Source organism: Ictalurus furcatus, chromosome 18, assembly GCF_023375685.1.
Source record: "Ictalurus furcatus strain D&B chromosome 18, Billie_1.0, whole genome shotgun sequence".
Classification (NCBI taxonomy): domain Eukaryota; kingdom Metazoa; phylum Chordata; class Actinopteri; order Siluriformes; family Ictaluridae; genus Ictalurus; species Ictalurus furcatus.
In genome coordinates this window covers 6,524,606-6,660,000 of record NC_071272.1, presented here as the reverse complement: position 1 = coordinate 6,660,000, position 135,395 = coordinate 6,524,606, and the positions used below count along the sequence as shown (strand labels likewise).

At 40.1% G+C, this 135,395-nt stretch overlaps 8 protein-coding genes across 14 annotated transcripts in view; 4 read left to right on the top strand and 4 right to left on the bottom strand.

Moving 5' to 3' along the window:
* The window catches only part of LOC128622898 (homer protein homolog 1), a 29,398-nt gene extending 20,833 nt beyond the window's left edge, over window positions 1-8,565 (top strand). Inside the window, exons 4-8 of one of the 2 annotated variants that reach the window (XM_053649704.1) lie at window positions 466-558; window positions 1,233-1,286; window positions 4,309-4,445; window positions 6,592-6,754; window positions 8,269-8,565. In XM_053649704.1, the coding sequence (XP_053505679.1) occupies window positions 466-558; window positions 1,233-1,286; window positions 4,309-4,445; window positions 6,592-6,754; window positions 8,269-8,433 (612 nt within the window). In that variant the 3' untranslated portion in view covers window positions 8,434-8,565. Of the gene's footprint in view, window positions 1-465; window positions 559-1,232; window positions 1,287-4,308; window positions 4,886-6,591; window positions 6,755-8,268 lie in introns of those variants that run through there. The other variant, XM_053649705.1, reaches the window with a different exon arrangement.
* A 181-nt stretch (window positions 8,566-8,746) lies between these two features.
* On the top strand, window positions 8,747-9,643 carry LOC128622677 (homer protein homolog 1). The gene is made up of 2 exons (XM_053649372.1): window positions 8,747-9,262; window positions 9,449-9,643. The coding sequence occupies exons 1-2, from the start codon at window positions 9,164-9,166 to the stop codon at window positions 9,641-9,643; spliced, it is 294 nt and encodes a 97-aa protein (XP_053505347.1). The 5' UTR covers window positions 8,747-9,163.
* A 4,614-nt stretch (window positions 9,644-14,257) lies between these two features.
* Window positions 14,258-49,711, bottom strand: jmy (junction mediating and regulatory protein, p53 cofactor). Of its 2 annotated transcripts, none has more exons than XM_053649700.1 (10): window positions 48,083-49,711; window positions 36,293-36,466; window positions 24,604-24,754; window positions 23,206-23,375; window positions 22,941-23,106; window positions 22,157-22,344; window positions 21,486-21,569; window positions 21,029-21,118; window positions 20,387-20,918; window positions 14,258-18,993 (listed from the first exon to the last, which is right to left on the bottom strand). In XM_053649700.1, exons 1-10 carry the CDS (start codon window positions 48,851-48,853, stop codon window positions 18,695-18,697), a joined length of 2,625 nt encoding a protein of 874 aa, XP_053505675.1. In that variant the 5' UTR covers window positions 48,854-49,711; the 3' UTR covers window positions 14,258-18,694. The 2 variants fall into 2 exon arrangements, with proteins under 2 accessions (XP_053505675.1, XP_053505676.1); XM_053649701.1 differs by having other exon boundaries at window positions 21,029-21,115.
* Window positions 49,712-53,563: 3,852 nt separating this feature from the next.
* On the bottom strand, window positions 53,564-60,795 carry bhmt (betaine-homocysteine methyltransferase). Of its 2 annotated transcripts, XM_053649703.1 has the most exons (8): window positions 60,684-60,795; window positions 60,262-60,394; window positions 58,337-58,449; window positions 57,859-58,050; window positions 57,600-57,747; window positions 56,645-56,827; window positions 55,624-55,852; window positions 53,564-54,279 (listed from the first exon to the last, which is right to left on the bottom strand). In XM_053649703.1, the coding sequence occupies exons 1-8, from the start codon at window positions 60,705-60,707 to the stop codon at window positions 54,099-54,101; spliced, it is 1,203 nt and encodes a 400-aa protein (XP_053505678.1). In that variant the 5' UTR covers window positions 60,708-60,795; the 3' UTR covers window positions 53,564-54,098. The 2 variants fall into 2 exon arrangements, with proteins under 2 accessions (XP_053505678.1, XP_053505677.1); XM_053649702.1 differs by having other exon boundaries at window positions 57,600-58,050.
* A 2,573-nt stretch (window positions 60,796-63,368) lies between these two features.
* On the top strand, window positions 63,369-80,555 carry dmgdh (dimethylglycine dehydrogenase). Its single transcript, XM_053649138.1, has 16 exons — window positions 63,369-63,551; window positions 64,826-64,997; window positions 65,751-65,849; window positions 66,746-66,910; window positions 68,349-68,553; window positions 72,232-72,480; window positions 72,651-72,849; window positions 74,016-74,185; window positions 74,287-74,440; window positions 74,583-74,748; window positions 74,866-74,996; window positions 77,061-77,278; window positions 77,675-77,832; window positions 78,006-78,065; window positions 78,168-78,302; window positions 79,047-80,555. Exons 1-16 carry the CDS (start codon window positions 63,427-63,429, stop codon window positions 79,254-79,256), a joined length of 2,616 nt encoding a protein of 871 aa, XP_053505113.1. The 5' UTR covers window positions 63,369-63,426; the 3' UTR covers window positions 79,257-80,555.
* A 6,949-nt stretch (window positions 80,556-87,504) lies between these two features.
* On the top strand, window positions 87,505-110,967 carry shc3 (SHC (Src homology 2 domain containing) transforming protein 3). Its single transcript, XM_053649030.1, has 12 exons — window positions 87,505-88,104; window positions 96,499-96,569; window positions 98,614-98,677; window positions 100,511-100,630; window positions 100,891-100,944; window positions 102,310-102,361; window positions 103,061-103,190; window positions 103,806-103,953; window positions 106,317-106,371; window positions 106,557-106,751; window positions 109,272-109,573; window positions 109,732-110,967. Exons 1-12 carry the CDS (start codon window positions 87,505-87,507, stop codon window positions 109,858-109,860), a joined length of 1,920 nt encoding a protein of 639 aa, XP_053505005.1. The 3' UTR covers window positions 109,861-110,967.
* Window positions 110,968-111,668: 701 nt separating this feature from the next.
* Window positions 111,669-118,255, bottom strand: LOC128622480 (sphingosine 1-phosphate receptor 3). Its single transcript, XM_053649031.1, has 2 exons — window positions 117,618-118,255; window positions 111,669-117,249 (listed from the first exon to the last, which is right to left on the bottom strand). Exon 2 carries the CDS (start codon window positions 117,107-117,109, stop codon window positions 116,099-116,101), a length of 1,011 nt encoding a protein of 336 aa, XP_053505006.1. The 5' UTR covers window positions 117,110-117,249; window positions 117,618-118,255; the 3' UTR covers window positions 111,669-116,098.
* A 16,758-nt stretch (window positions 118,256-135,013) lies between these two features.
* Window positions 135,014-135,395, bottom strand: part of LOC128622562 (zinc finger and BTB domain-containing protein 7C) — a 24,408-nt gene continuing 24,026 nt past the window's right edge. For all 4 annotated transcript variants that reach the window (XM_053649176.1, XM_053649177.1, XM_053649178.1 and 1 more), the window contains one exon: window positions 135,014-135,395. This exon is cut by the window's right edge and continues 1,751 nt beyond it. The gene's annotated coding sequence lies outside the window, so the exon portion shown is untranslated.

Genomic DNA, 135,395 nt, shown 5'->3' with positions numbered 1-135,395 from the left:
AGCATCTTCTGCATATTTGAGCCCTTTCCAAACTGCGGCTATATGATGTTGAGATCCATCTTTTCACACCGAGGACAACCGAGGGACTTGTACACGACTGTTACGGGGGGTGTAAACTTTTGAACAGGACGATCAGTGTAAACTGTTTTTTTTTGTTTTGCAAATTGTTTTTTTTTTCATTTAGTACCACCCTTCAGAAGGTATATAAGATATTTACATGTTTCCCAGAGGACCAAATAATAACAACGTACACCGATCATTCAGCTCAAAAGTTTGTACCCCCCTTAGGTGTTGCCTTCTTGAGACTGTTTCAGTGAATGTTTGCATGTTTTTTAATAGTAAATGTACTATTTGAATCCAACAAATAAAAATTTTGTTTTGAGAAAGTCAATAAGAAGAATTTTTTTTCCCTGGGTGTTAAATTTGGGTTTATACTTCACGTCTCTCTGGGTTTTTTCCCCCCAGTTTGCGGAAAAATTTGCGGAGTTTAAGGAAGCTGCACGATTAGCAAAGGAGAAATCTCAGGAGAAGATGGAGCTGACCAGCACTCCCTCACAGGTAAATCTCTGAACATAAACACACACATATATACAGTATGCACACACACACTTCACACACACACACACACTTCCAACTCCAACACCTCTCTTTAAACTAACAGTGTTTCCTTTTGATTTCTGCTTTCATTTTACATCATTTTACTCTTTGACTTCTAACGTCATCATCCAATTCTTCCAAGCGCAAACTGGCTTTGGCATCTTCGAAGGTAAGGACGGCGTTGGTGCGATGGTACTGAACATCTCTGTTCTCCCTGCAGTAACCCACCCAAAGCATCTCTTCCAAACCTCCATCAGAACACTCCGAACATCCGCTCAGGACCTCCACACATACTGACCTTCAACATAAAACATCCACCCGTGCCATTTAACATCAAACTAAACCTTCCTTATGTGATTAACACCAGTGAAGAGGTTCTAACTGTTCTCAACCGTACTCACTCCCATGTCAAATCCCAGCATCGTTAAATGAACCCTGTCTTTTGTCTACTGTACTCTAGTAAGCAGTGTCCAGTGTAAAATAAACCTACAGTCCTCCATCTCGCTTGTTTAATTAACCACTAAAAATACCTGGAGCCGCTGTCTTAACCATGTCATCTCATAAGTCTGTTTAAAAGATGTGACAGATCAAATTGATGCGTTATAAGCGCTTTATTTTTAATACACCTCTAACAGTGTCCCCTTATTCAGTTCAAGCACAAACGGGACTTGACCATGGCCGCTAAAAAGGTAAGCAAGACCCAGCAACAGTCTAAAAGGACTAACAACAAACATTTCCCCTAAAAACACTAAAAGAACTAATAAAATCGTAATAATTTCCTGTACTATTTAACACTAGTCAGACTTACAGCAGGCAAATTGATGTACAGTATAGAGTATGCTATAATTTTTGTAATAATTTTGTACACTTATTTTTCTAACATGTTAACGTTATAAATAAACTAATTTTCATACAAAGAGAACTAACTCGCTTAAGTAATTATCACGCTAGTAAAAATGCTCGGTGCATTAATGTGGCATGCAGTGACTTGGCTAGCAGGTGGTTTGCTGTGCATTTGGACACCTCTGGGTCATGATTTACTAAAGGTTTGCATGCGCAGAAACACATTCAGAACACTCGCGAAAAACTCTTTCGCTTACGGAAAGTTGTGCCTTTCATATGAGCAAACGTTGCGCGAATGTTCTTTCAACCTAAAAGTGTAACATGCAAGGGTGGAGTCAATGCACCACCCGCATTACGATTCAACTAAGCTTAGGGTTGTGAACGCAAGTGATGATTGTGCAATTGCTCATGAATACATCCGAAGGGCATGTGTTAAATTTGCGAAAGCCTGTTTCTTGCGAAAGCCTCTTTCTTTGTTATACCATTAACTAAGCCTTAATAATTCAAAAGTTTATTATTGTTAATCAGAAATGCTGAATTGTTTGGATATTCAAATTCTTCACACAGCAGCGTTAAAACAGAGCTTTTGAAAAAGGTTTTCATTCATATTTACCTTTTAAACATATCAACTCGTGTCTATAATGTTTTATTCATTTACTCGTATTACGCAGTGTTTTTTGACACGTCTCCCTAATCGGATCAGTCTTCCGGATGGACGTATTCGATATCCGAACTCCTCCAACGTTTAACGTTATGTAATGAACACAGTTATTCTGTAGGAATCACTACGATCTGTATGTGTCGTTTATACATTGCACATGTAAATTAGTACTTGTATTTTTATTTTTTATTTTTTTAAATCCTGGTAAATCAGGGTCCTAGTGTAGATATGGTCACAAATGCTATCACGTTTCTATGTCAGTGTTACTGATGCAAACATGGAAGGATATAAGGCCAGGCTTATATTTACACTCTGGTAAGAGTATATTAAGGTAGATAAGTAGATTAAGAGTAGATTAAGAGTTTTAATGCTGGTAAGTTGCTACGGTTTGAGTCAGATAATAAGCAAAAACGTCATCTTTTATACTGACTTTACCCTCTGCTGAAACTGAACGGCATCTTATACCCCCAGTGCACTTCTAACTCAATATAATTGTATGGTAAGATCTCCACTGAGTTCCACTGAAATGGATTTTTTTAATACCCACTGTTGTAATTATTTAGTTCATCTGTTTTGCACTTCTTTACATTGGTGAGTACACCATGACCAAGAGTGGCTTTATCCTGTCGTTGACTGATTGTCAGTTTGAAACCCGGCCATGCCACAGCTGCCAGCGCAAGAGAGAGAGCATAATTGACCCAGCTCACTGGGTGGCAAAATTGGCCTATTTCCCTCTCGCACTGACAATAATAAGCGTGATACTGTGTGATACTGGGCAATCATGACTGTCTGTCTATTCGAGTAAAGAAGTGGAGAGTAGCATCTCTTCCATGCACATTCAGCCGTCCTATGACATTACATGAGCCGTAGATCGAGGAGATCCAGCACCTTTACTGTAGATTTCATGTAAACTAGATGACTAGATGGGAATTGGCAAGAAATTCAAGAATCTAGGAGGAATAATTAGGTTAATTAACAGACCTACAATTCACAGCTGTTCATCCTAAACTGACCTTCTGAGGAGAGCAGGTAGGTGGTTCTATTCAACTGCCAGCCCACACTTTGCATGTAATCCTACAGGGATTGGCTTCCAAGCAGGCAGAATTCAGCCACTTTTAAAAAGCTTATGTCATACACCAATCTTTATGACATGTGCTTTCTGATAACAATGAATCCAATCTAGACAGCGAGTTTGCCGATATTAGCTATGGCTGTTGTTGTGATTACAGTGTGCGTGTTACATGAGCTGTGAAAGCACCTTAAATGACAAACTTTCAGACATATTTTAAATATCTGAATATTGGTCACAAGTATGACCAGTGGTTGTACCATATCCCTCTATACCCCTGATTTTCCAAATATTGATTTCTAACAGTTATTGCTACCCATACAAGAGCTTTTTCTATGATTAAAAACATCAGACCACAAGCAGATACGGCACATACGGTCCGACATTTCTTCAATTCCCCACCCGCAGCTCACAACGATTAGTCCCTACCTACCATTAGTTCCTGTTTACTGACTGACATAAACCCCGAAAAACCTGGGTTTCCTGTCATTAAATTCGACCTCTTGTTAGATGTGTATAGACACATTATGAAGAAAAATGAGGCTTGGAAGAAACTAGCAGAGATTGTTGGTACCTCTAGTGAGTGTACATTGCTAGTACAGTTAGCTTGCTTTGCTAATCTGCCAACGAAGCTAGCATGAGGCTTAGCACATAACATCTAAATCAAACATTTAATAACTAATCACAATGATTTAATTTGTGTTTAAGTAGTTAGCTTTAGAAGTCATATACCTTATAGCTACTACTGTTTGAACTTAAACAATGCTGGACAGTGTATGCGTACAAAGCAAAATCAGTATCAGTTGCTACACGACCACGAAAGACAAAGTGATTTTTTACATGCTAGGGCTAAAGTGATTTTTAACATGCTAGGGCTACAAATCCACTCTCATCTCAGTTCTGTGATGGTGCCTAACTACCAATCACCACTAAGGCTTTTCACAGACACCCCTCATTATTCCTCATGCATTTTGCCCGTCTGTTTCTGCAGCTAAACACTGCTGGTGAATCAGAGCGTGTCGACAGAATTCACTTCTCAGCAACTCAGTCCCATCACTCACTACAGATCATCAAGTGTGCACAAGTGGAAACACATGAGGATCTAAAACCAATGACCTTATTTTTTCTAATCTGACAGGAATCAGCTACTGGTGACTTGCAGTCACCTTTGACCCCTGAGAGCATCAACGGGACGGACGATGAACGGATCGCGCCCGACGCCTCTCAGAACTCGGAGCCTCGAACCGAGACCAATGCGGTGCCCTTCCCACACAGGTGAACATACAGAGATACATCACCACACATTTGAACATACAGATAAACATCCATTCAGTTCGGGCAAACTAACATATTTTAACCAAACACTCTTATTCCGTGTCAACCCCTGGACCTTCATCTGTCCCAGTACAACTTCTCCAGTTATAACAGGGCTAATCGAATGGACGCAATATAATAAAATCATGGGAAAAACTTCACAATAGAGAAGTACAGCTCTTTACTATATATAAAAACGCTGTAATGTTGTACCACTCTGATTTCAAATAGGCACAGTGCTGCGCCGTTCATGCCATCATGCATTATTGACACGCTTCTCAGACCCCTGGGGTACAGTAAAGCTGTAAATTAACCCCCTGTGTTAGACATGCATTAAATATGGATAAAAATGCACTTAAATCATTTTGCATGAAGGCTCCTTCAAAGTCAGATTTTTTTTTTTAGCGTTTCAAGAGTAAAAGTTTTCTTGTGGAGAAATGTTTCGACTGTAGTACACAGAGTCAGGACTGCCATGGGGTCTGTATTTAGGCTTTTCAATAAATTACAGGCATCGTACACGGTGTGGATTTAAGCACATGTTCACGTGAGAGAGAAAACACTATATAAGACTGAAAACACAGAGAACTAGGGACTAGAGGTCTCTGAGAAAACTAGAGGAAAAAGAGGTTAGAAAAAGCTGAACAATTGCCAAAGATTGCATTTTTATTTATTAAAGAACAACACATTTTATTTCATTTTGTGGAACATCTGCAATGCAAGTTAGTTCCTGTTATCACTTAAGTTATAGAAGCTATAAAGAGTCGTTACCTCACTGGTCTCAAAAAAAATTTCAGCTTATGTTGCTTAGACTGTGTGTTAATTAGACCTTTTGATTATAAATCCTCTTTGTAGGGTGCAAGTTTGAAGGACTCAAAGTCCAAGATTACCGATAAAGGGATGGGGATAATGTTTTGGGTTTTGAGTGGGAATGTAGCTTCCACTAAGTGGGTCTCAAACTTTTTGCAGTCAGGGACCCTTTTAACTATCAAACAAAATCCACTTTCCACCGATAGAGCACGTTAGGTCTGGGTTGAGTTTGGTGCTTGGACCCCTAAATATAATAACTTTGTAGGCTGTGATTTTCACCACTGTTATAAAACAAAACAAAATCATGGACCCCCTGGTTCTGCTTCACTCCATTTTGAGAACCACTGCATTAGGTGTTAGAACCCTCCCCCCACGCCAATTTTCACCCCAATTTGGTTATTTGCCAATTCCCACCCACCAGCCAGCTGAATGGAAGAGTGAAGGGTGTCAAGTGCTTCCTCTGAGACACGTGAAGCCAGCCAACTGCATCTTTTCAAACTGTTGCTCATGCTGCATCACAGGGTAACGTAACATTCTCGGAGGAAAGCGCTATCCGCCCTCTTCTACATATATGACCTTACAGACGCCCATGACTGGCTAATGTCACTGTGATTGACAGGGGAGAGAAAGCATTCCCCTCCCTTCCATGGTGGCACAACGATTTCCTATCTGGCTGTAGCATTTTTGGAATGGAGCTATTTAAAAGCATATGTTCAAGCTCAAACATTAATTTTACTGATCCTAAAGCTAATTTTGCTGTATTTCCACACTGTTAGACCTGTGCTTCTGTAAAAGTATAGAATATGCACCTATGTAAATGTTTTCTCACTTGCGTAAATTATTTCGAATAATAAAATTATATATAGATACACTATACAATATGTATTTAATGTAGGTTAGATGCTTGCACCATAAAGGCAGGGGATGTTTTTTTTCAATCGTTTTTGCCGAACGATTGAAAAACAACCGAAGTTCCTTCTCTCTCACTTTCCGTTGAGCCAGTTTACAGGGAAGCTATTCAGATGTGTTGTTTTTTTTCTTCACAACCTCACACATACAGAGCTCAGCGTGCTCGCTGTGATTTCCGTGTTCTTCTAACATCTGAACACCTACAGCTCGTGTGAACTTCAACACGTTACTGTCAGAGTGGTTAACCTTTGCATTCGCAGTTCGAGTTACATGAGCGAAAACTGTATCGCAACAAATCAATGGCACCTTAAAACATTTAGTACCAGCTTTTTAAAAAACATTTGTATTTGAACTGTGTGTGTGTGTGTGTGTGTGTGTTTTTTACCTCCAGCAGCTCGACTAACATGAATAAGCACTGGGAGGCCGAGCTGGCGGCGCTAAAGGGCAACAACGCCAAGCTAACGGCAGCCCTGCTCGAGTCGACAGCCAACGTTAAACAGTGGAAACAGCAGCTAGCTGTTTACCAAGAGGAGGCAGAGAGACTGCACAAACGGGTGAGACAGGACGAGGGTCATCATGTAATGTACTGTTGCTTTTGTCACGTTGGGTAATAGGCTGGTAATAGACTGGTTATTATCGCAAATGACAATTGGGGATTTTTTTATTGCTAGTACTTCAATAACTAGTATTAAAACAACATCAGACTCAGATTAGCGTGCCAGACAGATATATAGAAGATAATGATTTCCTTGAATTTCAAAATAATCATTGTTGGTGTCTCTGCAATTTTGCACCAAAATGAGCAATTTTATTGGCCAGTGTTGGATAAAAGCACTTTTTTTTATAGCACAGTAAACAGTATTTCACAGCAATGTAATGCAAAAAAAATGGTATCTTTCCAAGTGAAACTATCATGAATATAGTCAAATGTAGCTAGTATTACCTATTATAAGATTACAATAAGCCAAATATAAGAATATTATAGGTGCAATAGTTGATTTTTTTTATTTCTTACTTGAACAAAATATGGAAGATATTTAGAACATGATTAAAAAAAAACACAGGAGGTTAAGTCATGGCCTTGGCAAAAGTATATTTGCTGAAAAAAACCTGCTCGGAAAACCGACTTCCTGTCTTGAAAACTTGTTTGTGTTTGGATGTGCCTCCTGTCAGTCATTTTCTAGACGCTAGGGGCGGAGTTTCGTGAATGTGGGCGGGAATCATTCGAATGTAAAACCTACCTAAACGTTAGGGACCTAATCTTTCAGAAAATAAAATTCCTCATCTTACCTAATGCACCTTTAAAGCTATTTCTAGCTTAACTAATTTCAAGCTTGAAAGTTCAAGCAAAAGTATCTGCTAGTAGAATAAGAAAATTGAAAGCTTTAGAAGAAATTAGTAACAGTTTGTAGAAATATGTTTAATAATCGTATATTCTTACGGATTCTGGTGGCAGTGGCTCAGGTGGTAGAGCGGGTTGTCCACTAATCGTAGGGTTGGCGGTTCAATTCCTGGCCCACATGACTCCACATGCCGAAGTGTCTTTGGGCAAGACACTGAACCCCAAGTTGCTCCCGAAGGCAAGCTAGCACCTTGCATGGCAGCTCTGCTACCACTGGTGTGTGTGTGACTGTGTGAATGTGTGTGAATGGGTGAATGAGAACCAGTGTAAAGTGCTTTGTAGAACTGCTAAGCTGAAAAAAGCGCTATATAAGTGCAGACCATGGCTTATTGTAATCTTATAATGAGAAACACTGGACAAATTTGACTACATTCCTGATATTTTCACTTGGTAAGATTTTTTTTACTGTTACTCACGCAGTAACAGGACTGCGGCTGGGTAACGATCTGTCTGTTGAGAGACGACTATTTGATAGTCATGCACTCGATTCATGGATGATCAGTATTTAGAGGCAGTAGCTGAACTGAAAATGAATGATAGACGGTCAGCATGATGGGCTTTTAAAGTGACATTGAGGCAGAAGGAGAAAGGACAAATGTTTTGTCTGGACGTAATTCCTTGCTTTAATCTTGTGTGTGTGTGTGTGTGTGTGTGCGTGCGTTCCAGGTGACAGAACTGGAGTGTGTCAGTGGGCAGACGACAGGAATCAAAAACCAGAAAACAGAACTGAACCAGACGATAGAGGAGCTGGAGGCAGCGCTGAAGGCCAAGGAGGAGGTGCGACGAAGCTCTTTCGATGTTTGGACAGTATATAGGTGTTGTGTTGATTAATTTTCTATAACAGCAGCTCTAACAGTAGTGCAGCTGCAAATCTCAGGCTTATATTAATGCGCTCGCTCTAATGCATTATGGTTTCTATAGTAACAGCTCTTTCACAGGGACTTGTCTGAGAGATGCGGCACATAAATGGATTTTTCACACACACAAGTGTGTAATCATTGATAATGAAGTTTTCTGTAAGGAGAAGTTTATTTCAGATTTATACAGGGAGTCTCCAGTCTCCAAAGGTAAATCTGTAACTTTAGATTTTCCGACATGGGAATGTTTTTTTTCCCCCCGGACAGAAGAGCAGCTTGAAGGGAGAACAAAATAGAGCCTGGTGAGGAAAGAACTGTTTATAGTTGTCATATCGTAAGTGATAACAGGAACTAACTTGCTTTGTGGATGCTCCACAACATATAAATGTAACTATAAACGGATAAAATGTACAGCGTGTCGTTTTATCCATTTATAGTTGCATAATAAATATGAATATTGTTAGGGTATGCGTAGCATTTGAATGGAATTTGATTTGATGTGATTTCAGCTGCACTGCAGAACAACAGTAATATCTTCTGTCCAATCAGAATCGAGTGTTCAACACCACCGTGGTAAATTTGAATATAAAATAACTGAGTAGAATATATTTAAGAATTAGGATCACACAGAAAGGTGTAGGTGTGCTGTACGTAAACTTGTAAAGTGTGCAAGTATGTGTAAATTTGATATATGCTAGCATCTTATGCTCTCATGGTTTCAGGAGCTGGAACGACTAAAAGCAGAAGTTGAGAAAGCCAGCGAATTGCAGTCGGAGAAAGACACAGTCACCCAGAAGCTACAGGTTTGTAAAATGTTCACCTTAGTGCTCTCCTCCAAGCGTGTTCGGCTTAGTGCTCTCCTCCAAGTGTTTTCAGCTGCCCTATAACACTGTATAAGTAGTAGCTTAAAAATTTCCTAAACTGATAGTGACTGAATATAACTCTTGTCCTGTGTGTATGTGTGTGTGTGTGTATGTGTGTGTTTTTAGGAAACGGAGACACGGACGGCAGAACTGGAAGCTCAGCTAGCCGAGCTGGAGCAGCGTGTGGAAAGCAGTCACACCGAACAGGAGACTTTTCGCAAAAACCTACGCTCGCTTCTCGAGCTGCTCGACGGTAAGATCTTTGAGCTGACCGAGCTGAGAGACAGCCTGGCCAAACTGATCGACGGAGGAAGCAGCTAGAGTCTGCAGGAGCACACTGCCCTCTGGTGAAGAAGAAACACACACACACGCTCTCTCTCTCTCTCTCTCTCTCTCTCCCTCTCCCTCTCTCTCACACACACACACACATTCATGCCAGCACGGCAAACTTCATTAAGCATGCATGCAAACAGACAGATGGATTAAAAATGTCCACATTCTCACACAGGTGCACTTCCACAAACAGGTGCCTGCACACACACACACACACACACACACACACACACACACACAGAGACTACACATTATGGGCCTAACTGGGGTTTCAACCTGCCTTTTTGGAATTTCTGATTTATATGAACTTTACACATGTAAAAAGGGCATCTCAGATTATTTTGTACCATTGCATCAGAGCTTTTCATACAGAGACGGCTGTCACTGTGTCTCAGTGATAAGTTTAGGTGAATGGAGTGTGTTGAAAGGCTTTTTTTTTCAGATTTAAATTACAGGTTGTCTGTATTTTATGTCAGTTTTATGTATGATGCTTTTCTGTAATTAGTCACATGACTAGAGACATTACAAATACAATACAAAGAGGAATCTGCGAATGAAGAGCGTTGGAGCTCAAAAACTAAACGAAAGTAACTAAAACATGTTATAATACAAATACAGCTACCATGTTTGGGACATATTATCATGCTTATTGTTGATATTTTGATGAGTTTGAATCGCCACTTGTCCCGTATATCGTCTTTACAGTTGTGAACAGCTGGATGAGCAAGGATGGGAGAAAAAATGTATGGAAAAATTATAGTTAAGAAGTAGCAAGTCAAAATTATACATGAAAATTACACACCTAGAATAAAGACCAAGAATAAAATATTTGTTTTCACTAATTTTTTAAACTAGTATGCAAGTTGTACAAGACAGTGGCGGCTTGTCCGTAGGGGCAGGTGGGGCAGAGACACACCATATATATCAGCCGTTCAATGAATGTTAATCTTCATGAAGTGATCATTCGCAACTCTATACATTTTAAATTCTGTTCAAATACAATTGACCTCTTTGAGCAACCCCACGATTTTAAAAACTACTTATAACGGATATAACAGTCCATACAGGATTTCACAAATTTTTTTTGTGATTGTTGCGGCCAAAAAGGCTTGATTTTACTGCGCTTTTTTCAAAATTTGCAAGTTTTTTGTGACTTTTTCCAGAAAACTACTCAAATTGGCAAAATTGTAATTGTACAAAATTGTTTTGCACACTCTTTGGCAGTGATGTTTATTGGTAAGCGAGACCTTTTAGCTGTACTCATGTTCGACACACGTGAATCGAAGAGGGCTTGGACTGAATGCGCGTCGTGATGATGTCACGTGATGTGTCTCGGCTCGAATCTGCAGAAAATCTGCGGTAATTTTTATAAAATTGCAAGCTCCTCCGTATATTGTGCCGTTTGCTTGATTTTGCGTTCATTTCGGCGATCGTAAGATCGTGAAATCCTGGAAGGACTGATTTAAGCAGATGTTCCGTTGATTTGCTCTTCTTTTTAGATGTTGCGGAGTCATGGGGCAGCATGCTCACTACCACATTTAGCGCCATAGAGTTATTACTGCACCTAGTGGTCAAAAATGGGAACTGCAACAAGTGCTAATAGAGGCCCATTGGAGCAGAATTCATGCTGCCCCATGCTTGGTGGATGAACAGCGGACGGGGCGTTTAATAATCGTGTTGCCAGAATGGGAACAAAAAGTCAAAATACTTTTGAACTAAATGATCTTGATTTATAGCAAATAATCTGAATTAAATCTAATAAATTTCTGCAAATGCAAACAGTGTGTCTGATATACAGAACCATTTCTAGGGTAAGATGTATTGAAAAGATTGGGAGAAGGAAAAGGAGGATTATTTGAGAATAATGTGCATCTCTTTTCCAGTGCCTGAAATTTTTGTTCTAGTTTCAGGTTTTTTGAGCTGTGTTTGGGGTGGCAATCACTCAAAACAAGCTGCTAGACTTTAGTCTAGATGACTGTATGTTATCGACTCTCCACTGCCATAAACTATAGGGATACTCTAAAAATTCACTAGATAGAACCCTATAGCATAAGTCAAGTGTGATAGCTTTCCGACTTTATTTTGATGTCGTCCCGCTTCACCAAAATCTATGTTCACGAGCCGCTGCTGGTCCATGGAGTAAAATTCATGAAGTTGCACACCTGGGAAATGATCGCAACAAGACATTACGACATTATGACTAGTACGTGATGTTTAGCATGATCAAGATGATTAAAAATCTTCATAGACGACACTCTGTGTTTTTCGACGTAAACCAGAAAGCTGCTCCCCCCCACCCCCCCTCCCGTCCCCCCAGCATCCCGGGCCCACACTGCACACTACACTGTATGTTTCTGTATGAATATCCTGTGCAGTCAGGTTTTACTTGAACTTTAAAGTCTATTATTCATTCACTGGTTATTTGCTGTAATGAAGATTTTGAATGCTCCCGTCAGAGGTCATGCTGCTTTTCTCACCACAGCTGGATTTTTTTTCGGGGAGCTTTAGACAGTCAAGTGACTATATGAGGATTGTGGATTACGAATACACAATCAGGACACGAACAAGTCGAAGAATTTTTTGCCTTGGTTTTAAAAAAAATTTTAACTACCACCATCAGCAAAGGGGATTCCAGAGGTTGGATATTCCAATATTTTTGTCAAGTCCCAGCTTTGTGGTACTTCCAAAACCTGACGAATCGACACGTCGTGTTTGTGGATTTAACCCGAACAGAGAAACCATCCTTCCACTATCAGAGCAATACAAAAGGAAAAAACCCACAAACGTCTCACTTTCAGGTATTCTACTTCCCTCTTGTTTGAACAAGACGTGATGATGTACTAACGCGCACACACAGACACACAGACACACACACACACACACACACACAAATGAAACACTTTGCAGTGACAATGGGCAGTCTTTCATTTCTACACATTTTTCTAATATATAAATATTACTAATTTATAGTGCAATTGTGTAAACTGACCTGGGTGAACTTTTTATTATTATTATTATTATTATTATTATTATTATTTATTTTGAAATGATAGACTTGAATAGTTGTTTTGACCTTATGATTTCTGATTCTTTTATTGTATTCAGAAATATATTCATAGATGTTACATTCATTTTAAGAAGAGTTTTATTTTTGTTGATCTTTTGTGAATTTTGTTTTCTTTTTTTTATCGTGAAAGCATAAGCATATTATGGCTGTCTTTTTATTATGTGGAAATAAAAACTGGCAATATTTTTAAGCTATTTAAGTATTTAAAAAGTAAACAATACTGCAGTCACCTGTTCCAAGCAGGTGTATCTTTGGAGAAAGTTTTTTTTTCCTTTTCTTTCTTTTTTTTTTTTTTTGCAAATCTATGTTTTCCTGTACAGATGAACTTACTCCAGTTGCCTTTACTCCAGATGATGAAAAATGCATCATAGGTAGCTAAAGGTACTTTGGTGGACTTTTCTTTTGCCAAAAAAATCTGTGATTATGTACAGTACAGTTTCATTGACAGTAAGCGTAAACCTGAAAAACACACTTAAAGGGCTTGCATTTTATGGGAGGCTTCAACTGGGATCATGGGTTGTTTTATTATTATTATTATTATTATTATTATTATTATTATTATTATTATGAGCTGTTGATAATTAATTATTCTTTCGGAAGGGGGTTGAATAGTAATTTTAGATGTTGATTACACCACATGCTTAAACAATTGTAACTGAGGTATTTATAGTAAAATAAAATAATAAAAAATATATATTCAAAATACATTGTGTATTATTAATTAAGCTACTCAGTACAGCTATTCTCTCTCTCTCACTCACACACACAGACACAAGAGGTGGTGAATTGTCACATCCATATTGAGCAAACACTAGCAAACTAGCTAACTTTATAAACTATATATTATATATTCGAAACCATTAGTCAGTTACTAACAAACTCACTTGCATTCGGCTAACTATTATATTATCAGTCACAAGCAAGTTCGCTAGCATTAGGCTAACCGATAAACCATTGTAAACCAGTAACCAAGGTCGCTAGCGCATCGGCATTAGGCGCTAACGATAGTGTCAGTTACTAGAAAGCTTGCTAATGTTAAGCTAACTGATATATAGTGTAAATCAGTAACCAAAGTTGCTAGCACACTAGCATTAGGCCAACTGCTGCATTATTTCGGTCAATAGCAAGTTTGCTAACATTAAGCTAACAGTTACATTAACAATTATTAGCCTAAAAAGTTGTTAGCATTAGGCTAATAAAACGCATTAGCAAGTTAACCAATATCAGGGTAAAGTTTGATGACACAAATGGGTGTACAAATTGTTCTGAATATCTAACTGAGTTTATTTTATTTTATTTTTACATTAAAATTATTTTGACGTTATTTTACGGTCATTCTCAAGTTGCTAATTTTTTTTTTCCTAAATACTGCAATCATTCTTGTCACTGAAAGATGATAAATCCTCTGAGAACATCAATTTACATTAATCTTAGCTTTTTTAAATTCACAAACTGCAAAGTAAAATAAAACAAATGATTTTATTTCAAATCTATTGATGAATCCAAGTTTAAAGATGACACAAAGACATCAGGAATCATTTACTACCTGTCTTTATTCATTTAACGGGGAGAAAATGCAATTTAATTACCAAACATGTATTAGGAATAAAATGGACGGGGCGGGAAAAAATAAAGTAAATGCAAAATGAAAAAAAAAAAAAAAAAAAACGATTTAAAAAATCTTTTTACATTTACTTTACTGTTATACATTTTTAAATATTAAGCTCAATAAATACATGTACTTTAAGCAACCATGCAGCTGTAATTTTTTTGGATTTCCTGTTTCATTACATAATACACATGAAAAATATGCATTTTTCAGTTTCTGCTATAATATTGCACATTTCTAGTGACTGCGTCAGTCACGTATAGATATCTGGGTTTGTATTTGTTGAGGTCGAGGGATCAAAACTGTAGTGTTGCATTACAAATGACCAGAAGTATACTTTTTTTTTTTAGGGATATGTTATAAAGACATAAGATAGCAATGCATAGAATGTATACCACAAATAACATGATTAAAAGAAGTGGAATATGTATTTAATGGATTTTTAAAAAATAAAATAAAATAAAAAGACTAAATACAGTACACATGATGGAAACGTGTTTAAATAAAAGTGCAGCCCGGAGAGTGACAGTGGATCCTCTCACTCCCACAACTACAGCAAGGCCGAGCTGATCCCAGTGCAGCGTGGGTTTAAAAAAACAAAAAGAAAAAAAACACATCGACTGACCTCGGATCAGCTCGCGGGGGTGCATTCCTTCAACACAGTTACACGGTAAGCAATGCATCATGGTCCTGTTCTCTTAGTAGAATACTAGCTTCTCAGAGTGGCTGATCGCATGTGGTGTTGGGCCACATTTCGCCTTAGGCAGCACCGTAACAGACGGCTGGATAAAATCTCCGATCGTAAACTTGGAATCGCCACAGGACAGCTGAGGAGGTGTGGATGCTGGACATCATTTTATAAAAACGAAGTCATGGAAATAACTTCCTACTACATCACAGACAGAGCATTTTATACTGAGCAGCAAGTCGATGGATTTGAAATAAGTGAAACTTGGCAGAATGGCTTTGAGATTATGAGATCCATTATTTCATGAGGGAACAAATTTGCTGAGAGGTTTTAGGGATTATAGTGCGTTTGCATTATGTCAGAATGATGGTAACTCACAGTAACCCTGTGTTCACACCAGCACTCCACGAAGCGTGCAACGGCTGTCAGTCATTTCTTACTTGGAGACGCGATTTCTGCTACACCGGCGAGCGACAAAGTTACAGCATGACATATGGCTAATTCTACATGTATTAAGTATGACAGCAAAGCTACAAATCAAAACGATCGGCTCAAATAATTCCTCGGACGAAACGCATGCCGTGTGTGGTCCGATTTTCCTTCAGTTCCCCACTCACAACTTCAGTTCCTTTCCTGCGATTAGTTCAACACTTAAAAATAGAAGAAAAAAGTAGAAACGGTGGTTTCATCTCATCCTGTCTTATCCGACCTCTCGTTACATTACGAAGAAAAATAAATCTCGGAAAGAAAGTCACGGAGATCGCTAGCGTTTCTGTTGAGTGGACGTAGCTAGTAAGGTTAGCTTGCTGTGCAAATCTGTCAACAAAGCTTAGCACGTAACGTGTAAATCAAACAACCAATTTTCACGCTGATTTAATTTGTGCTTAGCGAGTTAGCTAGCTAGCTAATACCATTTATCAGTGGAACTTAAAAAATAAAAATAAAAAAAGCTGGATAGTCGACACTCACAAACGACAAAACTAACAGTCACTACACGTCCACAGGAGATAAACTACAAGCTAGATAAACGGTAATTTTATAACAATGTATACAATGCCAAAAAAAATATTTCTTCAGTTGACTTTTACGGAAAGTTTGGTTAAATCCAGACGTTATATCTCTCTATATATTTATAACTCGTAATTGGTTACGAAGGTAATGCTTTTTACATTAAAGTTCCCTTAACTTGCATTATTTGACGCATTAATTAACATTAACAAATGATAAACCTAGCATTAACCTGAGCCAAAAGTGATGCTAACAAGTGACAAGTTAACACAGATGTTAACTGAAAACTGTTTAAATGTTAAAGTACTACTCCTAAAGAATACAGCAAAAATGAAATGTTACAAAATAAATTTAGTTGATAATTTACTAGCAATTAAAAAAATATATAATTTTACTTACTGATGGAGAACATTGGTTAATCCAGGTGGATTATTTACATTATTATTATTATTATAAAGTTACGTGTTAGTTATGTTAATTAGTTAACATTACGTAAGGCGTATTAATGCTGCCGCTCACGGTTTGTTCATGTTAGCAAAAGCGTTAAATAACGTCAGTTATACCGGGGAACCTTGTTTGATGATGTGCCTAAGGCACTCGAAATTTCTATAATTCTGACATGATGTGAACGCACCATAATCCAAATCTCTTCACGAGGGAGAAAAGAATTATAATTATTTCAGTGCAACCAAGGCATTCTTAGCTACAACAGCTCTTCAGAATGTTAAACAATACAATGATCCCGATCCATTTCATCACTAAACACGTTATTTATAAAAGTAGCCAAATATAGTTAAGAACGTTATCTACAAGCTACTTAATGTGATGATATGCTTGCGATGTATAAGACATGGTTTATGCATAATAATTTGCAATAAACACTTATGTTTATATCCAGTAAACGCGTAAACACTAATCAGCCTTGTGCATTGTTTAATTGCAGCATGGAATGTGTTTCTGAACCTGGAATAACAGTCTAATTTTATAAAGATCACAGAAACAGAATGGAACTTGCTAGCTTCTTTTGGTCAGGCTTCAGTTTTTCTGGCCTGGAAATGAGTTAATTTCCAGGGGGCAGCTCATGAAACAGGGGTCGGGGCTTGTTAGAGAGTAGATGAAAGCTTGTTAGTTTGCTTAATTGCAATTGCAATTCCACTAGCAGGCAGCAGAGGACTGTAAAAATGACAAACTGCCCCTTTAAATGTTTTGGAGAACTATTGTAGCTAGTGAAAGACGATGTCTCGAGTTCTCTCTAATCTCTTTATGTCACTGGTTGCACAAAACCAATTATAAATCTTTCTTTCTGCCTCAAGTAGGTCAGCATTCCCAAAAAAACAGAAAAGGTCACAAGTGGACCGTGAACGAAAACGACCGTGAATGAAAACACAAATGTCCGTCAATGCGCTGTGCTTGTGTTCACAGACGGAATATTCATAATTAATGTAAAAAAAAGAAAAAAGAAAAAAAGATACACGCATACACACTCACACACAAACATTATAGATTTGGGCAATAAATGAAATGAACTTGGTGAACGAGTATGAATACATGAAAAACAAACAAAATAAACCTACACCAATCTAAAAGGAAATACTATATATGAGTAAAGAAACACACACACACACACCAAAAAAAAAAAATGGAAAAAAAAATGAAGTTAAAACAATGAAACAGCGGCACTTGTGAGAGGTGTAGATAAAAGATGTTGGCTGTAGGTGGCATCAGTGCATCACTACACATACGTACGGTGTTTTTCTCCAACTATGACCAAGCAAAAACCTGGAGAAAAGGACAGTAAATAAACACAATGAAATTTGAAGAAAAAAAAAAAAAAAAACTCAAATAAAATGAACGCGGCTGTAATCTTTCCTCCTGCAACCTTCTCAACCAGGCAAAGCCACGGAATGCAACATCGTCCAAAATGGAAAATCAGAAAAAAAATAACACATAAAAACCTTAAACGCGGGTTTCAGAGCTGCTGCGGTTACACGGCTCGCTTCAGGAATATAAATGTCAGGAATTTTAATCACGAGAACGTATTTGAACCGACTTCGATGGGTCTGATATCGTTCAAAGCCAAACCCGTGGAATGATTGTACTTCATTTCTGAATTGATAAATGAGTTGTTGATTTGAATGAACTGGTTTGTTTCAAGGAGAAGTGTGGTATTGTCTACTGACGCCACAAGAGAAAAAAAAACATGATAAAAATATAAACAGTGGCTAAAACCCACGACTGGACTGGATGATAGATCAGAAGCTGAGAGAAACAAACAGAGAGAGAGAGAGAGAGAGAGAGAGAGAGACGGCACATATGAATTTTGTGCTTTTTAAGCCCAGTGGGTGTGTGGTCAGAGGTCTGAGCCTGACTTAGCGGTTTGTAACAAGGCCCGTGTCCAAGGTACACGGCTACAAAACAACATAATCAATGCTTTTCCTTCATAAACCTGACGGCCATGATTAGCCCGAGCAGTGCTGCGATATAATTTCACGATCTTAAATGTGCCTGATGTGTGCATATATGAATATATACACTGGTCACTAAAGTGTGTGTGTGTGTGTGTGTGTGTGTGTGTGTGTGTGTATGTAAGTATGTATGTATTCATGTGTGTGTGTGTGTTTGTGTGTGTGTGTGTGTGTGTGTGTGTGTGAGTGTAAGCTGAGTGATCTAGCTCTCCCAGTCGGTGCACGGCAGCCCCTCGTCCTCAGACTCGGACTCGGGTGAAGCCTCTTTGATGCGGCGCAGGGCTTCGTGGATGCTGCGTGTGAGCGGGTCGCTGGATTCTAGACAGCGCTGCTGCTCGTGACGCCGCACCTTCCTGAGCTTCACGCCGCGTCGGATCTGTGCCAGGATGTTGTTCCCGTCGTCCTGGTCCGGATCTGGAGCGAGAACGCGCAGTTCAGCTTTGCGAAGGTGGAAACTCCCGCGCTTCAGGCTGGCCAGGACTTCGTCCATAGGAGAGGACGCTGTGGGCAGGAGGTATGATTTAGAGCTGTCGTTCAAATATGGTTCAAATTTCATCATACCTTCCTTTCAAATGCTTAAGATCTCATTAGTCTACTGAATTACGTGCTTCCGTTACACCCGAATTACACTTGCCATCCTCTCGCTCTTACTAGACTTTTGAATTATGGCTTGTTAGGATGTTTTACGTTGGAGAAGTACTGGGTTTCGGAGGATCGCACAGACGGTGTCTGTTAGGTGTTCGTGTAGTCGGTGTTTTAATGGGATGAAAGATTAACGCTCACTGGACGACAGACTTCTAACATCCGCCCGGACGCACAGCTTCACCGAGAGTGGATGGCGTGCGATAGCGGTCGGGTTTTGTACAGGAAACAAAACATCTCGACGTTTAATCGGACAGCGCGCTCTTTCGTTTGTTCCGCCCGGACGCACGGCTTCTCCTTATCTTGATTGGTACATCTCTGAAAGGGGCGGAACCTCTCGATCATCAGCTGCCAATCAGGAATGAACAGTACTGACATGTCAAACTTAAACATACTGGTGTTGTTTATAAGTCTAGGTAGCTAGCTCTCATTTCCTTCCTCAACGTTGACCTGATTTTAGAAAAGTCTTTTGATGTTCATATTAATACTGAGGAGAGACTGAAAATCAAACAAGAGGGCAGAATAAACATTTTAATTCAACAGTAAGGGAGAAAAAAAAGGTCAGTAAAATCGATTGGCTGTGTTTATTATTAGTCTTAGATTCTAAATCCCTGTTAATGAGCGATAACGGCTGGGGAAAGATGTCGGACGTTGTTGTGGTTGAATTCTAGCAAACAGACAAAAAAAAAAAAAAGACCAAAGATTAGGATTTGGTGAAAATGTTTTTTTTTCTGCCCGTAACATACTTTGACATCTCTCTCATCTAGACAGTTTAACAAACATGTTGGTAAAAAACAGTCTGCCTAAAAATGACTAAAACCTTACTAGTGATTTCCTGACCCAGTGACTGTCACACTTTGATCGAGCTATGAGGGATAGCTACGCGCCATAACGAAACAGACATTAAACCTATACTCGAGTCGTTTCATGATCTGAAAACAGATGTCTTTCGAAACATTCGTGATGCTCCTACGCCTTTATGATTTAGGATAAAATCATGATATTGGCTCTTCATGACTTAAGAGCAGCTACAGCTAATGTTTTGGTAATACACATTTATAGAAATATTCATATTTGAACACATTTAACTAGCAAGTCTTGAAAGTAATTGAAATCTGAATGCAAATTGGAAAGGAAAATGAACACCGTAGATATTACGTGGTTTAATATGTGTAGGCGTCCTCTATGATCCGTTACAGCATTCACAGAATTCAGTTATTCGGTAAAGATTAAGACCTTCCTGTTGTCTCACCTCTCCTCCACTGGGACGACTCCAGAGAGGACGTCTTCCTTAACTTTTTGCGCGCGTTCACCAGCTGACTGCTGTCGAAGAAGCGAGCGGAGAACGGGCCGAGGGGACTTTCTGCTTTGGGTTGAGACACCGGGCTGCTCGCGTGTCCCTGTCCTTGCCCTTGTCCCAGCCCGGGCGTGTCCTCCAGAGAGGGAGGAGGAGGTGGAGGAGGAGGAGGTGGGGGAGGGGGAGAGATCGGAGAAGTGGATGAGTCCAGAACGTTCCGCTCGGTGAGCGTGGGCAGCGAGGACGGCCCGAGCATTTCTGGGATGGGCGGGATGTTTGAGGGTAAAGACGTGAATCCTTCGGGTCTCTGGAGCTCCAGGACAGCAGCGGAGTCTTTCAGAGAAGCCGGGGCGTCGTCCGTCTGCACGCTCGCCACCTGCGTCTGGGGCTGGCCCTCTTTCGAAGTCGTCTGCCCGGCGCCGTTTTTCTTTCTGGCGTGCGCTAGCCGAAGGCGTGCGGACTTCAGCGTGACCTGGCCTGGGTACCGCTATGTGGAATGGGAAAATAAACAAAAAAACCAAAACGTTCAAAAACATCTCCAAAGATATTTAACTGCTTGTTCACTGGTGTGTATTGATTTACAGGAAAATAATGAACCTGTTTAAAGCTGCGCAGTCTGTCCAGCGTCTTCTGTCTCTCTTGGCTAACTCGTGTGTTCCTCACCTCCTCTTCTTCTTCTTCATCCTGCTGCAGAAAAAATTGGTTTATTCCGTTAAAAATGAAACGAAATTCTAATTCACAACACGTTAGGAATCTTATATCCCAGTACTCTTACAATAGTAATCTTACAAAATCAAATTATTATTCACGTTATAACAGCTACGAACTTCTCAAGCCTTTCTTTTCTCTTGTGGTTGAGGTTAATATGATTTCCGGCTGGAGACTTCTTTTAGAAATGCCAAATAAAATTCCGTTACAGGAAATTAAACAGCGCCTTCTGACCAATCAGAATCGGGAACACTGCTGTGCTGTAAACTAAGCAAATTAATAAATAAATAACTCCTATACATTTTACTCTCAAGGAGGAGCCCGTTTGCAAAGAAAAACCTCACACCTGCCGCAAAGCATGCTGGGAGTCGTGGTCCTGGCTGCTCTGGCGCTGCTGCACTTTCTGGGTGTGATTGACGATGCAGATTTCCTGATGAAGACAAAAAAAAAAAAAAAAAAAACACAGTGACGTCAACGCTTACAGGTACGTTTGGAAGAAAAGAAGTTGTCAAGTCGTACAATTTTCTCCCCAGTTTTCCAAATTCTTACCCACTAGCTAGTTCTCCCTACCAATCGAGGAGGTTCAGGGCGGAGACATGCGTGGCTCCGCTACAACTTCTTATCGGACTGCTACGTCACAGCGCATGCTAACGCGCTCAGACGAGATGCTAACCTAATCTCTTCCACGTACCTAAGCTCACATACACACCAGCTGGCTATATTCACTCTAACCGACAGAGGAGAACATTTTTCTGTCGCGCCACATGACAGCCTATCGTTCAAATGAAATCAGATACATCAGACATGGAGACAAATTGGACCCAGTGAATCATTATGGGGCGCAACATATCATATACCCGTTTGAGAGCACACGAAGCGCATCCAGGAACCTTTTGAGGAACTCAAAATTTCAGTTCCAATGGGCTGCTGTTTAAGTTCTAAAGTGAACTATTTTTTACTTTGTTCAGCAACTAGGCGGCAACACCTGCTGTGAGTGTGCTGCATTCGGTTCCGTACCTTTTTGGTTTTGAGGTAGGCTTTCTTGGCAGTGATGCGACCCCTCCTGGCCTCTAGCTGCCGCGTCCTCTGCTGCAGCTGGGTGACCTCGTCTCGCAGAGGAGCAAGAGCGAGAGACGTGTCGTCAGTGGCCTGCAGGGCGTCAGGACTTTCGTACGTGTCGTAGTAAACCACCTCGTCCTGCCGCTCTGTGCACAAAACACAACACACACGATACGAAGGCAAACAAAACACAAGATCATGTTACAGTGGGTTTTCTTCCTTCAGTAAGAACCTATTCACATTATTCACATCCTTTTCTATTTATTCCCTTTTTTTGCCCATTAAAGGTTAACAGTCGGCTACAGACGGTCGGAATTTGCATACCTACAAAAATCCCAGTTCGAAATTTGACACATATTATACGACCAAAATTTTTTTTATATTTTCTTTCATATAAAGCAGTCACCATTCTTCTTATTTCATGACAAACCCCAGATTCACCTCCTTTCCTTCTGTCTTTATTGATATTTGGATTATAGACGCCTGGTGTTTCTTTGTCCAGCATGTGGTGCAAGTGAGCAGCTCAGAGCATGAGTCACTCTCTCTCTCTCTCACACACACACACACACAAAGATATTTTTAAAAACAGCTGCGGGTGAGAGACCCAATGAATCGACTCAAAGGCGGGCTCAAATCCCACATACTCGCAGATGCTCGCTCATGACACATCAGATGCGTACGGCTGATCTTTTTTAATTTACTAAACGAACCGTCATGGACAACCCTTAATCCGGTGACTAACCTGTCATCTGTCTGCGCAGGCTCTGCAGCTGCGCAGTCAGCAGCAACTCCTCGTACTTCAGGATCTCGAATTGGATCTCATAGAGCTGCAGCTGCAACTCGTAGTACAGCGCCTCTAACTGGTCCAGGCGCGCCATCGCGTCCTCGCCATCCTGTAGCCCCTGCATCTGAGAGAGCAACCGAGGAGAAAAAATAAAAAAAGTTCAGGATTTTATTTATTATACGTTTACGTGCATGTAGTGGAAACACTCATGTATGTGTGAGACCTCCTCTCTCAGCCCATGCTTCCTCTGTTCCAGGCAGATCTCTTTGGCGCGCATCAGTTGCAGCGTCTCCTTGGAAACAGCATACTGCAGTTTCTCCATGCGCTCCACTGCTGCACCCCACGCCGCCTTCCCGAACTTCCTCTGGTCGGCTCGCATGCGCTCGGACATCACTGAGATAAAATACATGCGTCGTTATTCGATTTATCCGCCTTTATTCGAGTGCATCGATTAGGACTTGATGCAAAAACTTCATAGTGGTAGCATTTAAAAAAAAAAACAACCTGTACACACTTTGGTCTTTATTTATCTTTATTAGAGGAGGCACATTTGACTGGGTGCAGCCATACTGCTGGAGAGGACGTGCCGAAACACAGACCCTGCGGCTCCACTTCCTGGAAGTGTTATTGACTAGCGAAGGTCTCCTGAGGAAAAAACTAGCGCTGCTGTCTAATGTGCCAGGAATACAAGGATATATTCTTGTTTCCAGTGTGTGAGAGATTTCAGCGCTGAGTACCATAGCTTCAACTGTTTGTTTTTTTTTCCTCTGGCGAGTGACAGATGCATAATTACTCAACAAACACAAAGCAGCATGACTCACAGAGCTTTATCATAAACTATTATTTATTTCTCTCATTACTCAAACATCATGGATTTTTTTTATCCATTTTCTTTTTAACAAAAATGCTACACGGGCAAGTGAAACAGCCAAAGACTCTAGAACAAATGTACCAGGTTCTTTTAAATCTGCATGGCACTGAGAGAACTAATCCAGTTCTTGTACGGTTCCGGTATGAGTTCTGACACTAAACATTGATTTGGTCTAGGCTTGTGCACACCACTGTGATAAGGACGGAGCTGTAATCCTCACTGTACCTCAGTTCAGCAGGTTATTATAACAGTCTGTTTAGAGTTTTTTTGTGATCGTTGCAGCCAAAAATTGTGATTTTATTGTGTTTGTTTACTTTCTTTCGAAATTTGAGGTGTTTTTGTGCGTTTTTTTGGCAGAAAACTACTCGAATTGGCAAAATCGCAATTTAACGAAATTCATTCGCAGTGATGTTTGTTGGTAAACAAGACCTTTTAGCTGCACTCACATTCGATGCACGTGAATCGAAGAGGGCTTTGGCTGAATGTGGGTTGTGATGACATCACATGACGCGTCTCGGCCCGAATCTACGGCAAATCTGCGGTAATTTTGAAAAATTGCACGTTCCTCCAAATATTTTGGTGTTTGCTTGATTTTGCGTTAATTTCTGTGATTGCAAAATCGAGAAATCCTGGAGGGACTGATTATGAGGTTGCACGTCTACATGTTTTAGTTGGGAAATTATTGAGAGAGAGAGAGAGAGAGAGAGAGAGAGAGAGAGAGAGAGTGTGCGCGTCAACGTGTTTTAATACCTTTCTGTGCCCGTGCCGTGGTCTCAAAGTACTTCACAGTGAGGTCCTGGATAGACAGCACTGCAGTGTGGGCCTTCCTCTGCCAGTCCTCATCCTCCCGTCTGAGTGCCTCGATCCGGCGTGGACCCAGATACTCCGTCTCCAGGGAGATCTGAACACAACACACACACTCACAGATTAAACAGAGTTCCACGGTATGCATGCACTTGCTGCAGATTTTAACAACACATCCGTCACATTCTCATCCTGTCATCAGGCCCTGTTCTGAGGAAAGCCCATGTGTTCACCCTCACACTGGAGAGAAACCAATTCTGGAGAACATTGGGAAATATATTACTGGCTGCCAAACCCTTTTCAGAAACTCAATTCAAGAACTTCCTCGATTCCACTGGAACCAGAGCTGTTTTTCCACAAAGTCAAAGTGACTAGAGCATTTCCAATGAAGGAACCAGGAAATCTATTTAGTTCCTGGGCTGTACTGTAGCTCTGGGAACCTTTAGGTTTTTTTTTTTAAGTTCTTGGACCAGAGCAGGAACTTTTCAGCAAACCAGGAACTCACCTGAACGTCACTGATTGGTCAAGCTTTAGTGAATAACCTTCTTAATCTGCCATTTTAAAAGGACTACGCAACATTTCTGAATAAAAACGTGTCCGTAAGCGCTTCTTACATCGTATCGTTTACAGCAAGGAACAGAATCGGAGTATCGGCGAATCGGAGTGGTGTAAAACCACGCTACATGCAGCTAGCCATGTGTCTTATAAGCGCAATGAAGTGAAAATAATACAGAAAGTTTTTTTTTCACATTATGGTCACGAATCATGCAAACATAGACCAGGAACTCATCCAGCACCTATGTACTTCTTTATTTCCTGACACACACACACACACCCCATGTGTGCATATTTCCAGGATGACACAGAAAGCAGGGAAATTCATGACCAAGCCACTGGCCTCGCTCTTATTTGAGAGCTTCAGAGCTCTCCGCTAAGCGCGAACATCACCTGCTTAGTGACTATGTTTCTCCAGGCTATAACTCGCGTAAACAAGAACACTTTAATTATCGCTCCCCCTGAGGCCTTAGACAGCTTTAGCTTACTCAGTAAATAAAGACAGTGAGACGCTCACAGGCTGCGTAGCACCAACGAGGTTCCACGTATCCAGACAGTTACCGGATTCACTTTTAGCCAAGGTCAGTTCACCTGTGAGGTCACAAACATGTGGGCAAGAACTTGCACCTGGCCCTCTCTCTCTCTCTCTCTCTCTCACACGGTTATAAATCACAGCTGGATGTACTGACGAGGAACATCAAAAGACTGGAAAAACAAGTTGTCGAGACACAAAGAATCACACAAGTATTTAACCCATTTCCTTTCCATACTGGACCATTTCTGTTCCCTAGCAGGTCCTCTGAGGTATAGTTTTTCTGCATTAGCCTAATCACAAAATGCTCAAGCACTCGCAGCAAAGAACGTAATCCAGGGTTCTCTATAATCCGCTCGCAACTCGAAAGATATAAATATACCTATTTTGAGATTTGTTTGTTTTCAGAACTGGCACTGAATGGCTGTTTAAACATAATCTTGAGCAATGAAGTACAGTAGTTGTTGTGACTCATGTTTTCTTGTTACTACCTCAGTAACTGACACTTTTAGTGACGTCGCAAACGAATGCTATAATGTGTATGAGATATTAGCATCGGCATACGATAATCTACGTTAACCTTGAGCGATGTCCACACATCAGTGTTGAGATCATTTGGGCTCGTAAACCTAACGCAGAGGTGCCAACACTTCTAACAAGAAATTCCTACCTGGTGGATAGCCAATAAATAAATAAATAAATAAATAAAAATTTTACCACATAAAAGGTCCTAGCATGTATTTTCCCCCCCAAGATTTACACCAAGAAACAAGAAAACAGCTAGGCAACTTTCTCTAGTGTGAGCGCTATAATAATAATAATAATAATAAGCAGACGAAGAAGAAGAAGATTTAATAAGATTTTTTTCCAGCCAAAGACACCACAGTCCCGCCTACTTCCTTCCTATTGGCTCACACGAGAGCCTAGAGAAGTCACGTCACCTAGATAAAGTCGGCTTGAAGCAAGAGTAACCGCTACCGGAATCAAATATGCGTCTTTCGCATCTCGCGTCCTTTCCCCTTCGGTGAATTTGCTTTTCTGATGGTTGAATTTTTTTCGTTTTTTCTTTAGCTACGCCTAAACCGTAAATGAACTTTTGCCACCTTGCGGTTAGCATAATCCAATTAGCAAAACCAAATATCATAGACTAGCTATTTTATCAATTTGCGTATTTTTTTCTTACACACTCATCGCAATGAACGTACGAACATTTTTTTTTTAGGAGTGCGATCCTGTTTCCATTTTAACGAACGTCCCGATCTCAAATATATTTACAGCTTAAAACCGAACCGTATTCGATTCACAGTGTTTATTCTCTTACAAACCCCAGATCGGGGAAAAAACCCAACCCCTAATACGTGTACTGTTACAGCCTAAAGAATGTCACGTGTGTGTATATGTACAGTATAGTGATTTCTTTCTCTAATATGACATACGTTGGTGATATGATTCCTGTCTTAAACTACGGCGTAAAAACTTCGAGTTGATTTGTTAATAGTTTTGCGAAAGCATTTTTTTTAAAAAAAAAAAGAAAGAAAAAGAAATTTGATACAAATAGCAATAAAAAAAGATTGATATAATAAAATAATTGATCATAAAGTGTAACCAAAGATTTTGATATTGAAAAGCCGTAGAGGTTTAAAGCAAAACATTTATCCTATGCGCTTTTTATGGCTCAGGCAGTCTTTCAAGTTTCAAAGTGTTGCTATAGCAACTACCAAAGCTAATAGAGTGGTCGTTAATGACGATGACGTCCGTTTATGCTGTGTCACCACTGGAAAATAAGAAAACCCTCGTTCGAATGATACGAAGCTCATAAACAAAACAATCAGCTCGTTTTTTTCATCATTTTTATTTATTTATTTTTTCTTTATTTCTCTGCACTTCATTTTACTACACTGTACACTACGCTTACTTATTTTCCTGTAAGCATGCCTACTAAGAAACTTTTCGCAAACGTGATGAGATCTATCAGACGCTGAGCTTTCAGAACACCATGCTTTAGAGCCGCATGAAGTTAAAGAGTGACTCTCTCCCAGACTCGAACACAAACACAGCTCTTCCTCGTTTATCTGTCTTCTTGGAAATCTTCACTGGAACGACTTACGAGTGTGTGGGTGGATGTGTGTGAGAACTTCCTAGAACGTACACACCCATGCAGGATTTCTGTATCCACATGGTTAAAAATACTCGAATGCAAAACAGATGCTGCTGTGGTCTACAGTAGATCACACAGATACACACATACGTGTTTGTCTAACCTAGTGAGGCCTTTCCATCCATACAATTATTAACGGTTTTCCTTGTGGGGACCACAAACGTCAGATATTCCTCTCCTTGTGGAGACGTCTGGTCTCCGGCAAGATATAAAAACATAACCTCACACACACGGTTTAAACTGCTACATAACTGAACATCATAAGATCTGCCGCTATGAGATTTCTTCACGTTCAAAGGTCGAGAGAGACGTCTAGAGAAAGCAAAGGGTGAGAAAGTGAGCCTTTACCTAATTCCCGTGTGCTAGACGTGAGCTCACGGTTCAGGAATCTTTTATTTGAGATGACTGGCACCGTGCGCTCCGTTCTCTCTTCTGTTTTTCCCAACATTCCTCACATTCTTATAATCAAACATGCTACTAAAATACAAAAGTGTGGAAAAAGGGAGGAGGGGGGTGGGGGTTTGGAGGGGATGATGTAACATGAGGTTTCAAAGGTGGGCTGGACGGTAATTATAATCATAACCATCTGCAGAGTCACGGTTTATCCTCTTCGAGAGCCAACGCCTAGCTGCGGTCTTGGACATGCGATGCTAGCCAACACACGCTAAATTATACATGTGTAACAGCCACACACGGGCATGTGGTAGAGAACGGCAGAATGAAAAGAATGAAAGGAAGTGATGGGTGTGTACACATAGGGCGGTAGGAATGGCTAAATCAATAACAAGCGCACTTGTTTTCAAACATGAACCAGCGGCGATTATAAGGATCGTTATCAAAAAGATGCTCTTTTGATAAGGGAAGAGAAAAGCCAGAAAGGTTTGAGTTCACAGGGAAACTACAGTAACTCAAATAACCGCTCTTTACAACCGCATTAAGCAGAAAAGCAACTCAGAACGCACAATACGTCGAACACCGAGGCGTATGGGCTACAACAGGAGAAGACCTAAAGATCTGGTTCCACTCCTGCCAGCCAAGAACAGGAATCCATGGATACAGTGGGTGAAATTGAAAAGTCCTCTTTCTGAAGAGAACTTTAAGGAACTCAAGGAATTTTTGACCTCCGAGTAAGTAAAACCAAAGAACGTGCCCCCTCAACTCTGAAGTCTCGTCAAACCCAAAGTTCAGCATGGTCCCTCCAGGATTTCGCGGTTGTTGTTTTTTTTTTTTTTTTTGACGTAAAATCAAGGGACATCCACAATATTCATTGGTGCTTGCGGTTTGTTCAAAATTACTGCGGATTCGATCCGAGACGCGTCATGTGACGTCATCACGACGTGCGTTCGGCCGAAGCCCTCTTCTATTCACGTGAACATGAGTACGGCTAAAAGGTCTTGTTTACCAACAAACATCACTGCGAAAGACCGTGCATAACCATTTCAGGCGACTGCGATTTCGCTGATTCGAGTAGAAAGAAAAGAAAAAAAAGCGCAAATTTTGAAAGAAAAAAAAAAACGACATTTTTGGCTGCGACAATCACAAAAGAACTCCAACATGGCTGCAGATCATGAGTTTGAATACCAACAACTGCGAGTAGAGAGCAAAACTGCCCGAGCTCTCTGGGTGAGAGGAGCATACTCTCCCTCCCCTGTCAATCAGATCAACAGTAGCCAATCCAGGGCATCCGTTCAATTGAACACATCGTTTATCTTCTTAAGTTCTGTTGTGATTTTTCTCAGGAAGTTCTTTCTTTCTAGGTACTGTTTTCATACTGGCTTTAATTCTGATATAAATGTGATAGCACAAGGTCACCTGATCGAATGCCCCACCCCGGATTGTGAGACACGTGTGAGTGTGTGTCTGATCGTTTCAACTTCAGCACAAGGCTGTACGTGATCTCTGCCCTGCTACGTCTTACCCGACACCATATCTTATTCATGTACGTGCTCGGGTCCTGTCAGAAACATGATAGCGACGGTGCGCGTCCTCGGCGTCACTCGATAGCCCCACTACCTGATGCCTCGTTCGCTGGGGGCATGTGGTCCCCCTGTGCGTCCACCACCCACTGATTTCATCGCTCATTCATGCCGTCAGACGCTTTTACATTCATTCATTCATTCATGCATGCATGCGCTCAGTAGAGGGTGGATCAGGTGCCATATGTCCAGGCTGTAGCGTCTTTATCTGTACAATAGAACCAGGGACACACGATTCCACTCAGGTACTCAAGCACGTTCGTTACGAGTGACAGAACTACTCTTTTAATACTCCCAGAGTCTGTAACAGATGTCCTGCCTCTCACCCGGTTCCCACTTCCTGCTTCTATTCCACGTGGTCCACGTCGATCTGAATGGGTTAAGAGCTTTGTCGGACCGCCTTCCCCTTCCTCGCTAAACAAAATACACTGTAGGTAGGGTTTTATTTTCTGGGGGAATAATGAATGGGTTTATTTTAAAGAATGACATAATGAATCTACCTATAGCTCAAAAGAAAAAAAAAAAACAAAAAACATGCATGGAGTACATCTTGGCTACAGAATGGGCTTTGTTTAACCACAAATAGCAGGTGGTCACAGTGCGAGCAGTTTACAATTGAGTGTGTGTTGTGATAAGGAAACTCCGCTCGCATGTCTGTGCGTGTTGGTGTGTGTGTTTGTGCCACACACGAGCTCCTGAAAGTGTGGATCTGCGAGACTGTCATATTGGCACGTGTCTTTAAACTCCATCCTGCCTGCTACTTTTAGTATGCAAAGCACATGCAAATCTGCTGGATTCACACACACACACACACACACACACACACACACACACACACACACACACACGCTGCAGTGTTTGCATTACACAGACCTGAATAAGGAGTATTAGGACGCACCAACCGTCTAAATTAGGGAAAAAGGCCTTATTTGCATACAGCTTGTCTCAGTTTGTGTCAAGAGATGATGCGAGTTTAAGTAGGTCAGGGTTATTATAGTACACTAATTCTATACCGAAATAAACGGACGTGCATGAGATCCAAAACCAGAGCGATAAGCCATGCGATTAAATCTAGCACAAATACAATAAAGGAATATTTTGCAGTTCATAAGCATCACTTATAACCAGGAAATTCCTAGGAAATAAATCGCTCCAGAGTAGAAGACACACCCCCTAATTCTGTCTGCTTGGTGGAGGGAACTAAATAAACAAACAAACCCATTTTTAATGAAGAAATACGTGCCGACTGTTTAAGAACATTCACGGAAGGAGTCTCCAGGGTCCAGAGGTAAAGCTGTAGCTAAGGTTTACGCCAAGTCTTCAGGATAGAGGGATTTGAGCTACGCGGTTTTTCTCTTGAACGTCACAAGCTGTCAAAGCTATAAAAAAAAGTGAGGGAACGGCTATCTATAGCTTACGGACTTTCCATAACATTTAACACAAGTATAAGAAAAAAGTCCACGTTCGCCATTTTGGAACAAACCTCTCGTGTGGGCGGGGTTTAACAGTGCTCTACTCTCATTGGCTGGCAAGATTTGGATCTACATCTGAAGATGACGCTTTGTTCCGCTCCTGAGAACTCATGTCGAAAAAAATAGTCGTATGAGATGACCCAAACCTCGGATATTAATCCACTATTAATTAACTAATCCACTGAGTAAGTACATGAGTCATTTCCACTACAAAGTACAAACACTAGAACTATACAGAGAACCGCATCCAGAACGCTCTCCAAAATTCACACCACTGAACTCTCTACTTCCAGGTCAGGGAGCTGTCCGTCCAAATCTCACTAGCCAATGAGAGTAGAGCACTGTTAAGCCCCGCCCACACGAGAGGTTTGTGCCAGAACGGAGAACGTAAAGTTCGAAAGCGTAAATGTAAACTCCGGCAGCGCGTTCAGAAACCACGATTAGCGAGAAGGAAGCTTCGAAAACTGATCATAAAGAACGCTGTGTATTTGAAGACCAGGTTCCATTTCTGCCTTTCAGAGTTTCTCTTCTTACTCGTTGTATATTTTTGTTCGCGTCTTAAAAAATTACGTTCAATACTTCTGGCACAAATTTAATTCCGTAGCAGCAGCACGTGTTTGTTTTTTTGTTTGTATTTTAAAAAAGAATCTGTTTTCCGTTCACCTTGAGATCGTTTCCTTTAGGATTACATGCAAAATCATGCAAACCCTGCTTTCACACTAACGAGCGACAAAATGACAAACAACTATGCGCTTTTGGTGTACTTGATGCAAATTATGGACGATGCTGTAAAGTGAGAAAAACAAACGATTGGCTCGAACGATTTCTCGGACCTCGTACTATGCAGCATGTGGTACAACATTGTTTTAGTTCACAGACTCACAACTTTAGTTCCTACCCGCATTTGGTTCCTATACGGCTTGACTAAAAAAATATAAAGGAAGACGTATAACCACATAACCGTGGCTTGATCTTATCCTGTCATATACAACCAATATATTAGAGACGTTAAGAATAAAAAGGAAGGATTGAAGGCAGTATATGAGATCGCTGATGTCTCTGGAGAGCGTTTGTGGTTAGTAGTCAGCTCATTTTCTAATAGCTAATATGAGGCATGGTACAGTGAGCGATTTTCACACTTTTTTCCCCGCTTTATTAAAATGTTAGAAGTGACATGAGTGACTTGGCATACAATAGTGCGAGTGGAGGGTAAGGACACTTAATGATGCACTTAAGATGGGAATAATAATCCAGCATTGTGGTATTATTGTGGTATTATTGTGGTATGGATAGAAAACACGGCAGTACAGCAGAGAACAACCAAAATACCAGTCCACTGTTTGATAATAATATCGATTCAAAGCTGATACTGTTAATGCATCCTTAATAATCACCAATATCACATAATTACTAAATCAGAAGCTCGACAGATCAATCATCTGCCCCCCCCCCCACGCTCCTCTTTAGAGAGCAGGCCGGAGCGTAAATGAGAGCACAGCCATGCTTCGTCGTCTCAGGCAGCACGGATCTTTATGCCAAGGTTTAAAGCTCGGCAGCTGGCAGGATTCCTGACACAGAACAGCTCCCTGGGCCTCGCTGCTAAGCAATAAGCTAACAAATCCACTACAGAAGAAAAGAAATAAAAACACAAGGCCAGAGTTATGCTGCAGTGTGTTGTTGGCAGGCTGGTTAATCCATAGCAGATTCTGGAATAATCAGACTGGACTGCAGGGAGACGAGGCGAGCGCAGAGCCGTAACACATCGCAGGACTCGAACACGGTGTGAAGTGGCCTTCAGAAGAAGAGGTTCAGTCAGGGACAGAGCGACAGAGAGAGAGAGAAACAGAGAGGGGATTACAGAGAGAGACAGAAATTGAAAGAGAACAAGAGAGAAAGAGGGAGACAGACAGACAGAGAGAGAAAGAGCAGCACAGAGAGAAAAAGAAAGACAGAGAGAGCACGCGGGGACAGGGACAAACTAGATCAGACGGAGCAAAATAGATACAGAGAGAGAGAGAGACAGATAGAGAGACCTACAGACAAAACAGAGATAGCAACACATAGACAGGCACAGCAAGAGACCTACAGACAAACACAGGAAGAGAGAGAGCCTGACAGGTAGAGCAAGAGCCAGGTAGAGAGACCTACAGACAAACAGAGAGACAGAGAGACCAACAGACAAACACAGATAGAGAAACAGACAGGCAGGCAGAGAGAGAGACAGACAGAGAAACATACAGACAAACAGAGAGAGGCAGAAAGCGCACAAGCAAGAGAGAGAGACAGACCAAGAGAAAAACAGAGAGAGAGAGACCTACAGACAGAGAGCAACAGACAGACGGAGAGCGAGACAGGGATAGAGAGACCTACAGACAAACAGAGAGAGCAACAGACAGGCGGAGAGACCTACAGACAAACAGAGAGCGACAGACAGGCGGAGAGACCTACAGACAAACAGAGAGAGCGACAGACAGGCAGATAGCAAGACAGAGATAGAGAGAGAGAGACCTACAGACAAACAGAGAGAGCGACAGACAGGCAGATAGCAAGACAGAGATAGAGAGAGAGAGACCTACAGACAAACAGAGAGAGACAGACAGGCGGAGAGCGAGACAGAGATAGGGACCTACAGACAAACAGAGAGAGTGACAGACAGGCGGAGAGCGAGACAGAGATAGAGACCTACAGACAAACAGAGAGAGCGACAGACAGGCAGATAGCGAGACAGAGACAGAGAGAGAGTTACAGACAAACAGAGAGAGCGACAGACAGGCAGATAGTGAGACAGAGACAGAGAGAGAGAGAGAGAGACCTACAGACAAACGGAGAGCGACAGAGCAGGCGCAAGCAAAAAGGACAGACTTTTCCTTTTGATGAAAATCTGAACCAATATAAACTTTCGGAACAGCTGTACATCTTATTTCTTCTGAGTAAAGAAGAAGAAGAAAAAAAAAAAAGCACAGCCATATTTATTTTATAAAAATTGCGCAAAAGTGGTTAGAGTAAAATAATGTGGGGAAGAAAGAGTGAGAGTCTTCCAATAACGCAACCGGATCCACATAATCAGTTAATGCTCTTGGCTTCCAGTCAATAAGGACTCGCACTGAGCTCGCTGTCGAGCACATCGACATTACAGAACAGAGTGTGTGTGTTTGTGTGTGTGTGTGTGTGTGTGCTGAACTCCAGTGCTATAACTGGCTCTGTTTAGGGCGAAGCCACTGACAGGCCGTACACGGAGCCAGCAGGAGAACGGCGCTGATTCACAGACTCACTATCTACACACACTTTACTGTTATAATCACAACCGAACCCTTTAATTCTGTTTGTTTCATTCGTACAGCGATGCGCACTGTCCCGAAGTGGCTTCACAGAATTCCAGATCCCTGATGAACGAGCCGGAGATAGCGACAGCGTTCAGGGAAAACTTCCTGTAGAAGAGTAAAGACACTCAGTACGGTGTATGCAGTGTGTAAGAGCACACACACACACTTTCACTTTTTGAGTAACTCCTGTCTGTCTGGAAGTATAATAATTCCTGCTAACAGCTATAGTAATGGCTCATTCACAGGGACTGCTACGAAGGACAATCCACATAACCTACACTTAATAACTGAAAAAAGTGTTTATCAAGACAAGTAGAGCTCGACACTGACACAAGTCTAACGCTGCTTGTAACTAATTTGTACGCGACAGACAGTCAGGTAGAGAGAGACAGTGAGACAGACAGACAGACAGACAGGTAGAGAGAGACAGTGAGACAGACAGACAGGTAGAGAGAGACAGACAGACAGGTAGAGAGAGACAGACAGACAGATAGGCAGGCAGAGAGAGACACATATAGAGAGACCTAAAGACAAACAGAGAGAGAGCAACAGACAGACAAACAGAGAGAGAGACAGATAGAGAGACCTACAGACAAAGAGAGAGAGCAACAGATAGACAGGCAGAGAGAGACAGATAGAGACCTTCAGACAAACAGAGAGAGAGAGACAGATAGACAGGCAGAGAGAGAGAGACAGATAGACCTTCAGACAAACAGGCAGAGAGAGAGACAGGTAGAGAGACCTGAAAGTGTGAGTCACATCTCTGTATGATGAACGTGAAGGAAGCTATTGAAGGAAAAACTATTTCTTCAATGAAACTATTTGACCTTGCTGTGACCTTGAACCTATTTGGATCAATTCCAAAATGTAATCAGGTCTTGTGCTGGTTACAATGATAATTCCATATAAATCCTACAAACATTCCACTATCAAGAGTCCTATATCACACTGCTACACATGCATCTCCCTCTCTCTCTCTGGTGGTGTGTCTCACATCCTGTTTCTGTTAAGTCTCATTCTCTGCCCTGTCTGTGTCTTCTATCCTCTCTCTCTCTCTCTCTGGTGGTGTGTCTCACATCCCATCTCCATTAAGTCTCTCTCTGTCCCAATCCCCAGTCACACACTGCCCTTAATAAAATGATCCCAGTAGCTTATGAAGGTCACTATGGCAACCCGGCGCAAACAGGAGGTCATGACCACTCAGATTAAACACCGTATCCTGAAACGAAATTAAAGAAAGAAATCCGGAAAGAGATAAACGTGTACGAGCACTGGGCGCTAGGAGTGGCGAATATGAGGACGCGATCTCATGTCACGATAACAAAAGTGCTGTGCATAAGTACATGTGATGTTTTCCACCTTTTGTAGTGTTACAAACAGGAACTGAAATGGTCTTAAATTTTACTACTGAAAAAAAAAGTTAATGGACAAAAAACGGTCCCTTCACACAAGTAGATGTGCGAGTAGTAGTGTGAGTGATTCTGTGTGTGTGTACATGAGTGCATTTGATTGTTGTATGCACAGGCCATTTATTGTGAGCATGTATTAAACCCGTTTGTGTTTGTAAACAGATTTGTCGGTGTACATCTTTAAATATTTATGGAGCGTGTGTTTCTGACCTTTATTTGCTGTCGGCGCAGCATGGCGAGCTCTCGCATGTCTCTGAAGGGCTGCAGCAGGTAGTGGTAGAGTTCAGTGGTGGCCTCCACCAGATCGCCGTACGCCTCGTCCTGCTCCGAGTACAACTGCAGCAGCTCCACCATGCTTTCCATGCCTCGCTGCTTCTCCAACAGCTACAGAGAGAGAGAGAGAGAGAAAGTGTTCTTAAGACATTCTCACAGTTATATATAAAGGGTGTCCCATATACAATATATCTCACTTAAAGATAAGAAGTGCTACCTTGTTTACTTCTGATGCTGTGGGCGGCCATTTTGTTTTGACTTGACGTAAGTTGTGACCGCAAGTTAAAACTGAATGCGTTGAACCAGCTAGCCAGCTGGCCATACGTTATAACATTACATTAGCCACCACTTTTCTTTAGCTTGCTAAAAGACACACACCTACACAACACACACAAACACTAAAATGCTTTATCGCTATTCAGACCTGCCTGAAACGACATGCGTTCATAATAACGTGGGATTTCTCCACATTCTCTCTCCACACTGATATTCATCTCTTCAACTCTGTGCTCAATGAACGGTCTCTCCGTCGTTCTCTTTCTCCGTCTATCAATATACCTCTCGTTCCCTCCCTTCCCGAATCCATCTTTCGTCCTTCCCTCGCTCTGATCCTGTTACCTTATTATCCCGTCTCTTCTCTCCCACGCTCTTTTCATCTCTCGTCCCATTTCCCTTTCTCTCCACCTCTCCATCCGACTCCCTCTTTTTTACACACTCATTCTTTGCAGAAATCCTAAGGAACATGGAGGACCAGGGACAGCTGAAGTTCACCGGAGTACACGTAAAGAATAAGATACTTGGTGTGTGTGTGTGTGTGATGTTATAGGAATAGTAATCAAAGATGGAGTGGTGTGATGTGGCCTGCCATCAAGCAGAGTCACTGTTACCACCCTGAACAGCACATCTGGAAGTGTTTTATTCATCTCATGCTTATATATGACAACAATTTTTAACGAGTACTTTTTATCCGTTTACAGTTATGTTTAATGTTGTCGAACGTCTGCACTTCACTATGCAATGCACAAGAGAACAACCACAGACAGAGCTCATAAAATAATAAATAATAATAATAATAATAAAATAAAAAAACCCTCCAAAAAAAACAGGACAGATGTGGTGGTATTTTTAGAGACGTCATGTGCCTAGAGGATCTGGTGTGGATCATAACGGTTAAAAAAGAAAGCACATCTGCGCTGTAAAACACGCGACTAAAAATGCACCAGAAGCACTTTTGGTGTGAATTGGCCATTCTTTCTTTAGTCTTTCTTAAGCTTGTGCTTTCTCTCTCTCTCTCTCACACATACACACACACTATGCCGTTAGCTCTCAGAGCTCTCAGAGAGGAAACACTGGCTGATTCAGCTCCAACACTGCTCCCTCTGTTTACCTTAGCCGCTGGTCGCCGTGGAGAGGGGGAGCTCGCAGCCCGGCTGTGTCAAAGGTCATTTCAGATAAAGCCAAACACGCTGCACTTTTACCTCCTCGGTACTTACAGTGGGTATGCAACTCCCTTTTTTGCCCCAGTGTGCCTGTCGCTCTAGGTGAAGGACGCATGTCCTCTGTGAACTCTCAATAAGGAGGCGTGGCCTCTATGGCTGTCAGTCATAATGACAAGGTGTAGCCTGTATACCTGTCACACTCAGTAACGTGCGTGTTTGGAACTAGTTTTCCGACAGGGCTCGAATGCCAAGTCAGAAGGTATTATTTTAGATTCATTTTAAAATTATATATTATATATATATATATATATATATATTCTAAAAAATGAAGATTCCCACACTGTACTGCACAGCATCATCTCACACCACATCAAAACACTAAATCTAAAATCATACTGCACTGAACCGTCGGCTGCTTTACATGCATCTCGATGAAGGAACTGGGTCCAGGACACCAGGACATGAATCCCCACCTCTGAGGTCCACCTGTACCTGACCTGCCTGAACATGCAGCATCGCATCCACCTGCACAAACATTAAATATCATCTAGTCAATAAAACACAGCGCGCGCGTGCGTGCGTGTGCAAACACACAGCAGGCAAAATGCCAAAAATGGGCAGAAAAAACAGTTTATTATACTGTACAAAACCTACTCCACACACACACACACTCTCTCTAACACACACCTGTTGAAAAGAAGGATGAATGATTCCGTACAAGTGCCGTAGTGCTAATCTAAGGTCGGTTTAGTGCATCCATAAAATATCCTCCATCAGGCTGATAAAAGCAGGTCATGATCTTATCACTGTTATTACCATATTTATAACCTATAGTGATCTCTTTCAACTTTCTTGGCTTTGTGGTTAGCACGTTTACCTCACACCGCCGGGGTTGGAGGGGGTTCGAATCCCGCCTCCACTGGAGTGGGGTCTGCATGTTCTCCCCATGCTTCGGGGGTTTCCTTGGGGTACTCCGGTTTCCTCCCCCAGTCCAAAGACATGCTCTGAAGGCTGACTGGCATCTCTAAATCGTCCGTAGCATGTGAACGTGTGTGCTATTGTGCCCTGCGATGGGTTGGCACCCCGTCCAGGGTGTCCCACACCTTGTGCTCCCTGGGATAGGCTCCCCGCGACCCCGTGTAGGAAAAGCGGTACGGAAAAAGAACGGGAGAAATTGATTTAATAGGTCATTTGTAACGTCCGAATTCCTTATATAAAGGAGTGTTGTGATGTTTCGGGAGCTGTCCAGTGTCTCCGTCGCGGCTGTCCTGTACATGGTGCTCTAAATATATAAAACAATTCAAATACACTACCGGTCAAAAGTTTAGACACACTCAATTTATTTTTTTTCCACGTTTTAGAATAATAATAATAAAGTTATCAAAACTCTGGAATAACACAAAAGGAACTATGGGAATTATGTTGTGATAAAAAAAATCCAAAGTAAATCAAAATAATTTAGTATTTTAACATCTTCAAAGTAGATGCCCTTTTTGCCTAGAATTTCCAGAAATGTATTCTTGGCGTTTTCTCACCCAATTTCTTGAGGAATTTCCCTGAGATGCTTTTTAAACAGTATTAAAGGAGTTCCCACCGACACTGGACTCTTATCGGCTGCTTTTCGGAATATTCCTCTCCGAGTCGTCCGTTTAAAAACATGTTTAAAATGTTAGTTTTCTAATGAAAGAGATGAATACGTTGGCATGATTATTTTTTTTTGTCTACAACACGATTTCACACGTTTAATCACACACCTTTTTTTAACATCGTGAGAAACGTTTCAGTCGAGTGTCCACAAACTTTTGACCGGTAGTGTGTATAAGCAGTGAGCGAACGCTACTTCTCACTACTAACAAGCAACATAAGAAAACGCTTACCTAACAAACATCATAATTCTTCCGAACGTGCAGGTAAAACATGGATTCTGAACGTAATCTGAATCAGGTACACTTTCGAGTCGCGTAACTGAATACGTTCCTGAGTAAAAAGTACTGAATATTCAGCCATGGATATTTTATCGAAGTATTTGAAGCTAACCCTGGTTCAGACACAGTGTTTGTCTTCTGCACTGATCTCAAAGCAGTTTAAAGCACAAAGTGTTTAAGCGATAATGCTGTGTGCTCAAACGTGATGAACGTGAACTCCTTTCCCTCTCCGCTCTGAGGTTTCCTTCCACCTGTTTATATGCAAATTGTTTTTATTTGCATATAAGGAAACCTGAATGGACACCAGAAACTCCAACAAACACCTTAATATATAACTGACTTGAGTTGCGGACATTCGGCGACATTAAATGTAACCATAAACAGATAAAAAGTACTTTTTTTTTTTTTTCTAAAGTATGCTGCGTTGTTCTTTAATAAATGCAATAAATGTATACTCATTGATTTGGTACAAGAGGAATAACACACAACTGGACATGATGTTATTGGAAAACAATCAGCTTCGAGGTGGTAACAGTAGCGCCGCTTCATTGTACCACCATCTCGTTGATTACTTTCCACTAAGAGCATGCGCACAAGGGTTTACTCCTTACTTACGCTTCTTAGGTGTCTTATTTTTCAGATTTTTTTTAGCCCTATATGGACTAGATTAGTTTATCAGCGGGATGTCCGTTTTTCCCATCCCCCCCCCCCCCCGGACAGCATTAAAATTCCCACGGGAGGAGCGAGTTTCTAAGCGGGTTCTAATCTATGTTACGAACGGGGATGTTTTTGCGCCGTGCGGTCACGTGATCACGGACCGTTTGCGACAATGTTGCGTCTGAGCGTCGGAGTATTTCAGTGTTTCAGTTCGGGGTGAACCAAAGCTCCGGCAACAATGCGAAAATACAATACAACAATCAATCATCGCTAAGTATACAGTATGAGAAGCCTCCGGTGGGTTTTGTTTTTGTTTTGTTTCGCAACTCAGGAAGCGTTTAATTTCTGGAGGAGGGTCTAAGATACGTGTAGCTACGAGACTAAAATACGGTAAGTAGCAGCAGTCGGACAAATAATTTTGTTTTCCTCCCAAAGTTAGGTGACATCAGTGCATAAAACGCATGCTAACTGTCTGTTTTGCGTCTACATAATGGCGATCTATTCTTGGGAAATAATTAAAAAAGGCTCAATGCACTGTATTGTTCCACCATTTCATCATTTCCTGTATCCATTCCTTTGCTTGTTTTCTTCCAGCCAGGGATTTGGACAAGCCGTTCCACTAAGAGGAATGACGGGCAAAGATGTGCTTGTACTCATACTGCGTCCAGTAGCGTCGTTTCCACATGTTGATGGCTGATGATGAGGTCACTTTTTACAGGTTTTGAAAAAAACGGAGCTTACAATCTTTTCGAAAGTGTGTTTTGTTGAAGCAGAGTTTGGGAACGGTTCGGGAGCTTAGGTGATTAACGCAGAGAAGGGTCGGGATACGCCGTGGAGGAAGGAAAAGTTGTGTTTAATGTAAGCGTTAAGCCTGCGCTAGGCCCGGGACGATAGTATCGGGGATCGCCGATAGATTCCGAATGTCACGATGGACATCGAGACGGACGAATTTAAATATCCTTTCTGTCCTTGCGAGTGTGTGTGAGGTTGTGGTTCCTGTTTTTAGGACACATGGATATTGTTTTAGGTCGCACAAGCTGTGCCCACCCTCGCGTTAAATTCACACGTCAGCGATATGCTGTGAAACACACTTTCCAAACGTTTTCACCAGGCGTATGAGTTGGTCCCGCTCGTGTGAGTGTTGTGTTTTTTGAGACGTTATCCTGATTAGACGTTATCATGGAGAGCAGCTTCTCGCCACGTTTTCTGTGTTTCCTTCACGCTGCGTCGAATTAAACAGCGTCAGGCTTTTTGCACTTGTCTTTTTGTAAATGAAATAAGACTTGAACACAATGAAATGTTTGACATTAAATCAGATTCGGCTCTGTGAGCAGCACGACTGCTTATGTGGGAGCTAATCTGAGCTGATCCTACAACAGCAGCTGCCATGAGAGAGAGAGAGAGAGAGAGAGAATTTTTCTAACAATCTGAGACAGTCAAATTATACAGGCTGAACTAGACACAGACCTCTGCTCTCTCCTTCATTCTCTCTCTCTCCCCTTCATTCTCTCACTCTCTCTCTCCCTCATTCTCTCTCTCCTTCATGCTCTCATTCTCTCCGTCACTCTCTCTTATCTCCTTCATTCTCTCACTCTCTCTCTCCCTCATTCTCTCTCTCCTTCATGCTCTCATTCTCTCCGTCACTCTCTCTTATCTCCTTCATTCTCTCACTCTCTCTCTCCCTCATTCTCTCTCTCCTTCATTCTCTCATTCTCTCCCTCACTCTCTCTTATCTCCTTCATTCTCTCACTCACTCTCTCTCATTCTCTTTCTCACTCTGTCATTCTCTCACTCCTTCATTCTCTCACTCCTTCATTCTCTCACTCTTCATTCTCTTTCTATTTCATTCTCCCTCCCTCTCTCCCCATTCTCTTTCTCTCTCTCCTTCATTCTCTCACTCTCTTTCATTCTCCCCCTCTCTCTCCCTCATTCTCTTTCTCTCTCTCCTTCATTCTCTCTCATATTCTCTCTCTATCTCCTTCATTCTCTCTCGCTCATTCTCACTCTCATTCTCTCCCTCACTCTCTCCCCATTCTCTTTCTCTCTCTCCTTCATTCTCTCTCATATTCTCTCTCACTCTCTCTATCTCCTTCATTCTCTCACTCTCTTTCATTCTCCCCCTCTCTCTCCCTCATTCTCTTTCTCTCTCTCCTTCATTCTCTCTCATATTCTCTCTCTATCTCCTTCATTCTCTCTCGCTCATTCTCACTCTCATTCTCTCCCTCACTCCCTCTTATCTCCTTCATTCTCTCACTCACTCTCTCATTCTTTCTCACTCTGTCATTCTCTCACTCCTTCATTCTCTTTCTCTCTCTCCTTCATTCTCTCTCATTCTCTCTCTCCCTCATTCTCACTCTCTCTCTCATTCTCTCCCTCCCTCATTCTCTTTCTCTCTCTCCTTCATTCTCTCTCATATTCTCTCTCACTCTCTCTATCTCCTTCATTCTCTCTCACTCATTCTCACTCTCATTCCCTCTCTCTCCCCTTCATTCTCTCACTCTCTCTCCCTCATTCTCTTTCTCACTCTCTCATTCTCTCTCTCCTTCATTCTCTTTCTCTCTCTCCTTCATTCTCTCTCACTCTCATTCTCTCTCTCCTTCATTCTCTCTCATTCTCTCCCTCCCTCATTCTCTCTCATATTCTCTCTCTCCCTCATTCTCTTTCTCTCTCTCCTTCATTCTCTCTCATATTCTCTCTCACTCTCTCTATCTCCTTCATTCTCTCTCACTCATTCTCACTCTCATTCCCTCTCTCCCCTTCATTCTCTCTCTCTCTCCCTCATTCTCTTTCTCACTCTCTCATTCTCTCTCTCCTTCATTCTCTTTCTCTCTCTCCTTCATTCTCTTTCTCACTCTCATTCTCTCTCTCCTTCATTCTCTCTCATTCTCTCCCTGCCTCATTCTCTCTCATATTCTCTCTATCTCCTTCATTCTCTCTCTCACTCATTCTCACTCTCATTCCCTCTCTCTCCCCTTCATTCTCTCACTCTCTCTCCCTCATTCTCTCTCTCCTTCATTCTCTCTCATTCTCTCCCTCCCTCATTCTCACTCTCTCTCACTCTCATTCTCTCCCTCCCTCATTCTCTTTCTCACTCATTCTCACTCTCATTCCCTCTCTCTCCCCTTCATTCTCTCACTCTCTCTCCCTCATTCTCTCTCTCCTTCATTCTCTCTCATTCTCTCCCTCCCTCATTCTCACTCTCTCTCACTCTCATTCTCTCCCTCCCTCATTCTCTTTCTCTCTCTCCTTCATTCTCTTTCTCACTCTCATTCTCTCTCTCCTTCATTCTCTCCCTCCCTCATTCTCTTTCTCTCTCTCCTTCATTCTCTTTCTCACTCTCATTCTCTCTCTCCTTCATTCTCTCTCATTCTCTCCCTCCCTCATTCTCTTTCTCTCTCTCCTTCATTCTCTCTCATTCTCTCACTCACTCTCTCTCACACACATTGTTTCTCTGTACTTCTCTCAGTTATGGACGAATCAGAAATCCACCACTAGCCCACCGTGCGAGTAAACTCCAGCGTGCTGCACACACAGTCTTATATCTTTGCTGAGGACAAAAACATCATGTAATAACATACACTGAGCTAGTCAGCTGATTATGTGCATTAATACAGACGAAGCTACATTATACGATCAGATAGTGTTCATGCTTTTTATTCACTTCTATTTATTAAAGTATGACATACAACATACTTTCATCCATTTATAGTCACATTTACACAGTCCCTCCAGGATTTCACGATCGCAAAATCAAACAAACTCCGTGATATTCGGATGAACTTGGACATTTTCAGAATTACCGCAGATTTTCCGCAGGTCAGGGCCGAGACATGTCATGTGACGTCGTTACGACGTGCGTTCAACCGAAGCTACAAGGTCTCGTTTACCAACGAACATCGCCACGAAAAGACAAATTTTTTTTGCGATCGCGTTTTTGTGCAAAAAGTAGTTTTCCACAAATAATGCACAAAAAAACTCAACGTTTGAAAAAAGCCGCAGCAAAATCGAGCGTTTTTAGCCTGAACAATAAAATAAATCCTGTATGGACTGCATAATGCTGTGGAATGTCAATTTCCTTTCACCAGGCCTCTCTTTTGAAGTTAATAAGACAAAAAACAACAACGCCAGCTTGTCTTGATACCGGGAAAATCACACAGTCCTCTGCCCTGAAGATTTTCCAGTGTCGGAAAAGTTTAGAACAAGCGCAAAGCAGATGAAGAGGAAATTATGCTGAAGATATTTAAGTTTTTACAATTATCGATCAGGGCAAGAGAGAGAGAGAGAAAGAGAGGGTGAGAGAGAGAGAAATTATGTACATATGTTATTTCTAATGTCTAAATGTCTCATATATTTGCTAAATCCATCACAAGCTCTGCATGCCATCATAAAGGCATTGGCGTAAACTGTTTAAAAATCGACGCCAACAATTCCAACGCTCTAAATATTGACTTGGCTCCCGAGAGCGGCGCCGGCCGTGGCGTATTTCACGCTATCAGCCAATCCCAGCTGCGCTTGATAACAAACCACTTTACTGCCAAGCTGACAGTGGTCCTGCAGACGATCCCGGAGGAGTCTGGGAAATCTCGGCTCTTGACGAACAAGCCTGCTTGGATCTGACGCCAACAGCTGACGACGGAAAGTGGCGGAAAGTTCTTGAGCTGTTCCTCTGAAGAACGGTGTGAAGGCGAGCGGTCGGTGAGGCCCATACTGGACTTAAACCTGGTCTTTAAACGTTAAACGAAATCCAGTCAAATGAACAGCAGCCATTTTGGATGTTTTTTCATCCACTCCCGCTATTATTCTCCTGTTTTAGGCGGTGGTTGGAAAAAAGATTTAAATAAAATATTTAAAAAAAACTCTGCTTTTCCAGGGTGCCCTCACCAGCCAACACACACTCAGAACTACAGTGTCACTTCCTGTTTGGAAACCTTCCCCACCCTGCTGTAATGTCTTCCTGTCTTTGTTACTTTAAACACCCTCGAAGCTTTGATTCTCTTCACATGTCCATGATGCCAATTCACATTCTCAGCCCCTTTTTTCCTTCTTTACACACACACAATACACAACTCACACACACTCTTTCTCTCTCGTCAGTATCGCTCACTCCCGTTTGAAGAGAGAGCCTTGATCTGACCATGATTCTCCCTCCGTAACACCGAACGCTGGACGTCAGGACAACCTGCTGCACGACTGTTCAGAGCGGGACGTGGGTTTCTGTTTATATCCACGGCCTTGGATCTATCCATGCTTCACTCCAGACGTTACACGAGATCAATAAAGCACTTCGAGTTTATTAATAATTTGTAAACAAAACAAAACAAAACACACCTTCGTATGGACAGCGGACCAAATATAGAGGCGTAAAAGTGTAATCAGTCAGAGCGATACTGACGAGGTCAGAGTCGGATTAATTATTGACACGGCAAATCGCTTTATCTGGGCTTTTAAGAAGCGCCGCTACTCGGAACCGACACCACGTCCACACCAAATACTTATTAATGAACAACGAATGTACTTTTTATTCATTTATAGTCACGTTACGGTTATCGCTTATTTTATAGCGGCAATAAACGGCCGTTTCCTCGCAGTTACGGTCTGACACTTACAACGCGCTGACACTGGAGACTCCTTCCAAAAACGCTAAATAAAAACCCCCACACAGAAAACGTCGCCGTATCAGCAATTACACGTGGTTTTTAATCTGTTAGCGCGTTATGAGAGTACTGTAAACCCGTGATTTGCCTTGTAGCAGGATCTACTACCAGATCCACCTTCTGACCAATCAGAATCGGGAATACGACAGCACAGACAACGTCGATTCCTAATAACGGCTGGAAATTACTTTACGTTTATATAAACGTTATAAACGTACGTTTATTTTTGATTGCTTTTGAAAATTAAAATAGCTGCTTCGGAATCAAATACGTATTCGACGCCGTGTACAACAAAAGGATGCAGTTCGTTTTCTTCCAAAGCTACGTGATCATCGTTTTAGTCTTATTCCCGACCAGGAAGCCAGAATTTATGCCTCTTAATTATGTTCCGGCTCGTTTTTAACGGTTTTGCTACTCAATCATGCTCATACAGCACTAATCTCTTGCTGATTATTTTATTTTTTCCCTCCCCAAACGGTCGACTTCACTTCACGCAGGCCTCGGCTCAGCGCAAACTGCTGACTGCAGCAGAACAGATCAGGTTTCAGTGAGATAAAGGTCAACAGATGGCAGCTCAGGGGCTCTGAGGAAAAAAACAACACAAAAACCCATTCAGAGCCGCGTGCGTCTCTAGCGTTGACTCGAACGCCCCTGTACGTTCGCTTTTTCACCTGAACGGTCCGCGTGCTATGAATTAAGGCTTTGTTCGGCGTCGCTCTGTTTTTGGAGCCGTGTTTGTACTCCACAGATGAAATTGCGACACTGAAGGTCTGCAGGTCCATTGATTAAATATTAAAAGCAGCGGGTCCACCTTTGGAACGCGACCATTGACGATGTCCAGATGAGATCTGCTCTGACACGTCACGTTAAACGTGTATCAGGCGTCTGGCACCGACCGTTAAAGTTTAACAACACAAACGTAAACAAAGCCAGAATTTCCAAGAACTGTGGAGTTTTTATGGGCAGATCGAGGAAATGTTTGTTTTTTTTAATTGTCCTGTAACACACCTGAATCGTCAATTAATGATCGGGTGTGAAGATAAAAAAAACCCAGCTCTGACCCACTTCCTCCACCTGATTATTAACAGATGAACTGAATCGTGTATGTTTATCAAGAGCAGCGGTGTATCTACCTTTTAATAAGCTTAAAGCCATACGTGCCATAAGTTGTGCTAGGGCTGGTCGATATATCCATATATTATCGATAGCGTGATAAATAATTTACGTGATACTGTTTGGAGAAATCGTTGGTGTGGCGATTTACTGTTTACGTTTTTAATTGTTACAGATTAAATGATACTGAACTGATACTGTTGATTAGACGTAATTTAAAAAAATAAACTTCCTTGTCTTAGCAGGAAGTAAAGGAAAGTATCGTCAAACTCAGTTTAACGAGGTTTTTAAACAGTTAATTTTACTACAGTTTTGCGGACAGTTTGTTAGTTAAATTATATACGGTGATACGCATTGTAGAAATGTCCTCGACTACCATGATATGATAGTTCTGCTGATTTTCTTCATATTCATGTGTGTAATCCGCGCTAATTTACATTTACCGATGCCCACAAAACTCCATTAAGGGGAAGCTCACAGGGAGCTGAAAACAACTACAGAGTGAAAGAGCGCCTCCTAAGAGCGACATGCACTAAAGCTTCCACTAACGCAGCTCAGCCACCGCAGCGTGTTTAGCGGGTCGGTTAAACAGACACAATAACCCTTCCTCCTTTTATAGGACGCCACGATCAAATGTCCGGTCTTATTCGTCTTAATTCGTGGATCGCTTTTTTCCAGGATGTTACTACGAAAAATGACAAAATGTTCGCTGAACGTGTGTAAAAAAAAAAAAAAAATGCATGCAAATTTTACTGTGATGTTATGATGTCACGAAGCACTGTGAAGTTCACAGCTTTGCTCAGCACTGACACTCAAGCTAACTCTTCCGGAATGGACCATAATGCATGTTCTTCTAGTGTCCCTCTACTCCCCTCCAACTTTATGTTTTGGCACCCCCCTCTCTCTTGGCGTTAAAAGAACTTTTGTCGCGGGTCTCACCTCGTGAAGGCGCTTCTTTTGCCGCTGCAGAGCATCCTCGTAGCCCTTTTGCCGCAGCTCGCTCAGGCTCTCGTAGTACTCCTCAGAATCGTCCCCGTCCGCGAACAGCACCTGGGAGAGGATCTTCCAGCCGCACGTGTCCAGCGCGTGGCCCAGGTACACCTGCAGCTGGTAGCAGAGCGCCTCCGTGTCGCGCCGCGTGACCTCCGCGACGCCGAACAGCACCGACCACATGGCCGACTGATGCTCGTGCTCGGGGAACGGCGGCAGGCACGGCTCGAGGTCCGAGTTGACCGCGCAGAGCTGCGCGTGAGCCGCACGCAGGTCCTGGAAGGAGAACAGGCCGGCCCAGCTCGAGTCGACGATGACGGGGACGCCGGCGTCCGCGTCGTCCTGAGAACGCGCGTCGGTGTCGGTGTCGGCGACGGACGCGGGCTCGAGAACTTCGATGTCAGCGAGCGCGGCAGTTTTGCTCGGGCTTCGCGCATGCTTGTTGGATTTATCTGTGGATTTCTCTCTCGAGCTCTTCGACGCCACGGGACGTTTGTCCTGAAGCAGCGTGCCGCCTCCCTCCGCCACCTCGGCCACCGAGTCCCGAGCCCCCGCGCTGCGCTTCTGCACCGTCCGGTCGTGGCAGGTGACCGCGAACTTGCCCTCGATGTCGTTCCAGGCCACGATGAAGACGAATTTGTGCTTCTCTTTTTCCTCGAAGACGTTCGGCCTAACTGAAACCCAACCGGACTCCAAAGACTCCTCCATTGTGAATGACATCGGACGGTTAGCTAACCGCGGCTAATAACAACAATACAAACCCCGGGTTGTTTTTTTTTTTTTTAAATAAAGAAAAACAAATAAATAACGAATTGATTTCGGATGTCAGCTCGATGACGACGTCGTGGTGAAGCGCATCCGTTATTACGTCAGGTCAATTTAAAGAAAACCGTCAAACTCTAAACTACACAACAGTCGTGGATTAAAATAAACATCTCGCGCACACTTCTGATTCCGGCCCGTACGAAGCTGAAGCCCGTCTCTCTTCATCCTCATCCTTTCTTCTCTTCTCCTCCTTTCCTCTCCACCTGTTCTCTCAAGTACCTGTTTGTTTTTTGTAAGACTCTCGCCTTTGTTTGTTTGTTTAGTTTTTGGGTTTTTTTTCCCTCCCCTTCTTGCCTTTTGTGTTGTCCCGCAGGCGGAGAGGACAATGCGGGAGTCGACTGGGCTCGCGCGCTGCTCACTCGGTCACGTGGGAGGATCTGTTTACAAGCGCAAGGCGCGTGAGGGTCCTGCCGTGACGTCAGGCGCTCGAGCGGAAAGCAGAGGGCGGGATCAAGGCGGTCGGCTCGAGCGCTCCTTCCTGTCCGCTCAGAGAGAGAGAAAAAAAAGTCCGTTAGGAGGTTTGCCGTGACGTCACACACCAGGCTTTGTTTTTAACGGATCCGTTAGCTAGCTAAAGCAAACAAAAGCTAACTGTGAGCGCTGCTATAACCCTAAACCTTGTCACTAATCAAATAATAATAATAATGTCGCTAATACGTGTGTGTGTGTGTGTGTTTTCCCCCATCAGCAGCATCCTTTCCTCTGCGCAACAGTCTGTTTTCATCTGACGACTCCAGCCTGTCTGTCTGGTGACGTAGCGGAAGTGTAAGACATAAACATCCGGCACGTGGGGCACGCACTGTACGTGCTGACGCAGTGAAGGTTGCGGGAGGGCTCGCCAAAGCATGATAAACATCATATCTATCTCATATTAAACTATAAACTATAATCTTATATGAGGAGGACCTGTGGGGAAAAAAAGATTTAATTACCTTTTATATTATAATCGTTTTTTATGACAATAAAAAAAGTTCTTTTAAATGGGGTTTCTCAATTTTTTGTAGCCTAAAAATATTTCCTGAAAATAATAATAAATGCAAGTACGTTTTAAGGTATAATTAAAAAAAATGCAGATTCTCTAAATTTATTCACGAACTTTTCACACACAAAGAAATAATAATAATAATGACAAAAAATTAAATTTACTCTATATCTGTATTACTGATGATAATAAAATAAAATTCATGACCCTTTAAACAGGGCTTCTCAGACATTCTGTAGCCAGGGACAGGGTATTATTTACATAATGTTTTGTCTATTTATAACTATGGTCCTAAAACTACTACAACAACAACAATAATAATAATAATGGAATGAATAAAATTACTCTTTTTTTGCTATATAATGATTACTGATAACAATGTAAAAAAAAAAAAAACCCTGGATGGTCCTTTAAACAGGGGTTCTTAAAGTTTTTGTAGTCCTTTTGCATATTTAGTCTATTTATTAGGAACATAACATTTTATAATATGCATATACTTTTATATAATTTTATAATACAGTGCATCCAGAAAGTATTCACAGCATTTAACTTTTTCCACATTTCCACTGGTCATCCTTGATATTTCTACAACTTGACTGGAATCCACCTGTGGTAAATTCAGTTGATTGGACATGATTTGGAAAGGCACACACCTGTCTATATAAGGTCCCACAGTTAACAATGCATGTCAGAGCACAAACCAAGCCGTGAAGTCCAAGGAATTGTCTGGAGACCTCCGAGACAGGATTGTATCGAGGCACAGATCTGGGGAAGGGTACAGAAACATTTCTGCAACATTGAAGGTCCCAATGAGCACAGTGGCCTCCATCATCCGTAAATGGAAGAAGTTAGGAACGAGCAGGACTCTTCCTAGAGCTGGCCGCCCGGCCAAACTGAGCAATCGGGGGAGAAGGCCTTAGTCAGGGAGGTGACCAAAAACCCGATGGTCACTCTGACAGAGCTCCAGCGTGTCTCGGAGGAGAGAGGAGAGCCTTCCAGAAGAACAACCATCTCTGCAGCACTCCACCAATCAGGCCTGGATGGTAGAGTGGCCAGGCGGAAGTCAATCCTCAGTAAAAGGCACATGACAGCCCACCTGGGGTTTGCCAAAAGGCACCTGAAGGACTCTCAGACCAAGATGAAACAAAGATTGAACTCTTTGGCCTGAATGGCAAGCATCATGTCTGGAGGAAACCAGGCACCACTCATCACCTGGCCAATACCATCCCTACAGTGAAGCATGGTGGTGGCAGCATCATGCTGGGGGGATGTTTTTCAGCGGCAGGAACTGGGAGACTAGTCAGGATCAAGAGAAAGATGAATGCAGCAATGTACAGAGACAAGCTTGATGAAAACCTGCTCCAGAGCGCTCTGGACCTCAGACTGGGGTGAAGGTTCATCTTCCAACAGGGCAAAGACCCTAAGCAAACAGCCAAGATAACAAAAGAGTGGCTACAGGACAACTCTGTGAATGTCCTTGAGTGGCCCAGCCAGAGCCCAGACTTGAACCCAATTAAACATCTCTGGAGAGATCTGTAAATGTCTGTGCACCAACGTTCCCCATCCAACCTGATGGAGCTTGAGAGGTCCTGCAAAGAAGAATGGGAGAAACTGCCCAAAAATATTTGTGCCAAGCTTGGAGCATCATACTCAAAAAGACTTGAGGCTGTAATGGGTGCCAAAGGTGCTTCAACAAAGTATTGAGCAAAGGCTGTGAATACTTATGTACATGTGCTTTTTTTGTTTTTATTTTTAATAAATTTGCAAAGATTTCAAACAAACTTCTTTCATGTTGTCATTATGGGGTATTGTTTGTAGAATTTTGAGGAAAATAATGAATTTAATCCATATTGGAATAAGGCTGTAACGTAACAAAATGTGGAAAAAGTGAAGCACTGTGAATACTTTCCGGATGCACTGTATATAATAACTGTCCACGAAAAACAACAACAACAACAATAATAATAATACAGTGATTTTTTATTCTATGTCCATATTACTGATGACATTTTTATTTTATTTTTTCAAATGTAGTCTCTCAAACTATCCATAGCCAGGGGCTTCTCTTAAATTTAAATGTATTTCCTGAAAAATATTTAAATCTCTATCATCATATTTTGTGTATGTATTACGGCCATAAAGCTTTAAATTCTTGAACTTTCCACTAACAACAACAATACGAAGAAGAAGAAGAAAAATATCTGCATTATTAATAAGATTTTTAAAAATGCATTTCCCTTTAAACACGTTTCTGAAACTTTCTGTAATCAGGGACTCCTTTAACTATTTCCTGAACATTATTTAAATCTGTATAATAATATTTGGTGAATTTATTAGAGCCATACACCTTTTCATTCCTGAACTTTCCATGGACAGAACACATTAAACCCAAACCGACATGATTTATTTAGGTTTTATTGAGTTACTGAGGTAAACTCTCTTTCTAAATCACATACACCTCAGTCTGCACAGCATTTGAAGTGTTATTGCACATTTATAAGCAGTAATAAACAGACTGACACACACAGTATGCTCTTTCACTAATGACTAAATGTTATGTTTAAAGAAAAAAGCTTAATTCCTTCAGATGGTCTGATTGAAAGGGTTTCTAATTGCTTTCCAGTCAATCATTGATCTCTTCTCTGCAAAATTCTACCTAATGCCATTTCTTTCAACACATGCAGAGATGACAAGCTGCCTCAGATGTCCCTTAAGATCTTAAAACCGGAAGTGGTCTTCTAAAAGAACCTTTTTAAAAACCAAATCCACTAGGGGGCAGTGATTACTTACACATTAGCTTTATAATACCCGACAATGTTTTAAAACATTTACGTATACACGATTATTACCCACTGATGTTTAGAAATGTTTTAGAAGCATAAAAGTATGTGCAATTATATTATAGCTGTATATATTAGTAGACAATTAATCATCAGTTTTGTTAATAAAATGATAAGCTAAATAAATTGTTTTTGAAAAACTATCCATTTCTAATATTAGAAGAAGAAGCAGCATTTTGGTATTGTGCACAAATGCTCATGTTTTAGTATTGTTATTAGTATTATTATTATTATTCATAAATATACAATATTGTTTTTTTAGTTTTTGTTAACTTTGAGTTTAAATTTTTGTTTAAAATTTTGTTTCTGAAAAAAAACAATCTATTTATAATTATAGCAACAATAAGAAATAAAAAATAAATATTGAAAATACTTTAACACAAAAAAATTGTTAATGCCAACATAATTAAAATTTTTGTTAATGATATTGTTTTTGATAAGGCGAAGAATGTCAGGACCTACGATGTCATGGGCTCTATAGTTATAGTTCCAGTATATAGTGCTTAGTTGTATTGCATAATATTACTGAATACCAACAGAAAAGTAGTTTGTGCCTTTTTAGCTCATATCAACTAATAGCTGTGATCATTCATCAAGACTTAACTTTATCTACACCTGCCTTTTCCTTTAGTTGACTAGAGAGCTCTTCATTTTATTCATTGAGCCCATCTGGAAGTTGATATCGAAATGACCAAAACAGGGAGCACAATTTATCTTTGTGTGCGTGATATTGAAGTTAAATGCAAACTAGAATGAAGATAAAAGCAGACAAAAACACAGACATCACATTGATGTGTTTAATGAAGCATTAAGTCAATAACAAAATGCAAAACATCAGACACCATCGAAAGCCTGGAGTGTTCGCCGAACCTGGAATTTCGAACGACCCCGAAAGGCTCAAATGTGGTCACGCAGCTTTGCTCGTCTCAGTAGCGAAGAGTTGTACAGTGCCACAGAGAGTCATCAGACAGGTGAAATCGACTCACAGAGTATAAGCCAATATGTTAGCATCGATATCGTACAGTAAGACACAAAGGCCACGGTGCGCAGGTATGATTACGAATGTACTTTTTAGTCTAAACACTGCTTTCGCAGGCTGGAGAAAAAGAATAGAGTTTCTTTTGATAGAAATATGGTCCTGGCAAAAACATGCCAATGAACATTTCAGTTTGAATTATATGTAAACTAATAAAAGAGAACGAGAGGGAGAGAGAAAGGTCTCGTCTTTTTCCAATCCATTTCCTCCCCCCTCTTCTCTCTTGGTTTCCCACACTCTGATTGGCAGGGGTGAGCGTGGGTTTTTCCTTCATCTCCATATTCAGCACTTGGCTTCGGACTTGGCGAACAGCGGGCGCAGCTGATCCTGAGTGGTGGCCTCTTTCTGCTGCATCAGCTCCGGGTGGCCTTTAGTGACACCCCAGCTGTCCGGGACGGACATGGATGGGCAGAACGGGCGGCCGGAGGCAGGCTTCAGCTTCTCCCAATAATCACGACGGGCTCTGGATGACAAAACAACCACGTGAGGCTACATTAAAAAGTCAAGAATGGAGGTTTAACATACAATAATGTACTTAATCCAGGTATAACGGATCAGGCGAAACATCTGACCACAAAAGTGTTTGTTGTTTCACAACAAATTCTGATCCTTCACCAAATATCTGCCTTATTATATACTGTACTTAAATTATTTACTCTCTATTCCTTTCGATGTTGCTTAAAATTTGGTCTGACCTAAAGGTCCTTGAGGTTTTACTGGAAATTAAAAAAGGTGCCATGTAAGAAAATGTATGTACGAAAGAAGAGTCTAACAAAAACCTTAACAGTTTTTGTTAACCCTCTTAACCCCCCCCCCCCCCCCAGAGGAATCTTGTCACTCATTAAGCATTGGAACAAAATGGAGATCATGTAGAAAAACTGTGCACTTGTGACACCCATTGGCAAAAAACAATATAAAATAAAAGATTTTTAAAAAAAAGTAAGTTGTTTCATTTGGTGTTTTCTATAACAGCAGCTCTGATGGCAGTTCTATGTAACTATCAATGGATAAAAATACAACATGCTGTACTTTAATAAAGAAAAAAAAAGTTGTAATTGTTGGCAAACTGCTGTGGTATAAGAGGAAGAAAACACTTCGGGATAGGTCTGGGCGATATATGGATATAATATCAATATCATGATAAGTGATTACGCGATACACTTTTCTCAGATATCGTTGGTATGGTGATGTATTATTTTGGTTTTAATCGTTACAAATTAAAATGGTACTGAATGGATGCTGTTGATTTGACAGTAAAAAAAATCTTAATCTTTTGTCCATCGTCAAAGTTTACTACTGTTTTGTGGACAGATTGTTAGCTAAATTATAAATCATGATGCGCATCGTGTATCGTAGAAATGTCCTCAAGTATCGTGATATGATATTTTTGTCATATCGCCCAGCCCTAATTCGGGACGCGTTATAGCAAAAATAATCTCAACAGTAACCCTGCGTCACATCAGGCCACATCATACCACCCTGCTGTTGACCATTTTCCTAGAACAGCACACACTTCAGGGTATACAATGGGCATTTTCGCTCACTGACTGACTTGAAAAGTGCATGCATGAGGAGTATAGCTAGCCGAATATCAATCTTGCAACCCTTAACTAGAAAGCAGTGAGCAATACCGGGGACGTTCTGTGATATACATGCATCTGCAGACACTTGTATGACAAATGTTACGCAGCTGATGATGTTCCAGCAAAAGTAGACTTTAAGTTATACTAATATTAGGGAACATATAGAGATTAATAATAGTGTTAACATTGTAAGGGAATATATGAGCAGTGTAATTTGGGGTTACCTGGCACGGACCCAGGGCTTGGTGTGCATCTCCAGGCCGCTTCCCCACTGGCCATGCTTCTGCGAGCCCTCGGGCAGGAACCCGCGCTCCGGAGCCAGCTCCTCAGCTACAGCACGGACGTGGTAGGGCTCGAACCCACAGCAGCCTCCGATGAAGCGGATACCTGCCTTGTAGGCCTCTCTGGCATACTGCTGCATGTCCCAGCGGGTCAGCACTCTGGGCTCCAGAGCTGTAGGACACATACATAAACAAAGGGTGGGGTTAGGGGGTGAGCCATGTGATGGAATAAACTGTGCATGATGAGTATTATGCAATGCGCATGCTTGTGTCACTGTCATACAATTAACATTAAGGCATTTTTAATAATCCAATATTTGTACTGCCTCTAATAGTGGTGTAGTTGAGTTTTTGTCCAGTTAGTGTTGTAGTTCCTCACTGTATTGTTTCCTGTGCTACAGTCTTTGCTACAGTCGTAATATTTCCAGAGTAGCAGCCAACATATTGAGCTCCAACCTTAGAGGAAGAAGCTGGCATTTTAGCTAAAAGCAATGCTCAAGGGTAATAGGGCAAACGCAAACCCTGCAGGAAATTTAATAAACATTTCAAAGCTTCTGACCTTTGACCTTCAGCAGTCCTAGAAGTAAGCAACATGCTCTCTCAGGTTTTATGTTTCAGCTTGGTGGGACAAAAATGGATAGCAAAAGAGGACCCCAAAGAGAGTGTAAGAGAGCAGTGCATGAGGAACATGTGGAGGATTAGTTACACCCAGAGAGAAGAAACTGGAGTGAAAATATCATGGGCTGGTAAGGTGATTGAGATAGTTCTTCAGTCATTCGAGCTGAACCTGCTATTAACTAGGAAAAAAGGAACTGGTGTTCCACTAATAGAAACTGAACGACTGACGCGTGTATGCACATCGCCATGTGGTGCCGTTTGTACGTCACACTTATTTCCTGCATGGGATAGCAGACAGAAAGGCATACACGGCATTACGCTCGATAGTGAATGAGTAAGTGTTTACCAAACGGGAACTCGGGCAGGTCGATGAAGCCTTGGCAGCCGCAGTCAGGTGTGTGGTAGGCCAGTGGCTGCACCATGTAGTGAGCTTTCAGTCCAGCCTTCTCCACTGCCGCCTTCATCATGACCACAGTCTTGACGCAGATCTTTGGGTCAAAGTGGCAGTTCACGCCGACAATGTCGGCACCTGGGGGCATGACGGGAGAAAGATGGTGAGCCACAAAAGGGACACTGGCAGGAGGTAGCAGGAAGTGTCTCACTGTTGCTATGATTAAACAGTGCAAAATGTTTTGGTGACGGTTTATTACTTACTCGTATTGAAAAAAACCAAACACTTCTAGCTAAATTAAAAACGTACATGACGTCATCATTTACCCCAAATTTAGTCGATCATCCAAGACACGTTGAAGTTTGCTGCAATTTCAATGACAAGCAACAAAGGACGGTGTGACGAGCAACATTTCAATTGAGAATAGGTATAACGGGGTAAACTGACAAATCTAAATGACCGGCTCAACTTGAATAAGTTATTCAGCATATCAAGGACTTGGTTATGAGGATGGAGGCGTGGCCTAATGTGTAAAAAATTGAATTGTGCGTTTTATTTGTAAAGCGTATTAGAGAATATAGCTTGAATATGGATGTATCCTTTTATTTCACGTAGAAATGGTTTTACCGAGTCAAACAATGTCATTTGAAAGAATGATTGTGTGGACAGCTGCTATAAAAATCTACCACACTGGAAATGCCTTGTTTGACATTTGGGGGTATAATTGTGTAGTTTTTAGCTGCACTGCTTCATTATCGTCATCATCTCAAATAGTGATATAAAAGACAAATCATAATTTAATCCGTGTGAGAGTGATGTCATCAACAAATCACATGTGGAGTAATTGTTCAGTCTGCTATGGTTTGAGCCTTTGTGTTGATGTATACTGTTTGGAAAACAACCAACGTACCAGCCTTCACCAGACGGATGGCGCACTCTCCGGGGGTAACTCCGTGCATGTCTCCCATCGGACCAATGCACAGGCTGGCAGCGACGGGTTTCCCAGTTTCCTTCAGGACGTGGACGGCCCACTCGGCTTCCTCCACGTGCTCGAAGTACTGCGGCACGAAATCACAACAATGTTTACACAAAGCATTAGGGTTTTTTTTTTTTTTTTTTTTAAAAAAAACAGGCGATATGAAATGTTCAGCGAGACATGACTGCCTCACCTCGGCGATCAGGAAGTCCACGTTCTTCTTGACGAAGATGTCCATCTGCTTCTTGAAGATGGCCTTCACCTGAGCCTCGCTTTTGCAGCTCAGGTACGAGGGGGTCTGAGAGACTCCGCCCGCCACTAGGGCATCACCCTCATTAGCGACCTCCCTGGCCAGGTCACAAGCGGCCTCGTTGACTTGCGCCCCCTGTGGGCGGGGAAAAGGGGTTATTACTGCACAACACTCCCCCGACCCCCCATCATTTCCTTTTCCATCAGACCTTGATTCTGGTGCTCCAACACAAAAGTGTTTACACAGCAGCAATATTACACTCAAGGAATTTTGTAATTGTATGAGGAGACTGCGAAAAGCTGCCCTGATGCTCCTTGCTGCCGCATAACACTGCTTTAATTGCATTTAAAAATCACTTAAAGTTAAACTTTAACAGGAAGCCCTTCACCCAAGCAAAGCACAAATATGAGAAGAGTCTTACTGTGACACCGACAGTGTTGCCTCTGTTCTCAAGTTTGTCGTCGCTGGCGTAGAAGGTAAAAGTCTGCATGACATTTGACCCCGCCCTCAGGAATTCCCTGTGCAGCTGTCGTACTAAAATGAGATGTTACACACACAGAAAGTGAGAATCCATTCACAGCTGTTGGCTGCTGAGCAGTCAGTAATTTGGCATGATACTGTACACACACACACACACACACACACACACAATTGATAATCTTGGATTTTTTTTTTTTACCCCTATTAAACTGAAAATAAACAGTTTTAGAAATACTCAAGCTACTGCACTATTTCTAGGTCATTAAAATAAATCTCTCATCCCTTCTATTTGTGTTTAGACGACACTCAGATTTGATCCAACACAGACAGTCAGGTTGTGGACAACCTTGTGCTCCACTTGTGCACGCTGTCTTTAAAGTTTTTAAAGTGGGATGTACCACATATGAAGAAACTCTACAAAACAAATACAAAATGGAAGCATTTTCACCAACAACCACAAACTTTATATAAAATAAATGAATTATGTACACTTCCTGGATTCTTCAGATATTATACAGTTTCTTCATAATGCATTGTCTGTGCATCTTTAAGATCAAAACCTATAATAATTCCAGAACTGTAGAACTAACTAGATGCATCTATGGGACATTATCTATTGGGCCAATCTTTGGAGGAGAAATAGTCTAAGTAAACAAACAACAAAAAAACATGTTTTGGGTCATTTTGGTCATTCCTAGCCTGCAGTGTTGGACCACAGGACAATTCCTTTTGGTCAATATCACATTTGATGTCTTGTATCCAACCATTAGAGTGGTCATTTCTATCTCCATCTTGAAATATGCATTAAAAACTGACCAAAATCTAGATCTGTTAATTGACCATTTCTATATCTTACAGAGTGGCCTTGCATCATCTATAACTAGAGTTTATTGTATTTGATTTGAGGAAGCGTTTAAATCTGGTGTGTCTGCAAAAGAGGGTCAGTGTGGCTGCAGGTTTTCGTTTCAACCAATCAGGAACCACATTCTCGTTTCTTAGCCTTCGAATCAAATATGTTGCCTTCTTGATGACAATTAATACCTGTGAGCTCCAGGTTGTTTCTGGAGATCTTCTGCTAATACAATACACTTCATGCTTCTAATCAAGGCTTGAACATTAAAACCAGGCCTGTTGGAGATGAACTCTTCAAGGCTCTTCTTACTCTAAAAGGTTCAATACAAAAGATCTTTGCATGCATGTGATGCATTTCTCTCTTTACATATTCAGCATGGTGTTCTTGGTGCTTGATCCATAGTGCTTCAGGTATTACATTGTTTAAAACTTGTGTGCACGTCATGTGCACATATACAACATCTAAGTCATCAACATGTGTGTTATTGGGGATACATTTGATAGCATTTGATGTTTTGCCAAGTATGTGCTTAACACCAATATATTTATTTTTAAATACTTAGATACGATACAACATCACTGATGATCGATTTCTTAACTCATTTGGAGAAATTAAATTTTCAAGCCATGTTTTACACCAAACTTTAAAAGGAGGATGTCCAGGGTTTTTAAGACAGAACTTCAAAATGCGAAAATAAGAAAGATGCCCCTATAAGGAGAGGCGCACAATTACGCATGGCACAAATTATCCAGTGACTACCTACTAAAATCAACATGGGACGCGAGTCCTCACAAATCTGTCAGAACTGTGTAGAAGTAACTTTTAGGAGATAAGGCTGCTCTTAAACAGCGTCACGCATGTGGCCACGCCCACCTTAGCGCGCACGGTTTCTCCATTCAGGAGCATGACGCAAGCGCGTAAGTGTTAATTAGGGCTTGTGCAGGTGAGCCGACTTTCCGTTTTGGAGTGTAAAGCGCGCGCTTGGACTTAAATATATAAAGGGTGACAGTCACCTGCTTCGGGGTGCTCAGCTGCGGCTTCAGGAGTCCAGGGTCCGGCTTTCACGTAGCCTCTCTTCTCCAGCGCGAGGACGAAGCCGCCGTCTCCGATCACAATCTCATCGGCGTTCAGGCGTTCAAGGATGCCCTACACAAACAAATAAATATATATATATATATATATATATATATATATTTTAAATCAGAAAGAGAGTGTGTGTGTTTTTATCGCGAGACATGGTTATATGGTTTCTAATAAAAAGTATAGATTTTTGCGTTAATAAGTTTGCGTGCGTAAAATACAAAAGTCTACAAAATATCCTCACCGCACGTGCACTATTGCGTGCATATTGCATGGTCACATTTGTTTACCTGCTTTTTTTTTTTTTTTTGCAAAGCACCTCCTAAATAAAGAGAAGTCTGAAAGCAGAATTTACCTTCTTGGACCCGACGGGTGCCATTTTTGGTGTGTTTTGCAGAGCTTTGGTCTTGCGGGCGGATGTAAAGTTTATTACGGAGTGTCTCTGTTCACTCTGGCCTGGTGCACACACGCGTGAAAGCAGAACGCAGACCAGCTTTTTATATCTCTCTGAGAAGGAGGTGGTGGAGGACTGGTGGAGGACTGGTGGGTGTGGCGCTCACGTCAAGCCCCTTCTCCTTCTGCGTAATGAATGATCCAGTCATGTCTCCCTCCTCCTTTTCTTTTCGAAATCCAGTGGACTTCTCCAGTGTTTGTTTAGAAGTTGACTATAGAACAGAGTTAAAGTTATAATTAAGAGCACACACTTTTGACACTGCTGTTTTTATTTTGTTTTGTTTCTAAAAGCCTACAAATGCCTTCTGATTAATGCACATATTCGAGGTTGAACAAATCCAGCATTCAAAACATTTTTTAAAAATGATTTCATGACTACATTTTGATAATCAGCAAGTCCAAAGATCAGCACAATGTCCTACTCTTTTCTCTTTTTTTACCCACTTGCAAAATACATGATAAAATGGTGCTGACAAGCCAGCGATATTTCAATGCAGATAAAACATTTTAAAACAACAACAACAACAACAACAAAACAACGTAATTGCATGTACTGTTTTGTGTGTGCATTATGTACAAGCTGATTAAGTCACTTAAATCAAGTTTGGGAGTATAGGGATTATGCAGTTGATTCTTGCAACAGATTGACTGACCATGGATGTGCTCACGCTGGCATGGGTCAAAACTTTTCCACACACAGTGTTCCAGAGCAAAGCAAATATTTAGAACTGGTCAGAATGTCTTGCTTGCACACATCCATGGCTATAATTACATTCTCACCAATAGCGGTTGTTTAGTTGGCTTGGGTGCATGATTTAATTACCTAACTAGACAATTAACCCTGACTGCAGCTTATTTTATAATTTAGCACTGAGTATTATAAGTGGCTAATATGAGAGTCCACAAAACTGACATTGCACATAACCCACTGAGCAAGGAAAATATGAAATATGTCAAAAACTGTTACATTTGTCAAGCTCTGCATTAATCTACTCTATGTTACAGAAAAGTCTCAAGTATGAATAATCACAATTTTAATTGTATACATTTTGTTTTTGTAGACACTTCATGTGATATGTTTTGCAAATTGGATACACATGTCTAGATAATGTATGTCTTTTTCTCATATGTTTTTTTTTTCATGTACATTTTCCACGTATTTATTTTTTATATAATAATAATCGCACATATACTTTTGCAACTTCAGGGCATAACCTGGTCAAAGGCACGTTCGATAAAAGGCTTTTATGAATACAGCCATTTCAGAAGTATCGATACGCTATGAAGGTGCCACTAATTCTGTGTTTATTGCTGGATTTGTTCAACTTTTTTTTTTTTTAATTTTCCTGTTTGAGCCATGATCTTTAAAGAAAACACAACGTGCACTGGATCTAAACGCTCACTTTGGCTTCTACCTCACTCAGCAAATAAACATGGTTGCTGGTTATCTTCAGTTGAAGGTACACAGCTGTTTGTGTAGGTCTCTGCACACACACACACACACACACACACACACACACACACAATTTCACAGTGCGTGAAAAGTAACTATTTTTTAATGTAGATCTTGTTAAAGACACACACACAAAAAAAAATGCACAACAACATACAGATGCAAATGATTTTGCTGACATAAAAAACAACAACCTGGACATGAAATAAGGGCAAAATCCTGGAAGCAGTGAGACTTCTGTGTAGGGGTTAAGTACAGAGAATTTGAAGGACTACTTGATAAGACACCCACCCCCACCAGTTGTCAGTATGGCTATCCTGTAAGGACCTGTTTAGACTGGATCTTCCACACCAACTGGTCCCGAACACCCTGCAGCTCCAGGCTCCAGTTGCATCCAGCAGCAGACACGTTAACACAAGAGAAATAGCAATGTGATTAGTTACAGGCCCACATGCTTCGCAGACAGATGGAATGAATTTGGACTTGATTTGCAGGAATATTTGTGCAATGTTACTGCAATATTAAGGAGATATAATATATAAAGCATAGTCTATAGACACAGTAAGCCTATAATGTTTATATTAGCTAGGTTAATATTTTGTGGGCACAAATTTCTGAGTTCTAGACCTAATTTAACATTGAAGCTGTTGTTCAAAAACATTTTACTTCAATGTTGTATTGTACACAAGAGTTTTTAATGGATTTCGCAAAGGATCGAAAGCTAAACGCAAAGGATTTAGGATGGGCATAATAGGAAATAGGAAACAATCATCACATACACAGCACAAAGAAGATAGTGTAAGGTTGAATCTCACAAACTAGTCTCTACTGATTACTTAGTGGAAGATTTCGTGAGTTCTGCCATTTTGTAGCCTAATTATAGTGGAGAATAATATATAGGCTAGTGGAGTGCTTAACTGTTTAGGGTTAGTGTTTATATATAGATAACACAGATAATACAGGCTGTGAATTAACTCTGCTAATTAATTATAAATCTGCATTACAGAATGAATTCGACGTTATATAGTTGGAAATACAGAATTAAAAACTCGGTTAACATGGACACAGAGTTCAGAGTCGCAACAGCCTAGGTGCGCCAGTGCGCATGCGCGGAAAATCCAACGCGCAATGGGGACGGGGCGAGTTTCAGCCACGAAGACAAGTGTGTGTCTAATTAGAGACTTGATGCAACATGTCCAGAATTTTAAACACAGTTAATGCGCAATTAAAAAAAGATTTCAACTTCTACAGGAAGTTGAGGGGAATCACTGTGAGGGGTTTAAGCTGTACACTGCGGAAAGAAGCTGAGGAGAAAAGGTAATGACAATACAAAGCAGTTCTCAGTGTGTGTGTGTGTGTGTGTGATGGAGTATTTAAAAAGTGTAAAAATATTGAAAATTGATACTTTTATATCACGAATCTGATTACTTCTTCTTCTTCTTCTTCTTCTTCTTATTATTATTGTTATTGTTGTTGTTGTTGTATGCTGTTTTGAGCATGCAGCATTATGGACACTTTCTTCCATGCAAAATGTTTTGTGAAGTCAGTATTCATTTATGAACAGATTGATCTATCTTTAAGACAGCATTTTATTCTGTGCATCAATGCTGCTGAGCCAACTCAAGCGATATATATCTCTAGTCTATGCACTGGGTTATCACAGTGTAGCTTGTGCTCAAACATCTTTCATCTTATAGACACTTTTTTTTCATTAAAAATAACTCTGGCGATGACTAAATGCTTTAGAATTATAATTAATAAGTGGTTTAAGAGATCCTCAGCTCTGTAAGCTCTGTATATTGTGTGTATTATGTTGTTGCAATACATCTTGGACAATATTGAACAAATATCTCACTCAAGTCTATATAGTCTACACTATACAACCTACAGTATACAACATATGCTGTACAATATATGCAGTGTATACAATCTATAATGTATAAGCAATACAATCTATACTATTTAATCTATTCAGGTTTATGTAAAATATGCGCAAGAAAATGTTCTACTGTTGTTGTTGTTGTTGTTGTTGTTGTTGTTTTCTTTTTCGTATTTTGTTTTAACATTGTCGTTATTTTAACTAAGAATTTCTTGGTATAAGGAAGCTTGTGCCTATGATGATAAAGTTATTGTGTCTCGAATCTGACTTGGAGTCAGCTTAAATTAAGTCCAGAAATGCCAGACTTCATCATCATCATCATCATCATCATCATCATCATCATTTTTCATTTGTTTAGCTTTATCCTGGTCAGGGTTACAGTGGATCTAGACCAGGTCTCTGGAACACTGTGGGTGAACATTCACAAAAACAGTCACACACTCATGTACACCTAGAGGCAGTGCAGCCTCACCAAATCACACCATACGAACTCAGAGGAAACCCACACAGACATAGGGGAGGAGAACATGAATAACTAATCCACTAATTACACATCGACAACTCAGGATCTAACAAGCAAGTCTGGAGCTGTGAGTCGGCAGCGCTACCTGCTTCACCACCATGCCATCCTCCACCCTAGATTATATCTCCACACATAGATTCTGTATTATTTCCCAACATTCTCAGTCCTCTCACCTTTTCTATCTCTCAGCGATGGTGGTGTAGGAGCTCTGGGTAAGAGGCTGAAGGATACAGCCGAGACTCTGATCATTGGAGGAGGATGTGTCGGTGTGAGTCTGGCCTACCACCTGGCCAAAGCTGGACAGAAGGATGTGGTGCTTCTGGAGAAGTCTGAGCTGACTGCTGGATCCACCTGGCATGCCGTAGGTCTAACGAAGGATTAAACACTTTTGTACAAGATTGTACTCTTCACTGTGTGGTGTATATAAATTTTGCTTGATTATGTATCAAGCAAGACATAATGGTCATTAAATGAGCAGTTTTGTAATTTCTTAGACCATTGACACACTGGACCTGACAAACATATTTGGCAAATTGAGATTTACAAGGTTCTAGTTGGCTTTTTTGTTGTTGTTGTCGTCATTGTTGTTGTTGTCATTTACCGAATATCGCAAAAAGTATGTTAAAAAATCTTAAAATCACAGAATAATTAAATAAATAGAGTTTTAATGTAAAATATAATTGATTGAATTGTAATTCCAAGGTTTTGTAATTTAATTTTCATCTCTAATTTAAATCACAGTTCTGTTTTGCGTGACACTGTGTAGCCATAGAAGCCCCACCCCCTTCCCTGGTAAACTCCTGTTGCATGGCTTGTGTTTGTATACTGCAACCTAATTGGCTCTTACAATTTTTGTCAGATTTTTCAACGAATTTAGCTTGTTCTGTTTTCTAAAAAAAAGGAGCAGTAAACCTACTACAGCGACAGTTTTTACGGTAGTTGGAACACTTACATTTTACAGCCTTATAGTAAGTTATGATCAAATTAATAATGCCGTAATGTGCATCCTCAGTACAAGAACTAAAGCTTGTAAGCTCTTGTAAGTAATAAATGACCTTTTTGGGCTTCAATCAGGATGATGATCATATAATGATGATGGTGTTTCCATCTGCAGGCTGGACTGACCACGTACTACCATCCAGGGATCAATCTAAAGAAGATTCATTACCACAGCATTAAGCTGTACGAGCAGCTGGAGGCAGAGACGGGCCAGGTAAGACATTAAAGAGCAGCTTCTAAATGATGGGAAGTGTATCCAGTGCTCAGAAGGCTGATGTTAGCCTGTATTATTTACTTCTCTCATTCACCAAACAGATTGATTCGCAAAACAAAACAAAAAAAATCATTTGGTGTGCACTACACTCATCAGCTTTTACTACACAGAGTAATTTGCATGCATAGGTGACAGACATTCTTTTTAAAACCAGGAACACATGTATATAGAAAAACCGACAATGCAGCGCTAATTAAAGCTGCCTTTTAACTGTCCTGCTTGGTACACAAAGTCAAATAAAGACTCCAGCCGATGTGAAGAGAAAAACGGCAGCCAAACGTTTGACAACAACTTGCTGGCTCGTTGTTGAGGGCACAAACACGATGTGCTAAGACATTTTCTCAGAAAAGGATAATGAGTATGTGAGAATTTATATACTCACTTGTGTCTGTTTTAATGCGTTTAATAACTAACTAGCCTGCAATACATTATAATAATACATTAGCTACCACTTTTTTTTTTGTGTATTCTGTGAAACCAAAACGTGGGACTGGGCATCACACTGGAGTTTTGGTGGATTAGCTAATAACTTGGATTGGATTTGACCAAAACCATTTATGTTGTTGGCACAATAATAAAAACTGAATACTTTCTACCACATACTAGTAACATTTATAGTGGGAAACATTGTTAGTTCTCTGTTGCGCCACATGTTTCAACATGTTTTGAATTGCTCTTTAGGCAACCAAAGAATGGTTCTTTTTATTGCCTGACTTTATATCAGTCAGTCCTTCCTTCTTTCATTCTAAATAGCATTGGCAAAAGATTTCCAAACAAGTTTCATTAGAACGAATGCAGCAGTAATAACATAACAGTAATGTCGAGTATTGTTCCAGGCAGTGGGCTTCCATCAACCAGGAAGTGTGAGGATCGCTTCGACTCCGGCACGAGTGGACGAGATGAAGTACCAGATGACCCGCACTCACTGGCACCCCACTCCACAGTTCCTCATCACACCCGAGAAAGTCCATGAGCTCTTCCCTCTGCTCAACATCGACAAGGTGAGAGAGAACCAAAGTCAGATTGGGCTACACGTGAAGTAGGAGCAGTTCTGCAAAGAGGCGCCTCAATATTTGATATAATTGGGGTTAAATCATGTGCAGAGGAACAAACAGCAACGCTCATGACCAAGTCTACTCTAATTCCTGTTATCTAACTGATAGAACTTTTACAGGAGGTGCTATGGTGTGTGGTGTTTAGAAATCTGAATTTTTTCATAGGAAATCGTAGCTTTCTATTAGGACTAACAATCTATGTTGGTAATCCCACCTTTTATTAATTTTTTTTTAACCAAATGATGTTTCTAAAGTTTTATTTTGTTACTCACATATATAGTTAAAACACTGAGATTCTAGGATCATGTTCTCTGTGGGACCCATTCTCCAAGTGAAAGACTTTACAATGTGTGTAATGTGTCTCATCTTGCCACTGTGTCCACATGGCAAAACAAATCACAAGCAAAAACACCATTCTATAATTTGAGTCAATGTGCTTAAAACCTTATCACACACACACACACTCACTTTTTAATATACAGGGTGTCCCAAAAGTCTCCATATATAGGGGACTATGTTTGCCAGGACCACGTCGGTTGTGTCTTTGTCAGTGGATGTTCATGGACTTCCACTTCTTCTCGGTCAGTCCACAACACTTCCAGTCTTTTTGAATTAGTTAATAAGTTTGGTAATGGTGTGTAATCGTGTGTGACGTGCTCACCATGTTTCCTGTGAAAGTCCATTGCAACCTTCCGACAGTGTCCTGATCCGGCCGTAAAAATGATTTCAATAGGTTCTTCTTTTGTCAAAGGTGTTCTTAAAGTCTATCTGAAAAAAAAACAACACATATATATATATATATATATATATATATATATATAAACCAAATATGAAAAAATTTTGGAAGGATTTTTGCTAAAAAGTGTTTATTTCCCGTATGTATGGAGACTTTTGGGACACCCTTATTTTAGACTGAAAGATTTTTCAATTCAAGAAATGTGCGCCAACATGTGGTTTGGGTACCGGTTTAGGCTAGAGTTCACTACTCTGTTCTGTTACACTGTACGTTTCCTAATCTAGAGCTTAACAGGAAGAATGTGCTTTTTTTCCTCTGTGTGAAAATGAGCTGTGTTTATGGTTCTAAGTGCGCTGATGTCCTGAATGGTATTCCTTCGTAGTTCAAATTAGATGAGTCCAAATCAACATGAAGTATACTGTAATATTAATAACTTTTTTTTAATGCCAAATAAGCAATTTGATATGACATTTTACTACCAGGACATTTCTGAATTTGTGTGTACAAGCTGAAGATAAAGAGTTTAAAAAATAAATTGAAAAAGAAAGAAGTTTTATAAAACGCATAATAGATTATGGACTATAAAATTGTCTCTGTTTCTCTGTCTAATCTATTTTGATGTCAGCATCGTTGTTCTCTCTTCCTCAGGTGTTAGCAGGTCTCTACACTCCCGGCGATGGACACATTGATCCGTACTCTCTCACCATGGCTCTCGCTGCCGGAGCTCGGATGTACGGCGCCCAGATCTACAGCCCCGCCCCTGTGACCGGTCTCGTCCCCACACCCGATGGCAGATGGGATGTCCAGACGCCTCATGGCACCATCCGTGCCAACCGAATCGTCAACGCCACAGGTTAGTACTACAACCTACTTTGAAGACTGGATAAATTCAAGATCATGTCAAATTGACAACAGTCCAATCCAGCTGATTCCGTAATCCATGTATGAAGAACGAGCCCCAGCAATGAACAGCGTAGAATTAACTCATTTAACATTTACTTTTCACAATTTAGTGATTATTCTAAAACTAGTATTATCGTTAAAGGTTAAGTTTATTTTTTTAATACTCATCATGTGACCTCACAAGCATGCTGTGTATGTTTTTTTTGTTTTTTGTTTTTACCGGGTGTTTGTGATTTTTTTTTTCTCAACACCAGCCCAAATATGGCATTTGCATAACAAGCTGTTGCTTCTGCATTTTCAAAAAAAAATTGAGGCTTTCCGCCTTCCCTATCAGCCAATCAGGTCTCGCCAGTGAGCCAAGCCAATAGCAGTGAAGCACAAAGAATTAAAAAGCATGTTAAGCATGACCTTCTCTCTCACTCTCTGTGCATAAATGTCCCCCATTTTCTTCTTCCTCAAGAACCTTGACTCTTGACCCTTTAGCTCTCTTTACGTTCTTCCATTCACTCTTTCGTTCTGACTCTCCATGTGTTCCTCCAAGACAGGTTCCTCGATTTGCTTTCTAATTTTGTCCCCTGGACCTGAAACCTAAAACGAGAGAAAGCACATAGCCAAGTTGTTGGATCTGCTGAACGTCAGGGCTTTTGAATGTGTGTTAAGCTTCTGTCAGAGATCTTGTTCACTTCACTCTTGTTTAATGAATTAAATTCACGCTGCAGAAAAGTCACTTCACGGAACAAGAAAAGGACGCTGGATGTGAAAGATGCACGTTCCAACTTTATCTGTTTATTTATGTATATATTATAAGCTATAATAATAATGTATAATAATGTATATATTACGCTGGAATAATGCCAGCTGGAAAATTCCAGTGTTACAGCAACAGACACGGGACAATATAAGATGAAGATCAAAGACAATATAGCAGTAAATACACAATATCCATAATAGTGTATGTGATGCATATTACTGTATGTACTTACTTAAATATTTGCTTTAGACCAAGTGTTGCAGCATGGAAACATGGCTTGTGTAAATAAAAGGAGTAAACTGATGGAGAATGGCCCCAATGGAAAACTAAACACCACCTGTGTGAGCTTGCTTTGCCTGTAAGAAGAAAAAAGTAAAACACCCCTTCCAAAATTCCAAAGTTTTTACATAATGTTTATCTTTCTTTTTGACTTGCATATTGACGTACAACTTAATTATTTACTTAAAGACTGACTTACATACTGGTGTACTTACTGGCTTATGTACCAGCTGACTTACTGACTTACTTTCTGACTTGCTTACTGAATTACTTCTGTACTGACTAAGTTACAGACTTACTCACTGGCTAGTGTACAGACTTCCTTATTGTATTACTGAGTTCTTTATTTACTGATTGACTTACTGACTTACTGACTGACTTCCATACTTACTTACTGACTTCCTTCCTTCCTTACTGACTGACTTACTGACTTCCTTCCTTCCTTACTGACTTCCTTCCTTACTGACTGACTGACTGATTTCCTTCCTTCCTTACTGACTGACTTACTGACTTCCTTCCTTACTTACTGACTTCCTTCCTTCATTACTGACTGAGGTGCTGACTTCCTTCCTTACTGACTGACTTACTGATTTCCTTCCTTCCTTACTGACTGACTTACTGACTTCCTTCCTTACTTACTGACTTCCTTCCTTCATTACTGACTGAGGTGCTGACTTCCTTCCTTCCTTACTGACTTCCTTCCTTCCTTACTGACTGACTTACTGACTTCCTTGCTTCCTTACTGACTTCCTTCCTTCCTTACTGACCGACTTACTGACTTTCTTCCTTACTTACTGACTTCCTTCCTTCTTTACTGACTGACTTACTGACTTCCTTCCTTCCTTACTGACTTCCTTCCTTCCTTACTGACTTCCTTACTTACTGACTGACTTACTGACTTCCTTCCTTCATTACTGACTGAGGTACTGACATCCTTCCTTCCTTACTGACTTCCTTCCTTCCTTACTTACTGACCTCCTTACTCACTGAGTGAATTACTGACTTCTGTACTTACTTGCTGACTTCTGTACTGACTGACTTACAGACTTATTCACTGGCTTGTGTACAGACTTCCTTACTGTATTACTGAATTCTTTACTTACTGACTGACTGACTTTCTTGCTTACTGACTGACTTACTGAATTACTTCCTTCCTTACTGACTTAGAGACCTCCTCACTTACTGACTGAATTACTATCTTACTGAATTACAGACTTCCTTATTTACTTACTGACTGATGTCCTTACTTACTGACAGAATTACTGATTTACTGACTTTTTTTAACTTTACTTTTAATTTCTTGCTTTACTGATGTATTTATGTACTAAGTTATTTATAAATATAACCCTGTGATTCACCTTACAGCCAAAACTGTCAGAGCTGCTGTTAGAAAATTAATCAACCCCTTCTGACCAATCAGAATTTAAGAATCCAGCAACGCTGTGATATCAAAATCCATCAAAATGGTAACAATTATTTAGATATAAATATATTTTCTGTAACAATAAATATAAAAATATTTAATGTTAACTGATTTAACTTCTATTTAACATTTTACATGATAAATACTACTGTACTGAGTTGTACTGCAGACACAGAAGGCAGGTTGCCGGATTGACCCATTAAACCAAAGCTTGTGAGCGATGTGAAATATTTATTTGAACAGACGGTTGTGTCAAGTCTCTGATTGCCAACTTTGACACACCCACACACCACCATATGCCTTTCAAACTACTCACGGACTACTCAGAGAGACAGAGAGAGAGCACATAGACAACTGCTCACTCAGTGAGGAGGTTACCTCAGGTCAATTTGGAGCGTTACGTAACCTGAGATAATCATTCTGCCAGAATCACAAACACATTTTTTGTTTTTAAGAGCCTGAACTGTCACTGCAGCAGTTATAAGCTTAACCATTGCCTAAGGTCCTGTTGCTTTATGAAACATTTTTTGATAACTTTTTACATTTATTTAAAAAAAAAAATATTTAACACTGGTTTTCTCTGGATGAGGTGTCCGGTGTCTGCTAATCTCAGCAGGACCTTTTCAGACTTACAATATGGTATTGCAACTTATAAATTGTAAATGAAGGCAAAGTAAATAAAGGTTGGGGTGTTTGGGAAGATCATCTTTGCACTGCGAAATAGGGGTGGGTGATATAACAAAATTGTCATATGGTTCTTGAAGGCTTTTCTATGATTCATAACACAGTTTGCTAACAATTTGTCAGCAATACAGTGGTGTTGCATTTAAAAAATAAAGGTCTACAAAAATAAACGTGTTTCTAACTGGTGTTTAAAAATAAAATTGTATTTATTTAAAATATTCAATATATTTACGACTACAATAAGAAAATAAATCTGATCTCAACTCTGAATGCAGCCCTTCAGAATCTTCTTTTATTTTTAACTAAATAAGGGCATGTTCATTGGTCACTAAATTGATCCGTAATGATGACTCGTTGACGGCTAGAACCCGATCCCGAAGCTAGAATGTATATTCTTTTAAATGTTAGACAAAAATATTCATGCTAAACTCATTCTCGACAGAAACGCCTTATAATGCTCTGTAGATGTTCATGATCTCATTGGTCCACAGGTTTCTGGGCGCGGGAACTTGGCCAGATGGTTGGTCTGGAGCATCCCACCATTCCTGTCCATCACCAGTACGTGGTGACGGCAACGATTCCCGAGGTGAAGGCCCTGAAGCAGGAGCTGCCTGTGATCCGGGACCTGGAGGGTTCGTACTACTTGCGTCAGGAGAGAGACGGCCTGCTTTTTGGCCCCTATGAAAGAGAGGAGAAGATGGTGCTTCAGGATTCGTGGGTCAGAGATGGAGTCCCTCCAGGTACCAAATACCACCCAGTGTGATGTGAAACCCAATGGGAGTGTTTATTCTTGCATTCTGTTCATTGAAAGTCATTTTATATCCATCCAGAACACAGTTTAAGAAATTCAAAATGCTTAAATTTTTATACATTGTTTATTTATTCAAAATGTTTATCAACCTCTGACTAGGTTTTGGTAAGGAGCTGTTCGAATCAGACCTAGACCGCATCATGGAGCATGTGGAAATGGCCATGGAGATGGTTCCTGTCCTCAAGCATGCCGACATCATCAACATCGTGTCCGGACCGATCACATACACACCAGACCTGCTGCCAATGGTGGGGCCACATCAGGGACTCCGCAACTACTGGACCGCCATTGGCTTTGGGTAAAAATGCACTGTGTGGCATGTGGCCATTTTAACAATAAAATTCATAATGAATGTGAATTATAAAATCATTAGCTGTCTACTATCTGCTTCTTGCAATCCACAGTTCTGTTGAATTCTCGAATCTGATTGCTTTTCAGTAACAGCATCTCTGACAGTAATAATAATAATAATAATTCCTTACGTTTATATAGCGCTAGAAACTCAAAGCACTTTACATAGTATGGGGGGAGAATCTCATCAACCACCACTAGTGTGTAGCATCCACCTGGATGATGCGATGGCAGAACACCCACTAGCTATTAGTGGAGAGGATAGAGTGATGTAGCCAATTCAGATATGGGGATTATTAGGAGGCCCTAATTGAGAAGGGCCAGTGGGGGAATTTCACCAGGATATAACCCTACTCTTTTACAATATAAGTGTCCTGGGATTTTTAACAACCACAGAGAGTCATGCTGTTACTATAGTATAGTTTCTTACCTGTCCCTGTCATAAGGCCCCACGTAGGCCACAGGGTGAGCACCCCCTGCTGACCTCACTAATACCACCAATTCCAGTAGCAACATTAGTTTTCCCCCCCAGGAGGTCTCCCATCCAGGTACTGGCCAGGCTCAACCCTGCTTAGCTTCAGCAGGAAACTGGGCGAGAACTGCAGGGAGATATGGCTCTGACCAGTAGGGCTGCCTTCAAGAAAATGGCAGGTTTATGTTAATGCACTCATTCCAATATGTGATCAATCCTATAATAGTACTATAGTCTATAGTCTTTGTAACAGTCAGTAAGTTTTCTGCCATGGGAAAATCTTCAGGACAAAGTAGTGTGCACGTACTGGTTTTTCTGCATTACAGTGTATTACAAACAAAACTTTTTTTTATGTCTTATTAATTTCTAGAGAGAGAAGAAAAGAGAATGTGGTGAGAGAATGATGGTTTTGTTACTGTAAGTGCTATAAACAGGAACTAACTCGTTTTCAGAACATTATATGTAACTATAAATAGATAGAAAGTGTCGATAAAAGAATGTAAATGTTGGCAAATAGCTGTGGTAAGAAAGTAAGATGTAAAAGTTGTATCACAGAACCTTTTACAAAGCAAAATATATATGTTATTGTAAATAACTAACCACATGAACAAATGATTTTGTTGGTTGTTGATATGTGATAGGTATGGCATCATTCACGCTGGTGGAGTTGGAAAGTTCCTCAGTGACTGGATCATGAGCGGCGAGCCCGCTTATGATCTGATTGAATGCGACCCAAACCGCTATGGCAAGTGGACTACTGTGCCGTACTTGTGTGCCAAGGCCAGAGAGTCATACGGCTTTAACAATGTGGGTAAGTGTCTACACAACCTAAACATTGTCCCAACAGTGTGGCAGGCTTAAAAGATACAATATGTCTTTATAATATTCTCTCTCTCTCTCTCTCTCTCTCAGTGGGTTACCCTAAAGAGGAGCGCTTTGCTGGTCGCCCCACTAGCAGAATCAGTGGGCTCTATGAGCAGCTGAAGGATAAATGCTCCATGGGCTTCCATGCAGGCTGGGAGCAGCCACATTACTTCTACAAGCCAGGAGATGACGTGGGCTACAAGTATAACCTCTACCTTTACACATGAACATGATCACAGCAAAGTCTAGGTGTTTGATCACCTCTACACGTTACTATCGATTAGTACAGTTTTCTCTGATATATGTGATAAATAGGTGTCTGAGATGTTTTTGGCCCCTCACAGACCCAGTTTCAGAAGAACAAATTGGCACGGACCAGTCGGCCGAGAGTACAAGCTTGTAATGGAGAAAGTGGGCGTTATTGACCTTTCACCATTTGGCAAGTTCATGGTCAAAGGGAAGGACACGCACGGGCTGCTGGACCGACTGTTTGCCAACACCATGCCGAAGGTGAGAGGCAGAAGATGAAAGAAAAGGTTTAGATATTATTTAAGCTTTATGTTTTTGGGAATTCTGTGAGCTGTATGTGATGATGCGATGATGACCTCACTTCGGTTACTGCCACAGGTGGGCTTGACTAACATCAGTCACATGCTGACACCCAGAGGGCGTGTCTACGCTGAGTTCACCATTACCCAGGTCGCACCTGGAGAGTTCCTGCTCATCACTGGCTCAGGGTCCGAACTGCATGATCTGAGGTTGGTCTCTCACAAGCTTTAATTGAAATTTAACTGATCCAAAATGACTTCCATGTGAGGCAGAATACAAGAGAGGAGTTGATGGTTAAGGGGTCCAGCTCTGGCTCTCTGGCAGTCCCGGGAATTGAGCTCATGACCTTCCGGTCACTAGCAGGCTCCTTTTTTTTTTTTTACCAGGTATACTAGGTATAATGTTCAATTACCCAAAAGATACTGAGACAAACATCCATTTGCGCAAGAATTTCAAAATGTTTGCTTCTTAGCTGTAGCTGACCTTTGGTCTATGTTTGTAATCTTAACCTGATAATACCCTCTGTGTCAAAGTATGTAGCATTTCAGACATGGAGAACTTTTTTTATCAGTTCTGGGGTCAGTGAGGTTTTTCCCTGAGAGTTTGAGAGAAGGATGGACGTAAAGAGGTCATCATTCAGAAATAGGGCAGTGGGGAAGCATGGAAGGTAAGTGGCCTGTAAGAGTGCACAGGATAAAGCCAGACCCAAAAGTGTGACAAAATGATTCCAGACACTAATTAATGACGCAATGGAAATGTACAGTTTCTTCAATTATGTGATGAACTTTAAATGAATGTTGAGGTTACAAGCACTGAGACACAGGAATATTAAACATATTATCCATATGCATGGTATATAGTAGATTTAAAAATTTGTCTAGAATTTCATCAAAAGCATTTCCTGTTGCTGGACCTCACTCTCATTGAAGTTAGAGACCTTTTTATTTATTTATTTAACTCCTTATTTAACTCCTCACTTTCTTGCCACACAAATACCCACACACATACAGCCTACACACACATTCTGGCCCTCGTCATACTCGTATGAACCTTCCAAGGACTTCTTATTGGTTGTTATAAAAAGTGAATGTTTCACAGTCAGACTATTTTAGACCTCTGTATTGTAATGCTTCAATCTGACAGTCATTGGCCTTGCTCAAATCAGACAACACACTCCAAAATAATAATAATAATAATAAAAAATAAAAATAAAAAGTTTGCTTAGTCTGCCCTCTTGTGTTCAGATTCACACTTATATTAAAACATTTTGGACAAATTCAGCATACATTTCAAGCCATGTCACATAAGCAGTCATGACTATTAGCTGTTTTGTGAATTCTTTGATAGGAAGCTAATTATCTGGCTAATGTTAGCAGAAACTAGCTAACTTGCTAACAATAAGAGAAACTACTAGCAAACTAAGATTATACTATAAACCCATTAATTTATCTAGTTACCAAGTTTAAATGCTATTTACCGAGCTAGCTATCACAGCTAACTTGACAGACTAATTAGCTAATATTAGCCTTCACTCTCCTTGCTTGGTACTAAAAATAATAAAATCAGTAGCTATGTAGGAGTAACTAGCAGCAGTACTTTCTAAATGGTGTCAGCCTGGAGACTTTAGCATGCTTTAATGTTTGCCTTAATATGAGGGTTTACCTAAATAGCTAGCTGTAATTTCACAGTAATTTGTTATTTCACACGTAATCACTTTTTTTTGGGGTTCTTGACACCTCACTGTTGCTACTTAGCAGCTAGTTATCATGGTTAACTTGACTGACTAATTAACTAATATTAACTTTCACTCTTCCTGCTTGGTACTAAACTTAGTAAAATCAGTAGCTAGTAGTAACTAGCAGCAATTCTGTCAGACTGGTATCAGGAGACTTTAGCATGCTTTAGCAGTTGGCTTAATATGAGCACTTAAATTTTGTCTCCTATCTAACACCAGTCTTGTCTCAATTTGACATGAACAGTCATTTGTGGTTCATGGCAATCATGTTCATGTCTGTTTTGCTTTTTGGAAATTTTATCAGACCCTTATAAACACGCTTGCTGATGTAATAAGGTAGGGAATAAAACATTTGTGGGTGTGGTGTTAAAGGTAAATAATAAGCGACTGGGTGGTGTTACTGTTGCCACCTCGAAGTTGATTATTTTCCTATAATAGCACTTCCTGAAGTGTTTTTCTTTCTTATAACACCGCTCCAGTTCTAGTTCTTACACTTTTTTTTTTTTTTAAATGAATTTGTTTTCTGCCCCCTCCTCAGATGGATAGAGGGAGCAGCATCTGATGGTGACTATGATGTGGACATCACTAACGTGACTGATGATATCGGGGTGCTGGGAGTGGCGGGCCCGAACTCTCGCAAAGTCCTGCAGAAACTCACCAACGAAGACCTGAGTGATGGCGCCTTCAAGTTCCTCCACTGCAAAGCCATTTGTCTGGCTGGAGTACCGCTGCGGGCCATACGGATATCATATACAGGTATGAGAATGGGGAATTCTGCCTCACGTGGCAACCATAATCGCACCAGTTAGTTGTATTAGTTTTGATAAACTATTTTATATTTCTCAATTGAAATCACATCATTCTTCATTCTCAAATTTAAGTTTTTCTCATATTCTGTGAGCAGTCATAAGACATGTTTGGTATCCAAAGTGTCCAGGCTAAAAGTAAAATCTTTCCACAAAGACATACCCAGCTCGTCGTTTCAAATCACAGTGTTAAGCTATGCAGCCTCATTTTTAACATTCAGAAGGTGGAGTTTAGGTAGTGGAGTGATAACAAACTGCACAAAGCAAAAAAACCCCAGCAATTCTGGTTTTCCAGGATAGATGCCACACATGTGAAGGGTAAACATCTGCTTGTGTGTTTGTTAAGGGGAGCTGGGTTGGGAGCTGTATGTGGACATGCCAAAGCTGGCAGAAGTATACCAGGCCATCATGGAGGCTGGAAAAGAAGAGGGCATCGATAACTTCGGCACTTACACCATGGCCTCCCTCAGGCTGGAAAAGGGCTTCCGAGGCTGGGGAGCTGAAGTCTGACACACACACACACACACACACAAACCCACACACACAAACCCACACACACAGTAGAAGATAAAGCCCTCACAAATGTGTAATTAAATACCTATCAGACTGAAAATCTAAACTATTCAATTAAAATTAAATTCTGACCTTCTTCGGTGTGTGTGTGTGTGTGTGTGTAGATGAACTGTGACACAAATCCTCTCGAGGCTGGTCTGGATTACTTCATCAAACTCAACAAGGTAGCTTGGTATCTTTTGAAATATCTTTTTTGATTAGAGATTATGTTAAGAAAACTTTTAGGCTATTAAGGCCTAAATCATCGCTGTGTATGTGTGCGCCAGCCTGCAGATTTCATTGGAAAGAAGGCACTACAGGAAATCAAGGCCCTGGGACTAACGAGGAAGTTAGTGTATCTCACCGTGGATACGGACAACGTGGACCCTGAGGGAAATGAGACTATCTGGCATGATGGAAAGGTAAAATACAATGGTCATCAGAAGATTTCGTATGTTAGAGGGGAATATTTGTGACCAGCTCATTAAAAGTTACCTTTTTTTTTTTTATTAACAACATATTTGTACACAAATTAACAGTAATATTTTTAACTATACCGTGCACTCTTTTTTCTTTTTCTTTTTAATGACCACACTCACTGATACTGCTCTGTATGCTCAGGTCAACCATCCTCACTCTCCCTATTAAAGATACTGTTTAAGTGCCATACTATGTTTTATCAGGTTACTTTTATTGTTGGAAGACACTCTTGTTCCTTTTTATAATATTTTTCGTCGAGCACAGTTTGCAGCTTGTTTTCTTTTGATCATTAATCGTGAAATACATCCAGATTGCTGTCATTTTCATGTTGTCTATTTATTAGTGTTGAACACTAAGCTTATGTCGTATAGTATCACCTGGCACTGGATGCTTGTATCGGATCATTTTTATGAATAGGAGTATGAGTAATTAACATGGTATTGGACTGATACCTGATTGATACCTGGACTGGTTAATCAGCCAATTATGCTTGTCATATGAAGTCTGACTAATGTAGCTAACAAGTAATAGAAGTGTATAGCCTCCAGTTTGGCATCATTTATAATGCCATGGTTTCTATCACAGCCTCTCCTCAGTCCTGGCCTGGCGTTGTTAGCAAGACCACAGTTAATACATTGCCCTTATAGTGTAATCTTTACACTTCCTCACTTGTGTGTTCCATCTAGGTGGTTGGGAACACGACCTCTGGAGCGTACAGCTATTCGATTCAGCAGAGCCTGGCGTTTGGTTACCTCCCCATTGACTTGGCCACCGTTGGTCAGAAGGTGGAGGTGGAGCTCCTGGGCCGGAAGTATCCAGCCACAGTGGTCCAGGAGCCACTGGTGCACACCGAACCCACCAGAACACGTCTGCAGAAGAAGAAGAGCGCAGAGTGAAGTGGGAACACCTGTTTCAGGGAACCAGTCCTCAACAATGTGACCAGAAAAACCCCCCAGATAATTTTCAGTCATGGTACTGAATTATGCAATAAACTCAACACACAGCGTTTGCATTTCAGAAATAAAACCTAAACGTCACGTGGCTCTGAAATAAAAATGGAAAGATGCAATTTCTTGCATGTCTTAAAAAAGTTTTTAAAATATCGTGTCTTAAACAAGATACAATGAGCTATTTGTGGGCCATTGACGTTGCCCTGTTATGAAAAAGTTTTAAAAATGAACTTTTTGTTTTGAAAACTGCCGGTGTGATCACATAAAATGCTCCTTGATCTTCTGCTCTTTTCGTAATCTAAAATGCTGATGATGTTAATTATATGGCATGCATTATTGTTATCAAGTTTTTTACTAGACATTGCTGCAGTGAATTTGGTGGGGGGGTTTTTTTGTTTGTTTTTTTGTTTTTGGAAAGGGTTGTATGTCCAGGAGATTTCAGGCAGTTTAATTTTACCAGGAATATATTGAAGTAATATAACATTATGGGACATTATGGAATTAAACCATTTATTGCTCAGTCGAATGAGAAAACTGGGAGCACAAGGCTTTTTTGAGCTAAACAAATGAAACACTTAACCTTTAACCTCACAGATTAAGATCAGTTATGGCACTTTAATCATGTCAATCTAGCAGTCCCATAATTACTTTCTTTCAACAGACTTTTTTTTTAATGTCCATGATGCCCAATAATAAGACCTTTGGGCAAAATGATAAGGCAAATGACAAAGAGTACTGTGGAAAAATATACTAGTAAAACTTGGAGGTTTGAAGGTAGTAAAGATTCTAGCAGCAGATTATTGCTTTCATCTCATTAACCTCTTCCATTGCATGTTGGAGTTGTAAATCATTTCTGGTTTTTTTTGTTGTTGTTTTTTTTGTTTGTTTGTTTTTTTAAACCTAAATCAATCTTATAAAGTAGAATAGTGATTTTGTTGTTTACATAAGAAATTTATATCTACCTTGATCGAATGAATAATTATTTTTGCTTCAGTGTTGAATGTAATTTGGCAGATTCAATTCCATTCATTTAAATATCTTCGAGGCATTAGAAGTTGAACTCAATTTTGGTGCCTATAACAAACTGACTTCAGTCTTGTGTTATTGTTGTTTGTTTTTCCGTTAATGAAAGGAACCATTGCTGTCACTGGTCTTACCCTAAAGTATTCCTGTAAATTTGAATGTTTATTCTTTTGTTTTTAAATTTTATGTTCACAGTTTTTGAATAAAGTCATCATTACTGAACTTCTCTTCTGTTCCACTGATTTGGTCTGTCTCAACAATGAAAGCAATGCGGTGTTCTGTGCTTGTGATGAAAAGTTGTGAGTCAAATCCCAAGCTTGGTCCAGTGAGTCTAATGATCCGATCACTCGGACCAAATGCGGAGGTGGTCTGGATGCATGTTGCCAAAATACAGTTGTAGTGAGAATGGAAAGTTGTCCTAATGCATCATCGACAACATAAAAAAAAAAGTGAAATCGAGATGCTTTTGAATGGTCCAGTCATACTGTTGATGCATGTAAAATTGAGGTTTTTTTTTGTTTGTTTTGTTTTTTTATCCATGCACACAATATATAATTAAATCTCTTTTACCACAGTGCTGTTGAATTCACAATTCTGACTGGTGAAAAAGGTGCTGGTCAATTTTTAGAACCAGGAAGTGGAATCACTGCTAGGCCTTCTTTGCTGGGCAGGTGAGGTTGAGGGTCCAGGAGAGGTCCTCTGTCATATGCACACCAAGAAACTTTTGACTCTCTCCACAGTTGTTCCAAAAGAGGTTGATAAAGGAACAACTGATAAAGATCTGTATAATGTACAGTGCTGTGAAAAGATATTTGCCCCATCCTGATTTCTTTTTGTTTTTGAATATATCTCATACTAAGTTGTTTCAGAAATTAAAAACTAATCTAAGATAAAATAAAGGCAACCTGAGTAAACACAAAATACAGTTTGTAAATGATAATGTTATTTATTGAAGCAAGTCAATCAATCAATCAATCAATCCCAATACCAACTAGGCTTGTATGAAAATGTATTTGCCCCGTAGTTACTAATTCCCCAAATCTATGAAACCGCATACATAATGGGGTTCAGTTGGATTAGACACAACCAGGCCTGATTACAGTCAGCCCTGTTCAATCAAATAAACACTTAAATATAATTTTTTTAGTTGGTTAAAAAGTCTTAAAATCGATTTCTAGAGTCGATTCTCTGGTTCTATGAATTCCCAAGCTTCTCGGTTCTCTAAAACCAGGCATCGGGAATAAAGAGTCGACTCTAAAGCCTCGGAGTTATTTTCGCACAGTGAAACTGATTCGAATCAGTTTCTCTGACAGACGACTTAAAATGTGAAAATTAAGAGATTCCGACTTCTTTCAGCACCACAAACCTCAGCAGTCTGACAGCATTTCCTTTTGGAAAACGAGAAAAACAAGTTTGTAATAAATAAATAATAAAAATAAATCCCGTCACCATGGCTACCTGCTTGAAGGAGGTGAGGTAATTTAGCAACCGTTTGCTTACCAAAGTAACTAAAATGGCCGCCGCTCATAATACGTGATGAATAGCAAACAGTAGGAAAAGATTCAGCCTCGCTGTGTCATTCATACTGTCAGTCATAGTAGTTTATTGCAATCAATTAATATTACACTATTTATTTTTAATACCTGGAATTAACTTTAGACCTTCTGGAATGAAACAGTGGCTGTTAGAGATTTGTCAAAAGACAGTTAGTTCCTTCTTCATGTTATTGCAGACTCCTCAGACAAGGAAGTCTTTCAGTTTCTAAATTTCTAAATTGAAATACGAATTAAAGTTAAGTACTAACAAAACTGTCGGTTAAGCAAGCGGAGTCACCGATATGTATTTTACAGGTTGGAAGGAGTCTCCAGTACCAGCGCTTCGTAACAGTCAGAGGTAAAGCTGCAACTTCCAACAGGAAATTTGTCGCTTTGCAGTTTATTGTCAGTATAATGACATATTATCAATAAACACGAATAAATCGTAAACTTCTGGGTGGTAACAGGAACTTCGCTTCATCTCACCCGCTATTATTAATAATTTTTTCCAATAACAGCATGCTCCTGTGTGTTATTCCTTCCATATGACTCATCCTTAACGAAAACGCAGCCTGGGTGTTCAGTCATGCAGCTCTTTAATAACCAGATAATACAGCTGTAATCCTTTGTTATCTTGTATAATTTATGTGCATAATATAGTTGCAGCCAGTCGTTAGGGAAAATAATGCCGGTGTTTGGTAAAGAGCGAGGTTGAAAGGGAAAGCCCTCAGTTTCCTCTCATCGCTTTCTCTCTCTCCGTCTCTCCCTCAATTTCCTGCACTTTAATGAGTTGGTGTAGGAGTGGACCCGACACACTCAAGTCACGACTATGGAGATTGCGCACACACTCACACACACTGTTTTCATTCACTCCATTGCGCTCTCTCTCTCTCTCTCTCTCTCTCCCTCTCTCCTCCAAATAATTCTTATGTAACAGAGAAATTTATAATAATAGCATAATTGATCATTGTTCCAATGTAACTGTCACCCTTTTTAAAGCATAATAAGGAACAATTACCAACAATCACTTTTTATTTTATCCGTTTATTGTTACGTTTAATGTGGAACACTGTGAAACTACGTAGTTCCTGTTATCATTTGTATTATAACGGCTACAAGCAGTCGTTCTCTCCCCGACTTCCCTCTTTTGACGTTAATAAGACAAAAACAAACCAACAACAACAACAGCTTGTCATGTTACTGAGAAACTGCAAATCGAAAAAAGTTAGTGGGATAGGCTCCAGGCTCCTCACAACCCTGTGTATGGTAAGTGGTATGGAAAATGGATGGATTTGAACTACAGCCGGAAACACAGTCAGAGCTGCTGTTAGAAAACAAAAATGAATCGACATCATGTGACCAATCAGAATTGAGAAATCAACAGCATGTTATAATATGATCTCAAAACCAACCTGGCAGCAAAAGTCACTTTTTATTTGTGCGTCATCATCATGTCTACAGCAAACAACCCCCCCAAAAAAACCCATAAAAACAAAGAGAACATGCACAGAACGTCACAGTCGATATATACATGCTTCAATAATTCAATTTTGGAGCGACATGACCTCGCTGAGTCATCCAGTGTCTGAGTGCCAATGCTTTAACACTTGCAATGGGGAACAGCGTGCAAGTACAAACAAAATAACTAAATATCGTACTACTGGGCCTTAAAATGACGATTTAACAGACATTAGTGACCTGAAAATTAATCTGGATTATAGACGGGCATCGTGGCTGGGTGTGAGGAGAGACGACTGACCCTGTTGTGTTGTGGACCGTAGAGAAAATGGGAAATGTCAATATCAGAGCTGTGATATAGTATTAAATAAATTAATAATGAGATGGGTGCTTCATGGTATTTATGGTTTTATTATTTTACATGTTTTGGGTAATATTAATGTGCATCAAGTCTAATACAGTCATGTGAAAAAAAAGTACACCCCATGGAAATTGTTTGATTTTTTGGCGTATTTGGACATTTGATCCTCTTTGAACAGTGACTATTAATAAAGTTGATGTACTTGAACAAAATCATAAGGGAAATAAGCTTTTTCAATCATTTATTCAAGAGAAATATCAATAGATGTGATATTCTTCTGTGGAAAATGTAAGTACACCCTTGGTCTCAGAAGCTAGTATTGCCCTCTTTAGCAGAAATAACTTCTTGTAGGCGTTTTGCATAATTGTCCACCAGGCTTGCTGGAGTTTTTGACCAGTCTTTCATGCAATATTCTTTCAGTTGCAAGATGTTTGAGGGTTTTCTTGCATGCACCGCCCGTTTCAAATCCCCCCACAACCTTTCAATGAGATTCAAATCTGGGATTTGACTAGGCCATTCCATAACCCTCCATGTCTTCTTTTTGAGCCATTCCTTTGTGGATTTGCTAGTGTGCTTAGGATCATTATCCTGTTGAAAGGATCAACTTTCGGACAGATGGCCTCACATTATCCTCAAGCACTCTTTGATATGATGCAAAATTTAATATCATAGCAACCCCAAACCATAACATTTCCACCACCATGCTTCACAGTCGGTATGAGGTGCTTCTCCTGAAAAGGCCAAACAACTCTATCTTTGATTCGTCTGTCCAGGGCACATTCTTCCTTACCTATATGCTCATTGGCAAACTGTAGTCTTGCAAAGGCTTTTTTTTTTTTCAAATTTGTGCAATTTGTAGACGCCTACACTTTGACACCAGCAGTTGCAAGACTTACTAGCAGGTCCTGTGATGAAATTTCGTGGTTCTTCGAAACTTCTTTTTGCATCACACAACCTGCTCTTACCGTAGGCTGAATCCTCTGTCCGTTTGAAGTCCGCCCTACTTGTAGACGATTTTCCATACAGCGGAACGATGCATTTCGAATAATTTGGAGATCTTTTTTTTTAACTCCCTTGCCAGACTCATAAGCATCCACAGCCTTGCAGAACTCTTTAGATCTTGGCATGACGACACCACACACCTCAATACACAAAAGGAAAACCAGACACGTTATATGTATGATACCAGAGAGGTAAAATAAATAAAACCAGTTCCACCTGCACTCCCTAGGCAGGTACTAATCACTGGAACTCTAATCATCTTGAACACCTGGGCAGATTCAGTTTGCCAATTTTAATTCATCCTCCTGCTTAAGAAAACTCAAACAAGAATATTACAGAGAACCTTCGCAGGGAATGAAGGGCTGAGTTTGAGGAAGGCGAGACGCTCTTAGAAACAAAGCACGCTCGTTTCTCGTTCTGTGTGAAATGGATTCTCCCATGCATCACCTGAGCCGAGAATGGTTCAGCCCACTATTCAGCCAGCCTACCCTGAATGAGTCATCCCGCCTGCGTCTGATTGGCCGGCCGCTCTCCATCCCAAGGGATCGCCTTGCAGAAGGAAGCCGAGGCCTGACTCCATTCACAGAAAACGAGGCAGCGCCTCATCCGCCGCTTCATTCACAGCCACGGCGCCGATCGCGTTTCTTCTCCTCCACTCTCTAGCATCCTCTCTTTCTTTCAGCTCCTCACCTTCCTCACACTCCAGCCAGCATCGTCTCAGTCATCGCGTTGCCTCTAGAGAACAGAAACGTGCTGCCTCTCTCTCTCTCTCTCTCTCTCTCGCTATCTGTTTTTTTATTCATAGGCAGGCAGGAAGGCAAGACGTTGGGAGGGACCGCAGTACGAATGCTGCAGAAGAAGAAGAAGAAGAAGCTTATGAATGACTGACGCTCTCCTGATGCACACTTCCTGTGGACGGTTTTTACATGAATGGCGTGTTTTCTCTCTCTCTCTCTCTCTCTCTCTCTCTCTCTCTCCCTCTCTCTCCCTCTCTCTCCACCCTGGATTAACGCAGCGGGCTCCTCTCTGCCAGCTGGCTCTCAATGAAGCAGAGAAAGATCGGCTCTTCTGATTTATCCCGCCGTTCATTCAGATCCCGGACTCACTTCTTTAGCGTCGTGGCTTTTTGAAACGACAATCCTTTTTTTTTATTATTCAACACGAGAAAAGAAACTAAGCGTGTCTTAGTCTTAGTCTTGGAGGAATTTATGATTAAATGTGATCGTTACCTAGGGGAATTTGTGATTAGGTAGCAAGGGCTGTCATTTCGGTGATGTATTTGAATATGTAGGGGGGGAACATGGAGAAGTGTTGTATAAAGAAGGGGAAAACGTCTCTGGGTTTATGCTGTGATTGAGAGAATTTGGTAACCATGGAGAAGCAGTGATATAAGCGCTGTTTAGAATGAGGCACATCAACACGGCAGAGACTCAGACGCATTTTCATTTTAGATATTAAATATATATATATATGTATATATATATAATATGTATATAGGGTCTGCATTTTCTTCCAAAACCGAAACCAAAGTGATTTGTATATATATATATATATATATAATTTTTTTTTTCTCAATGAGAGATTTGCCCTTATCGCTTAACACGTGAGCTTCTGATGGTTTGGTTCGTCTTTATGGCACAGAATCACTAAGCTTTGCCTTTCTGTCAGGTGTCTGGAAAATTAGTCGTCATCATGGAGAGCAGCTCAACTTTGCTTCTTTGTCGTGGACATAGAACAAGACATCTCAGCACTAGCTCTATCACCATAGATGAACCCAATATTCAGTGTTGTCAATTGAAAAGCGAGGTTTTTTCTCTCTTCCTAGTCATGATATTCATTTAGGTTGATTTTATTTATTTATTTATTTATTTATTTATTTATTTATTTAATTTGTGTTCTTCCTTTGCTTGCTGTTTCAATTTTATTTATTTTTTTAAAAATTAGTTCTCAGTCGTTGTTGTTGTTCTTGTTGTTGTTGTTAAGGACATTTCTGTTAAAGTGAGAAGATCGAGATCCAACCAGGAAGGACCTAATACCTGTTGTTGACTATTCGGTATTATCCTTCAGTAACCCTTTTCATTCTGTGTATATTTTTTTGGGTGTGAATTAAAGTAAGGCATTCCTGTGGACGGTGACAAAATATCGTCATAAGGAAATATCAGAATCGATCGGTTCTGATGTGCTGCAAGTGGGAGGTTTTTTTTTTCATTTTTTTTCTCCTGCAACAGGAAGTGATCTGCGGCGTTGAGTGAGTCTTTTGTTGAGAAGGGTTCTCTCTCTCTTTCTCTCTCTCTCTCTCTCTCTCTCTCTCTCTCTCTCTCTCTGCGAGTGAGTCATGCGTGTGCACAGATCTGCCAGGCTGCAGAGCGAGAGAGAGACATCTCCTTCATAAAGCTCTTTTCTCCTCTATCGCCCAAACGCCATCGCTGAAGAAGATCGTCAACTTACTTCCCTCTATTGTTCCGCCGTGGTGTTTTTTTTCTTCTTCCTCTCATGGATTGTTTGAGTTGTGGTGTATTTCTGGCCCCTGAGGTGGCCTAGCGTGTGTTGGTTGGGGGGGGTGGGGGTGTTTCGTAGCTTTTGCTTGAACAGATACTCAGCATAGTCACCGTCGCCGCCGCCACCACTAGCACCACCACTGGTACCATAGCTACAGCTCAGTGCTGAAAGGGAGCGAAGTAACAGGACGAATACAGGCTTACTTGTATTTTTCCATCCGGGAGGCTTTTTTTTTGGCTTGGACATGCCAGAGGAGCGGCCAGCGAGCACGGCGTCGCTTGTGCCCGTGCGCGCATAGGCACACGGAGCCGGGGGCATGCTGCAGCGCGCCAAGTACAACCGCTTCCGCAATGAGTCGGTGACATCTGTCGACGAGCTGCTGCTCCACGGCCTTCCCATGAACGCCAAGGTGCCTGCTGGCGCCCCGGTGCCTGCTCCGGAGCCGCCGTACGCACCCGCTGCCGAGGCCCCGCCCCCTGAAACGGCCGAGGACTCGGGCACTGCCCTGTGCACCCTCATCAACAAGGTGTCCAGTCTTAAATTCACCAACCCCTCCGGCCTGCTGGGCATCAAAGGCCTGCCATCGGCCGTCAAGGACCTGGCTGTGTCCAAACTTCAGGGAGGAGGGGGAGCAGGAGGAGGGTCCTCGGGTAGCCCGGCATCTTCCTCCAGCCTCTCGGCGGCCACTGGGGGCATCTCGTGCGCTTCTGCCACCTCTGGCCACCACGAGCCAGGCTCCATGAGCACCGGGAAGAAGGGAAGGATGGAGGAGGCGCAGCCTGGCGCAGAGGACTGGCATGCAGGTGGTGTGGGTGGCACTGGTGGAGAATGCGCAGGCCTGGTGAATAAACCCTCAAGAGGATGGCTGCACTCCAGCGACAAGATCGCCGGACCTGGAGTGACGTACGTTGTAAAGGTATGGCCTCTCTATTCTTTTTCATCTTTCATTCTTCGTGACATTCCTAACACTCCTGTTTGTTTTGGGTTTTTTGGGATCTTTTCTTTATATCTGTCCGTCTCTTTTTTAACCTCTTTTGAGCTTCTGAAAAAAAAGGAGAGCAAACAGCTACAGCTGTGCTCGTTTCTTTGCAGTCGCAGAAAGAGAAGCAATGGCGAGGGATGAAAACAGGCTTTAAATAACACCGACTCAGTCAGAGAGGAAAAAAAACAAGCAGTGATGGCAGGATGCTTAACATGGCTATGGTTTGTATGCAGTTTAGCATTGTGTTCATTTTTATATCCCTTATACTCCGTGCTCAGAGACAAATATGAAGCCTTTGAGCTCAGTCGTTGCTTCACCATCTCAAACTGTCTGTCTCCCTGTACTAATAGTTTTAGCTACACTCTCTTTCTTTCTCTCTCTCTCTCTCTCTCTCTCTCTCTGTCTCTCTTTAAAAAAACAAACTTTTACTCTCTCTGTCTATCTCTCTTTTTTAAATAGTTAAAAAAAAATAATTTTTTAATCTGCTGCATATGCACCATACAGGTTCTCCAAGCGACAGGCTATTTTTTATTTTTTTTTTACCACTCCAGTCAATCTATTCAAACGAACACAGAGTTTATCTCATCAAGCAGAAGCGGGATGCAAATAGTGTAACCACGGTGACCAGAGCGAAGGCGGCAGAGCTGCTCTCCTATCGCATTCATAAAACATAAAGGTGGCCCTGGTACGAGTTTAAAGGCAAAATGATTTTGTATTGCTCATGAGGATTAAAGACTTCTGGTATACAATTTAAGATATAGGAATCTGAAATCTATGTAATCTATGTAATCTATCAGAAATCTATAAGGATCTTTACTATAAGTTTAGAATCACGTCATTTTGATTATTATTTTTTTTTCACAGGAATGTATGCAATGCAAGCCAAGCCGGAGAACCAGTTTTGTAGAAAGAAAGGCATCGATAGACAGTGATTTAACGACATGACGATACCGTGTAATCCTACATCATCAGGCGTAAATAAATTCATGTTAAACATTTTTTAAAAATTCAAATCCTCCGATCATATTCTCGACACCGAACGTATTCCGAGCATATTTTGAGCACAAGCAGTGCGTTTCCGGCTCCATCGCTTCATCGTGCAATGTGTCATTAGAGAGGCACTGAGGTAAAGGTGACTTCGATATCTACCGGATGATTCATGCCTCATACCCTTGTTCCTTTTTTTTTTCTTTCCTTCTCAGAGTGAATCACCCACAGCTACAGCCTCAGCACTGGAGCATTGTACGCTTAACATGCAGAGAGAGAAAGAGAGAGAGAGAGAGAGAGAGAGAGAGAGAGAGAGAGAAGGAAATAGAGGGAGAAAGAGAGCGAGAGCGAGAAATGGTGAGAGAGACGGAGAGAGAGAGGGAAAGGGGGGAGAGAGGGAGAGAGAGATGGAGAGAGGGGGAGAGCGAGAGAGAGAGAGAAGGAAAGAGAGATGGAGAAAGGGGGAGAGCGAGAGAGAGAGAGAAGGAAAGAGAGGGGAGAGAGTGAGGGAGAGAGCGAGAGATGGCGAGAGAGCAAGATGGAGAGAGAGAGAGAAAGCGAGAGATAGAGAGAGAGAGAGATGGAGAGAGAGAGAAGGAAAGAGAGATGGAGAGAGGGGGAGAGCGAGAGAGAGAGAAGGAAATAGAGGGAGAAAGAGAGCGAGAGCGAGAAATGGTGAGAGAGACAGAGAGGGAGAGAGAGAGAGAGAAGGAAAGAGAGATGGAGAGAGGGGGAGAGCGAGAGAGAGAGAGAAGGAAAGAGATGGAGAGAGGGGGAGAGCGAGAGAGGGAGAGAAGGAAAGAGATGGAGAGAGGGGGAGAGCGAGAGAGGGAGAGAAGGAAAGAGAGGGGAGAGAGAGAGCGAGGGAAAGAGTGAGAGATGGCGAGAGAGCAAGATGGAGAGAGAGAGAAAGCGAGAGGGGGGAGAGCGAGAGAGAGAGAGAAGGAAAGAGAGATGGAGAGAGGGGGAGAGCGAGAGAGAGAGAGAAGGAAAGAGAGATGGAGAGAGGGGGAGAGGGAGAGAAGGAAAGAGAGGGGAGAGAGAGCGAGGGAGAAAGCGAGAGATGGCGAGAGAGCAAGATGGAGAGAGAGAGAAAGCGAGAGATGGAGAGAGAGAGAGAGAGAGAGAGAGGGAGAGAGAGAGAGAGGTGGAGGTAGTGTACAGGAAGTAGGATCCTTTGACCTGTATGAAATGAAAGGTAAGAAATGAATGGAGGATGGAAGAGGCAGAAAGGGAACGCCAGGGCCTTTTTAATTGTGTTAATTTGTATTTATTTATTTATTTATTTATTTATTTATTTATGTGTAGCTTGGTATGGTCCAAATGTCCCCACCTGGAGAGGAATGTCTACAATTTTGTTTTAAAGGTTAGGGTTAGATTTAGGTGTAGCATAGCGTTAATTGGGTGCATTAATGATTGTCAGTGGAAGGTCCTCACAAGGATAGTAATGCGTGTGCGTGTGCCCATGCTAGCGGCCGTCACGTATTGATCTAATGACTGCCCATGTGTGTCAGCGTATGTATCATGCTAAGATGCAGTAAAAGGACAACGACTGAAATGGACTGTGCTATGTTTTTCACACACACACACACACAGTGTAGCTTCCATATCTAAAGCCCATGTCAAGTTATTTTTTTATTATTAGCTTCAAACTAAACACCTCACACAAATGGGGGAGGTTATTACATTAAAAGTTTTCATTGTAAAAACAATAATAGACCAGTCCGTCTTGCGCTCTACCTAGGGTATAACATAATTATCTTGTACACTTCACGTAGTACGTACCATTTTTTATTCAGACACAGACAATAAATGGGTGTGGAACAAGCTATAAAGTCCATCTCTGTCTTTACATGTTTAAAAATTAGAAGGTATTCCAGATTAAAACTTCTAAAAAGTACAAGATTTAAAAAGTCACTGCTGCTCAAATACAGTCATCTCGGCCATCTTGTGTCCCTGCTTTTCAGTACCAGTATTTTAGTATTCTTCCTCACTTACGTTCACATTACTCGCCATTTATATTTTTCTACTCTGATGGCCTCGTCTGAATGTACACACACACACACACACACACACACACACACACACACACAAAACAGTGTGAGTGAGTATTGGCTATATGAAGATATACATTTCATTAGGTCTTGATGGTAGGACAACTTTTAAAATCCTTTACCTTTTCTATATATCATGCATAATTTTAACATAATTGTAAAATGTCTTGGAGGCTGAGGCCAGAGGAAATTCCAGAGAAAATTTTAGTTTATTATTATTTTTTTCAAATCTGGCTGCTTTGAGGTGGGTGGAATGGTTGTACTTCCACAAATCAGCCATTGCTTTCCTGTTCACGGATCCTCTTTTACGATGGACCACATGTCCACAGCAGGGGTTGCCAACCCTTTTCCTCGAGATCCACCTTCCTGCAGGTTTAATCTCCAACCGAAATCTAACACACCTGTTTTAGTTGATCAAGAACTTCTTACAGGGATTAGATGGTCAGTTAGGCACGATCATGGTTGTCTTCATGAAGTCTTCATGAAGGTAGATCTCCAGGAACAGAGTCGGTGACCATGTGTCTTCAGTGTGTCCAAAAATGTCAGGAACTAATGAGAGTAAATCTACACATGCATAATTGTGTATGTCTTATGTAAAACATATGCACTACATGTTCACTCATAGGCTTTACAATTTTCTATCATGATTATGCGGATATTCGGATCGGCACGTGTGCTCCTGACTTTTCGGACACTTTTCTGTATGAATATGTAAAAAACACACCAATATGCTCCTGTGATGCTTTTGACTTATGAAGTTTCCTTGAAACCAAAAAAGTAGCTTTTTTTCCCCCGTTCATTTTTTTTTTTTTGTGCCACTAAGAAAAAAGACCCCTCTGACGAAATTACACAAGCTGACACGCCCATGTGGTTAATTTTGTGCAGGAAAATTGAGATTCTATACTGTTTACCTGTAATTAAATTGTAAATAAAATAAATGTGTTATTGACAGGGATATCCAATGGATCTTTAGTATCAAAAAGATACATTTTTTGACCATTTACAGCCAAAGGCTTTAACGCTATATGAAGTAAAGATGGTCTATGATTATAGCAGTGTGATAAATTTAGGGCTGGTTATAATTTGATTGACTTGATAAGATACCACGTATTATCATTATCATAATTGTTTTGACCTTAGTTTAAAAGCAACTCATTTGCTGTTCCATATAATGATCAAATGTTAAAAATCGTGGTTATTTTGAGGTTAACTAAGCCATCTTGGGAGCATTTGTGGCTTTGAAACCCTAAACCAATGCCATCTCTGATCATTAATGGCTCAGAATGATCATCGTGGTTTCTTTTCAGTGCCTGGCATTCTAGTCGTCATTACTGCGTGAATAAAAACACACGCGGCAAAACCGCCATGCGTACGTAATAAAGGACGGATATCGAACAGATCACGCTTGTTCATCTTACACCCCTGCAGTTTTTCTACAATTACACCTTTTTTTTTTAATTACACAACGACTCGTCGTACTTTTCATCCATTTGTAGTTACGTTTAATGCTGTAGAACGTCCTGGAAACAAGTCGGTGCCTGTTATCTCTTACGCTGTAGCAGCTGTAGAGTTCATATACAGTGTGGTGTACTGTACAAGTCCCTGTGTATGTTGTTACTATAGCAACAATATGACAGTGGAGTCTACTTGCAGTCAGAACTACTGTCAAATCTGAATTTATTGAAAATGAATCGACACCTTCTGACCAACCAGAATGGGGCGCTTTTTTTCTTGATAGTTTCTAGTGTCTCCGTCTTTTCGACAAGCGGAAATATCCATTTGTGGTTGAACATCTAATGGACTAAGCGCTATTGGCAACGTAATTGAAGACAGGGTTTATGTTACAACTCATATCCATATCCGCAAATCTCATTCTCTGTTCTGTCAGGATCATGTGTATGTATATGGAGTATTAGCATTCTTATTTTATTATTATTATTATTATTATTATTATCATCCACACAAAGAATTATCATGTTTAAGTTTGGATGTAGTGAAAACATGCAGCCGTGTTAATGACAGGTCTGACCGAGGAGCCATTGATAAAATCGTAAGCGGAGCAGGTGAATCACTCGCTTTGTTCGGATTAGGGAAACAGAAGACAGACGATTCATTCATCCATTCATCTGCCGATGCCGTGAGGGCTTGAGGTTAGAGCGAGACAGGTCCAGGTGAGTCACCGCTGTGTTCAGGTGAGTCATGCAGTGGTAAACTGCTGAGCATTAAAGGCAGACGCAAGGAGTGTTGATTAATTACGTAAGTGACTGTTGAGGGGAAAAAAACACTGCAGTCTTCCGTGCGCGATGCAGAAGCGATCTTTCAGCCTCAGTGTGGTCAATAAAGGGGGGGGGGGGTGTTTTAGAAATGTTTTAATTAGCGACACAGCTATTCAGTTGTTTTTACTTTCAGGTTTTTTTGTTTGTTTGTTTTTTGTTTTTAGAATTTTTTGTGTGTTATCTCTTTTTCCATTGATTGTATCATTGCTTTTTTTAAATGTTGCTAATTATATATAGGTTATTAAAAAAATTTTGAATATTGTGTAAAAGTTATTTTTTTTCTGTAATTTAATTCAAAATTAGATTATTGTGAAATATTTCAAGCCTTTTGTTGTTTTAATCTTGATGATTACGGCTTACAACTCACGGAAATGAAAAATCCAGTATCTCAAAATATTAGAATAAAGAATTTATAATACAGAAATGTCGACCTGAGAAGAACTCTAATCAGTGAATTAACTCAAAACACCTGCAAGGCGGTTTCCTGAGCCTTTAAAAAGAACTGGACCGTTGCTCAGTGGTCCAAAGTCCTCTTTTCAGATGAAAGTAAATTTTGCATTTCATTTGGAAATCAAGGTGCCAGAGTCTGGAGGAAGAGTGGAGAGAAACAGAATCCAAGTTGCTTGAAGTCCAGTGTGAATTTTCCACAGTCAGTGATGATTTGGGGTGCCATGTCATCTGCTGGTGTCGGTCCACTGTGTTTTCTCAAGTCGAGAGTCAATGCAGCGTCTACCAGGAGATTTTAGAGCACTTTATGCTTCCATCTGCTGACGAGCTTTATGGAGATGCTGATTTCCTTTTCCAGCAGGACTTGGCACCTGCCGACAGTGACAAAACTACTAGTAACTGGTTTGCTGACCATAGTATTACTGTGCTTGATTGGTCAGCCAACTCGCCTGACCTGAACCCCATAGAGAATTTATGAGAGACACCAGACCTGACAATACAGACGAGCTGAAGCCTGCTATCAAAGCAACCTTGGCTTCCAGAACACCTCAGCAGTGCCTCAGGCTGATCGCCTCCATGCCACGCCACATTGATGCAGTAATTCCTGCAAAAGGATTAAAGCCACGACCAAGTATCAAGTGCATAAATTAACATACTGTTCAGAAGGTCAACATTTCTGTATTATAAATTGTTTATTCTAATATTTTGAGATAATGGATTTTAAATTTATATATATATAAAAGTTAACCCATTTCTTACATGTTTGTGTTGTTCACGTGTCACTGCAAAATCACATGTAGGGGAGGTTTTAAATAATATAAAATTATATATATATATATATATATATATAAAATTTTCTTTGCTTACTTTTTAAAATTGCTAAAAGTCAGACATTACTGGAAATAATAACAAATGTAACTGGAAATAATATCGATTATTGTATCGTGTATTCATATTTATGGAGATATAACTATATATATTTTTAGTTTCATTGTGCACCGGTTTTATTTATTTGTTTGTTTGTTTTGTGGTTTTGGTGCTTTGAGTATTTGAGTATTTTTCTTTATGAACAATGATTTTAGCCTGGGACCGATTGCAGATTAAAACATTTTCATAGTGCTAAAATCATTTTATTTCTTCTTCAGAACACACATCACAGAGCACCAAGAACCTTCAGGGCCTTCAGGGTTCTTTTGGGTGATTGATAATTATTCTGTATCAGTCTGTATTCATCTCAGAGGTCAGACCGAGCAAGCTGTCCGTGCCAGTTACGTAATGTTAAAGGTGCCTTTCGAAATACGTGTTATTCAACCCACAACCTCGTCTCATCATCGCAGCAGGCGCACGGCCTAATCAACTCCGATGTGCGATCTGACAAACTGTTCTCAGTGTGTAATCCGCATGTCCTTTCTCACACCGTCTCCTACACACACTCGCTTGCATTTTTCTGTGTGCGTGTGTCTCCGTGTCCATGCCAGTGCCTGTGTGTGGGTGACTTTAATTCATCCAAAACCTCCCCTACATGTGATTTTGCAGTGACACGTGAACACCACAAACATGTAAGAAGTGGGTTAACTTTTTTTTTTTTTTAAAGATGTTTAAACCTTCAATTTACTTTCTGTCTTACTTCCTGGTTAATGTCTTTTATTTTCTGTGTGCTTTTTAGGCGTTCTTGTTTGTCCGTACACTCTCTTGTACGATTCATGAATTTCCATCGTCCAAGTTCACTTCTAATACCGAAGAAACACAGTATGAGTGTATTAGTGTATTCTAGTACAGAATACACATGCACTAAAATAATAAAAATACCTGACAGTATGGTTGATGCATTGATGAATCATTTATTGGGCCGTATTCAGAGTCGAGTTATGTTCACCCAGTGAGGATTTCATAACGAAATTGTCCACAAATGTAACTCTGAACTTTTTACTAAAAGTCCACTAAACTTTTTTTTTTTTTTTTTTTGAGCACAATGGATCTAGTTTGAGACATTGACTAATCGGATGACTGAAATTTTTATGGATAAAATTATGAACTACACATAAAGTGAGCTGCAATCGTACCAATGAGTTCTTGGTCAGCTTATCCTTCAAAGTTTGGCCACGTTTTCTTTATCGGAGAGTGCATCGAATGGCCATAAACACTGCCATTATTTTATTAATTTGACACATCAAAATCGTGAATTAAAAGTGTGATTAAATAGCTTACACCTCTCACACACATTACAGTTTCGTCACTTTCATTTAGATAAGATTGACTTATTTCATACAAACAGTGCCTAATCTGGAAGTTAGCTAGCAAAAAAAAAACTTCTCTTGGAAGCTTCTAGCACTAAAAGCAAACCCACAGGTTCTCTCGTTTTCCTTCATTAGCATTCTACTTCACATTTTTCCTGTTTCCTGTGTCACTGCTCTTCCAGCTCCGTCCTGAACACACCCCCTCGATCAACGTCTGCACCTGTCCCTTGTCGCCTTATATCTATTTTGTCCTGTTACTCTATACATAAGAGAAAAGAATAAACAGTATATCTCTGTTTGTCTGGTCTCTCCGCTTTCTCGTTACAGTATCTGGGCTGTATAGAAGTGCTTCGGTCCATGAGATCCCTCGACTTCACCACAAGATCCCAAATAACAAGGTACGACTCCTCCATCATCAGCCCATGACCATCTCACTCACTCCGTATCTAACGCACTCTTACTCATAACTCGCACACCTGCAGTCCATTTACAGAACTCTGTCAACAACAAAGAACCTAAGAAAAGAAATCGTTCATTATGATTCACATATGTCAAGCGTATGAGGAAAATCAGTGTTCTGGGATGTTTTGTAGTTCGGTTTGGCAACCAAAAATTTTACACACAAATAGATTGATAAATGAGGCCCAGTATTTGCTTGACACTTGAGCACAAGGCTTCCTTTAAAATCCTGTTTTGCATTGACCCCACTTCCGTCTTTACGGGAGGTAAAGGATATGACTCCAAGTCATCCATGTGTGCATATGAGTCACTGCGTAACGTTGGTTAGGAGAACGCCGGACTTCTCCCAGCGGACACTGCTTGTTTATCAAACACTGTGTGGGAGAGAGAGGGAGAGAGGGAGAGAGAAGGCATGTCACATCCACTTTTCCACCTGACTTCCTGTTCCCCACTAAGCTTGCATTTACACCCACACATGCGCACACACAACACACACACACACACACACGTGTGTGCCATTCTCTCCATTCAGCACACTTGGAGATGAAACACTATTTATAGAGTTTCTTTAAAGCCTAAATCAAAGCCCAGAATAATAAGGAATGTGTCTCTTGTTCTGTACGATTTCAGCAGAGATTAAGGAGGAAATCGTTCCAGCGTTTCTTTCTCAGAAAAAAAAGCCGGTTTACTGTAGCCGTTTACCGCAGGGCGCAACTGTGAGCTTTATTTAGGGCAAGCCAAGAATCATAGACATTGCATGGGTCAAATCTGAGGTTAACGAAACCAAGATGCCAAAAAGATGAGGAAATGAGGCACAGACACACCAGGGTATAAGCAGCCAAACTAATCAAGCACTAACACCAAACAGGTGAACACAGTAAGTAAGCAGGATCCAAAACCAACACAAAGGCACATGGCAAATTTAAACAAAAGGACATGGCGATCATCGTCACATTGCGAAAACCCTGAAACCCTGAAACCCTGAAATTTGGCAAACAGTAAAACAACGAGCTAGCTAAGTATGATTTCCTCAGAGTGAAGGTCACGCTTTGATCAAGTTGTTGGATGGCTACGTGGTGTAGGAAAATGCACAAAAGTCCTGTCAGTTCAGTTTGTAATCAGATGAACGGCTGTAAAATTACTCGCCATGCTCCTATGCCGACTTTGTACTTAAGATACAAACAAAAGTTCAGGAAAGTCGGTATTTTATAGAATGATATATTGTAGAAAATATCAGTTTCGCCATGTGAAGGGTTTTCCCAGGCCATCACACCCTTTGTAAAGGCCAATACAGATATTTACAGTATAGAGAGGTGAATCTGACTGTAATTAAGAAATACCTTTTAAGAAATTACAAAATTTGTTAACATTGGTGCAACTAAACAGGGTAGAGGATAGGTTTAAATTCTTTATTTTATTATGTACGTATGTATGTATATTCTCATGTAAAATGTTAGAAAGCATGGACTAAATTAAGTTCAGGTTTCTTGTCATTTCATTAGGCTAGGCTGACACTCGAACTTGCCCTGACATTACACCTATTAGCTTTGTGTTTTAAGAGCTCAATCTTTATAAAGGTTCCTTGTGACGTGGTAATGAACAGAGACTCGGTCACAGATGCTTCGTTGCACCATTCACAAACAGTGGTGGAGGATCTGTGGCCTCCAGATCCGCCACTTTAAAAAAACACCACCACATTTTTTACTTTATTATTTGCTATTATTGGCACGGTTGCTGTCCCAGGTCCTGAACATAAAATGTGTCGTTCCCTGGCATCACTCCTGTAATCAGCAACCTTCTATGGCTCCCCAAAAAATGGAATATGACAGCATCCATACTTGTACATCATTGCTTTTGTTAGTATTTTTTACAAATCATTCTATTAAAGATCAGATTTTAACAGAGGCTCTGTCTCCTCTCTCTCTCCTTCTCTCTCCCTCTCTCTAACGGTCTCTTTTTCTCTGTCTCTGTCTCTACCTCCAGGGAGGCCATCAGTTTGGTGTGTGAGGCAGTACCTGGCACCAAAGGAGCACTGCGCAAGAAAAAGGTAAGATGGAGAGAGAGAGAGAGAGAGAGAGAGAGAGAGAACAAATAAAGAGAACTAAATGAAGAGTGAGACAAGCAGGGATGCAGAAATAGAAACACCACAGACAGTGAGCATCCTTCTATTGTACAAATGAGCGGGGAACGGAAAGATAGTGAGAAAGCGCTGTATGTGGAGTAAAGAGAAAGAGGCCGAGTAAAATACAATGCAAGTGAAAAATAAGAAAAGGGAGAAGGGGGGGAGTCAGAGGAAGAGAGAGGGATTATAAGAGAAGGAGAGATGTGGTGCGGTTCAGTGTGTGTGTGTGTGTGTGTGTGTGTGTGTGTGTGTGTGTATGGGTGTGTGTGTGGGTGGACACACAGCCCACGATACACACTGTTAGAACTGTGACTCATTTTGTGCTGAGGATCTGCAATCAGTTCAGCTAGGCTTGCTCGAGCGTGTGTGTGTTAGTCGAAAGTTTGTAATCTGAATGAACGATCTTCAAGACATTTGCATCGAAAGGCTTATGCTTTTTGGTTTCGAAGACAAATGTGAATCGTGACCTTTTCAAAGTCACCTGACTTAAATCCAGTCCAGCAGAGATGATTCGGAATGAATTGACCAGGGATTTCCTCATCCTCTGTTGAACAGAGTGATGCTAGATCATCATGTCATATTAATGTAGGAGAAGTAGCAGAGACGTCAGTGCACACGCCGGACTCAAGGTTCCAGAAGGCAGTTCCAAAACAGAGACTCGGTTCGGCTATTTAGCGACCTGCGAGACAACAAGGACGACAGTGGTGTTAGCATGAAAGTCGGCGCTTTGGAAGTGGACCTCTTTGAGCAGAGTGTACAGATAACGAGGCGAGAGCTGGAGAGGTTAAAGCACTAAAGCGCTGCTGCATCACTCTCTTTAGGTAGAGATGAAGTAAGGGATAGATAGATAGATACACCTTTGTCAATTCACAGTACAGGTACTCAGCAATGCAATACAGATAGTAGCAAATAGTAGCCTTGTGCAAATTAACAAAGTGCAGGTTGAATATGTAAATATTTATACAGTAAATAAATAAATAACAAGGCTGTGGGCAGTGGATAAGTAGATAACAGTATGAATGGTAAATTACACTACGTTATAATAGAAAAACTCTAACAAGGAATAAAAAATTTAATATATGCAAGTATTAGTCATAAATAAATGTAAGAGATATGTATATTGTATATACAACAGGACCCAGATTATCCATGGATAATATAAAATGTATATGCAGAAAATATACAGATCTATAAAGATAACCTAGGATATATACTATGAACCACTCGGCACCACTCAGCAGGTAGTCGAGCGGCATTGTGGGTAACGTAATGAATGGAGTTTAAACTCAAATGTCAGAATTTCATATGTATAAAATAAATCGTGGCCAACGTTGATAACGACGCCGTTGTTCATTATTTCGTTAAGATCAATACGCCAGTCTTCGAAGATGGATTTTAACTAATGGGTGGAAACTCAAACAGTTGAAACTGCAATATACATATATTAACAAACGCTAACCCAAGCAAATCGAAACGTTTAAAGTCCAAACGGACAGTCCCAAGCGACATTATCTTCTTGCCACAAGATCGTATGTTTGTTGTGTGAAATTTCATCACACTGAGGAATGACGTTTTATTTCTGCAGAACATTTAAAAAGAAATGATCAGTACCCTAATTGTCAAAGCACGCACGTTAAAAGAATTTTTTTTTTAATGTTCTCAGTGGATGAGATTATAGATATTTGGAATAATGACAGGATGATAAACTGGATGAATGAACTGAATTACATCTCACTCTCTCCATCCTCTTCTCTTTAGCCCCCCTCCAAAGCTCTTTCTAATATTTTGGGGAAAAGTAACCTGCAGTTTGCTGGTATGAGTATCAACCTGAACATCTCGATCAGCAGCTTAAACCTAATGACCCCCGACTCCAAACAGGTACGCAACACATATTCACACTTGTCTTAATGAAACACTGAATTGTTGGGGTTTTTTTTCACATCACTATAACACTTCCTATACTCCTGAGCAACGTTGCAATGGATCATATTAATGTTTCACTTGTAATGAAGAACACACATTAACTCTAAAGCAATTTGTATCTGCAGGATATACACACATCTTTGTGTTTTATTGACAGCAGGAAGTTGCATGATGGTCTAAAAATCAATTATTCTCTTTCCTGTCTGCTCCGGTAGATAATAGCCAATCACCATATGCAGTCGATATCCTTCGCCTCCGGTGGAGATCCGGTAAGGAACTAAGACTATTAATAAGTTCACTTTTCCCGTGATAAGGAGCAAGTCACTCCATATTATAACACACACCTTTAACACACATCCATTTTGTCTGCTAGTAGAGAATCAATACGTACAGTGTTCCATTGTGTAAGTCACATTTAGTATAATGCAGATTTATTTTATATAATGTTTGTAAATGGTATGTCTGGAACCCTAATTAGTAGATTACAGATTAGGTTTTGTCTCATTAGTGTTACCATGGCTTATATTGAGTTTTTCTGTCAAAAATTAATTGATCATATAATCACAAATTTCAGTCTTGGAATTTCGTAATCTGAGAGCGTCATTGTGACCCAAATTCAACACTAGGTAACACTAACTAGGAAACACTGGGTAAAACTAACTAGGTAACACTAACTAGTTAACATTAATAGGTAACACTGATTAGGTAACACTAACTAGGTAACACTAGGTAATATTAAATGGGTAACACTAGGTAACATTAACTAGGTAACAATGGGTGACACTAATTAGGTAACACTAACTACATAACACTAGGTAACATTAACTAGGTAAAACTAGATAACACTAATTGTGTAACACTAGGTAACATTAACTAGGTACCAATGGGTAGTACTAACTAAGTAACACTGTCATATTAAATAGGTAATACTAGGTAACACTAACTAGGTAACAATAACTAGGTAACACTAGGTAACACTTAACTAGGTAACACTAACTGGGTAACGCTAGGTAACACTAACTACGTAACAGTGGGTGAGACTAGTTGGGTAACACTAAATAGGTAATACTAGCTAGGTAAAACTAGATAACACTAAATAGGTAACACTAGGTGACACCAACTAGGTAACAACAACCAGGTAACACTAACTAGGTAACAATTGGTAACACAAATTAGGTATTACTAACTAGGTAACAATGGGTCGCACTGACTAGGTAACACTAACTAGGTAACACCAGGTAAAAGTAACTTGGTAACACTAACTAGGTAACATTAATATTTAACACTATGTAACACTAACTAGGTAACACTAATTAGGTAACACTAGATAACAATAACTGTAACAAACAGGCACGTAAAAATTCATCTACAGTGTAGAATTTTCAGCATTTAGTGTAGAGCACAAAATATAGTATCTTATAGTTTTGCAAACACTGAGTGTGAGTGTAATGTGTCCCGTGTGGATTTTTATTTCAGTTATCAGTGGACAGAAATGGTTCATGCTAAATAAAACACATAATACATCGATGTGTAGCTATAATGATGTTAAATCAGTTAACAGCATTTAACAAGGTCGTTACAGTGAAGCGGCTTTTTTCACAAGATTGTGCGTGTCTTCTGTGCTCTGTTTAAAGGACACGACCGATTTTGTTGCTTACGTAGCAAAAGATCCAGTTAACCGCAGAGGTAAGATTTTCCCTTCACGCTTTACTAACTAATCTAAACTCTCTGACTAATCTTCTTCCTGAGAATCTGTCACACAAACACACACACACACACACAGACTCACACTACTGTAAGTTCTTGACAATGCCTGTTGTTAAAAGGGCTACATAGATCAAATGGAATAGAACTGAATCAGTACTGAATCACAGTGTGTCCATGATAGAGATTTTTTTTAAAGTGCAGCAGTAAAAACCACGAGTTGTGTTTGTGCATGTGAGGGATTTGACCTCTTTACAGCCTGCATTGCTGCATTCTGAAGCAGAAGGGCATTGATTGATCCTGTGTAGCTGTATTTAGCTTTGTAGGGGGGGGAAAAATCAATTTATGCTGTGGCATGTCTCTTTTTTCCCCCCTTTCCTGTGCGTCTGACCTCTCGTCCGAGCTTTAAAACGATCCTCTATACTTTAGAACGCATTTCTGATGACGTCATGGGGAAAGATCCGATAATGAGTGCGGCTGGGGAATGAGTCAGCAAACTGGCTTCCGTTTTCCCTGGCTATCTGCTGATATTCAATCCTGTGTGGGTGTGTGTGTGTTTGTGTGTGTCTGTGTCTGTGAATGAGAGAGAGCACTAACCTACATTACGGTGTGTCTATATATTTACGACTATGCTTGTGTTCATAAAATTACTTTGATTGTGTGTGTGTGTGTGTTTTGCAGCATGTCATATTCTGGAATGTTCTGATGGTCTGGCCCAGGATGTGATCAGTACGATAGGGCAGGCGTTTGACCTGCGCTTCCAGCAGTACCTTCAGTGTCCGTCCAGCAAGCTGTCAGCTATACACGATAGGTAACACACACTCACTCACACACACACACACACACAGACAGACTTCAGCTCTGTATTCAAGCTTGTTACTGTGTGACTTTTGGTTTTGTATTAATATATTTATGTACTATTATTTAATTTTTGGATTTTTTAAAAATAGAATTTCTTCTGATTTGAAAACCTTATTTCATAAATTATGTAATTTCTTTCATTCATATTGCCATTTATACCATTTGCTGAATTATTTGCTTTTCACTCTTAAATAAAATATTTTCCGTATGAATATTTTATTATTTTTCAAATGTCTGCTCTTTTGCTATTAACAAAATGCTTTGTTTATATATATTTTATTAAAATATCAGCACATTCATATTCATATAGTGTTATGCATTTTTGTATGGCCATTTATATGAATATTTTATATATACATGGCAAACAAATATATTATTGTAAGCTTTTTATTGGTCATGTATTTAATGTTTTATATCATTATATGTTATTTTATTTTTCTATACATATTCAGATGGTTTTGTTTTAGTGTTTTATTGAATTTTTTTTTGTTATGTTTTACAGATCATGGCAAACTTCTTGATGCAAATCTCTCTCTCTCTGTCTCTCTATCTCTCTCTCTTTTAGGGTACTGAGTGTAGAGGAGCCTTCATGGACCGAGGAAGGAGAGGAACCTCCTGATCACTCGTATTATAACAACATCCCTGGCAAGATGCCTCCTCCTGGTGGTTTCATCGATGCACGGTTAACCAATCAGACAGCAGAGAGCAGCCAGGTCTCCTCAGCTAATCGAATCGAATCAAATCCAATGGCATGCATTAATTCACCCAGCATACGATTCATTTTGGTGTAGACCACCTTAGTAACGTAATTGTTACGATGCTTGCTTATTACTTATGAATGAGGCCGATTTTTATTTTCTGGTTTTTTTTTGTTTTTTTTGAAAAAACATGTTATTTCACATTCTGCCCGATGTTGTCCTTCATACATTGTGCAAATTGAAGGCTTTGAAAAAGGTATTAAATGTATCTATGTGGGCTATGCTCCACATTATGCAAAGGATTAAAAGAAAAAAATATTAACATTATATTTTGAAAACAAACAAACAAAAAATGCTAAAAAAGATAAACAAAAGCACAAGCTAAGTGTTAACTGGTAAGAGGTTGAATGTTGTGCAGTAACACACACATTCACTCATTTGAACACAATAACATGTTTCTTTATTCTGTAAATATATGACTCTTGTTACATTTCTGTACAATGACATGTTATAACTGCATTACAGTTGCTGCTCTCATAAACACACAATTACTTTTCTTTCTAAATATCGATAAATATAGCCTCAAACAACATATTTGGTCAAAATGAATATTTTAGTCACAGTTATTGTGCTTCCTTTCTATTGCGCGCTGTTTGATTGACGCATGCGTGGACTCAGGCGCACGGTGGCTTAGTGGAACCACCTCCAGGTTCGCGGTTCGATTCCCACCGTGGCCCTGTGTGTGCGGAGTTTGCATGTTCTCCCCGTGCTGCGGGGAGTACTCCTCCGGGTACTCCGGTTTCCTCCCCCAGTCCAAAGACACGCATGGTAGGCTGATTGGCATGTCCAAAGTGTCCGTAGTGTATGAATGGGTGTATGTGAGTGCCCTGCGATGGATTGGCACCCTGGGATAGGCTCCAGGTTTCCCGAAAAGGATAAAGCGGTATAGAAGATGGATGGATGGATGCGTGGACTTGCGCTTGTTCAGTGAAGTGTAACGGAGACTCGCTCGCTGCCAGAACGAGGCTTTATGTAAAATGGAAATACCGGCGTGAATTTCTAATATTTAGAGATAAGGATATAAAGGTAAAAATGTCATTTCTGCACTGAAGAAAACATGTCTGGAAGACATTAAACAGCACTTGCGTCTGTCTCAGCGTCTGACACGACGAGCCATGTTAATACACTTACAAGTTTGTTTGAAGCGCTTAATATAAAACATTTAATATAAAACAAAACTCACGTTTCGGACAATCCGGATCGTGCACTTTTCCCGCAACAGCTCGCTCTGTGACGTCCGCTGTTTCTCAGATGCGTTTTATTCATAGAAATGTGTTTTTCACCATCGTGAAGTGACATCACTGACGCGGGTTCTCCGCAGCGACGTCATGGACCAGATTAATCCATAATTCGTTGTCGATTATTTTAATTATCAATTTTATCGATTAGTTGTAGCAGCCCTAAAGCAAAGTAAGCATAATATAAATGTCAAAACGTTACCTCTGTTAATTTTACTGCAATCCTAATCGTTTGTAGACGACGACTCTGTGATGTCTGCAAATAATCACCAGACATCACCATTCATTAGGTATCTTCCCTGAATTATACAATTTCACTCTCATTCCAAATGTCATCCATTAGCCAAGACATGTGTCTGAAGTAGAGACGGGCGCAGGAGTTTTCTAATCCCTCCCGCTCCTACAGAAAGTGTGATCGATTCCACCCACTTCAGCGGTTATTATCGTTCTCAGCTCTCTGCAGTATTTTCTGAAGTGTTGATTTCTCAAAGTATGAACAAATTAGTCATTTAAACCAGTTACCGATGATGAACGAATGAATGTTGGTAAATGGGTCAATCAAAAAAAAATGTAAATCATAATGAACTTACACCATCCTGGGCTACACGGTGAGAGCTACTAAAGCTGGTCGGATGTTATTTCATATTTCGTTTGTTAGTCACGTTTTTCGCCATACGACCCCGGCATGTGTTGAGTCCCTGACATCACAGTCGAGTCCACTTGGAAACTTATTTTTAGCTTTGTCTGGAGGACAACGATAATTGATCTTGAGACACTTAGGGTAAGGGGAAAAAAAAACACTTTCATGGAGATGTAAGCTGCCTCGGATTGTGTGAGCACTAATCAAAAAACCTGATCCCAGGTCTGTGCTCTGCTTTGTCCACTTCACGTACATCCTGTGTGTGATGATGTGATGACTCTGGCTTATGTAAGGGCTTATTTGCAGTAGATTAGTGTTGCAGCCTGGGGTTGCAGTGATGCGGAGTGGCTGTTTTATTACTGGGGATGACTCATATTCTCTCTCTCTCTCTCTCTCTCTCTCTCTCTCTCTCTCTCTCTGCTGGCTCTCGTTTGTCGCAGGGGGCTGGAGTAGACCAGACGTACTATCAAGGCAGGCCTATACTTGTCCAACAAGGTGAGGAGCTTCTCCTTCATCTATCTTTGTCCTCTCACTCTCTCTCTCTCTCGCTCTGTTTCACAGTCTGATGGGATTTTAATTCATCCACAAAAGGTCCATATTGTGATTAATTTAATTGGCTATTCGATCCGTTCTATATACACACTGTATGTTTTCACGTATTGACCTCTTTTTTCCTTCAGGATCTTGTGACATATACAGTTTACCCGAGGTCAAAGGTCAGAGCCCTAAGTTGGGCGAGGTTCCTACATACGTGAACACACAGCACATCGATCCACAGGTGCTGGCGGCGCTGCAGGGGGAAACTGAGGCAGCGTGTGAACCGTGTGGGGGCGCCACAGCCAAAGACAGCCCCAGGAAAGACCTCTTCGACATGAGTAAGGCTCAGAGACGTCTTTTATATGTCTTCAAAATGGACCTGCTTCGATCAGATCTGTCTGTGCGTCAAAAAAAATAAATACATTCGAAACTGTTTCATCTTAAAACTAATACACAGGACACACACCCAGGAGGTACCTGATGGGTCTGAGCAGTTACTATTACTGCTACCACTCTGAAATGGATTATATTTCCTCTAACAGCACTTCCTCAAGTGTTTTAGTCCTCTCACACAACAGCAATTTGCCAACACGGACAATTGTTTGTTTATTAAAGAATGAAACATCATACTTCTTATCCGTTTATAGTTACTTTTAATGTCATGGAACATCCGTGAAATAAGTTCCCTCATCAGCATCTCCTTTTTTTTTCTTCTCTTTCTCCCTCTCGAAGATAATACGACAAATGAATGTCATGTGAGTGAGACACACCGCAAATCGCATATTCCTTTGTCCTGAAGACTTTCCCGGGCAGGAAACTTACTGACAAAAAGTGCCGGAGACTCCTTTAATAAATGTGCACTCATTCACCATGTTATTTTATTTATTTTTGTTCTAATATGAAGCCAGCATGCAACATTATAGGTTTCAAATGAAGAATTTGTTTTGTGTTACAGGATATTTTTTATTATTAGATAGAAACATATCCCGAAATATCGCAATACTAAAATACAGTTTTAAAATAAATAAATAAAAAAAATTATATATATATATATATATATATATATATATATATATATATATAAAATTACACACACACAGAGACATACATATATACAGTGCATCCGGAAAGTATTCTCAGCGCTTCACTTTTTCCACATTTTGTTATGTTACAGCTTTATTCCAAAATGGATTAAATTCATTATTTTCCTCAAAATTCTACAAACAATACCCCATACTGACAATGTGAAAGAAGTTTGAAATCTTTGCAAATTTATTAAAAATAAAAAACAAAAAAAAGCACATTTACATAAGTATTCACAGCCTTTGCTCAATACTTTGTTGAAGCACCTCTGGCACCAATTACAGCCTCAAGTCTTTTTGAGTATGATGCTACAAGCTTGGCACACCTATTTTTGGGCAGTTTCTCCCATTCTTCTTCGCAGGATCTCTCAAGCTCCATCAGGTTGGATGGGGAGCGTCGATGCACAGCCATTTTCAGATCTCTCCAGAGATGTTCAATCGGGTTCAAGTCTGGGCTCTGGCTGGGCCACTCAAGGACATTCACAGAGTTGTCCTGTAGCCACTCCTTTGTTATCTTGGCTGTGTGCTTAGGGTCGTTCTCCTGTTGGAAGATGAACCTTCACCCGTGTCTGAGGTCCAGAGAGCTCTGGAGCAGGTTTTCATCAAGGATGTCTCTGTACATTGCTGCATTCATCTTTCCCTCGATCCTGACTAGTCTCCCAGTTCCTGCCACTGAAAAACATCCCCCCAGCATGATGCTTCCACCACCATGCTTCACTGTAGGGATGGTATTGGCCAGGTGATGAGTGGTGCCTGGTTTCCTCCAGACATGACGCTTGCCATTCAGGCCAAAGAGTTCAATCTTTGTTTCATCTTGGTCTGAGAGTCCTTCAGGTGCCTTTTGGCAAACTCCAGGCGGGCTGTCATGTGCCTTTTACTGAGGAGTGGCTTCCGTCTGGCCACTCTACCATACAGGCCTGATTGGTGGGGTGCTGTAGAGACGGTTGTTCTTCTGGAAGGTTCTCCTCTCTCCACAGAGATGAGCTCTGTCAGAGTGACCATCGGGTTTTTGGTCACCTCCCTGACTAAGGCCCTTCTCCCCGATCTCTCTGTTTGGCCGGGTGGCCAGCTCTAGGAAGAGTACTGGTGGTTCCAAACTTCTTCCATTTACGGATGATGGAGGCCACTGTGCTCATTGGGACCTTCAATGTTGCAGAAATGTTTCTGTACCCTTCCCCAGATCTGTGCCTCCATACAATCCTGTCTCAGAGGTCTCCAGACAATTCCTTGGACTTCACGGCTTGGTTTGTGCTCTGACATGCATTGTTAACTGTGGGACCTTATATAGACAGGTGTGTGCCTTTCTAAATCATATCCAATCAACAGAATTTACAAAAGGTGGACTCCAATCAAGTTGTAGAAACATCTCAAGGATGATCAGTGGAAACAGGATGCACCTGAGCTCAATTTTGAGTGTCATGGCAAAGGCTGTGAATACTTATGTAAAGTGCTTGTTTTTTTTTTTTTTAATAAATTTGCAAAGATTTCAAACAAACTTCTTTCACGTTGTCATTATGGAGTATTGTTTGTGTATATATATATATATATATATATATATATATATATATATATATATATACATATATGTGTGTGTGTGTGTATATATATATATATATATATATATATATATATATATATATATATATATATATATATTTTTTTTTTTAATAAAGAAAATAAGGAACGAAATAGAAAAGGTGATTCTAAGGTTTAACCGTGTTGTGTATTCTGAGAAGCCGAGATTTATCGGTTTTCATCGCTCTTCTGTCCACACAGAGCCGTTTGAAGAAGCGATCGTGACCCGGTCCCCGTCATCGTCAGTGTCCATGTTGAATAAGGCGTCGTCGGTGGATAACTGCAGCCCGGTGCTGACACGCTCGGCCCTGCGCTCCCTCCCCGAGCTCGAGCAGCAGAGCTGGTACCACGGAGAGATGAGCCGCCACAACGCCGAGAAACTCCTGCGCAATGATGGAGACTTCCTGGTGCGCAAAAGCACTACCAACCCGGGCTCGTACGTGCTGACGGGCATGCACAACGGCCTCGCCAAACATCTGCTCCTTGTCGATCCAGAGGGCACGGTGAGCATCAAAGACACTTAAAAACGTTTTTTTTTTCCTCCTTAAAATATTCATTTTATATGATATAAATTAAGCATCAATTTTCAGCTTTAGTATTGTTCCACAAAGGAATGTCTGAAACTTTTTACTGGTCACAAACGACTCTTTGTCTTCAAAAGGTACGAACTAAAGATCACATATTCGAAAGCATCAGCCACCTGATCGGCCATCACCGCGACAACAACCTGCCTATCGTCTCGGCGGGAAGCGAACTGTGCCTGAAGCAGCCCGTCGAAAGAAAACAGTGACGACGTCCCTGCGTAAAAAAAGTAAATAAATAGCCAACAAACCGCACAGGGGGGAAACGGGGATCGACCCTGAAACCTGATACTTGAAGACGAACACGAATAACGGGCGCACGAAGACGACGGTCGACGTAGTCGGTTTTGCAGCGACGCCCGCGTCCGATCGCTTTCGGACCACGTGAAAGAGATCCGCGCGTATCAAGACCACGCCCGATTTATAGAACTGTTCTAATTATTTTGTTGTGATGACTGAAATTCTATATTTTTTGAGAAGACATGGGTATCATTTGGGCTTATCGGTGTTTTAAACTCAAAAGGCAGAATATTTGGAAGACTGCGAACTCTACGGGAGATGAGATTTAAAAAAAAAAAAGAAAGAAAAGAAAGTATTTTAGAATAAGCGAAAAAAAGTTTTAGTTTTATCTATCAAGCACAACCGGATTTACACGTTCGTCGGTAAGAGTTAGACGAGATACAAATATTTGAGGAAAAAAAAACAAAGTTGTTTATATCGAACTATTTTAGAAATCGTTCTTTAACTCGCAGCTAGTGCCAGTGGCAGGTCGTTTGATCCCATCAAATCAATGATGGGTCTGCTTTTATGGAGGAAAATATCAGTGTATTCGCTTAAACCGTAGACACACACTTGCACACACATGCACACACACGCACACACATGCACACACACACACACGCGCACGCGCACACACACACACACACACACACACACACATACACACACACACACACACACACACACAGCTTTAAAGTACTGACACTTTTCTATGGTGTTGAATCCTGTGGCAGCGCACTCGCATGACTTGGAAAACAAAAAAAGAAAAAAAAGAAAAAAGTTAATTGTTCTCGTGGTCATCGTTTGTAGCCCTCAAAGCCCACTGACAGGTGCTTGTGTATGCTGACGATGTACAATATTTATGCTTTTATTCCGAATATTAATGATTGAATTTGGTTCCTTCTTTAAACTTGTAAAAAAAAAGGTGTGTAGTTCATTATGTTCAGGACTTCTTTTATACCATGGATGTTTCTATGATTTTACAGCTTTTCATTTTACGGCTTAATTGTGGGCTTTAAACACACACACATACACACAGATAGGTATCATTTTCAATTATATAATGGATAGCACAAACAATGCGTAAATCCAGATTTATTAAGATAATTAGTGCGCATTAACATTGTTAGCAATTTTTGTAACATGATCAATGATTGGGTAATTCATTTGTCAGCATCCAATCACAGATTATGTATGGGTTATTTATTTATTTGTTTGTTTGTTTATTTATTTAAAAAATTTTAAGCAAGCTAAAAAAAAAACCCCCTCATGTGCATGCAAATGGCTTTAGTGAATCAGGCGCTTAGAGTGTCCTTCGCCAACAGAGTTTTATGCACCAACACCGGACTTTTTAAATTTTCTTTTTATTTTCCATAAGTGTGTGTCGTCATTTTGAAGGGAAAACTAACCACAACACTTGACAAGTCTTTCCAAAGTAACTCGCACACGAACGCACGTCACAAAAGCGCCCCGGTTTCAGTTCTGCATTATCGCTAACAAGATGGCCGCCGGAGAGCGTTTCACAGTATATGAAACTTATCATTCACCTATGCAATTACACTTGTAAGTTCATTATGTGTGTGTGTGTGTGTGTGTATATATATATATATATATATATATATATACACACACACACACACACACACACACACACACACACACACACACTACCAGTCAAAAGTTTGTGGACACTGTTTGTTTCTCATGATCTTAAAAAGCTTTTGATCTGAAGGTGTGTTATTAAATGTTTGAAATTGGTGTCGTAGACAAAAATATAATCGTGCCGACGTATTCGTTTCTTTCATTAGAAAAATAACATTTTATTTACAAAAATATATTTATTTTTAAACGGATGAGCGAAATATTCCGAAAAGCAGCTGATAAGCGTCTGGTGTAGGTGGGAACTCCTTTAATACTGTTAAAAAGCATCTCCTGGGGATTCCTCAAGAAATGGGGTGAGAAAACGCCAAGAATACATTTCTGGAAATTCTCTGCAAAAAGGGTGTCTACTTTGAAGATGATAAAATACTAAGTTTTATCACAACAAAATTCCCATAGTTCCATTTGTGTTACTCTAGAGTTTTGATCACTTGATTATTATTCTAAAATGCGGAAAATAAAATAAAAATAAAGAATGAGTGTGTCTAAACTTTTGACCGGTAGCATATATAAAGAGCAGATATGTAGAATGAGGAACATTAATTAATCCTGGAGACATGCTTAGAAATTTGGGTAATAATAATAATAATAATAATAATTTACATTTATCAATTTTACAGTTAAGATAGTAGGCTGCATTACCAAGTAGTGAATTTATTTATACTCCAGTATTAGTATTTGCATAGGCAAAAATGGTTATTTTCATATACGTTGGAGTAGATTTAAAAAAAAAAAAGAAAGAAAGAAAAAAAACCCCAGCAAGATTGTTCTTTTTGGATATTGTGATCATTTCTTAACCACACACTGGACACCTGATATCGATGTATTGATATATTTTTCACATAAAACACACAAAACACCAGTAACAATGACTGAAAGTAACTTGAGGTTTAATTTTCTGAATGTGTGGCTTCACTGTATAGAGGATGGTTTGAAAAGGTTTAAAATGATCTGTTTTCACATTTTGAATGATAAAAACGAGCGAATTTCTGGCCTCAACACCGATTTATTATTGCAGTTATTAGTCCAGCACTACGATCCACACGACACCGTAGTGTGTAAACTCGCGTACATTTAAAAGTAAAACAGTTTCAAAACCCAAACAAGTGTAAGACGGATTTATGCAGTCTCAAGAGATGTTCTACAAAAACAGTAGAGCAAATGAATGTGTATAAGTAGCACAAAATGCAGACAATAAAATATACAATGTCATATCTGATGTAATGCACGAATACCGTGAGAACCATTCACGTATGTACTTTACGATCTGAATATAGCCTTTTGATACTGTTTGAACGTTTTGATACTGTTTTATTTTCATATATGCGTACACTTAATTCTTTACTCACAAATACACTACATGACCAAAAGTTTGCGTACCCCTGACCATCACACCCTTATGTGCTTGTTGAACATCTCATTCCAGATTCAGTCCCTTCTTTTCTGTTATAATAAGCTCCATTCCTCTGGGAAGGCTCTCCACCAGATTTTGGAGCGTGGTTGCGGGGATTTGTGGTCATTCACACATTCCACAAGAGCATTAGTGAGGTCAGATGAGGTCAGGGGTCAGGGCTCTGTGCAGGACAGTCGAGATCTTCCAGTTGCACTCTAAATCTATAAAGTAATACAGAAGGAAAATTTTTGGTCTTCTACATGGAGCACGGTGGATTTGATTGCATATGTAATACAATTCCATATACGCTAAAATGCTCTAAAAACCTGCACTCGTTTTTTTTTATATTAGTAAAAAAAAAACCTGCCATTTTGTTTCCCTTTAAATCTATTATAGTTCAGTTGTAATGTAAAAACAAACTTGTAATGAACTCATGAAAGAATCATGTTTAGTTTAGGATAAAAAAATTTAAAAATTCTCTATAGTAAGACCTATAAACAATTCTACCTAACACTCCTAAGTCACTCTAAACCTTATATTTTGCTGCTTTCTTGTTACTGTGTCATAAAATATAAGAGATTATGATGTTCCAGTATGTTCAACGGAGGCCATATTTCCCAGTGGCGTGATGTGACGTGGCCCGGAGTTGATGATTATTCTATAACAGCATGCCCTGAAGATTTGTTTTATCCTGCACAGAAATTTGCCAATGTTAACTTAAAAAAAAAGAAGTTATTTATTAAAGAACGACATATACTTTTTTTATCCGTTTATAGTTACATTTAATTCTGTGGATTGAGTAACGTTTGAAATATAATGCCACACAGCAAAATCGCCAGTGTTGATTTAACACCCACAGTGTTGAAGTCCACTGGACTCATATAAACATCCTGGGTGTTAATTCAACACTAGGGATTTTACTGTGCACTAACGACTTATAAGCAGTCAGTACAACTCTCGTAATTTTTTTTTTTGTATAATACTGCATAACTTGAGCACTCTATATTATCTAATTCCACAGTTTGATATTTAAAGTAAGTATTTGCTGATGTCTTTGCCACAACGTACAGCATTATGAAAGATCAACATCAGAGATGGTTTTCTTAATCACGCCCCATTCTTTACACACTGGTGTGTTTATGCATGTTCTTATAAACCATGAAGAGGGTGTGCTGTTATAGGAAAATAATCAACAATGGAGAGGTGTGATGGTGTGTCTTGAGTGGAGTGGGGGGGGAATCTTCAATTTCAAGATTATAACACAAGTTCAGTTCCTTTTATTAGGTTCTACCAGAACGTTCAGCAACCTGAAAGAACTTAACATTTAGGTCCAGCAGAGGGAGCCAACTCCGTGTGTTGGGTTGAGTGGAGTATTATGGATATGATATACTGTGTGTGTGTGTGTGTGTGTGTGTGTGTGTGTGTGTGTGTGTATGATGGTTGAGACCTCTGGGATATTCCATTTGAAGGAGACACAACACGCTGGGACAAGTTCACTAAATTTATTTACCATGGTGCAATCAGAACTCTACAGCTTAGTGTTTTATAAAGTTTGAGAATATCATTTTCAGAAGTCCTTTCGATACCTAACATCCGAAAATAACATGTAAACATAAAGACACATAGTTGTAACAGAAGCATCGTACTCACATCAAACAGCAATATTAATACACTAATCATGATCAGAAATGATTTGTTCTTCAGAGTGACTGAAATCACGAACGGAACATCTCAGCTCGGTTTGTTGAAAAATGTGCAAAAGATTAAACACTTTGTGGCATGCTGTTATAGGAAGGTAATCAGTGATGGAGGTGGATTTAAGTTAATTGTTTTATTCCTTTTATACCACAGCAATTTGTCAATGATTTCAATTTTTTATTAATTTAAAAACTGTTACGTCAAACTTTTTACTTGTTTATAGTTACATTTAAAGTTCATTTGCAAAACAGTTGTTCGCTCTCTTTCTTTTTTTTTTTTGGAAAACGAATAAGACAAAAAAGTATCTCGTCTTGTTACAGAGAATTTGCAAATTCCTCCATCCTGAAGATTTTCCCATGTCTGAAAACATAAAGTTGCAGGCTTTATTTCCAACTGTTACAAAACACTGACACTGGAGACTCCTTCGAAAACTGCTACATAAACAGAAAACTTGTGATTATACACTTTTTACATTTTTTAAAAATCTGTTGTTAATATAGAAATGCTAACATACTGAAACGATTGGAGAATCGGGCGTTCATCATCACTGTGGTACATGTAGAATGAATTGCTTTGAAATGTGAAGCCGAGTCTAAGGTAAGTACAGTTTGGATTATCTGACATCAAAAGTTGCTACTTTCTAGAGTCTACATCTGTTTCTATGGATCCATCTGTATCTGCTACATGGGTTCAGTCTGTACCGTACAACTAAGTTCATTCGGTTGTTTTGTTTGCCAAAAATATAGACCAAATGGAGCAGCAAAAAAAAAGATAAATCGAGGCAGCCTTGTCTTTTTTTTTTTTTTCCACCACCATCTGGAATTCTTTGTCAGCCCTCTTATGCTGAAAAAACTAATCGTGGGCAAAGAAATTACAACATGCAAGAGCAGTTTTTATAACAAGTGAAAAGAAAAAAAAAAGGATGGTTAAAAGACTCGGTTGAAATTTCCATTCCAGTTTAAAATGGTGTCTCGCTCCAAATATTTCCTCAGCCTTGGCATGTAAGGTCCCAGGGTTGCTGTTTGAGTTCAGAACAGACGTGTGTTTGGAGAATCTGATAGATTGTACATGGATTATAGTCACAAAAACAAGTTATACATTGGCAGTTTGGTGTGCTTAACGAATACTGGTGTTTATGGTATTCATAAAGCACGGAAGAATAAGACTAGTTGAGAGAATGTATGTTTTGGTGCATAGACCACCCAGGAATGAAATCCTCTGCTAGCAAGAGTAATCCTCTGCTGTCATTAGCTGCCTGATCAATTCAAGAGAAAAAAACCCCTCCATTTTCTGCTGGAACGTCTGAAGATGAACCCAATATTCCTGGCTATATACTAGTCAGAAATGGGTCTTTGAGATTTACACCTCGTTTCAGGAGTCCGGGCTTTCTACGACGGCTGGATGACAACGTTCCCTTATTACCCCTGATCTTCAGCTGGTTTCTGATTCTGGCTAGAGCTCTTACTCCTGCTGCCTTCTTCATTATCTTTGCAGCCAACCATACATGGCACCGCTAAACATCCACACAGCAGCCCATAAAACATCCGTCGCATCTCCCTGCTCGCCAGAGTGTAGATCACCGGGTTCAAAGCCGAGTTCATTGTGGCCAGAGCAATGAACCAGTTGGCTTTGTGCAGGATAGGGCATTGCTTTGTTTTGCAGGCCACATCAGTGAGCAGGAGGACAAAGATGGGCATCCAGCATGTGATGAAGACCCCGACGACGATGATGACTGTCCGCAGCAGGGCTATGGAATGCTCGGAGTTGCTGTGCTTCATCACCTTGCGACTGCTGGACTTCACCAGGACATAAATGCGAGCGTACAGTACAGAAATGGACAGCAGCAAGATGATGAAAATGCTGATGCAGAATGCCACGTACTTCTTTGTGTAGAGCGGTAAAATGACTGAGCAGTCTGGAAGGTTGTCCAGGCAGTTCCAGCCCACGATGGGCAGCACTCCGAGAGCCACAGCAATCAGCCAGCATGTCCCTATGAGCAGAAACACTCGGTATTTCTTAGTAGCATCATAAGGCCTCATTTTAATCATGGTGAGATGCCTTTCAATGGCAATAGCCAGTAGACTAAAGATAGATGCTCCCAGCACCACGAACACGCTCCCCTCACGGATGAACCACTCTTCTGTCGAAAGGTGCAGAGTTCTTTCCCCAGACAATAACAGATTTACAGTGTACATCACACCGACAAGCAAGTCACACAGTGCAAGATTCCCAATGAAAAAGTACATGCGGCTGTTGAGTTTTTGTTTTTTCCATATCGCAATCAGCACTGTCAAGTTTTCCAGCACTATAAAGCTGCATATAACCAGAAACACCACCTTCTCGGGACCTAAATCAACCCTAGTGGTGGTGTTCCGATTGTCCAGCTTCCCTGTGTAATTGTAATGTTTGCGTAGGAGTTGGTTTTCCATTGCTCCAGCAGGGGGCAGTAGAATAGAGAAAAGAAGGCACGCTTGAGACCGGGTGCTCCTGGTGAGAGAGGTTTCCAGCTGGGTGTGCAAAACGACCGAGGGACTTTGGAGATCCTAGTGCATTGCTTGGTCTTAGGAGTCTGTTAGGAGATAAGAGGTTGGTAGAATATCTTTCCCTGATTGATAGAGAAACGCTTTCTTACATAAATATGAATATAAATACATTAACAGCTACACTGAGATCCTGAAAATGTTTAAAAATGACTCCAAAAATATTATGGTATGTACAATAAACGATATATTTTATTGGATTAGGTAGTGAATAATAAAAGAGAGTAGGCAACTCTCCAAAATGATTTGAAATAGAGTTTCAAATATGCAGATTTACATCTTGCAAATAAATTATTTTTTACTTTCTTTGTAAAATCAACAGTTCACTGAGCAGTCGTCTAGAATTCAGATTCAATGTATTAATATTGCAGTTTAAAATAGTCTTCCCCATACTTACCATCTAACTTCTTATACTCCAAAAAAAAAAAAAAAGGTGCCCCGTCTTCTACATATTCCAACAGATTGTGAAGACTCTTCATCCTGCTGTGGAGTTTCCTTCAATGAACTATAAGCAGAAATTTCCTTCAATGAACTATTACACTGCAGAAATGCCGTAATGGCGTTACCAAGGTTTCCATTTACTGACAATGACATAGGATTGTGTTCATAACCTCAGCATATGTGACACACTTTCCCTCTTCAGCCCACTTCATGCAGAAGCAATGATGAGCGTTAGAATATTACAGCCATATGACCCACTAAAGAGGATGTAACTGGGAGGGACCTCAAAAAGCGAGGAGGGATCTGTGGAGGTTTGATTAGATCTGCAATTCTGTGTTTGTGTCGTTTCCCTGGGAGTTTTAAGATCCTGCTCCAGAGTGCAAACAGAATCCACAGTGAAGCATGCAACATGCTATTTGTCCTTGCTTTTTATATCCTTTGAATTATTCATATTGTTGTTGAGGGAGCATAAAATAGAGCATGATCGTTTCAGAGGACGTTTAACAAGCACGGCAGAGTGTAGGCTACAATTTGTGTGAGGTTAGACGGAGAGAAGGAGGGGTCAGTTAACCAATAATGACTTTATAAATAAGCATACTGAAAGAAAGGATATGGCGTGAGGACATGGAAATATCTTTTTTATGTTTAAAGGTTTTTTTTTGTGGCCTTTTTAGGCATTAGCATAGAATATTTGATCTTTTAGACCAGAACCATCCAGAGTGGAGATAGAGATGTTTTGTAGCCATTTAATTAAACAGTCACTCATGGATTTTGCGATTGCAGATATGAACGTAAAATCAAGGAAACAGTATTCGCAGGAGCTTGGTATTTTTTCAAAATTACCGCAGATTTGCACCATGACGGGCCATGTGCCGTCATCACAAGGCACATTCAGTCAAACACCCCTTCAATTCATGAGTACAGATAAACGGTCTCATTTACCGTGCAAAACAATTACGTGCAATTGCGATTTTGCTAGTTCAAGTAGTTTTGTGCACAAATAAATCGCAAATTTTGAAAAAAGCCGCATCAAAATCAAGCATTTTTGACCACAACAATCCCCCAAAAACTCTGCGAAATCCTGTACGGACTGACTGAGGAATAAAACACAATGGGGTGTGCAGTTGTGGAAAAATAATCAACAATGTAGTGTGTTATTCATCTTATACCACAGCAATAAATAAACAATTACATTTTTGTTTTATTTTCAAGAACATAATTTTTTTTTTTATCCATTTATAGTTACGTTCAATGTTGTGGAATGTGAGTTGTTCCCTCACTTTCTTTCATCATTATTAAGACAAAAACTGAAGAGTTTCCCATGTCGGAAAACTTACCGGCTCTTAGAAAGCGCTGACACTGGAGACTGGAGATTTCCATAAACGCTAAATAAATGTCTCCTTGCGGAAAACGTAATGATTATAAGTCTTTCTTTGTTAAATATCGTTATCAACATTACAGGTCTCTCTGAATGAGCTGTTACTCCAGAAACAATAACGTATTAGAATGAGCTCATCCATATAAACCTGGGATTTGAATTACAGCCGGCATTTGTCGTAGCTGCTGTTATAGAAAACAACACTTTTTAGTGTTGTTTATAGATATCAACACTTTTTGACCAATTAGAGTTTAAAAAATCAACATATATTTTTTTCCTTTTACTATTATATGACAAACCACAACACTAGCCTGAGATCAATGAATCCACCACAGGGCACAATCACTTTGGACACACCAATCAGCCTACCATGCATGTCTTTGGACTGGGGGAGGAAACCAGAGTAAACCCCCACAGCACAGGGACAACATGCAAGCTCTGTGCGCACGCACACACACACACGCACACACACACACGCACACACACACACACACACAGGGCAGCAGCAGGAATCGAACCCCCAACCCTAGCGGTGTGAGGCAAACATGCTAACCATTAAGCCACCGTGCACCTTAATGTAGCTGATTGATTTAAATAATTGGTTGTTTTTCTAGTTCTTGTTTTGCATCACGTAATTTCTTCATATTAAAAGCATATTATTATTAATCGCTACTCAGATACTAGTCCAGGCTCTTGTTATCTCAAAACTGGACTACTGCAACTCAGTACTCTCGGGCCTCCCGGCCAGCTCCATCAAACCCCTTCAAATGATTCATTATGCAGCAGCACGCCTCGTCTTCAACCTGCCCAAGAGAACCCATGTCACACCCCTCTTCATCTCCCTCCACTGGCTTCCTGTAGCTGCCCGCATCAAATTCAAGGCCTTGATGCTCACCTACAAGACCTTGTCTGGAACAGCACCCTCCTACCTCAACTCTCTCCTGAAGGCTTACGTTCCCTCACGTAATCTGCGATCAATCAACGACCGACGCAGTGGTGGAATGAACTTCCAACCTCAATCCGGACCGCAGAATCTCTCACCATCTTCAAAAAGCACCTAAAGACCCACCTCTTCCGTGAACACCTAACCTACACATTAAAAATAATAAAATAAAAAAATTACTTGTATTGTTCTCTGCTTGATATATCGCTTTGGATAAAAGCGTCTGCTAAATGAATGAATGTAAATGTAAATGTAATCGGAAATTATGATGGTGCTTGAAAGTTTGTGAACCCTTAGAACTCTAGAATTTTCTATATTTCTGTATAAATATGACCTAAAACTTCATCAGAGATCCTAAAAGTAGATAAAGAGAACCCGATTAAACAAATGAGACAAAACTATAATACTTTTTCACTTATTTATTGAGGAAAATTAACCAATATTACACATCTGTGAGTGGCAAAAGTTTGTGAACCTCTAGGATTAGCAGTTAATTTGAAGGTGAAATTAGATTCAGATGTTTTCAGTCAATGGGATGACAATCAGTTGTGATTGAGCATCCTGTTTTATTTAAATAACGGGGATCTATCAAAGTCTGATTGTCACAACACATGTTTGTGGAAGTGTATCATGGCATGAACAAAGGAGATTTCTGAGGACCTCAGAAAAAGAGCAGTCGATGCTCATCAGGCTGGAAACTGTTAGAAAAGCATCTCTAAAGAGTTTGGACTCCACCAAGACACAGTCAGACAGATTGTGTACAAATGGAGGAAAGTCCATTGTTACCTTCCCCAAAAGTGGTCGACCAACAAAGATCACTTCAGAGTGAGGTCAGAAAGGAACCCAGGGTAACTTCTAGGCAACTAAAGGCCTCTCCCACATTATAATGTTAATGTTCATGAGTCCACCATCAGAAGAATACTGAACAACAATGGTGTGCATGGCAGGGTTGCAAGGAGAAAGCCACTGCTCTCCAAAAATAGCATTACTGCCCAACTGCAGCTTGCTATAGACCACATGAACAAGCCAGAAGGCTATTGTAAAAATGTTTGTGGATAGATGAGACCAAAAGAGAACAGTTTGGTTTAAATGAGAAGCATTATGTTTGGAGAAAGAAAAATACTGCATTCCAGCATAAGAGCCTTATCTCATCTATAAAACATGGTGGTGGTAGTATCATGGTTTGGGCCTGTTTTGCTGCATCTGGACCAGGACAGCTTGCCATCATTGATAGGACAATGAATTCTGAATTATACCAGCGACTTCTAAAGGAAAACGTCAGGATATCTGTCCATGATCTGAATCTCAAGAGAAAGTGCGTCATACAATAAGACAATGACCCTAAGCACACTTTGTTCATTCTAATAAAAGAATAGTTAAAGAAGAAGTGAAGAAGAAGAAGTTAATGTTTTGGAATGGCCAAGTCAAAGTCCCGACCTTAATGCAATAGAAATGTTGTGGAAGGACCTGAAGCAAGCAGTTCATGTGAGGAAACACACCAACATCCCAAAGCTGAAACTGTTCTGAACTGAGGAATGGGCTAAAAATCCTCCAAGCCAATGTGCAGGACTGATCAACAGTTACCGGCAAAGTTTTGTTGCAGTTATTTCTGAACAAGGCGATCACACCAGATACTGAATACTCTGATGTGAATTCTTTTTAAGAAGTGTTGCACCACATCGTCAGAATGATTGCGTTAATGATATGTTAAAATTATTATCCTATAATAGCATTTCTTGAAGTGTTGAATTCTTCAGCATATTCCATTGACCCTTTATACTGTACCACAGCAATTTGCCAACACTAACCATCTGGTAAAAGTTAACACTTTTAAAAAGTTAACACTATTGCACATATGAGCCATTATTTCCTCAGCAACTTCTCTTTTTCTTCCTTGACATTAGACATAAGAATAAACAAAAGATGCAACAAGTCATATTACCAAACAAGTCCACTTCTCTGGTGCAGAAAACTTATAGCTTTATCTCTATTACAAACACAGACACTGGAGACTCCTTTCAAAAATGTTAAAGTCTCTGTACAGAAAACTTTTCCATATCACAAAATAAATTCTATCCTTTATCCTGTTAATAAGATTTAGGGTGGCATAGTGGTGCAGTGAGTAGTGCTACTGCCTCTCAGCTCCCGGTTCCCCAATTCGATCCTGAGCTCTGGTTACTGTCTGACTGTGACTCACTTTCTTACTGTGAAACTCTCATTTAATTTTCTGCTAAATCTGTAGTGGTCGTGTTACTATGGGGGCGAATATGTAATTTGTTTACATCACAACGTTTGTCCCAGTTGCAATAAGCTACCATCATGCTGTGCAGAAACGTTTGGATCTTATACGAGCATGCAGGCTATAATTTGTGTGTGAAAGCATTTGCAAGACAGACTGTGGGTGATGGGACAGATATTTGAAGTATATGATTACGCTATTTATAGATTATTTCCATCAGACGTCAATGACTGCACATTGTGGTTTGAACAAAGTTAACAGTTTATGCGACTGCTGACATTTGGCAAACGATAGCAGCAGGTGGCCACATATCCTGAAGGGATAATTTGGACTTGAGGTTGCAGGTTTTCTTTTGAGTATTTTGATTTAAAGGAATGTAAACATCACTTAGGTTGAATATATAACATGAAAAATGCTCACCTGATCATAAATATTAATGCAATCATGATAAAATGGAGCTTCTTTTCTCTCTCTCGCTCTCTTGCTTGCTCAGTGTTACTTTAATACCTCTTAACTTCCGTGCAGTTTTGTGGTTTCACCAACTTTCTAAAAGAAGCTCAAGCTGTGTGTGAAAGCAGCATAAAGCAATTACATTTTGGCTGAATACTGTGCTCTATAGACGAGTAAACTTATATGTATGCCAAGGACCTTACAAACGAGGCCTGATGCATTGCACATATTTTTTTAGAGCTTTGAGTTTTAACGAAAATGAAGTGGTGCAAACTTTGACTCGGCTCTCCACGCTCCCAAGCCAACAGGGTGCCAATACTTTTATTTTGAACTGAAAATACAAATGAATTTATATTACCTGGGCAAGAAAAGTAACCAGATGAGTAATCTGCTGAACAAAGTCATGCCACTCACATCTGGTGGAAAAGTACTATAAGATTATTGCTTGAGGATATCTTTGTCTCTAATACTTTATGGCCAAATACAACTTGCACACATTTCCTCTTTACCACATTCTTTGTTAATCAGCCAAGACATGGCTGGTGTCCGAAATGTGTTTCAGTTTATCACTAGATCTAGAGTCATTCAAAATGTATGTCTAAAACCTCAGACGTTCACCTCCAATGAGTTGCTGAAGCTGCTATGTTTGTAAATTCTGATTTGATTAGGTGCCTTCTGACACATTGGTATCTGTAGAACTGGAAAAAAAAGCAGCAAGTCGACTCCATCTTGAAGTTCGCTTTCTATTTCAACAGTTTTTAGTTGGGTGTCTGTCCACACCAGCATCAGACACCATGTCCTTGAGTGCATGAGTTAAAAGCATTAGCCCATCAAGATCTGAAGAACTTTATTTTTAATGGTAACCACGTTCCCATCTGGGGAAAGCCCAAAACTTTTTTCCTTGTCACCTACTGCTGCTAGACTAAACTCACTGCACCACCATTCTGTATACACAGCATAACATCTGCCTAATTTGCTGAAACAACATGCTGAGACAGAGCAACCCCCCACAACCCCAAGCCCCCACAAAAAAATACATTTAATATATATATATATATATATATATATATATATATATATATATATATATATATATTCCCCACCTTTTTTCTTTTTTCTTTCATGGAAAATCAATCATCCAGGGACTTTTTTTTTGAGTTTGCCTTCACTCTCTAATTCGAACCTTCCAACATCACGGGATTGCTTTTTCCTCTTCAGATGTATTTCTACTGCCACAAAAGTTCAGCACAGGCTTTAACCACTACGGCTCTGAATCTGAATCACTTTAGACTGTTCTTTATGAAGCTCTGATTAAGCAGCATTCTGTAAGTCCAGACTTAGTGGTGATTACATGTGCCAGCCCTTGAGTGAACTGAGTTCTCAGCTAAAATCGTTAGAAATTATCCAAAGAAAAGTAACTGTATGACTGGGATTTTAAAAATAGGCCTGTACACATCATTATTTGAGACTAATTATGAACTGAAGTGATGTAACCGAGGTTGAGGCACTGTAAGAGCCAGAATTCACATACCATGCTGATATTACTTGCATTTCTACTTCTGGGGTTTTCCATTGTTTCATATATAAATTTTTTTTTTTTTTTAAAAGGCCATATCTACTTCAGGTTTAAATCCAAATATGGATACAGACAGGGGCATTTTGTTACACCACTACTGTTCAGGCACTGTAATGGACAGACCCTAGGAGATGTTTGACTCTCTTCGCAGGAAGCTTATTTACAAAATCCAAGAAAGAATCCAAAATATAAGGGCAAATGCAGAAGACAAAGGGGAAATCCAAAGAATTGATGAACGTATTGGTCAAAAAACCGAAATAGCAATCACAAAATACAAGGTTCAAACGTTAAAGTTGGCAATTTTCACACTATTGAAAGAGAATTGTGTAAATTCAAGCAAGTAAGACCTCTGCTCTTTTATGGATCCACTTACACATCTTAATTGAGTTTGAAATTTCACAGTACAAACGACATATTCTTGAGAATACCAGCCAGTGAAGCAAAATATGAGGAAGAAATGGATCAAATTTTTCAGTTCTCTGCAGTAAGATGTTTCTAAGTGGAAACTTGTAGGACTTAGGAGTCAACGAGGTAACAGTATCATAACTAATAGCATGCTGAACAAAGCAAGAAGCATTTGTCAAAGTCAGTTTTCTAAAAATCTGGACATGTCCCAAAAGTCATACTAGTTTAAGAATACACTGTTATTTTGTAACTTTATATAGTGGAGGACTAGTATTATTTTGAACAATAGTATGTGGTTTGGTATGTAGCCTGTGTCTCACTTGCTCTGTATGTCTGTTGCAGTCATGCGAGGAAGTGCATGGTGTGACATATAAAGTCTGCGATGAGCTGAAAAAAATGAGAGAGTTTTTGTACTGTTCTAGTTACAATGTTTTTATGAATGTAGGTAGAAATTAATATTTTCTTTCTTTGTTTCTTTTTCCCTTTCTTTATTTTTTCCTTTCTTTCTTTCAGATGGGTAATAACATCGTGCTTGACTTCAGGTTACTTGTAACAGTTGATTATTTAACACCTCTTCTAAAAGGCTTGTGTCCACTTCTAATGTTTTTCTTGAGAAAAGCATGAACTTGTGAAAGTAAGACTACAGACCTGGATAAAGGTAGTAGATATTTGGGGGAAGATTGTAATAACTAGGTAAGGTGAAAGACGGAACAGAAAACCAACTCTCTGAAACAGAAACAGCACACTGACGTTGTGGTCTGTGGTGATGTATGATGGGGGGATTTTTTTATTTATTATAGTGTTATCGGCCTCGGGCCTTCAGGACACCTGCGTGCAGTACACGCTAAGTTTTCTTCAGTCAGTTGAAGAGAGGACAAACAGGTGTTAATGTCTGCACTTTGTTATTATCAGAGATACAAGATTAAAATTTTTTATAATTTTAGATAAACAAGGATTATGTGAAATCTAGAACCTTAAAGAGTTCTTTAGTTGTGCTTCCAGGTAAATATTATATACAAGGGTCGTTTGCAGAATGGTACGCTTGAGTGTCCCCGTATAAGAAACAGTTGCAGAAATGGTTGTTTCACAGGAAATGGGGCAGTGGTAGCTCAGTGGTTATGATGGTAGATTACTGATCAGAAGGTCATAAGTTCAAATACTAGCACTGCCAAGCTTCCATTGTTGGACACTTGAGCAAGACCCTTAACCCTCAAATACTCTGTTGTATAAGTGAGATAAATGTAAGTTGCTCTGGATAAGGGTGTCTGCCAAATGCCTTAAATAGTTAGAACCTAAGGAAGCTAAGACCATTTAACTAACCATGGAGCCCTTGAAATTTTTTTTTCTTATAGTGTACATGTCTAATAATCTGGCAAGCACCCTCTAAAGTCTTATTGTGGGTCCACATGTGAGCAGCGTTATATCTGAGATAGATGTTCACCACAGACGCTTCACTCACTGGATGGGGCGCAGTGTATTGCCACAAGGCCTGTTGTGATCTGGCCTTTAGGTTTCTCTTACCAGTTCTGAGATCCCACCAATTGTTGGTTCAAATGGACAACATCATCAGGGTGGCATGAGATCCAGTGGCCGTCCCAGTTCCACCTGAAAACACCTCAGGTGGGACATTCCACAGTTAGGCTCTCAGACCCATTTGTCAGGGTTGTCCTGGGCAGCATATACACTTGGAAGGGTGGCATCTACAATGTTTTTTATGTCTCAGGTAAAGGAAAGGTTTGGCAGGGCACAAACTAGGTGGAACTGGGCTTGTCCTTCCCTAACCCTGATTCTTCCCGTATTGCACAGAAGAGTCCTGCCTGTGATCCTGAGATCACCAGTAAGACTTTGGATTCCACTCCTGCTTTTCCTAGTGGTTGCAATACCCTGGCAACGTCCTCCTCAAGCAGATATGTTGTCCCAAATGACTGGACAAATCCCAGCCAGGACAAGGCAATTCCAGCCATGTCCTGTGCCTGTTTCTTGGCCCCTCAAAATAAATCAACTGTGACTAAGCAGTCTAGACATGGATCTAATGGCCTTGTATCACCTTCTTTTTCTATTTAACTTTTAAGACTAGTCAAAGGCAACAGGTTTCTGGAGACTCAGAACAATAAAAAAAAAAATGCTTTTCCAAGAATGTCAATACGAATTTATATTTAATATTTCTTTTCTCAATAATTTTGCTACCCTTTTAAGAAAGCAAGTTCTTGTGACAACAAGAACAATTAAATATAATTTAAATCATTGTTTGTAGCTTTGAATCATTTTGTATTACGTTTATTTAACGAAATCATTTTTGCCAGTTCTTTCAAAGGGTACCAGTTTGAATTAAAGGAATAGATTATGGCATAGATTTGTGATTTTAAATGGGTATCAAACAATGCAACGTTGTTCAACTAAAGACATCGATACAGGTGGATTTTTTTTTTTACTATGAAATCTGTTCTTCCTTTCAAGGCAGAACTCGATTCAACTGACTCTGATTCAGCGATACTGTTAGTGATCATCTTATGTGCATTGTGTCCATGTCCTCTCAAAGACCTCAAAAGACTGCATCCATAAAATATTGAATCACCATTTTCTCACAGAAACACAGTTCTGCTAGATGAAGCATTGTTCATGGGCGATTGATTTGCTGTTATTTCGGTTTAGAACAATAGATGGTGCTGAACGATCTCTCGTCTCACTCGCTGTAGGAAAGCATGATGTCAGGCCCTAATTAACTGCAAGGGAACTGTCTTCCCCACTCTACCTCTGTCAGAAACATCTAAAAAAGTTCTCATGAATGTGTCTGTAGTGTGTTTGTGGAGCATTCTGAGTATCATGCTATCAACACCTCATTGATGTCATTGTGGTCTGGTTTCCTCAGAGGGTGCAGTCTGGTTGAGAAACCTTCCTTTTATCATGTGTCTTGTTTCAGTAGCATCGCAATTTCTGGAAATTATGACTGCACACTTTTTGGGGAACTGGTAAGGGGAAGTAAGAATAACAAAATAAATTACTGTGCTGCACAGTGCTGCCTTACAGCACCCATACAAAGGCCAGTAGGTGGATTGACTATAGTAAATTACTCCTAGGTGTGAAGGAGTGTGTGATTGTCTGCGCACAGTGCCCTGGCATTCCATCCTGGTTGTATTCCTGCTTTATGCCCAGTATTCCTGGGACCAGGATAAGTGAAGATGAATGAATAAATTATTACTTAAATGCCTCATAGTTCTCCCCATAAGGTTTTATCTTGCACGTCAGTCGAATGTCATTTATATTTATTAAGCCATATACTGTATAATAGTGAAATTGTCTACAATTATACATTTCTTAGATATATGACAATAAAAGCTGTCTCAGATCTTTAAGTTAAATTTCACTGCACAGCTTATGGTTGAAAAACATTCTTTTCCAGTTCCCATTGGATCTGAATTATTACAGTCCACAAAATTACAGTACAGTTTCTAAAATCAATTCAAGCTGCTGTTGGAGGTCAAAGCCAGTGAGATCTATATATGCTGAAATGAGCAGTTTGCTTTTTTTGTGTCCCTTATTTATTTATTTTTTAAATCTGTCCCACTTTGTTTTTTGTATAGGTTGTTCATTATTCATGTATAGCTCCTGAGTATATTACAAGTTTTTATAATATTTACATTTATACCACAAAACCATCCATCTTCTATACCACTTATCCTTTTCAGGGTCACTGGGAACCTGGAGCCAATCCCAGGGAGCATCGTGCATAAGGCAAGGTACACCCTGGACAGGGTGCCAATCCATCACAGGGCACAATCACATACACACTCACACACTTTAGACACGCCAATCAGCCTACCATGCATGTCTTTAGACTGGAGGAGGAAACCAGAGTACCCAGAGGAAACCCCCACAGCACAGGGAGAATATGCAAACTCCACACACAGGGCCACGGGGGGAATTGAACCCCCAACCCTGGAGGTGTGAGGCAAACGTGCTAACCACTAAGCCACCATCTATAATGATAATAATGTAATATAAAGCTATAATTCCAATCACAGCTTTATATTAATGTGCTAATGCGCTGTCAGGCTGAATCACACCACGCTGTCATTCATTATTTTCTTGAAAGTGTTTTATTTCTTATATAATGTAATATGTGATAAAATATAGAGTGCTGCAGGACTGACGTATTTTTGTAGGCCAACCTGGAAGTTAGCATCACTTTGGTTCCCTTGACAAAAAGCCAATAGGATTTTTCCATTGCCTTTTGGATTATTGCAGAAAATAACAAAAGTTTATTATTCTTACACATTTTGTTCATCAAGATAATCTTCACAAATGAACACAACTTTTTATGAGCCCTAAAAGCAATCGGCAGAAAAAGTTAAAAGTAGGCTAGAAACGAACTACACCACGGTCGCATGACTTTAATGTCATAATCATTAAGCCTCTGCCAACTGTTTCAATCTTTATTTACAATCTTTATTATGCTCACTGGCTATAAATAACTGCTTTTATATATATGTATATATATATATATATATATATATATATATATATATATATATATATATATATATATATATATATATATATATATATATATATATATATATATAAAAGCAGTTATTTATAGCCAGTGAGCATAATAAAGATTGTGCTCACTGGCTCAATCTTTGTATATTATATATATATGGTATATATATATATATATATATATCATCTCTGTCTTGGTTTGCCCAATAAAGCCACATCGAGCCCCCACACTTGGTCCTGCCCCACTGGAGATAAGCATCAATTATTAGTACTGTAAGTTTGGTTCACTGACTCATCAGTTTGGGGAATTTGGTCAAACCTGATGAAATATTCCTGTTCATAGTCATTCTGAAAGGGGATATTTTAAAACTAGTCATTGTAGATCACTTTGAACAGTCATTTCAAAACATAAAATCACCTCTGACTGTCTCTAGCAGATTCATTTAACGGTTGTTTACTTTATAAGTGCTATTTTTGTTAAACTTAATGCGGTATAGCATTTAATAACATTTTCTGTAAAGCGTGTACACACAGAGTTAAACCCAAGTATAAGGTATATTTAGCAGAAGCCCAAAACAGATCCAAGAACTGCAAGTATTATGGCAAAGGTCAAACATGGGGGTACATTGAGCAATGGAATGAATTCATAGATGGTGAAGATATCCGGTCAAAGAGAGTCAAAACATGATTGCCATATAAAAATAAAAAGCAAGACTCAGACTAAACTGTGCATAAATGGGGTTGACATAACTGGTTACACTTGTTAGGGTTGTAACTCAGTGACACTATCTGTATCTGTATATGCTTAATGCTGCAAATATCCATATGTCTACCTGAAGTGGGTGTGGCCTAAACCCTACAACTAACCCTTAAATATGAACCCTACCACTATTACTCCAAAAACACTGGTAAAAAAAACAGATTTAGAAATGTCAACACTGTCAGAATGGTGTACCTCAACCTCAACTACAGTACATCACTCCAGTTCATAATTGATCTCAACTAGAGATGTTCATGGGACTTTTTCCCTCTCCTGCACTTATTTTTTGTTTGTACCTGCCTACAATATTTTCTAACGAATTTTATTTGGCTTTACTTCCCGAAATATAAACAAACTAGTTGCCTAATTTAAACCACTGCAATCTGGACCAGGCAGTTACTAAGGATGAATGAACACGAGTGCACCTCCTATATCTCTGTTCAGAGCACGTTATGTGTTCATGGCAGGAAAATCAGCCGTAACGTCTGTAACTTTGTACAGAATTACCAAGTAGTTTTGTTAACTGCAGATGTTGCACCTTCTAGAGGATAGGTATAAGTTATAATTAAAGCAATGTTAAAACTATGCTACTTTGATGCAACCTTTTATTTTTTAGTCGTCCATAAACTTAAACGTAGCAGCCATTTACGTCCAACCTAGGCTTAAAAACAAATGTTAACATTCCACTGACGGAAACTGACAAATTAGACGTGGCATTCAAAGCTGGAGGTCTTAGCCATCACAGTTGGCAGGGAGGATAGTGGAGAAGTTCCCTCCATGGCTGGAGTCTGGGAGATCAGTGGTGGAGCCTAAACTGTGTGGTCTCTTACAGGGTGGAGATTACTGGAGGCCCCACAGACACAGAAGACGAGTTTAAATTCTAGGAAACTCCAAAACATACAATTTGATGAGCATTATAAAAATCAAGCTGAGTCAGTTTTAGAAATATTTGGCTCGCCTGAAGAAAATGAAGTAGAGTAGATACAACACGACGAGAAAGATGAGTCTAAAAGACCACTTACTGAATATAAAATGTTTATATATATATATATTTTAAATCTAAGTGTCAACTCTACAAGGATGCGCATGTCATGAATAGAGATTCTGATTCTTACATTTAAAAGCAGCATGCTGTATTCTTGAATATGGGTAATAAAATCTGCAACCTCAGGAGAATGCTTTGGATTTAATTTTAATCCCATTGGGGTAAAAGTCCATGAGATGTTGTCTGACATAAATGAAATAAAAACAAAACAAAGCAAAACAAAACAAAAAACCCTGAGCAATAACCAAAAAAACTGGCGGAGCTTTGAGGTGGTGTGGGGGTTTGAGGGACCCCAGAGCTCCTCCTTGTGCAGATGTGCTGCCTGCTCCATCCAATCTGCTCTGGTTCATGGGTAACCTCCGAACCACGTGTAATTATATTGTCTACGGCTTGACATCGTCTCAACAGTGGTCGTTTATAAAAAGCTCTTTAAGGTGGAGCCGAGTCCAAATTTGCTGTGAGGGCATAAAAGTTGGTTGAAAAGGAGGACATGAATTTTGACATTTTTGTAATTTAAGAATGTATTATTCATTCATTTATCTTCAGTACCTGCTTTATCCTGGTCTCAGTTGCGGGAAATCAGGAGCCTATTCCGGGAACACTTCGTGTGAGGCAGGAATACACCCTGGATGGGTCACCAGTCTATCTCAGGGCACCATGCACACACACACACACATTCACAACCAAGGGTAGTCCACCTACGGTCATGTTTTTGGAAGGGGAAGGGAAACCGGAGAACCTGGAGAAACCCACATGGACACAGGGAGAACGTAGTTAGTAACCCGTGCTTAGGACCAAATCATGGACCATGGAGCTGTGAGGCAGCAATATTTCAGGCCGTGCCACCATATTATATGCAAATAAGAATTGTCTAATAAAATCACTTCACTTTTCTTCAGCAGAAATCCCAAAACCAGTTTGTGGATGCATAAAAATGCAAAAGTAATATCTTCCAATGCTAGCTCAGTGGAAATGTGGACTGGCTGGAGTGGACTGAAAAGCTATGATGAGTGTATTATGTCAGTTATTTTCTTACAGGCAAAAACATGTTCCTGGTAAAAGAGCGTCCTCTTGTGGTAGAAATATCAGTAGCAGTATCTGTCCTTTAGACAAGTGAACATCTTTCAATTAATATTTAATACAAAAGTAATAATTTCCTTTATAATGAATGGAAACGAATGTACACCATATTTTATTTATCCACCCCACTTGATAAATTAGCACTTAGCATTTCAGTGAACTGTGTATTATTATTATTATTATTATTATTATTATTATTATTATTATTATTATAAAGACAGTCCGTTTTATTATCTAGTTAATTCAGTATAATATATTTTAAACAGTTTTTGAAATTAAAAGTGTTGTTAAATGTTTGTATTTTAACAAGACTGTTCTGTCTTCAGTTGCATTTAAAAAGTAGTCTTGAAGAAAGTCCTGTGGAGGGCGAATCCCCCCTCAAGATTCTTCAAAATAACGAGCCACATACCAAAATGTTTTCTGCGTATTCTGATTCATGATTATTTAATTATTATTCTTTTTAAATTAATTTGTAGCTTTTGTTTATAATAATTATAATCTGTTGTGTAACCCCCGGGTTTTCTCTTTTGCATTAGTTCAGCTCGCTAGCAAACAGACTAGCTCACAAACTAGCATAAACTAAACCAGAAATCTAGCTAACTGTGCATTTTTCACATAATTACATGCTTATGGCCAATAAAAGCAACGAAGGTACGGTTTAATACCGTGTTAAAATGGACACCATTCATTTTTTGGCTGTATTAATATATATAATATATATATATAATTTTTTGGTGAGATAAGATCAAAATGGCCTTATTGCTAAGTGCTGAGCAACACTAAAATGAACACAACTCACAATTCCTCTGGCATGTGAAAGGATTTTGAGTGTCTAGTTCAATAAATATTGTTTAGTTTGCTAATAAGAAAGGATCCGTTTTATTAATTATCTAATATATACAACTGTAGTACTGTATTTTAATGTAAAGAAATGGACTGGGTCAATGGGATAAGCGAATGCACTTTGCGTTATTGCCCACTAGGAGGCAGCTGTCGAGCATGTGGGTGGTGTGGATGCTGCAAAGGAATCTTTACCTAGTGTCTATCACTTGTAATTGCCATTTCCACCCATGTTTACCTATTTAAATTTGACTATTACTCAGTATACGCAACATATTTAACATTTTAACATCTGACGGCCCAGTAAGGTGGCTCAATAATTCTTGAATGCGTCTATCATGTGTGTCGAAGGCAAGGAAGGTCCACACGCCGCCTCAGTACAGATTTACTTGATGAACATTATGTAAAAGTGTAGAATAATATTTTGTGTACTTATCAGAGCCATAGAACTTTTTAATTCCTAACAGACAGAACACTCCAGGTCACAGCTTACATTATTTATAGGCGACTTTTAGTTTTTTTAAGTTATTGAGATGTAGACTAAACCCTTTCAATTCAAGTGGAACGAAATTTTAAATTATCACAGGCCCCATGGATATTCTTCACGGATTCCTGATGGATGCCTGGACCCCTGATTTGAGAGCCACTGCTGTAAGTGAATCCTTCCCACTCGTTCATTCATTTTTTCATGTGCTGTTGCTATTTCCACCCTTTTTCTGACAGCACAAATGTGATTATGGGTCTAACTTGCACAATATACTCAACGTTTTGAACATTTCAAGATGTCAATAAGGATGGCAGCTCTCGAATTCATTTATCAAGTAAGTGTGTGAATACGTCTATCACACAAAGCACACTCGGTGTGCTTGGTTTGAAATATGAAGTGTCACTGAGTGTATCAGGATCAAGCTGTCATTTCTGAGATTAGCCTGTATAGGGAACTCCATCAAAAAAAAAAAAATCCCTCAAAGGAATAGTAAAATCATGAAAAGTATTTTCAGTTTGATTGCATTACTTTCTAATCGAACTCATCTGAATTTGCACTGAATATAAGCAGGTCTTTCTATTTTGCTATTCAGCTAAATAATTTTGTGGCCTGCTTTATGATTGAGCCCCGACTGACCAAAGATGAGAAGACGTCTATTATTAGTCAAGACTAACCAGACTTTTTTTTTTTTTTAAGTCAATATAAATACTACGATTGGTGTAAAAAAAGAAGAAAAAAAGAAAAGAAAAAGCGAGAGCTGATTGTCAACTCAGAACTCACTTTGTTCTGTTTTTTTTTCTTCTTCCTCAGAAGCCATAAGGAAATATTTAAACAAGTTTGTTTTTGATCTTTTTCTGCTGTTTGATGGTGTGTGTTTTCTGCTCTGATGTTGGTGATTCATATTTGGTGTGAAAGTGATGCACTCAAAGGACGCCTACAAAGGCCAGGAAGGACTGACACACACACTCCGGACACCGATACACCTGACACAAAATCATCCTCATTGACTGTCTTTTCTCTTTTCTTTTTTTTTTTACTCATATACAAGGCAAAAAAACTTATATATAATTTCATTAGTATAGTTTTAAACCATATACAATCATACAGTATGTAAAATTGTGTGGCAAAAGATTCAAAGGCAAGAGGAAATTTTGCAAAAAAAAAAAAAAAAAAAAAAGAAAAGGAAAGGAAAGATTTTTATTCATTGTTCCACATCTTGAATGAGTCCATTCATCAATTTGCTCCAGGGATGGAATTTAAATGTACAAATAAAACACACATTTATTCTGGTAACTCTGATGGAGAGCATTCTCGTATAAAGTAAAGTGCATCTCTCAAATATTGTGACTCTTTTTTTTTTTTTTACCTCTTTAAAAATGGGGTTAGTTCTTTCATAAACACATAGTGCAAGTATATTTCCATCACTCATCACCTCAGTGTTCTAGAGACTTACATATTTACCCTCTAGAGATTTAGCTGCATGTATAATTTCTTAATTATATACTGTACTGTATACCAATGCACTGTCAAATACAGAGAACTGTTTTATACGTTCATTATTGTTCAGAGTTATATATATATATATATATATATATATATATATATATATATATATATATATATACATATATATATAAAATCAGGGCATTTTCACAGTGCACAAACTCAGATTTAGATGAAAATGGTTACAGCTTTGTTATAAAGGTTATGAAAGTTGACTTTACTTTGCTGTACTTTCACAGAGGAAGTGAGAAAATGAGAGGTTGTTTTTTTTAAGTGACTTCTTTCCACTTCAAATCTATTAAATCGAGATCATTAATGAAGTAAACATCACGTAAGCACGCTTTCTGTTGTTTAAAAAAGAAAAACGCCATTTTTTTTTTGTACAGACAAACAAGGACACGAACATTTTAGTGTCTTTATAAAAACATCTTAGCAAAATATAGCCAAGGCCTATTTAAATATGCATAAATAGCTTGAAAATATTTTCTCCATAGCAATTCAAAACACAGTTGACGTACAATAGTCATT

Coding starts and splice junctions, on each gene's coding strand:
- LOC128622677 (XM_053649372.1), top strand. CDS start 9,164: ATGCTCTCATGGTTTCAGGAGCTGGAACGACTAAAAGCAGAAGTTGAG. Junction 9,263..9,448: donor CAGTCACCCAGAAGCTACAG/GTTTGTAAAATG, acceptor GTGTGTTTTTAG/GAAACGGAGACACGGACGGC.
- jmy (XM_053649700.1), bottom strand. CDS start 48,853: ATGTCATTCACAATGGAGGAGTCTTTGGAGTCCGGTTGGGTTTCAGTT. Junction 21,570..22,156: donor CCTACCTCAAAACCAAAAAG/GTACGGAACCGA, acceptor TGTCTTCATCAG/GAAATCTGCATCGTCAATCA. Junction 21,119..21,485: donor CCCAGCATGCTTTGCGGCAG/GTGTGAGGTTTT, acceptor TTTTTTCTGCAG/CAGGATGAAGAAGAAGAAGA.
- bhmt (XM_053649702.1), bottom strand. CDS start 60,707: ATGGCACCCGTCGGGTCCAAGAAG. Junction 58,051..58,336: donor GCAACACTGTCGGTGTCACA/GTAAGACTCTTC, acceptor CCCCGCCCACAG/GGGGCGCAAGTCAACGAGGC. Junction 56,828..57,599: donor CATCCGTCTGGTGAAGGCTG/GTACGTTGGTTG, acceptor TCATGCCCCCAG/GTGCCGACATTGTCGGCGTG.
- dmgdh (XM_053649138.1), top strand. CDS start 63,427: ATGTCCAGAATTTTAAACACAGTTAATGCGCAATTAAAAAAAGATTTC. Junction 64,998..65,750: donor CTGGATCCACCTGGCATGCC/GTAGGTCTAACG, acceptor TTCCATCTGCAG/GCTGGACTGACCACGTACTA. Junction 74,749..74,865: donor TTGCCAACACCATGCCGAAG/GTGAGAGGCAGA, acceptor TTACTGCCACAG/GTGGGCTTGACTAACATCAG.
- shc3 (XM_053649030.1), top strand. CDS start 87,505: ATGCTGCAGCGCGCCAAGTACAACCGCTTCCGCAATGAGTCGGTGACA. Junction 88,105..96,498: donor GAGTGACGTACGTTGTAAAG/GTATGGCCTCTC, acceptor TTCTCGTTACAG/TATCTGGGCTGTATAGAAGT. Junction 100,631..100,890: donor TGACCCCCGACTCCAAACAG/GTACGCAACACA, acceptor CTGCTCCGGTAG/ATAATAGCCAATCACCATAT.
- LOC128622480 (XM_053649031.1), bottom strand. CDS start 117,109: ATGGAAAACCAACTCCTACGCAAACATTACAATTACACAGGGAAGCTG.